Genomic DNA, 144,179 nt, shown 5'->3' with positions numbered 1-144,179 from the left:
TTCTTACGTAGTTTCCTTTAATTGAGCAAGGTATAGTGGGCACTCCGGGATCACCAAGTTTCTTAGGAGTTCCACCTTAGAAAGTGTAATTGGCAAGCATGGTGGAGATATCAAGATCTGGTATCTTCCGTTTATTAGTCACGATATCTTCAATATACTTGGCATACAGAGACATCTTGATCATATCAGTTAACCGCATCTGAAGAAATACGGGTCTTATCATCTCAACAAAGCGCTCAAAATCCTCATCATCCTTTTTCTTGGATGGCTTAGGAGGAAAGGGCATAGCTCTCTGAACCCATGACTCTCTTTCTTTACCATGCTTCCTAGCAGTGAAGTCATTCTTGTCGTATCTCTCAGGTTGTGGGTTATCAGGATTAACCGAAGGTTCAATCTCCACATCCTCATCATTGCTAGGTTGACCATTATTATGAACATCACTGTCCATATTGTCACCAGGTTCATGTTCATCACCTGATTGTGTTTCTGCATCAGACGCGGAAATATCATTAGGTTCTTCAGGGGTGACAGTATTTGGTGAACTGGCGTGTAGGCTTCAATCATCCTTCTTCTTCTCCTTAGGATGACTGGGTGTATCAGCATTGATTCCTTGAGAATCTTGATCAATTCTCTTAGGATGACCTTTAGGACACAAAGGTTCCTGAGTCATTTTGCCTCCTCTAGTAATGACTCTGACAGATTTTTCATTTAATTCATTGAGCAAGTCATTCTGAGTTGTAAGTACTTGTTCTACCTGAGTAGTAATCATAGAGGCATGTTTACTCAGAAGCTTGAGAGCATTGACATTTGTGTCTACACAAGCACTTAAATGGCTAAGCATACGAGCACTTTGTTCCAAATGTCTGCTAACATAATCATTGAAACTCTATTGTTTGGCAACAAAGTTGTCAAATTCATCAAAGCATAGGCTAGCAGGTTTATCAAAAGGAATATCACACTCATCAGACCTACGTCGAGACTTCACTTCTACTACCTGTATCGGGTTATCGAGACCATGGATCTCTTCGATAGGTGGTAGATTTTTGACATCTTCAGATCTAATGCCTTTCTCTTGCATAGATTTCTTGGCTTCTTACATATCTTCGGGACTGAGGAATCGAATACCTCTTTTCTTAGGAGTTGTCTTAGGAGGTGGTTCGGGAATAGTCCAAGCATCGTCGATCAAGAGGTTATTCAGTAGGGTCTGAACTTGTTCTACAGTTCGTTCCCTAAAAACACAACCGGCACAACTATCTAGGTGGTCTCTAGAGGCATCGGTAAGTCCGTTATAGAGGATATCAAGTATCTCGTTCTTCTTAAGAGGGTGATCAGGCAAAGCATTCTGTAGCTGGATGAGCCTCCCCCAAGCTTGTGGAAGACTCTCTTCTTGGGGTTGAGCAAAGTTGTATATTTCCTGCAAGGCAACTTGCTCTTATGGGCAGGGAAATATTTCTCACAGAAGTAATAGACCATCTCCTGGGGACTACGCACACAACTAGGAGCAAGAGAGGTGAACCAGACTTTAGCGTCATCCTTTAGAGAGAAAGGAAACAACTTAAGGATATAGTAGTGGCGGATCTGCTCCTCATTAGTGAAAAGGTTGGCTATTTCGGATAGTTTGGAAAGATGGGCTATGACCGTCTCAGACTCATGACCGTCAAAAGGATCAGATTCGACTAGAGAGATTATCTCAGGATCGACAGAGAATTCATAATCCTTATTGGTGACAAAGATAGGCGAAGTGGCAAACTTCGGGTCATTTTGCATCCTAGCTTCCCGAGATTTTTCCTTCGACTTGAGAAGTAATTTCTCAGCGTCATAGGCATCCTTACATGCAAGAAAATCCTCAGCTATCTCTCCCTCCATAATGTAACCCTCAAGTATATCAGGCAATTCATATCTAGGAGAGCTAGATCTAGCAGGAGCAAAAGTAGGTTCTATCTCAATAGTATCGGTAGTTTCAGAAGCATCACGAGCAGTGGCATAACTCTAGCAATATGACCATCAAGGAACACTCCTAGTGGAACATCAGGCAAAGGAGTATCTCTAGCAGTATCAAGCATAGCATCATCTGGCAAAATAGCATCTCTAGCATCATCAGGCAAAGCAGTATCAAGCATAGCATCTCTAGCAGTATCAAGCAGAGCATCTCTAGCAGTATCAAGCATAGCATCTCTAGCAGTATCAAGCATAGTATCATCAGTCATAGTATCAAGCATAGCAACTCTAGAAGTAGTATCACAAGCATCATCAAGCACAGGCGACAAATCAAGATTTCTAGCAGGAGGTGAAGTCGCAAACTTACTCATAATTGAAGGTGAATCAAGTGCAGAGCTAGATGGCAATTCCTTACCTCCCCTCGTAGTTGAGGGCAAGACTTTGGTCTTCGGATCCTTTAGATTCTTCATAGTGATCAGCAGATATAAATCCCAAGTGACTCAGAGAATATAGCAATACCTCCCCGGCAACGCGCGCCAGAAAAATGTTGATCTGCAATCTCTGGAGTTAGCTAGACGAATGCTTATGACAACAAACCTTCTCCTGCAACGGACCAGAAGAATGCTGATAGCACTCCCCAGTAATAGAACTAGAAGAATGTTGTTGACGGCCCACCAGCGCGTGGGTTCGCAGCAGTTTTCGAGGGTAGAGTATTCGACCCAAATTTGTTGATTCGCACGAAAGGAGGTGAGAGAATACTCTAAAGTATTAGCAGTTGAATTTGTCAGATTCAACCACACCTGAAAGATTAGTATCTGCAAACACAGTAGTAACAGCAAAGTAACGAGTAACGACAGTGTAACGAGCAATAGCAACGGCAAGGAACAACAGTAGTGACAGTAGTAGCAAGTAGCATAGTAGCAAGCGACAGTAATAGCAACAGTAGTAGCAGCAGCAGAGCAAGACAAGTAACAGCAGTAGCAACAGTAGTAGCAGCAGCAAAGCAAGACAAATAACAGTAGTAGGACAAACTCGTAGGCAATGGCTCGGTGATTTGTTTGGATGATATTCATCATGCAACAGCTATAACACGGAGAGATATGTGGCTAGCTCCCGTTCGTCAATGTGATGTATTCATGCATTCCGTGTGTCGTCATACATGCTTAGGGAAAAGAACTTGCATGACATCTATTGTCCATCCCTCCCGTGGCAGCAGGGTCCTAAAGGAAACTACGGGATATTAAGGTTCTCCTTTTAATAAAGAACCGGACCAACGCATTAGCACTTGGTGAACACATGAACTCCTCAAACTATGGTCATCACCGGGAGTGGTTCCGGTTATTGTCACTCCGGGGTTGCCGGATCATAACACATAGTAGGTAACTACAACTTGCAAGATCGGATCTAAAACACACATATATTGGTGAGAACATAATAATTTTAGATCTGAAATCATGGCACTCGGGCTCTAGTGACAAGCATTAAGCATGGAAAAGTAGTAGCAACATCAATCTCAGAACATAGTGGATACGAGGGATCAATCCCCATCAAAACTAACTTGATTAGATGATAGATCTTATCCTACTCATCACCGCCCAGCGAGCCTACGAATAGATTACTCACGAACGACGTAGAGCTTCATGGAATTGGAGAAGGAAGAAGGTTGATGATGACGATGGCAACGATTTCCCCTCTCCGGAGCCCAATACGGACTCCATATCTGCCTCCAGGTGAAGAACAGGAGGTGGCGGCGCCTCCGTATCGAAAACGCGATGAAAACTTCTCTTTTTATTTTATCTGGGACGAAAGGTAACTTATAGAGCTGGAGTTGGGGGCGGCAGGTGCCTGTGGGCCCCACAAGCCTGCCCACCGCCACCAGGGGGTGGTGGCGGAGCAGGGGCTTGTGGCCCACTGGCCCACCCCCCTGAGGTGGAACTTGACGCAGATGTTTTTGATATTTTCCAAAACTGCTCCCCGTAAATTTTCAGGACGTTTGGAGAACTTTGATTTCTGCAAAAAAATAAAACCAAGGCAATTCTGCTGAAAACAGCGTCAGTTCAAGGTAGTTCCATTCAAATCATGCAAATTAGATTCCAAAACAAGGGCAAAAGAATTTGGAAAAGTAAATACGATGGAGACGTATCAAACACCCGGAACCCATTCGTCACTTCCGATACACTACCGAAAATGCTCAAAACTTTCCGGTGACCAAGTGAAACCATCCTATATATCAATCTTTGTTTCCGGACCATTCCAGAAACCCTCGTGACGTCTGTGATCTCATCCGGGAGTCCGAACAACATTCGGTGACCACACATATAACTCAACTATACTAAAACATCAGCGAACCTGAAGTGTGCAGACCCTGCGGGTTAGAGAACTATGTAGACATGACCCGAGACACTCCTCGGTCAATATCCAATATTGGATCCTACATATTTTCCGAAGATCTTATTGATTGAACCTCAGTGCCAAGGATTCATATAATCCCGTATGTCATTCCTTTTGTCCTTCGGTATGTTACTTGCCCGAGATTCGATCGTCGGTATCCGCATACCTATTTCAATCTCGTTACTAGCAAGTCTCTTTACTCGTTCTACAATACAAGATCCCGTGACATACACTTAGTCACATTGCTTGCAAGGCTTGTTGGTTTTGTTGTATTACCGAGTGGGCCCCGAGATACCTCTCCATCACACGGAGTGACAAATCCCAGTCTTGATCCATACCAACTCAACGGACACCTTCGGAGATACCTGTAGAGCACCTTTATAGTCACCCAGTTACGTTGCGATGTTTGATACACACAAGGCATTCCTCCGGTGCCAGTGAGTTATATGATCTCATGGTCATAGGAATAAATACTTGACACGCAGAAAACAATAGCCACAAAATGACATGATCACATGCTACGTTCATAGTTTGGGTCTAGTCCATCACATGATTCTTCTAATGATGTGATCGAGTTATCAAGTGACAACACTTGCATATAGTCAGGAAACCTTGACTATCCTTGATCAACTGGCTAGCCAACTAGAGGCTTGCTAGGGACATTGTTTTGTCTATGTAACCACACATGTATATATGTTTTCATTCAATACAATTATAGCACGAATAATAAACGATTATCTTGAAACAGGAAATATAATAGTAACTATTTTGTCATTGCCTCTTGGGCATATTTCCAACACCATTTACCCCCAAGAAGTCTAAGATGCAGTCGGATGTTTTGACCAGCCGTGTGTATTTCACAAAAAAAAGATGAAGAGGGCAATCTGATATTGCCAAAGCATACCACTTGGCAGTGCCAACTCTTAATCCAAGAGTTCGAGGAAGGTCAGTCGAGTGGAAAAGACCCTGAAGAAGAGAATGACAAAGAGAACGATGACTTCCCTAAAGTCCAAGCAACTCTGATGATTTTTGCTGACGTAGAGAGCAAAAGTCGAATGAAAGTCAGCAATAGGGAAGTCAACATGGCAGTACCTTCCACCCCAACGTACCTGAAGTGGTCGAAGAGCCCCATCACGTTCGATCAGTCAGACCACCCAGTTGTTGTTCCGACCCAGTTGTCGGGGGTGTTTGGCTTCGTAAAGTCTTGATAGATGGCGGAAATGGACTGAATATCCTATATGCAAAAACTCTCAAGGGGGTGGTGTGGGGACCCCAACTTACGAGTCAAGATTGCCGAATGAACGTGCTCAGTGATCCCACAGATCAATGTTCACCGAACACACATATACTGAATATTGAGAGTCTTACATCCAAGAACCGAATTTATTACATCACATGACTGAATGGTCAAGTTCACAAGGTAGGGCCTAAGGCCAAGTCACACTGATACAACTAGCGGCGGAAATCATAGGGCTAAGCGGGTGCCCATGCCATCAGCCTACACCAACAGGCATTCCGACTTGGAAGTGTCCTAGTACGTAGGGCCGTCTCTGAAGACGTAGTCCTCTCCAAACTCCGGTCCTTCCATGTCTGGTTAATAATATAACCAGTGGCAAGCCAATGAGTACTTTGAATGTACTCGCAAACAGCCCATGATATGAACAACGCAATTGATAGGATAACAAGTAATACGCATCTTTGGTGGATAACATCTTGATTGTAAATAAACATGATCAAGGATGTGCTACATAAGCTAGATGTTGGTTAGAAGAATAGGTTACAGATATTAACATATCTGTCAAGGGCTAAACACATCGGGTTCACCCGATATGACAATTCACCAAACTTGGTCATATCAACTGTTTTATATTAAACCATTTACCACACACTCACACACACTTGGTTTATGCGGAAACGACTGGACGTAGTTTAAGCAGGATTACCCAACTGTCATTGTAGAGGTAGTACGCAGGACCCACAAGATCCGGGAAACATATGTGTCATCCATGACTCGCGGATATAATATCACTTCAGAGGTAGGATCATGCTCAAAACGCAAGTGCTCTGTTAAATACTACACATTTTTAGGAAAATTAACATGGAAGAATAATAAATTAATACTGGACAAATCTATTTATAAAAATCATTCAAAACCAAATTTGAAATAAAAATAAAAAGGGCAACAGCCCACTGGCCAGCCAACCAGTCTACCCAGGCGCGCTCGTAGTCAGATTGGAAACTGATGCGCGGTCCCCTATTGTAAGTGGCTGCAGGGAGCGAGGGAGAGAGAGATGTGCCACCGACAGGTGGGGCACACCGGTCGTGGTCGTCTTCTACCTCTGGACAGAGGAGGAGGAGCACGCCGGTGTGGCTACCGACCTCCTCAGGCCCTAACAACGGTAGGAATCGGTCTGGCTCGTCTTCGCCTACCTGCTGGTCGTCGAATCGACGACGACGGCGCTCTGGTTCACCGGCAACGAGGTGCCGCTGCGGAGAGGTTTCGAGTGACGATGGAGGTGGCACCTACGGGCACGGATTCGCTCAGGCAAGAGAGGGGAAAGCATCCTGGAGTCACGGGGAGTGCGTAGGTGGGCAGAGGGACGCGAGAACCGACGTGTAGCCGAAGATCGACCGGAGCTCTGACGCGGACCGGGGCTCTGTTGGCTCAATGGACTGGCTAGGGAGGTGATTGGGGTCTAGGTGGAGTGGAGCGAGGGTAGGGGCTATAAATAGGCCCGTGCTACGGCAACAAAAGTCCTTCCCCGGCAACGGCGCCAGAAATTCTTCTGCTACTTCCCAAACAACAGCGCCAGAAATTGACACGTTGACGGAGACTGGGCTTGCGTTGGTTTTTCCCTTCAAGAGGAAAGGGTGATGCAGCACAGGAGCAGTAAGTATTTTCCTCAGTTTGAGAACCAAGGTATCAATCCAGAAGGAGGGTCTCGTCAAGTCCAGTGTACCTGTGCAAACACAAACAAGCTTGCACCCAACGCTTCAAAGGGGTTGTCAATCCCTTCAAGATTGTTTGCAAAGTGAGATCTGAAGGCGGAGAGTGCAACGAAGTAAAAAGTGTAAGGCTGAAAATATGGTGTGGAGTAGACCCCGGGGGCCATAATGTTCACTAGAGGCTTCTCTCAAAATAGCAAATATCACGGTGGGTGAACAAATTACTGTCTAGCAATTGATAGAACCGCACAAAGTCATGACGATATCTAAGGCAATGATCATACATATAGGCATCACGTCCGAGACAAGTAGACCGATACATTCTGCATCTACGACTATTACTCCACACATCGACTGCTATCTAGCATGCATCTAGTGTATTGAGTTCATGAAGAACAGAGTAACGCCTTAAGAAAGATGATATGATGTAGAGGGATAATCTCAAACCAGTGAGGAAAACCCCATCTTTTTACCCTTGATGGCAACAACACGATGCGTGCCTCACTACCCCTTCTGTCACTGGGTGAGGTCACCGCATGGTATGAACCCAAAACCAAGCACTTCTCCCATTGCAAGAATCATAGATCTAGTTGGCCAGACAAAACCCACAACTCGAAGAGAATTACAAGGATCTAAAATCATGCATAAGAGAGATTAGAACAAACTCAAATAAGATTCATAGATAATCTGATCATAAATCCACAATTCATCGGATGTCGACAAACACACCGCAAAAGAAGATTACATCGGATAGATCTCCATGAAGATCATGGAGAACTTTGTATTGAAGATACAAGAGAGAGAAGAAGCCATCTAGATACTAACTATGGACACGTAGGTCTATGGTGAACTACTCACGCATCATCGGAGAGGTCATGGTGTTGATGAAGAAGCCCTCCATATCCGAATCGCCCCTCCGGCAGGGCACCAGAACATGCCCCAGATGGGATCTTGCGGAGACAGAAGCTTGCTGAAAGTACTTTCGATGATCTCCTAATTTTTTTGGGATTTTTAGGGAATACATAGGCGCAACCCCTAGGGTAGAGGACGTCCAGGGGGCCCATAAGCCTGTGGGCCGCGGCCTCCCCCCTGGCCGCGGGGTGAGGGCTTGTGGGGCCCCTGGGGCTCCCCTACCTTGGCTCTCAAGCTTCCCGATCTTCTTCCGTTACGAGAAAAATCTTTTTGGGGATTTTCTACCATCTGGACTCCGTTTCAAAATCTCCTCTGAAAGGGGTCAAAAACATGGAAAAAAACCAAAACTGGCACTTGGCACTGAGTTAATAAGTTACTCCCAAAAAATATATAAAAGGCATGCATAAAATCCAAAGTTTGATAAGATAATAGCATGAAACCATCAAAAATTATAGATACGTTGGAGACGTATCAAGCATCCCCAAGCTTAACTCCTGCTCGTCCTCGAGTAGGGAAGTGATAAAGAATGAGTTTTTGATGTGGAATGCTACCTAGCATAGTTGTCCTTTGCAACTTCTTTCACGTGACATGAATGTTCAGAACTGTAAGATTCGAAACAATAGTTTGCTATTGACATGAAAACAATAATACTTCAAGCAAACTAGGAAGGTAATCATGAACTTTCAAAATAACAAGGCCATGGAAAGTTATCCCTACAAAATCATATAGTCTGGCTATGCTCCATCATCCTCACACAACAAATGTAAATCATGCACAACCCCGGTATTTGCCAAGTAATTGTTTTCGCAATCTTACTTTCTCAAACTTTTTATAACTATCACGCAATACATGAGCGTGAGCCATGGATATAACACTATAAGTGGAATAGAGTGTGGTGGTGGTTGTGAGACAAAAAGGAGGAGATGGTCACATTGACTCGGCGTATCAAAAGGCTATGGAGATGCCCATTAATAGATACCAATGTGAATGAGTAGGGATTGCCATACAAGAGATGCACTAGAGCTATAAGTATGTGAAAGCTCAAAAGGAAAACTAGTGGGTGTGCATCCAACTTGCTTGCTCATGAAGACCTAGGGCAATTTTGAGGAAGCCCATCATTGGAATATACAAGCCAAGTTATATAATGAAGATTCCCACTAGCATATGGTAGTGACAAAGCAAGAAGCTCTCAGTCATGAAGAACATGGTGCTATTATGAAGCACAAGTGTGGAAAAAGATAGTAGCATTGTCCCTTCTCTCTTTTTCTCTCTTTTCTTTTTTTCATTTGGGCTCTTAGGCCTCTCTTTTTTATTTTCTCTTTTTTGTTTGTTTTTGGGCTCTTTGGCCTCTATTTTTTATTTATTTCCTCACATGGGACAATGCTCTAATAATGATGATCATCACACTTTTATCTACTCACAGCTCAAAAGTCACAATGATGACTCCATGGGAAATGCCTCCGGCAGTGTACCGGGATGTGCAACGATCTAGCATGGCGTATGATGTTGAAACATCTCGCTAGCTATCTTACGATCATGCAATGGCAATATGAGAGTGAAGACACAGGTCATGAGACGGAACGGTGGGGGTTGCATGGCAATATATCTCCGAATGGCTATGAAAATTCCATAGTAGGTAGGTATGGTGGCTGTTTTGAGGAAGGCGTATGCTGGGTTTGTGCACCGGCGAGAATTGCCCGGCACTAGAGAGGCTAGCAATGGTGGAAGGTGAAAGTGCATCTATACCATGGACTCACATTAGTCATGAAGAACTCACATACTTGTTGCGAAAGTTTTTATTAGTAATCGAAACAAAGTGCTAAACGCATACTCCGAGGGGAAGGGTTGGTAGGTGTTAACCATCGCGCGATCCCGACCTCAACACAAAGGATGACAATCAATAGATAAATTATGCTCCGACTTCCTAACATAGCGGTTCACCATAAGTGCATGCTACGGGAATCACTAACTTCAACACAAGTATTTCTAGATTCACAACACCCTACTAACATAGCTCTTAATATTACCAAATCCACGTCTCAAAACTAACTGAGAGGAATCAAAACTTCTCTTTCTATTCAATGCACATGAAGATGGAGGTTTTTGCATCCTCTATGGGTATCTATCACCTTTGGGACTACTTTCATAGCTTAAACCCACTACCAAGTCACGCACCGCCGTGCTCTAAAAGATATAAGTGAAGCACTAGAGCAAAAGTATCTAGCTCAAAAGATATAAGTGAAGCACTATGAGCATTCTAGCAAAATCACGATGAGTGCATGTCTCTCTATCTCAAAAAGGTGTGCAGCAAGTATGATTGTGACACAACAAAAAGAAAAGACTCCTAAGATACAAGACGCTCCAAGCAAAACACATATCATGTGGTGAATAAAAATATAGCTCCAAGTAATGTTACTGATGGATTGAAGACGAAAGAGGGGATGCCTTCCCGGGGCATCCCCAAGCTTAGGCTTTTTGGTGTCCTTGAATTTGGCTTGGGATGCCTTGGTCATCCCCAACCTTGAGCTCTTTCCACTCCTTATCTCTTTGTCCATGAGAACATCACCCAAAACTTGAAAACATCACAACACAAAACTTAAAGAGAAACTCGTGATAACATTAGCACAAGAAAACAAACTACCACTTCTTTTGTTACTGTAGCAAACTTTAATTCTATCTATATTGGTGTTGGGCTACTGTATTCTCACTTTTCCATGGCTAGTATCCCCCGATACTAACCATAGTTTCATCAAAACAAGCAACCAACTCAACAAAAACAGAATATGTCAAAAACAGACCAGTCTGTAGCAATATGTATACTTCGTATACTTTTGGTACCTCAAAAATCTGAAAAATTACGAAGGCCTGGGAAGAAAGCATATCAACCAGCAGCAAATAGAATAAACTCAAAAGCACTTTCCTAATAAAAATAAAAAATCATCTCGTGAGCAAAAAGTTTCTGTCTTTTTCCAGTAGGATCAAACAACCATTACCAAGACTTGTCATAAAGGTTTTGCTTGGCTCAAACACAAAAGGAAACACAAAAAACACAATCACAACAGAATTGTGATGGTGTGGACGCAACAAAACAGAAGGAAAAAATATAAATTCATTGGGTTGCCTCCCAACAAGCGCTATTGTTTAATGGCCTTAGCTAGGCATAAAAGCGATAAAATCACGTATCGTCGTCTTCGGTACTCAACCCATAAGTGGCCCTCATCATGGATTCATAAGGCAATCTTATTTTATTTCTAAGAAATTGTTCCATGCCCTTCCTTAAAGGAAATTGAAATCTAATATTCCCTTCCTTCATATCGATGATAGCACCGATAGTACTTAGGAAAGGTCTACCAAGAATAATAGGGCATGTAGGATTGCAATCAATGTCAAGCACAATGAAATCCACGGGTACATAGTTCCTATTTGCAATAATAAGAACACCATTGATCCTTCCCATGGGTTTCTTGTCAGTAGAATCAGCAAGATGCAAATTAAGAGAACACTCTTCAATCTCAATAAAACCCATAACATCACCTAAAGACTTTGGAATCGCAGAAACACTAGCACCCAAATCACACAAAGCATTGCATTCATAGTTTTTGATTTTGATTTTGATGGTAGGTTCCCACTCATCATGAATCTTTCTAGGGATAGAGACTTCCAATTCAAGTTTCTCTTCAAGAGATTTTACCATAGCTTCGACGATATGATCGGTAAAAGCCTTGTTTTGGCTATAAGCGTGTGGAGAGTTTAACATGAATTGCATCAAAGAAATGCATTCAATCAAGGAGCAACTATCATAATCTAATTCCTTGAAATCCATGGTAGTAATTTCATTACTACTCAAAGTTTTAACATCTCCTACTCCACTTTCAATGCTTTTAGCATCAAGATAGATGGACTCTGAATCATCGGGGCACTTTTCAACCAATGTGGATTCATATCCAACCCCATAATCATTAGGTTTGACACAAGAAAACAAAGATTCAATGGGAGTCACTCCAAGCACTTTAAGATCTTCGTGATTCTCATCACGAGAGTACGCCTTTTTAAGCCATTCATGTCTAGCACGAATTTGGGCAGTTCTTTCTTGGCTCTCAATCATGGAAACACGCATAGCTTTCAAAGTTTCATCCATGTTGATTTTGGGAGGAGCACATCTAACTTTCAAGGCATCAACATCACTAGACATTCTATCAACGCTCTGAGCCAAATCATCAATTTTGAGTAGCTTTTCCTCTATGGACGCATTGAAAATATATTGAGAGTTGATGAACTCTTTGATATTACTCTCTATATCAGAGGGTAATTTATTGTAATTCCCATGAGTAGTGTTTTAGGAGTTGCCAAAATTATTAGAGGAGTTACTAGGAAAAGGCCTAGGAACATAGTTTCCTCTAAAAGCATTGTTGTTGCCAAATTTATTCCTACCAACAAAATTAACGTCCAAGCTAGCGTTGCTACTCTCAATCAAAGAAGACAAGGGCATATCATTAAGATCCAAAGGAGCACTTCTACTAGCAACCAAATTCATTAACTCGTCCATCTTAGCACTCAACGAGTTAATTTCTTCTATAGCGTGTACCTTCTTACTAGTAGCTGACCTTTCAGTGTGCCACTGAGAGTAGTTCGTCATGATGTTGTCTAAGAGCTTTGTGGCTTCCCCTAACGTGATTTCCATGAACGTTCCACCTGAGGCAGAGTCCAAGATATTTCTAGAAGCGAAATTCAAGCCAGCGTAAAAGCTTTGAATAATCATCCAAAGACTCAAGCCATGAGCGGGACAATTTCTAATCATCAATTTCATTCTCTCCCAAGATTGTGCAACTTGTTCATGATCAAGTTGCTTGAAATTCATGATATCATTACAGAGAGATATGATCTTAGCCGGCGGAAAATACTTGGATATATAAGCATCTTTGCACTTATCCCAAGAACCGATACTATTTTTGGGCAAAGAAGAAAACCAAGTTTTTGCGCGATCTCGCAACGAGAAAGGAAAAAGCTTCAATTTAATCATGTCATTATCCACATCTTTTTTCTTTTGCATATCATAAAGCTCAATGAAGGTATTTAGATGGGATGTGGCATCTTCGCTAGGAAGGCCAGGGAATTGTTCTTTCATAACAAGATTCAGCAAAGCGGCATTGATTTCGTATGACTCCGCACTAGTGGCGGGAGCAATCAGAGTACTAATAAAATCATTATTATTAGTATTTGAGAAGTCACAAAGATTGGTGTTTTCATTCATGGTGACTTCAACAAGCAAGCAAGCACACAAGAAAACAAAGAGCAGGCGAGAAAAATGGCAAACGAAAAGGACGAATCAAAAAGGCAAACGAAAAAGGCAAATTGGTGAAGTGGGGGAAAGGAAACTAAGAGGCAACTGGCAAACAAAGTAAATGCAAGAGGTGAGTTTGCGGCACTTACTTGGATGAGTTCTTGACTTGATCTTCCTCCCCGGCAACGGCACTAGAAATTCTTCTGCTACTACAACAAAAGTCCTTCCCTGGCAACGGCACCAGAAATCTTTCTACTACTTCTCAAAGAACAGCGCTAGAAATTGACACGTTGACGGAGACTGGGCTTGCGTTGGTTTTCCCCTTGAAGAGGAATGGGTGATGAAGCACAGGAGCAGTAAGTATTTCCCTCAGTTTGAGAACCAAGGTATCAATCCAGAAGGAGGGTCTCGTCAAGTCCAGAGTACATGCGCAAACACAAACAAGCTTGCACCCAACGCTTCAAAGGGGTTGTCAATCCCTTCAAGATTGTTTGTAAAGTGAGATCTGAAGGCGGAAAGAGCAACGAATTAAAAAGTGTAAGGGTGAAAATATGGAGTGGAGTAGACCCGGGGGCCATAGTGTTCGCTAGAGGCTTCTCTCAAAATAGCAAATATCACGGTGGGTGAACAAATTACTGTCGAGCAATTGATAGAACCGCGCAAAGTTATGACGACATCTAAGGCAATGATCATACATATAGGCATCACGTCCGAGACAAGTGGACCGGTACTTACTACATCTACTACTATTAGTCCACACATCGACCGCTATCCAGCATGCATCTAGTGTATCAAGTTCATGACGAACAGAGTAACGCCTTAAGAAAGATGACATGATACATAGGGCTAATCTCAAACCAATGATGAAAACCCTATCTTTTTACCCTTGATGGCAACAACACGATGTGTGCCTCGCTACACCTTCTGTCACTGGGTGCGGTCACTGCACGGTATCAACCCAAAACCAAGCACTTCTCCCATTGCAAGAATCATAGATCTAGCTGGCCAGGCAAAACCCACAACTCGAAGAGAATTACAAGGATATGAAATCATGCATAAGAGAGATCAGAACAAAATCAAATAAGATTTATAGATAATCTGATCATAAATCCACAATTCATCGGATCTCGACAAACACACCGCAAAATAAGATTACATCGGATAGATGTCCATGAAGATCATGGAGAACTTTGTATTGAAGATCCAAGAGAGAGAAGAAGCCATCTAGATACTAACTATGGACCCGTAGGTCTATGGTGAACTACTCACGCATCATCGAAGAGGTCACGGTGTTGATGAAGAAGCCCTCCGTATCCAAATCCCCCTCCGGTAGGGCACCAGAACGTGCCCCAGATGGGATCTTGCGGAGACAGAAGCTTGCGGCGGCGGAAAAGTACTTTCGATGATCTCCTAATTGTTTTGGGATATTTAGGGAATATATAGGTGCAACCCCTAGGGCAGAGGACGTCTAGGGGGCCCACAAGCCTGTGGGCCGCGGTCTCCCCCTGGCCGTGGGGCGAGGGGTTGTGGGGCCCCCGGGGCTCCCCTGCCTTGGCTCTCAAGCTTCCCGATCTTCTTCCGTTACGGAAAAAATCTTTTCGGGGATTTTCTTCCATTTGGACTCCGTTTCAAAATCTTCTCCGAAAGGGGTCAAAAACATGGAAAAAAAAGGAACTCGCACTTGGCACTGAGTTAATAAGTTAGTCCCAAAAAATATATAAAAGGCATGCATAACATCCAAAGTTTGACAAGATAATAGCATGAAACCATCAAAAATTATAGATACGTTGGAGACGTATCAGCCCGCGATGGTAAGCCGACTTGGGTGCACCGCTGATCCACCATGGCACGCATGGGGGTGCAGAGAGAGGCTGGGGTCGAAACCAAGGTCTCAGGACGTGGTTTTGGACCTTTAGGACTCACTGCGAGAAAGGGGGAGAGGAGTGGCGCGCATTCATGGCCGCGCTCCTCTGGCGCTTCTGGTGCGAGCGGGCATGCGTCGCACCGGCTCTTAGTGCAAGAACGGAGGTGCCGTGGGGGCTTCCAGATGAAGAGGGGCTATCATAGGAGAGGAGAGACACCGTGGGGAGGCTGGAACTGGCCGAGGGAGTCGCCCCCACCTCGGTTTCTCTCTGAAGCGCGCCCAGAGCGCCGCTTTGGCATGCCACGACATGCTGGCGAGCTCTGGGGTGCATTGGATGTGTCTGGCGTGTCTTGGGGACTGGCTTGGAGATGCCTAGCCGTTGGAGTCCCGTGGGAGCATCGGCTGCTCAAAGGAGGGAAGGAAAACAGTTGCTGTCAGCCTTTGGCTGAGGCTCAAACTGGAGATTTTGGCTTTTCTACTTTGAACCAGAGAGGGGCCACTTGACTGGAGTTAGGCACTGATGCTAGCCACCTAATCTAGGAGTTTGAGAGAACAGGATTGGGTTTAGCTGGGGTTAGGAGGTGTTTTGACCAACTGTCAAAACGTGCTCGCCACTGGTTTGGGGTGGTTGCACCCCACCACTGGCTATGCAACTTAACAGGACTAGGTTTGGTGCAAAAACATGAGGCTACACCAATTTTCGGTTCCATTAGACAAGTTTAGCTTTGTAAACTTGAAACATCCCTAAATGACAAGATATGTTCCTTCCAAAGAGAGTGTGGGCAAATCAAGTTTCCCAAATACCATTTTTGGCATGGAGGACTCATTTGAGGTATTAGGCACTCCTGCAATGTTTCAGCTCTATTGGATAAACTTTGCTATGTAGAGTTGCTCTAACTTCATACTGGACAGAAGGGGTTTTGGAATTATTTGGTGACCTTAACCACCTTGGATCAAGGTGAAACTTTATGTGGGCACCAAATATGGCTTAGAGAGGTCGCCGGATATGGAGATGGGGACCGCCCGAGGTGGATCCAGCACTAGGAGCACAAGAGAAGGACGATGGCGCTGCTGGCTGATTTGGATGAGCCATGGCTGCCGCCTGACCTGCTCTCGAGTACCTCGATCTCTGGATTGGAACGGGGAGGGAGGGGAGGGCGGCTGGAGGATGCCGGGTGGGGTGCAACGCGGTGGTGGTGGTGTGGCGGCGCAGGGAGGAGAGGTAGAGAGGTGTGGATTGGTGAGAGAGAGATAGTGGGGATCGGGGGAGAAATCAGATGGGGGTGGGGAGATGGATGTCAGCCGTTAGTGGCTGTCCTCTTTGCCGTCCGCTTGGGAATAAAGTTGATGGCAAAGAGTTCGAGGCAGACGGCAAAGGGGGTTGTGTGCAGACGGCAAAGAGGCCTCTGATGGCAAAGGGGACGGCTCCACCTGCGGTTATCCTTTGCCATCTGCCTGGACCATCTTTGCCATCAGCCTATGCTTTGCCATCAGCCTGGTCCATCTTTACCGTCCGCCGGCCGACGGTAAAGAACACACTAATGGCAAAGAGTATCTTTGGCATCAGCCAGCTCTTTACCGTCTGTTTTTTGGCAGCTGACGGCAAAGAGCTTCTTTGCCATGTGCCAGGAGACGGCAAAGATCAGACATATGGCAAATTCTCTGATTCCTGTAGTGTTTTGCTAGCCTTCACTAGTACTAAGCGGGAATACTGCTTGTGCATCCACTTCCATAAACCCAAAAAAATTTCCTTGAGTGTCCACCATACCTACTTATTTCCGGTATCTACCTGCCGTTCCTAGTAAATTTGCATGTGCCATTCTCTAAACCTTCAAGAAATAATCTGTTTTGCATGCCCAAACCGCTAATGTGGTGACAGAGGGCTATTGGTATGTTCCATGCTAGGAGTGTTATCCTCGACATGTGTTTATTCACAATCATTCACGAGAAAGGGGCCAGTATTTGGGATGCCCAGTTCCACGCTTAAATCGAAAACATAATTGTAAAACAAGACTCCCCCCGGATTGATGTTAGTATGGACGGTACCCGAGGATTCAGCTAGCCGTGGAGTGTGATTGATTGTTGGTGGGGAAGTTAAAACTTTACTTTTCTGTTTGGGAACCGCCTATATCATGAGTAGCATGGAAGATATTGAGAAATCTTGGTCATTGCGTTGACAATGAAAGCATGCCACCCAAAATTATTATCTCTGTTTTCAAAGCTTGAGCTCTGGCACCTCTGCAAATCAATGCTTCCCTCTGCGAGTCATCCTCCTCTTATATAAGCACCAATTAGAGAGCACCAATTAGAGAGCACCTCTATCATTTTTATGCTTTGCTTTTGATTGATATTGAGTATGACTATGACTGGATCTTCGTTGCTATGAATTACAATGTTTAGTCAGCCTTGACCTTTGAAAGTGCTCTGCATTTATGTTTTGCGGTCTCAGAAAGAGCTAGCGAGATACCACCTCTTCATATTGCTTCATGCTTGTGTTGATTGAGGTGTTGGTATTTGAAAGTCATTATTATTTGCTCGTTAGTTGATTATGTGTCACACCCTGTTTTTCACCACAAGTATTTTAGGTTGCAAAAATCAGAGCTTGTTAAAACTTTTTCAAATAATGTTGTGAGTGCAATGTAAACCCTTGTATGAGTGAATGCTTGCTTGTTTGATGACTCAAACCCATGAAAAACTTATTATTTTGCTCTCTTCAAAAACCCTTTTTCCTTTATATCAAGATCACCTTCATCATGTTGGGATACACTACTAGCTCATGAAGCCAAGTGGCACTTCCAACCAAAGTTGGTGATCTGATCCACATATTATTTTCATTCATTAAAAACATTAATTGGTGATTTAAAATACTATTTTCCTATTTTATATTTATGTCTATTTCTAACGCCAGGAATGATATTCCCACAAGGAAAATTACTTTCCTACCTTAGAAAATTCTGAGTAAATTCATGGAAGCTCAGAAGGACATATATTTTCCATATATAAGATTTTCAACCTATTTTATATTAATATTATTTGAGTAAAACCCTGAAAACCATTTCTGTCTGTTTTAGCTTTTTGAGATGTTTCCAAAGGAAATGATCTCAATAAATTCCCATAAAATTATAGGAGCCCTCCCAAGCCATATTAGGTGCTCACCTAAAATCTCACCTTCATCCAAGGTGGGGAAGTGCACCTAATGAGCCCAAAACCCTCTCCGTCCAGAGAAGATTTGGAACAACTCTACATTGCAAAGTTCCTCCAATGGAGCTAAAACTTTGTAGAGGTGTTTGACACCCCAAATGAGGATTCCACACCAAAGATGGGATTTGTGAGACTCTGATTGGCCACACTTCCTTTGTAAAGGAGAGTACTGGTCATTTTGAGGCATTTTCAAGTTTACAAAGCCAAACTGGTTCAATGGAGCTCAAATTTGGTGAAACCCCATGTTTTTACCCCAAGACCAAACCTGTTAAGTTTCACTTCCAGTGGTGGAGTGGAAGCACCCCAAGTCACTGTCGAACACCTACTGACAGGAAGGTAAAAACCCTCCTAGCCACTGTTTTACCCAATGGCAAGACCCCAAACTTGGTGAGTTAGAGCCCCAGAATAGCCTGAGCACCCAGTCAACCAGCCCATCCCCAACTCCAAGCACTAGTGACAAGAACTCCAATTTGAGCTGCAGGCCAGTACTGGCAACACTAGTGTTCCTTGCCTCCCTTGACCAGCTCATGCACCCACTAACACACAACGGCTAGGCACACTCCCAGCAACACTCAGGACATGGAGGACACGTCCCAAGTGCCCCAAAGCACGCCAGCATGCCGTGGCATGCGAAAACTGCGCTCTGGTCGCGCTGCAGAGAGCCTCCAGCAAGAGGACGTCGCCGTGTCCAGTCCCAACCTCCCCAGTTATGTCCAAATGCTCCCCCGACAACCATTCAGTGCAAAGCTACCCCCAGGGACCCCCCTCCCCTCGCGCAAGAGCTCAGGCAACGCGTGCCCGTGCGCGCCCGACGCGGCCGGGCATGCACGGTCGCTGCGGCTCGACCCCACTCGCTTTCCCTCTGCGGCCGATGCACCAGGAGGTCCTAAACCACATCCCGAACCCGTGGTTTCGCGGCCAGCACCCCACTGTGCTCGCACGCGCGCCACGGTGAGTCACCGGCGCGCCCGAGTCGGTTCACCGTCGCTGGCCTATAAATAGCCCCCCCCGGCACCCCAGCACCCTCCAAGCAGCTTCAGCACAACTAGTAGGCACCCCCTAGCCACCCAATCGAGCTCGCAGAGCCCCGGTGCTCGAGATCGACCGAGGCCCCTCCGCCTCGGAGCTCCAATCGATCTCCGGCTACACGTCGGCTCCTGCGCTGCCCGACCTCCCATTACACTTCCCTTGACACCAAGACCATTTCCCCAACTTCCCCGAGCGAATCTGTGCCCCTAGCCACTAGTTCGACGCCAACCCAAAACCCTTCTGCCACGATCACCTCGTCGCTGGCGACCCAGACAACCTCCGGTGATGTCCCGACCACGAGCAGGTAGGCAGAGGAACGAGGGACCTATTCCCGCTCCTAGATTGGCGTGAGGACAACGCTAGCCTCGCCGGCGTCCGTCTCCACCTCTCTGGCTGGAGGTAGGAGAAGGACCCGACAGGTGGAGCCCACCTGTCGGTGTCCTCGGGCAGCCAGCGCGCGCAGCCGCTGACCCCAGGGGCCCGCAGGTCAGGTTTGAACCTGGCCCGCGCGCGCCTAGTGGCGAGGCCTGCTGGCTGGGCCGGCTGGATCTTCCCCCCTGGCCTTTTACTTTTTATTTTTAATCTGCAACTTAAATGATTTTTATAAAAATATTTAGCCAGTAGAAAAATATGATTCTTCCACCAATAATTTTCTAAAAATGTGTAGTAATTAATTCTGTAGAGTTTGACATTTCTCAAAAATAGAAACTGTTTTGGTATAATAAAATGATATTAAAAGCATTTGTTTGCTTTTAAATAAATATGCTTAGCTAATAAAACCATAGGAAACATTTACCAAAATAATAAACTGAATTTATTCAAACATTGCAACATTTTTAAAAGCACCTTGTGATATGTTTTGGTGTGAGCTATTACTTATTTATTCCTTTTTCGACAGTAGAGTTACCGAGTGACGGAGGATCCGAACTGGGAGATCTCGAAGACCTCAGATACCTAGCTGACCAAGGCAAGCAGCCCTTTGACCATGACTTAAGCATATGAAATGATGCATGCTAGAATAGCAAGTACTTTTCGTTGCATGAGATCACAGCGCCGGTTCATCATTGATGTGATGGTACCGAAGGCTTCATCGAAGCACTTGCATGATAGTGATGTTATTCATATGGCTCCTCGAAGCACAAGCATGACAAGCTTGACCATACCATCTATGAGGATCATGCTACTGTCATGTTGACTAGTAGAGTAAGAACACTGCATTGAGCTTGACCCTACCCTTGAGGGTCGTGTTAATACCATGTTGACAAGTAAAGATAGAAGCATATTATCATGAGCATGATGATGAGTTAAATAAAGAGTTTATGAAAAACCCATCGGGTGCCACTAATGCCCGAGGGTGATGATGAGTTGGTGATCACTTTTGGTGAAGTGATGCACCGGTGTTTTGTGTGAGTGGTTTCAAAAATGGGATTAGATTTATGATGTGTCGACCGTACCAACCTTACCAGTAAGACCACGATACCCCTTTATGGGACGGGGCTTTGTTGATTACTCTGGTCAGTACTAGCAAAGAGCCACATTACTAGTGGCGGGAGTGATCGGTGTCACTCTCGTGATGGGGTCGTGCCAGGTAGGACGACTATGCCATTATTATGAGTTCCAGGCACACCGTTGGTCCCTGCATGGTTGATACAGTCCAGAGTCGGTGCTCGTAAGACGTACAACATGTGGGTTGGGTACCAATCGAGTGGACCTCTTTGTCTAGTATCGTCAGGGGAAAGATGATGATCGGGTACTTACCTCGGGTATATGTGATATACCGCGAGTCGTGGATGACACGGAAGTTTACCGTTTCTTATGGGTCCAGCGTACTACCTCTGCAGAGTGTAAACTATTCGAATAGTCATGTCCACGGTCAAGGACAGTTGGGTGGTGCTGCTTAAACTACGTCCAGCATTTCCGCATAAACCAAAAGTGTGTGTGTGTGGTGTTAAAAAGGTGTTGTTATATTCATGATAATAATATGACCAAGTTCGGTGACTTGGCATATAGGGTAAACCCGGATGGTTTAGCCCTCATTAATACATTGAGGTTATGACAAGTCCGATGACTTGACATATAGGGTGAACCCGGTGTGTTCAACCCTTAGCAGATATGTTGATATCTGTAACCTGTTCTTAAAGAGTAATTCTTTAACTTGTTGCATATACCTGATCATTCCACCAAATTGCATTCCAGTAAAGATGCATGTTACTGTTATTCTTCACTATAAATGTTCATATCATGGGCTGTTTGCGAGTACATTCAAAGTACTCATTGGCTTGCCACTGGTTATATTATAGACCAGACATGGAAGGACCGGAGTTTGGCAACGAGTACGCCGTCAGAGACGAACCTGCGATCTAGGACACTTCCAAGTCACAATGCCTGTCGGTGTAGGCTTGATGGCATGGGCACCGCTTAGCCCTTACGAGTTTCCGCTACTCGATGTATCTGTTTAATTTGGCTTTAGGCCTCGCTCTTGAACCTGACCTTCTAGTCGTTTGATGTAATAATTTCGGTACTTGGATGTAAGACTCTCTTATTGAGTAACTTTGTTCGGTGAATATTGATCCTTGGGGTCACAGGCCACGGCAAACTCGACTTGCTAGTCGGGGCCCCCACATTATGCCTTTGATATTAGTTTACCGTGAGACCTTTGCGTCATTTGCTTATGTGGTTAACTTATGATCTTGCTGAAATTCTGGTTATGAGTTATACATAGTTGCAACAACAAGATCAAACATAGTTTGTCAAAGTTTTTCTTTCTCTCTCAGTTTGTCAACTGAGTTGCTTGAGGACAAGCAAGGTTTTAAGCTTGGGGGAGTTGATACGTCTCCAACGTATCTACTTTTCCAAACTCTTTTGCCCTTGTTTTGGACTCTAATTTGCATGATTTGAATGGAACTAACCTAGACTGATGCTGTTTTTAGCAGAATTGCCTTGGTGTTATTTTTGTGCAGAAATCAAAGTTCTCCAAACGTCCTGAACATGTATGGGGAGCAGTTTTGAAAATATCAAAAATATCTGCGCCAAGTTCCACCTCAAGGGGTGGGCCAGTGGGCAACAAGCCCCTGCTCCGCCACCAACCCCCTGGTGGCGGTGGGCAGGCTTGTGGGGCCCACACGCACCTGCCGCCCCCAACTCTAGCTCTATAAGTTGCCTTTCGTCCTAGAAAAAATAAAAAGAGAAGTTTTCGTCGTGTTTTTGATACGGAGGCGCCGCCACCACCTGTTCTTCATCTGGAGGGCAGATCTGGAGTCCGTCTTGGGCTCCGGAGAGGGGAAATGGTCGCCATTGTCATCATCAACCTTTTTCCCTCTCCAATTCCATGAAGCTCTTCGTTGTTCGTGAGTAATCTATTCGTAGGCTCGCTGGGCGGTGATGAGTAGGATGAGATCTATCATGTAATCGAGTTAGTTTTGATGGGGATTGATCCCTAGTATCCACAATGTTTTGAGATTGATGTTGCTACTACTTTGCCATGCTTAATGCTTGTCACTAGGGCTGGAGTGCCATGGTTTCAGATTTGAAATTATTATGTTGTCACCAATATATGTGTGTTTTAGATCCAATCATGCAAGTTGTAGTTACCTAATATGATTTATGATCCGGCAACCCCGGAGTGACAATAACCGGAACCACTCCCGGTGATGACCATTGTTTGAGGAGTTCATGTGTTCACCAAGTGCTAATGCATTGGTCCGGTTCTTTATTAAAAGGAGAACCTTAATATCCTGTAGTTTCCTTTTGGACCCCGCTTCCACGAGAGGGATGGACAATAGATGTCATGCAAGTTCTTTTCCCTAAGAATGTATGACGACACACGGAATGCATGCCTACATCACATTGACGAACGGGAGCTAGCCACATATCTCTCCGTGTTATAGCTGTTGCATGATGAATATCATCCAAACAAATCACCAACCCATTGCCTACGAGTTTGTCCTAATGCTGTTGTTACTTATCTTGCTCTGCTGCTGCTACTATTGTTCCTACTTCTATTACTTGTCTTGCTCTGCTGCTGCGGCTACTACTGTTGCTACTGCTGTTACTTGTTTTGCTCTGCTGCTACTGTTGCTACTACTGTCGCTGGCTACTGTTGCTACTTGCTGCAGCTGTCACGACTGTCGTTCCTTGCCACTGCTATTGCTCGTTACACTGCTGCTACCTGCTACTATACTTTTTCGCTGACCATTGACGGGAATTGACAACTTCCGTCAACGCGGCAACAGAGGCGCCATTGATACAATCATTAGGAATAGTGTGCCGTCAACAGATCGTTTCTGACACCGTTGTTATCATATTACTTTGTTGTTACTACTGTTCTTGCAGATACTAATCTTTCAGGTGTGGTTGAATCCGACAAATTCAGCTGCTAATACTCGAGAGTATTATCTCACCTCCTATAGGCGATCAACAAATTTGGGTCAAATACTCTACCCTCGAAAACTGCTGCGAACCCACGCACTGGTCGGCCATCAACAACATTCTTCTAGTTTCGTTGCCGGGGAGTGCTAGCAGCATTCTTCTGGTGCAGTTGCAAGGGAAGGATTGTTGTCATCAGCATTCGTCTACCTATCGCCATTGATTGCACGATCAGTCTATATGTCGAACTGGCCGGAATCATAAGGGATGATGCTCTATTAAGGGGGTTATGGTGTCGTGCTGGTGTGAGATTTTTAAACCAAAGATTTTTTTTTGGAAAAGCTAATGCATTAGATTTAAAACAAGTGATGTAGTCGCTTACAAGCAGCCTAAGGAAGAAATGCGGCTTGCATCATACATCCTCAGACAACCGTCATGGTTCACATGAACCGATACATGGACTCACTAAGCTTGGGGACACTCCTAATTGCCTAAGCCGTAATCCTAAGTGGCAGACTTCTCGGTCTCGTAGGCGGGTTCTGCAGGGTCTTTGTCTTTGTCATCAATGGTACGTTACTCCTTCAGAGGTGGGGAAGAAGGAAGTGGTCCGTCACAGCGTGTCTCTTAGTTGTCAAACTAGTGAGGAGCTCAGTGTACTCTTCCGCGGTCAGATGGCAACCCTGAATAGGAGTGGCCTGAAGCGGTGGTACTCCTTCTCGGAAGGCAATGGCTGATCGCCCTCTAGGTGCTCCTTCCTTCTTGACCTTGTGGGTCTTCATTTTTTCCAAGCGAAGTAGGTCCTTGACTTGGTGCAGTTCTTGGCGAATCTTCGTCGACTCCTTGATCAAAAGGTGATTCAAAGTGTCGCGGGAGAGGCTGAAATAGGTCTGAAATCTTAGTGGCATCCCGTCCCCTGAAGATGGGTTGAGTGTCCAACTCCCATCAATCCCGTCCTTAATAAAAGTTAGGTGACGAGTAGCTGGCTCATTAGCCATCTCGGGAAGGATGTCACGGAGACGCACTAGCGCCTCTCATGCGGTTGTCTCCACTACCAACATCAAATCCTCCATATGTGGTCCTTCAAAGAACTAACTAGTTGGGGAGTGATTATCCTTCTCTATCACGTCCACGTGATATTCCTTGGTGTCGACGTTGACCAAGTGCTCGTGGTAGAGGAAGATGGGTGTGCGGCGTACTTGACACTTCTCAAGGCTATCTCCCAAACGTAGGGGAATGCCCGTCTCTAGAAGCATGTCAGGTACGGTGGCCATCTACAAAGATGTAGGAGAGAGGGTTAGAAAGTTTTGGTGGGTGCACAAAATCTCAGGGGTAAAGGCTAGGTGCACTAATCGTCTCGGCTATCATCCAATCTACCTAAGGCTTCCTATAGTCAGGATGGATCTGATACCAGCTCTATGGGGACCCCGACTTACAAGTCAAGATCGCCGAATTAACGTGCTCAGTGATCCCAGAGATCAATGCTCACTAAACACACATATACTGAATATTGAGAGTCTTACATCCAAGTACCGAGTTTATTAGATCACATGACACAATGGTGAAGTTCACAAGGTAGGCCCTAAGGCCAAATCACACTGATACAACTAGCGGCGGAAATCTTAGGGCTAAGCGGGTGCCCATGCCATTAGCCTACATCAACAGGCATTCCGACCGGGAAGCGTCCTAGTTCGCAGGGCCGTCTCTGAAGACGTACTCCTCTGCAAACTCCTCTCCTTCCATGTCTGGTCAATAATATAACCGGTGGCAAGCCAATGAGTACTTTGAATGTACTCGCAAACAACCCATGATATGGACAATGCAATTGATAGGATAACAAGTAATATGCATCTTTGGTGGATAACATCTTGATTGTAAATAAACATGATCAAAGATGTGCTACATAAGCTACATATTGATTAGAAGAACATGTTAGAGGTATCAACATATCTATCAAGGGCTGAACACATTGGGTCCACCCGATATGACAAGTCACCAAAGTTGATCATATCAACTGTTTTATATTAACACCATTTACGAGACACTCACACACACTTGGTTTATACGGAAACGACTTGACGGAGTTTAAGAAGGATTACCCAACTGTCCTTGACCGTGGACACGGCTATTTGAATAGTTTTACACTCTGCAGAGGTAGTACGCTGGACCCTAGAGATCCGGGAAACTTCCGTGTCATCCATGACTCGCGGTATATAACATACCCGAGGTAAGTACCCGATCAATACCTTTCCCCTGACTATACTAGACAAAGAGGTCCAATCGATTGGTACCCAACCCTCATGATGTACGTCTTACGAGCCCAACTCCAGAAAGAATCATCCATGCCGGGACCAACGGTGTGCGTGGAACATGTTAAAAACGGCATAGTCACCCTACCTGGCACGACCCCACACGAGAGTGACAACACATCACTCCCGCCACTAGTGATATTGCTCTATGCAAGCATCGACCAGAGTAATCAACAAAGCCCCATCCCATAAAGGGGACACATCATAAATCTATTCCCATTTCCGAAACCACTCACTCTAAAATACCCGGTGTACCACTTCACCAAAAGTGGCCACCTATCTCATCATCACCCTCGGGCATTAGTGGCACCCGACGGGGTTTTCATAAATCTTTTCTAATAACCATCATCATGCTCATGCTTCTACTATCCTTAGCTCTACTTTTCAACATGATATTAGCGTGATCCTCATAGGTGGTAGGATCATGCTCAAAATGCAAGTGCTCCCGAGGAGCCATCGGTAACATCACTTCAATGATTTACGAATACTTATGATCACATGCAACAGAAATGTTTTGCTACACTAGCATGCAATATAACATATGCTCAGACATGGTCAAAGGGCTACTTGCCTTAGTCAGCTAAGTATCTGGGTCTTAGGGGTCTTCAAATCCAATTCCTTCGTCACTGGGTTTCTATCGTCATAATAAATAAAAAGCAATAAGTAGCTCACTCCAAAACAGATCACAAAGTCACTTTAAAAATGTTGTTTAATTCTCATAAATCCACATTGTTATTTTAAAAACAATTATCTCCGGTTTTAGTGAAAGAATATTTTCAAAATCAATTTAACAGAAGCAAAACTATTACAATTTAGTCTTTTTAAATATTATAAAACAGAGTAGTTGTTACGAAAATTCATCTAGGGTTTATGTTAAATACTACACATTTTTAGAAAAATTAAGGTGGAAGAATAATAAATTTATACTAGATAAATCTTTCTACAAAAATCATTCAAACCCAAATTTAAATAAAAAGAAAAAGGGCAACGGCCCTGGCCTGGATTGGCCTTGGACTGGGTCGGCCCAGTGGCCAGCCAACGAGCCTGCCTAGGCGCGCACCCCGTCAGGTTTGAACCTGACGCGCGGGCCCCTGGGGTCAGTGGCTTCAGGGAGCGAGGGAGATAGAGATTGGCCACCGACAAGTAGGGCACACTTATTAGGGTCGTCTCCTACCTCTGGGCAGAGAGGAGGATGAGAACGCCGAGGTGGCTTCCGACGTCCTCAAGCCCTAACAATGGCAGGAATGGGTCCGACTCGTCGTCGCCTACCTACTAGTGGTCGAGTAGACGATGGGGGGCCTCTGATTCACTTGCGACGAGGTGGCCGCGATGGAGAGGTTTCGGGTGACGTTGGAGGTGTTAGCTACAGGCACGGATTAGCTCGGTCGAGAGAGGGGAAATCTTTCTGGGGTCACGGGGAGTGCGTAGGTGGCAGAGGGACATGAGAATCGACGTGTAGCCGGAGATTCACCGGAGCTCCGAGGTGGAGGTACCTCGGTCGATCTCGAGCACCTGGGCTCTTCTTTCTCAATGGGGTGGCTAGGGAGGTGACTGGTATGTATGTGGAGTGGAGTGAGGGGTTCTGGAGCGAGGGGAGGGGCTATAAATATGCCCACGACGGTGAGCCGACTCGGGTGCGCCGGTGATCCACCGTGGCACACATGGGGGTGCAGAGAGAGGCTGGGGTCGAAATCACGATCTCAGGACGTGGTTTTGGACCTCTAGGACTCACAGCGAGAGAGGGGGAGACAGGAGTGGCGCGCATTCGTGGTCGTGCTCCTCTGACGCTTCTGGTGCGCGCGGGCACGCATCACACTACCTCTTAGCGTGGGAAAGCAGTGGCCTTGGGGATGTCTGATGCAGAGGGGTTGTCGGTGGACATGAGAGAAACGGCGGGGAGGCTGGAAATGGCCGAGTGAGTCGCCCCCACCTCAGTTGCTCTCTGTAGCGCGCCCAAGGCGCAGCTTTGGCATGCCACGGCATGCTGGCGCGCTCTAGGTGCCTTGGACGTGTCTGGCGTGTCCTGGGCACTAGCTTGGAGATTCCTAGCCGTTGGAGTCCCGTGGGAGCATCGGCTGGTCAAAGTAGGGAAGGAAAACAGATGTTGTCAGCCTTGGGCTGAAGCTCAAATTGGAGATTTTGGATTTTCTACTTTGAACCAAAGAGGGGACACTTGAGTCGAGTTAACCACTGATGCGAGACACCTAATCTACGAGTATGAGAGAAATGGATTGTGTTTAGCTGGGGATAGGAGGGGTTTTGCCCAACTGTCAGAAGGTGCTCGATAGTGCTTTTGAGTGGTAGCACCCCACCACTGGCTATGCAACTTAATAGGACTAGATTTGGTGCAAAAACATGAGGCTACACCAATTTTGGGCTCCATTGGACAAGTTTAGCTTTGTAAACTTGAAATCATCCCTAAATGACCAGATATGTTCCTTCCAAAGAGAGTGTGGTCAAATCAAGTCCCACAAATCCCATTTTTAGCATGGATGCCTCATTTGACGTATTAGGCACCCCTGCAAAGTTTTAGCTCCACTAGATAAACTTTACTATGTAGAGTTGCTCTAACTTCATACTGGACAAAAGGGTGTTTTGGAATTATTTGGTGACCTTAACCACCTTGTATCAAGGTGAAACTTTATGTGGACACCAAATATAGCTTAGGGTGGTCACTGGAATTTTCTAGGAATTTATGGAGAATATTTCCTTTGGAAATGTTTCAAAAGGTCAAAACAGACAGAATAAGATTTCAGGGTTTTTCTCAAATATTTATAATATAAATAGGGGTTGAAAATCTTATGTATGGAAAATATATGTCCTTTTGAGTATCTCCAAATTTTCTCAAACTTTTCTAAGGCAGAAAATTATTTTTCCATATAGGAATATCATTTTTGGCCTCAGAAATGGACATGCAAATAAAATAAGAAAATAATTATTTTATGGTTTTATTGAATAACAGTAGTTTTAGGACCAAATCACCAACTTTGTATAAGAGCACTTCTTGCCATCAAAGACTTGTAGTGCAACCCAAAGGAGGGTTTTGAATTAACCAGAAATAAGAAAAAAGGGTTTTGAAAATAATTAAGTTATGATAAATATGGTTTTTGATATCACACAATCAAGCATACAAGCATACAATGACAACCATGGCACTCGCATCATTGATTTTGGAAAAGTTTTAATATACTCAGATTTTTGAATTACACAAGAAGTGTAGTGAAAACAGGGTGTGACAGATGGGCATTCCGATGTCCGACTCAGCGAGATCACCATGTCTTTTCATGGAGTTATACCAGGGAAGAAGGCCAAGTCACTCCGCCAGATTGGGTTAGATGTTATTTTTGGCTCGGACGAGAATTTCCGCAAAGAGAAGCTGACGTTCCACGTGGTGGACTTCCACACTGTGTATCATGCTATTCTGGGTCGTCCTGCTTATGCACGTTTCATGGCCCGACCATATTACGTGTATGTGAAGATGAAGATGTGAGGGCCTAAAGGGGTCATTACTGTGTCAGGAAATCGGCATAGAGATGAAGAGTGTTTGCGACAAGGGTCAAAACTTGCACACCAACATATGGCTGTAGTAGAGTTGGAAGTATACCGGAAGACTGGCGACCCAGCCGACCTAATGTGTTCCAAGAAGCCTTCTTCTAAGTCCGCTTTTCAGTCAGTAGGTGAGTCCAAGCCGGTGCACATCCACCCGGCAGATCCCAATGTTGCTCCGACAAACATACCAACAACACTCTCCAGTTAATAGGAAGCCGAGCTCACCTAGTTCCTCCGTGAGAGCTGGGACATCTTTGCATGGAAGCATGCTGACATGCCAGGTGTACCCAGGGAGGTGGCTGAGCACCGCTTCCGAGTGGATCCGACGGCGAGGCCAGTCAAGAAACGCTTGAGACGGTCTGCAACAGAGAAGAGGAAAGCAATCGGCGAGGAGGTGGCGCGACTCATGGATGCCAAATTCATCAGTGAGGTTTACCAGACCGAGTGGCTCGCGAATGTCTTCATGGTCCCCAAGAAGGACAAATCCCTTCACATGTGTATCGACTTCAAGAACATTACTAAGGTCTGTCAGAAATACCACTTCCCGCTACCCCTCATTGATCAGATTGTCGATTCCACTACGGGATGCGAGCGTTTGTCTTTTTGGGATGCTTACTCTGGTTACCATGAGATCCATCTATTTAGTCCAGATGAAATAAAAACATGCTTCATCACCCCTTTTGGGCGTTTCTGTTATATCACCATGCCTTTCGGTCTTAAGAATGCCGGTGCAACCATCATGCGAATGACCCAGAAGTGTTTGCTCGACCTGATCAGTCCAAACCTTGAAGCGTACATGGATGATATTGTGTTCAAGTCACGCAAATTTTCCGACCTGCTCACTGGCCTAGGAGAGGCATTTGCTAATTTGAGGAAGTATGACATCAAGCTAAATCCAGCCAAGTGCACGTTTGGCGTTCCTGGCGGCAAGTTACTCGGTTACCTTATTTCCGAACTTGGGATCGAAGTTAACCCCGAGAAGATCGATGCCATAGTACAGATGTAGAGCCTTGTACGAGTGCATGACGTATAGAGACTCACAGGTTGTCTGGCAGCTTTGAGTCAGTTTATATCTCGTTTCGGTGAGAAGGCACTGCCTTTATACCGACCGATGAAGAAATCAGATGTGTTCGAGTCGAATGATGAAGCAGAAACGGCGTTTGTAGAGCTCAAAGCGCTACTTTCCACCCAGGCGCTGCTTGCTGCTCCGCACAGCAAAGAACCACTTCTCCTATACATCGCAGCCACCAATTAGGTCGTCAGCACAGTTCTAACTGTCGAGAAGGAAGAAGAAGGTAAAGCCTACAAGGTCCATCGCCCAGTCTATTATATTTCAGAAGTGTTGACTCCTTCGAAGCAAAGGTATCCCCATTACCAGAAGCTTCTTTATGGAATATACTTGTCAGCAAAGAAGGTGGTGCATTACTTTCAAGATCACTCCATATCAGTCGTCTGTGATGCCCCACTATTAGAGATCCTTCACAATCGAGATGCAATGGGTCGAGTGGCCAAATGGGCCGTGCAATTGCAACATTTGGACATAAAAGTTGAGGCAAAGAAAGCCATCAAGTCTCAGGCCCTTGCTGATTTTATGGCCGAGTGGGTGGAACAGCAACAGCCAACCCAGATTCACTCGCCACATTGGACTATGTTCTTTGATGGATCCAATATGTTAAATGGGTCTGGTGCTGGTGTGGTACTGGTATCTCCGAAAGGCGACAAGCGTAATTATGTCCTCCAGGTTCACTTTGATTCCTCCAACAATGAAGCTGAGTATGAAGCTCTCCTTTACGGGTTACGTATGGCCATTTCACTCAGCGTTCGACGCCTGATGGTCTACGGCGACTTAGATTTGCTGGTCAATCAGGTGATGAAGGAGTGGGATGTCAGGAACACCGCCATGACTGGATACTACAATGCAGTGAGGAAGCTGGAGAAGAAGTTTGAAGGCTTAGAAATTTATCATGTACCCCGACTGAAATATCAGGCAGCTGATGAATTGGCTAAGATCGGATCCACTCGGAGGCCTATACCCAGCAATGTGTGTTTGGAACACTTGCACAATCCGTCTGTGCAAGAAGACCCTTTCACTGAAGATCCCCCAAAACCAACGAGTGCTTCCAATTCGACTGAAGTCGATGTCCCAGCAGTCACTCGAAACGAAAAGGATGAATACTAACATTGAGGCAACCGGCACAATGATTCCCATTAGGGGCAAGGCCTTCCAAATCTTGGGCGTGTCAGGCTTTGGCTGCTTCGCAGCCTTCTTCGCGGAGTCAATTGCAGCGGCTCGGTCACGCTTCACATTCCTGTTGCTGGAGGCGACTGTTTTGCTTGGAGCAGGCTTACCCACATACTCACTCTCGGCACTGCCGCCTTCACTTACCACCCCGAGATCAAACTACTCCACGTTGGGTATAGGAGTGCAAGTTCGTCCACTCCTGCAAAGAACAAAGGCAACAGAGTCAGTCGGACAAGTATGCAGTCACTCGATGAAGACACGAACACAATCGGCAAAATATTACATACCACTTTCCGCGGCTTATTCTCGACAGAATAGGGCGCGACTAGTTTGTATCCCAAGGGATTATCGCAAGGCCCGGTGATGCTCTTGATCCACTGGCTTATAGTTTCTTCTGAAACTTCCTCAGGGTGCGACCGAGTGGAATCTTCAGGACCAGATTAATGCCACATGGCATGGTCCCTCGCTTGAAGGGGATGGATGGGCCGACTACGGAACGTCTCCAGCAGATCCATTCCAGTGAGTCCATTCCTGACCAAGTTGATCACCTCACCCACCAACATCTCCACCTCTGCCTTCTCATCCTCGAATACAGTCGGTATTCTCGGGGCACTCAAACAATCTAAGGTGAAAGGATGGAGGTGAGTCGACATGTTCGGGGATGCGATATCGTTGCAGTAGAACCATGTCGACTCGCAGTTCCGGACCAATTCAAGAAGGGTCATTTGGGGATAAGTTCATCTACCCCTTTTCTAGATCCCTAAACCGCCATGCAACTGAATGACATTAGTCCTAGTGTCCCCTGGATTTGCTTTTTTCACCGTCTGGGACCGTGCAGTGAATATGTGCTTAAACAACCCCCAAGTGAGGAGGGCAGCCCAGGAAACACTCGCACAAAGTGGTAAACACAGAAAGGTATGCGACAGTACTCGGTGGGAGGTGGTGAAGTTGTGCCCCGAAGTAAAAAGAGGACGCCCCAGATAAAAGGATGTGGAGGCAGAGAAAAACCTCGTTCGACATGTGTGAGAAGGAGCCGCTCCCCCTCGCGAGGCGCTTGCTCAAGCTCCCCCTCCGGCAATCTCCAAGATTTCTCGACCACCATCCCATGCTACACGAGATCCAGGACGTCCTCCTTCGTCACGGTAGACGGGAGAAAATGCCCCTGAATCCACCCCGTCGGCACTGCGGTCTGACCTGGCTTCCTGGCCTTGACGCCCTTCTTGGCAGGCTCGAGCTTGGAGGTCTTACTTTTTGGCATGGCCGCAGTGGTGGAGGAAATCCTGAGGAAACCTTGCGGGACGAAGGTGGAGGAGAAGCATGAAGAGATCAATAGTTCAAGGCGCAGTTGTAACACTAGCCCCAGTCGCATTTATATAGCCGACCGACTAAGTCACCGACTGGTGGGTCCCCCAGATCTCGGCTTATCCTGATATCAGAGGAGGCGTGATGCCTGGCGATGATGACGGTGCGATAATCAAGGCGTCATTGCTCCACTTGCCCTGATAGTTGCGTCATCCCCGCAAAGCGCGTGGAAACCAAAATTCCGATTACCCTGAAATCCGGGCCTACTGCAGTGATCCTTCATATCAAAAGATCCCGTCCGTCACTTGTAGTAACTTCAAACATCTAAAATTACTCGGACACACTTCGCAACGGAATCGATCAAGGCGAATGACGAAGATTTCAGTCGACCCAAAGTTTTATCAGTCCCAGGAAAATGATCGAGGTGAGTATGACTCGAGAAGAACTCACATCGAACCCTTCGTCACTCGAACCCCGATCCATTCGGGGGCAAATGATGGGGATATGTACCTAGGGTAGGGTCACAGGCCTGACCTGAATGTCCTACCCAAGGGTACCTCATTATTAGACCAAGAGTCACACAGAATATTCCGACTGGATGGATATGGCACTTAAAAAGTCACTCGGTACACAAACACTCTGACTACATTCCCATCCACTCGACGACCTGTATGCAGTTCGAATGGTTCTAGTCGACATCGAAGACTAGAAGTCACCCTCACGAAGGTCAACGTACATACATTCAACAAATGGTCTTTAGTAGCATTTATTACTTCCATACGTTATCACTAACGTATATCTTTAACTTATATTGATCGAGCCCTTAGATGTTGAGACCTTGATGAGGGGTAGTGCACTCTATATAAGAGACCCCTCCCCTCTGGCACAAGGCTTCGCACCCCCTGTTACACAATCCACACTGCAAGAGCTCCCGAGCACTGATACGTAGGGTTGTTACTTCCAAGAGAGGGGCCTAAACTCATACATCTTGTGTACAAGCTTGTCGTAGCTAGGATTATGCCCTCTCCATTCGTACCCTACACCTCTACTATCAGGTTCATTCCCACGACAATATCTTTGGTAGAAGGACCCTCGGCAGCTGCGCCACTGTGCTCCCCTGCAACCTCATCCTGCCCGGCAAGTGTTCCCTCCGACACCGTTTCCTCCTTCGCTGGATTCTCCTCCTAGAAGCCAACGCTGCCGGCCTCCACGGAAGGCTCTCCTCCTCGACCCTGCTGGCGATGTACGCCACTTCTTCGTGAGTGGTAGGGCGGATGAGGTTCGTTTTTTCCGGATGCATTTCTCAGACAAATTGTCAAAGACCACTTGTACCTGCTCTGTAGTAGGCTCATCCCAAGTGTCGTCAAGGCCATGGGCATTTCACTCCGGCATCATGGTGATGATGTAGGTCAAGGAAGAGTTTTTCACAGGGGAATTACGTATGCGAGGAGCTTGAATTTCCAATCAGTCTTGAACAATTTATGGCAGAGAGTTGTGTGTTGCAGGACCGTCAGGTTATTGTTCAGCCCATGAAGCAGCCTCATGATATCTATCGAATTCTTGAATTCCCGAGCTGGCCTCCCTTTGTTCTGCAGAGGGGCGATGCGCCGGCGAAGGAAATCAGCGCCAACCATCTCTATTGTGAGCCCGGCAGCCTTGAGACGCGAGATTCTGGTAATGTCGATTGTGAGCTTCTCATCTTGAGGATCGAAAGCACTACAATCACTGCCGTGCGCCATCTTGGTTTTTTGGGGCAAACAGAAAGGTTGGGGATCCTCCTCCCGAATCCAGCACAACTTTCCCCGCCACTCTTATCACTTCTCACAGATGACCCCTTCTGGGTACATATCCTTGTTCCATGCATCGGGATCAAGGTGATAGAACCAGAAAGGGTGTCTCCCTTTTGAACACGGGCAATGAAGTAATGGCGGAAGAGGGCTGTGTTGGGGGCTACTTCGGCAAAGTTCTCACAAAGGTGGGTGAAGACAAACATGCATGTTACCGCATTCGGTGTAAAATCCAAGAGTTGGAAATCATATGTGTACATGATGTTGACAAAGAAATCAGAGAAAGGGGGACAAAGACCGTAGTAAAAGTAGTCGGCAAAGAAAGAAAAATTGTCCGGGCAAACACGAGAAGATCTCTTAGAGCTATCGCATCAAGCCCTTGGGGAAGACAACAAGCTTCTTTCGCATCTTCGCCAGCTCATTCTCTGAGACGATGCATTTCCCCTCCTTGCCCTTCCTTGCCATCAGCGGCATGGCGACGATGGGAGCAAAGGCAGAAGGTGGTTGGGGCTTGGAAGCGGTGGATGGATGGGGTAGCTCTGTGTCGCGCTCAAGGAAGAAGACTATGGAAATTCCAAGATTGGAAAGGGCAAGAGGTAATAGGCCAGCGCCTCTATGGGACATGGGGCCGCCTCTTGGCTCGCTAGAAAACGCTTCTGCACGCACGGGGTCGTTTCGGCCGCTCCGCGCATGTCCCCGACGTCGCGCATTCAATGTGTGTCGTGGGGTGGAAGGGGTGCAGTAACAGATATTATTACAACCGCAGACTCCTACCATGCGTGACCGTGCACTGTTTGGTCCTAGCCCAACAATGCATCGCACCCGTGTATGGCCTAGGCCCGAGGGCTCCTATCGGTGTACTAAAGTTTGGGCCTTTAGTACCCCATACTTGTGGAGGGGTAGTTGTAGCAACGCTGGCGTCAAGGCCTACCAGAGGACTGCTGAAGGCAAATACTAAGATGTCAAGAATACATTCAAGTCAACGACTAGAAGACTGGAGACTGAAGGCTGAGACCCCAGCAAGATCGTTGTCGGCGTACCTAGCGGAGCCCCGGCAAGACGTGCACCCGACAAGATCCCACCAACCTGCCACTGCGCCAGCGCAGCGGCCAACCGTCGATCCTCCTGGATACGTGTCGAGCAGTGGTGGCGGTTGAGCAGTGCTAATGGCACGCGTCCATGTCCCTTGTCACAGATGGTCAAGGACGCCTGACAGAGTGTTTAATGCGTTTATCTTAAGACGTCAGTAAACACTGTAAACTGTGCACCCCGTGAGTACATTGTTCGCCACTATTGGTGACCCCTTTGACATATAAAAGGTGGCCCAAGACGTAACTAGAGGGGAGCAGATACTCTCGGAATCGATCCATGCGATCTCTAGGGTTTAATACTCTCTCTGTAACCGTTGTGTACCACATAGCGCTCGTGGAGCAAGGTCCCAAGAACAGACTTAATACACCTAAAGAAGGAGTAGGGTTTTACGCTTCTCAGCGGCCCAACATGGGTAAAATCCTCCCTCCGTTGATTGTTGGTTCTGCTCTTGGTGCTTCCCTCTCTCCCCATCGAACCATAAAGGGATCCACGCTGTCCCATAGGTGTCGTTTCCCCGACACACACATTAATCCAAGTACTTTTGTATACCTACACTTTATGCTTATCGGCGCTGACAGGTCAAAATCACTTTTTACACACTCTAAAGTGCTATCAATCATAGACCAGGGGCTTGGATGGTAATACCACCCCGATTAATACACTGTCACTGCTTCTTAAGTGTCCGGCCTCTCGGGTCTTGCGTTATATGCATCGGTTCCGAATTATGTCTTGGGACTGCAGTTGGGTTGCCCTGCTCCTATGCTTACCTCCTTACATTCCACTAATTTAGCTAAGGCGTAAAGGGAGAACCACTTTGATTGTATTACCAGCTAGTTTGGCTAAAAATACCTCAGTGGAGAAAGCCGTAAACTAACCGTCATAATAAGCAAGAACTGGTGTGCAACCCAAGAAAAATAAAAAAAAGTCGTTGGAGGCTATTCCGTCTTTCACGGAAGATTTACGCCTTTACGGAACCTATGGTAGCTATTTTGAAATTCGGCTTACCCGACTACTAACAAAAACTTGGGGGCTTCCGATCAAGCCCCCTAATTTTAACTCCTAAGGCTAGGTGAAAGCGATAAAACCGCATGTCTGATTGCCTCGTTTCCTCCGCACATTACCACCTTCGGGCACCGACTCATCGGCTAAGGGTAATAGTACGGACGATGAAACACCCCGAGTAGTATCTACCTGGGGGTTGAAGCTGATGATTCATAACTTTTGTATTAAACCGACCAACTGATAGGAGGCAAAAGAATACACAAAACTCAAACACTAAACATTATAAACATAAGTTGTTCTAAAGGCACATGACAATACAATTACTCAAAGATTACAGCTTTCGAGCACTGGGTCTCTCTAACCCAAGCACTCTCCATCACGGAGGTAAAATATAGGTCGGGGCATTTGTGCTCCTCCCCGGCGGGTGGAGGCGTGGTCGCCATCATCAGGGGCTTCATCCACGGATAGTGCACCAGGGTCCTAGCGAAGGCCATCCAAGCTCCTTCTATGCAGACGGAACGCTTCAGGACCTCAATCCAGGGCATGGCATCAACCAACTTCTCTACTAAGACGAAGTAACTGCTCGGCAAAGGCTCGGTAGGCCAAAGCTGGATACACAGATCCCTGATGGCCGGCTCCGCCATCCTATGCAGCTCCATGAGTTGTTTAATTTGATAACTCGGACTGGGGTTGAGCTCATGAGTCTGAAACAGAGTGCCGAAGAGCCTCTGCTCAAAATCCCCGTCATGAATCGAGTAGTGCTTGTTTGCTTCCGCAACACTCCTTGGGAGGTTTGTGAAGGAGCCTAAGGAACGCCATGTACGTGTAAGAAACACATACCAGTTTCCACCAAAGGCACATTGCAATAAGTATTGCTTACCAGTTGCCTTCTGCTTGGCCTGGCGCACTTCTTCTTCATAGAACCGCCATTCCACCTGATGTGATATAAGCTCGGCAGGCATCCTGGAGAGCTCGGTCACCTGCTCCCGAGATTTCTCCTACAAGGCTTCACATTTGGAGCTAGCTTCTTGCAGCTGTTGTTGAACATTGACCACCCTGGGCTCATGCTTCCTAGTTTCCACCTTAATGGAGCTCAACTCAGGAGCCGCTTGTTCAATCGTCGCCTTGTGAGAAGTGTCCTCCTTCTTGGCCTGCTCCAGTTCGGCCTTGAGTTTCTCAAACTCATCGTCCTGTGCTGCTGACCAAATCTGCATAACGAGGCGAGACATTAAAAATCAGGAGAAGCCTTATGTATTAAAAGGGAATCACACAGTTTACAGCATTCCTAATAACTTACCCTGCTTTTCATCAAAACAAACATTCACGCGGCTGAGCTCATCATCGAAAACCTTCAGTTTCCGGTTTAGCTCGGCTATATCCAGTGTGTCGGCATTCGCAATGGAGCATAAAGCTTGCTTGATAGAATTACGAATTTTGACGACTACGTGTTATTGGCATACAAAGCATTTGGCCTAAATTACTTCAGAACGGCATTATAATTAGAAAATATCGGGATTACTCTTCGTGCATAGGATATATTCTGCGCCACAGATAAGCTTGTCAAATTTAGCCCTGGCTTGGGTGCCATTATACCCATAAAGGCATATACAACTTTGCAAATAAAATCTAAAAGATTACACGACTTACCTAGAAACCCGTCAGCAAGCCGTTGAAGGCTTCATTCAGTCCACTGTTAATGGACTGAATACTTTTTAAGACCACATCCATAAGGGTATGATATTGTTCGGCTATAGAGGAGCCGGTCAAGGCACCCTCCATTATGGTCCGCCACCCAGCCACAACTTGTTCTGTCGTGGGAGGTGTTGGGGCCACACTGAATACACCGGAGCATGAGGTCCCTCGAAAGTTTTCTCCGAGCAATGCTCGGAAGGAATCTGGTTCTTTTCTCCACTTATGAAGAAGGAACCAGCCACCTAGGTCCCAATGACCGAGGTAGGGGCCTCGGCCAAAATAACCTGGTCTTCGGTGACGGGTGTATTAACACCAGGCGGAATCTCTCGGTCCTCGAAGTCTCGTGTATCGACTTCGGACAGGACCTCCCGATCCCTGGCATCCGATTTATTCGCCTCGACCATCACCACCTATGTAGTGGTCGGTGGGGCGTGATGGGACATCACCTCAGCTAGTCTGTCTGAGGACCGGGGAGGGTTATTGTGGGATGCATTCCCACTCTCTGCCAGCTCGACGTGCAGTAAACCCTCTTCTCACACCTGATTCACGGGAAGATCTCAGATCGGGTTGTGGTAGAAAACAGCTCGGTACTCATTATTGGTAAAAAAATTGGTATAGCCCTGTTAAATTCAGGAGTGGATTCCGTACCTTCGGGCCGAGGGCTTGACCCTAAGAGTTTGGCAAGGAATCGCCCCAAAGGCTCGGACCTCATCATCAGAATCCGGGTCAGCACCAAAGAGGGCAACCTTGCTCTTGCAAGGTTTCTTTGGAGCCCGGGGAGGTAGTCCCTCCTCGGCCACCTCCGGTGCCTCCCTCTTCCTCGCTTGAAGATAATCTTTCTCTTCCTCCTCGTTTTCCTCCTCCCCCTCATGGGTAGAGGAGGCATGAGTGTCCTTAGACTTTGTATCCTGGGGACCCCTCGAACGGAGACCCCCTGCATGTCTCCTTCTTCTTATTGTCTGGCACCACGTACGACGCCTCTACTAGCATCAGCTCCAGCAGAGGAGTCCGGGGTCCTTCAGGCAGGGGAGCTGGGACTTCTATGTTCTTGGCCCGTTCCATTAACTCCTACAAAGGAAAAAGGATAGTAAGACCTTCGGTAAAACAAACACTTCGAGTAGGTATAAAAGCTCGAACGTACCTCCAAGGGGAAGTATCGTCGTCCAACCCGCTGTCTTCATCCATGGCCGGCCACTCCTCCTATGATTTGAGCAGTATCTACCACAAGTCTTCATGAGTGGTGCGGTAGAACTCGAGCATCGTCCAGGGCTCGTCAGCCTTGTGAGACCACATCGAGTTGTCCCGGTACTGGCGGGGAAGGATGTGACGACGGAGCGTGACCTGGACTACGTCGGTCGGTTGGATGTTGGACGCCACCATTTGCTCGATGCGTTTTTGCAGCTGCTTCACATCTGAAGACGGGCCCTAGTCTAGACCTTTCCTGACCCATGAGGTCAGCCTCACCAGAAAACCAGACCTGAACTCGGTGGGCATCGCCCAATTGGCGACTCGGGGTTCTGTGATATAGAACCAATCCTTCTGCCAGTTCTTGATGGTATCGATTAGTGTGCCCTCCAGCCATGGCACACGGTAGATCTTGCTTATCGTGGCCCTGCCGCACTCGCCGTCCTGGGTATTGACTGACTTTGGCTTGACATTGAAGACTTTGAGCTAAAAACTGAAGTGCGGATGGACCCATAGGAAGGCCTCGCTGAGAGTGCTGAAGATGGAGATGTGCATATTGGAATTCGGGGGAAGTTCACGGAAATCTAACCCATAATAAAACCGGTGACGAAGGGGTCAAAAGGGAAGCCGAGGCACCGGAGGAAGTGGGGGAGGAACACCACCCGCTCCCGAGTCCTTAGTGTAGGTACTACCTGGCCCTTTTCCGGTGCTCGGTGGGCGATGCCAGCTGCGATATAGTCACAATGCTTCAACTCGTGGATGTCTCCTTCGGAGACACAAGAGATCTCCAATTTGCCCTGAGAGCCCGAGCCGGACATTACAGAGCTTGGAATGAAGGGCCCCTAGAAAGGGCGGGAGACGGAATGGATCTAGGCGCTCGAGATTGGAAAGAGAAGGAGCAAGTGTTTGGAATGCGTGTGGTGTGTTTTTGGATCTTTTCTCCTTTTAAGGGGAGGTTGCGATACAAAGGGTTACCTCTTACTGCGCCGCCGGCTCTGCTACTTTCCGAAATAACCGCACCGTTGGAATGTGTGTAGGTTTGCTTTGTCATTAAGTTGAATCTCTTTAAATGCGAGAGACGATCTTTTTTTGATAGAACGTGCCCGAGGGAAAGTGGCCTCGAGCTGCGATTCGAGTTTTTCTCATTATTCGTTATCATTACTTTTCATCAGAAAAATTGTCACATGGATGACAGTTCACCTTTTGACCTTTAAAATCCTTTAGATTTAATGGCGCTCGTTTTTGAGAATACGACGACATTGTGTTGACTAAATCGGTACCAGCCTAATATGGGAGGGCTCGCCATGCAAGCCGATTTGTCTACGTGTTCGGCTGCCGAAGACTATACACATCGGCGTTGAAGGCCGGTTCGGGGGCTACTGAGTGAGTTCCGGATAAACGGGTCCTTGGGCAGTCGTGTTGTCCCTTATGGGGCCGATCATATCGGCTGCAGCATTGAAGACCGGATTATCTGACAGCTGCATAATCAAGATGGAAATCTCCGAAGACTAGGCGTATAGTCCAAGGCAGGAGGACCAATTCGGCCCATCTATCCACGATCTAAGTCGGTAACATGTAACCCTAGGGGCCCTGATGTCTATATAAACTAGGGGCTCTTATGCGTAGAAGTTGATTATCTCATCTAGGGTTTAGGTCGTACGATCTCCAGGTAGATCAACTCTGTAGCCATTCTTCCTCATCAATATAGTCGAAGCAGGACATAGGGTTTTACCTGCTCAAGAGGGCCTGAACCTTGGTAAACATCGTCTCTCCGTCTTGCCTCCAATCCATCGATCTAAGCTCCATGTTCGGGACCCCGTACCCGAGATCTGCCGGTTTTCACGCCGACATCTACTCCTGCTGATCTCCAACTTGAGCAGACCCACCAGCCCCTAGTTGTTCGCTAGAGTTGCCGATGCTGGGGTAGCCAAGAGTGCTGGTGTGGGTTGCAGTCAGCATCGTGTCTCGAGCAGCCAACTCAAACAACTAGAATAGGTAATAGGTAAAATGACAAGAGGAAAATGCGCCTACGGGGGTTGTATGGTGCAACTGTGATAAAACAAAGGTTGAAACACAAACATATATCATTAATATAAGATAGGCGATGTAGTCGTTTACATGTTGCCTAAGGCAAAAGCGCGACTTGCATCAAAACACAAACAACAAAAACAAACAACAAGCATACATGGTTTCATATGAAACAGTACATAGACTCGACTTTGCATGAGGGATACATGACTTATCCTACCCTAGGGGGGTTCTCGATCTCAGGTGGTGTAGTGCTCGGTATCGCAATCATGCTCCCCTGGATCTTCCTCCTGGTCGTCATCCATACGGGCATCGTCTCTGGTCGAGGGGGTATAAGAATGAGGAGGTCCATCCCGATGATGCATTGCTGGTGGGTCAGCGAAGAGCGCATGATACTCCTTTGCACAAATCCGACGACGACGTGTGGGTGAATCTCTAGACGGGTGTACTCCTCACGTGTAAGAGATATCTTGTCATCCAGTGGGGCCTCCATCCTTCTTGATTCTCTATGGCTTCATCTTGGCTAGTTGAAGTAGCTCTCAGGTGTGGTAAAGTTCCTTGCAAAGCTTCAAGGACTACTTGATCACATTGTGAGCCACACTGTCGGCACAGAGGCTGAAGTAGGTGTTCCATCCTCCTTGTATGGTACCAACGTACTATTCTCATCAATGACATTCTTCCTAAACAGAAGATGGCGAGTAGTCGGCTCGTGAGCCATCTCCCGGATGATGTCTCGAAGGTGGGTGAGTACCTTCCGTCCAGCTGTCTCAAGTGCAATCAACAAGGTCTCCATCTACGGTCCTTCAAAGAACCAACTTGTCGGGGAGTCGTTCGCCTTCATGACCACATCGACGTGGTACTCCTTCGTGGTGGCATCGACCCAGTGCTCCTGGTAGAGGAAAATGGGTGGTTGGAGAAACTGCCATCTACAAGATTTAAGAGGAGGGTGCCAGCAATGTTTGAAATGACACTAGAAGAGATAAGAAATGTTGATACTCCTAGTATAGATGCTAGGTATAGTTTTTGAAAGGGATTTTGTCCTAACTAATGTCCATGCTAACTAAGGCTTCCTACAGTCAGGATTGCTGTGACAGCATCTCTATTGGGACCTTGAATCATAAGTCATGATCTCCGAATGCACGTGTACATTGATCCCAGAGATCAATGCACACTGAACACATAGAACCTAAATGACAAGAGTCTTACATCCATACATACTGTGTGGTACAAATAAAGGCCATTAACGTCGAGTTTTTCATAGATAGGGCCATGAAGGCCAAATACCAAACAAAAACTAGCAGCGGAAATATTGAACGAAAACGTCAACTCATGCCATCTACCTTAACCCTACAAGCATTATGACTCGGAAGCGTCCTAGTTCGCATGTTCGTCACCAATGAAGTCTTCGACATACTCCTATTCTTCCATTCCTAGGCAATTAAATAATAGTGATAAGGTAATGTGTACTTTGAATGTACTGACGAGAAACCCATGTTGTTGAACAAGACAAAAACAAAACAAGATATAACACTATGTAGGTAAGTTGTAGAAAGCTAATTTTCAATGCAATGACATGATCGATGTATCTTGTAAAAGCATGCATCATGACGTTGCAAATATCCATATGAACAAGTTACAGATATCAATGTAAGGAGGGGTTGGCCATCTCATGTTCAATCACCATGTTAAGTCATCTGACTTAGCTCAAGTATCACCCATTTTCCCATAACATGAACATACACTAGTTTGTAAACAATGGACATAGCCCAAGGGCGGTCATCCAACTGTCCTAGACTATGTACATAGCTATTCCAATAGTTTTACACTCTACCTAGGTTTGAACACTTTACCCACAAGACTCGGGGAACTTCCCTGTCAACCACGACTCGTGGTATATTACATACCAAGGTAAGCACCCGAACAATAAATTTCCCATGGCGAAACTAAACAAAGAGTCCACTCATTTTCCCATGTCATCATGACGTACATCTTACAAGACTTTCTCAAGATTGTACCATGCCCGAGCGGACACAATGGTGTGCCCGGTGTTTGTGAAAACAGCCCATGGTCGCCCTACCTAGCACGACCCCATATCGAGAGAGTGACTCGATTGTCGCTCCACTAGTAATGCAGGATCTCTGCTAGCATCAACCAAGGTAATCAACAAAGCCCCATCCCATAGAGGGGTATCGTAGTTGTACATGTAAAGTTGGAATAACAATCACAACTTAAACAAATCCATTTTCAAAAACAACACACTCACTTGCCTCGGTACACCACTTCTTCCTCAAGTGGTTACCTAACTCAACACCATCTCCCTCGGGCATTAGTGGCATCCGACGGGGTTTTTGTAAAGTCTTCGAAATCATTTCTTTTCCGACACCATGCATATTCCCATCCCATTGTCATGGAAAATATTTATCATCTAACTACTTCCCACCCGCAACAACCCTCATAGGAAGGTAGGGTCATGCTCAGTGCAAGTATCAATGAGGAGTTATTAGAGACAACCCGCCAAATGGTCACCGATTCAACATGATTCAAATGCAATCAAGTAAAGTGTCATATGACATGCATAAAAATGGTTTCAAGTCATGGTCAGGGGCTGCTTTCCAGGCTCAACAAAGTCTCCGGGGTCTTCAAAGTCTTCTGGTCCAACTCCTTCGTCAACCACACAGTTTATCATCACGATAATAATGGTTAAAAATAAGACCACGGCAAAACAGGTAAATTAGAACACCTAGAAAAATATCAAACCATTTTTGTAAAATACTAGGGTGAATAAAGGTTTTGTAAAAAATTATTAGGTTTTGGTTTGGCAGCACAAAAGGTGGTGAAAAGCAGTTTAACAAAGGATTAAAATACTTCAAATAAGGTTTTAAAATAAAATATTGTATAAAACCTTCTGCAAAAAATTGCACAAGTTTCCTCAAATAGCACGGAATATTACAGATTTTAGAAATTAAAATTATTAAATTTGTATTTATATTTTACCCAGGAAGAATTTTGTAAGAATACTAGAAAAAGAAAAATAGAAGGGACACTCTTTCCCTGGGCCTAATTAGCGAACCAAACCAGGCCCAGCCAGCTAAGCCAGCCTAGGTGAGCCAGCCAGTCGTGTGTCGTGAGGTTCAAACCCGACGTGTGGGGCCAAGTGGCCAGCAATAGAGGGAGAGGGGAGGACATATGAGAGGCTGATGACCGATCCCCACTTGGCAGGCCATCATCAACCTCGAGCCAGGCAGGTGGTGGCGCTCACTCGCGATGAAGGAGGGCACAACAAGGGCAACCAAGGGCGGAAATAGATTCACCGTGGGTTGGGACATAGCGGAGTTGGTCGGAGAGGGGATCTCGCTCGCCAACGATGAGGTTCCGCGGTGGAGGCACTTCGAGAGTTGAACGTTGGGACCGTTTGGAGCTAGAATACAAGCTAGGAGGAGGGGGAACCTCTTGTTTGGTGAACCACGGTCCTAGAGAGAGGAAAATCAAGGCTGGAGGGGGCCATACCCACAGATCAATGGCAGTCCCGACGCGTCGGCGCTCCTGTCGATCTTGATCCCGGGGCTTCGAGGGGGAGAAATAATGGTGTGGGGCTTGATTGGGAGGCAGAGAGGGCTAGAAAAGGGGAGAAAGGGCCTCGGGGTGGCATTAAATAGGGTGGCATCGGTGCATCGTGTACGTGGTCCATCGGAGTTTGCTGCAAGGGCACTAGAGGCCACATGAGGAGGCGGGTGCAGGTCATGGGTGCTTGTGCAAGTCATCCATGACGCGGGAAGCAAAGAGAGCAAGGCGCGGCTCGAGAGGTCCCCACACGCAACCAGGGATTCGCAGCCTCGAGCAGCATCTGTCGAGGGTCGAGGTTCGAGTTAGTTCGACGTGGCGAGGGTTGAGAGGTCAACCCTGTGGATCGTGACGGTGTCCTCCAGAGAGTAACTTTGCCAGGGCTTTTGATGCACTCTGGCTTGTCCCCTTGTGTCTACGAGGGGTAGAAGGAATAAAATAGGGGGCGGTGGTATTGGATGCTTTGGACGCTGGCCAGGAGAGAGGGGAAGCTGAGAGATAAAGGAATCCTTGATGTCCATGGCGTGCAAGTGGGGGTTCCACCCACTCAATCGTGGAGCTAGCCGTTGGGGTCGCTACTAGAATGCAGAAGAGGGAAGGTGGAGCTGTGGGCAAAATCGAGGGCCAAGGAAAACACTTCTAGCATCCAATCATTTTGCAAAAACTATGGGCAGAAGGTGTTTATGGATGTTTGGGCTATCTAAAGAATTTCCTTTCTATAAAACTTAACAAGAGTGAAACATATGTAGAAATGAGGTTGATCACCAACTTGGAGATTATTTTGTGAAAGATGCTAGTGTAAACTTGATAAAACCTATAAATCGATAGAATTAGATTTTTGTAGATCTAATCATGCAAAACTATCCCCCCTAATGCACCACTTGATGTAGCATCATTATTTGGGGACTGATCAGTACTGCAAAGTTTGAGAGCAATTGGAGAAACTTGACAATGTATACTTGCTCAAGTTTGGTTCTAGACAAAGAGGGTTTTGAAATATTTTGGTGAAACAAATCAATATGGATTGGGATGAAACTTGCCAAGATCATCACATATATCATGTGTGACTTGGTAGAGTTTTCCCGGAATTATTTGAGAATATTTTCTATGGACATATTTCGAAAGCTTGAAATAAGCAGCAAATGTTTTGAAGGGTTTTTTCTCATATTTTGAACATGAGCATGTGCTGAAACTCTTATATATTGATTAAATATGTCCAATGAGTTTCCCTAATTTTTGTTAAATATTTTGAAAGCATAAAAATAAGTTTTGCCTATAAAATATTATTTCTAGCCTCAAAAAAGGTATTTAAATAAAATAGGAAAAATAACTTTAAAAGTAATTAATTTGTGGTTTTCGGAAGTCTTTTTTGATAATAGGATCCAAATGAAATATTTGAGGAAAAACAATTTCCATAATTTGTGTACTTGTAGTACAAACCTCAATTCAGGGGTTTCTGAAAGCTTAAATTAAATGAATCCCTTTTGGTAAAAACAATATTTTATAAAAATAGTTTTAAGTCTTGTAGACATGGCATGATCATTGTGCAAAGGTTTTGGTCAAGGAGATAAGTTCTTGAGAGAAGGAAAAAAATTTGTGATTTAAAACACAATCAAGCAGTCAGGCAAATACCAACCAAGTCAAACATCACAAGCACACAAAAAGTTTTAATTGGTCCAAATTTTATTAACTCAAGTCATAGGAAGTGGTACAAATATAGGGTGTGATAGCGCCCCACCGGCGTTGTGTCTTGTAGTGGGATTTATTGGCGTCGCACGACGCACTCGCGAGGGCCTTGCATCCTTTTTATTGTTGCGGTTGGCAAAGATCAGTAGGCTCTCTATGGTGGCCCTCCAGTCCTCCATCTTCTCCGGCGCGGGTGGAAAGTTTAGCAGTAGCTGAGCTTGCACAGGTGCATACTCCATGGTTTTCGGCATGGTATGATGCGAGGTATGGGTGGCGCTCCTACTCCTGGTAGTGTTGGGAGGAGCACTGCCGCACCCTAATGTATGATGCATGTGTTCGCCAGGAGGATGACGATGCCGTTGGCCCTGTGCATCCTGGCAATGACGCACATGATTCTTGTCCGGAAGACACTCGGGCTTCTCATCGTTTCACGAGCGCGGGTCATGTTTTTCTTGTGAACGGCGCGATGGATGTTTTGTTGTCACCACTGTGTTCGCTGATGTTGTAGCTGCAACATTGTCCTCGGATGCCATGACAAGTTGGTCCGGGTCGCGACTCTTGGAGATCCATGCCGTGTTGTGGTTGCACTCACTAGTACGGTGAGTGTGGTGCTTGGCTCCGTCGGCATCGCCCGTGGCTGCCTGTGAGGGCAGCTTGGACGAAGAAGGGAAGGTCGGTGACGCGCCCTTGGCCTTCCTGGGTGCCATGGGCATCTGTGAAGAAGATGATGAAGACACACAAATACTGGTGAAGATTCACACACGGGAGCCCCTACCTGGCGCACCCAAGATGTCGACGTGCGACAATCTATGGGACCAATGAGGTCCCTTTGCGGTTCAACTGTGAGGATCTATGTGCGCAACGAGCAACACCACTCAGTAGACGACTAGGGTTTAGACAGGTCCGGGCCGCTCGGAGTCGTAAAACCATACTGTCGGTGCACTAAATACTGTGGTCCCTAGCGCCCGAGACTTGTGCACAGGCGCAAAGAGCCCCTGCCAACAAGGCATGGCAGGTCCCAGACAATATACAACCCCCAAGATCATCAAGACCTTGGCAAGCCTGCCTTGCCGGGAAGATGACCAAGGCCACGTCCATTTGGTGAGCGCGATGAACTCACCAAGTACAAGACCTCGGCAAGCCTCCCTTGCCGGGATGACAGCCGAAGCCCCCGGCAATCTCCCTTGCCGGGAGGAAGACCCAAGGCCCCGGCAAACTCCTTGCCGGGATGATGAGGATGGGCACTCGAGGGCAACTGCCCTTGCCACAGTGCCACCGCCCCCCAAGTTCCAGCGCATTCCGCATGCACCAGCGCATCATCCAAGTGTCGAAACAACTGGATACGTGTCTTCACCATCACATCGCTGACAAGGACAAGACCTGCATTAAATGCACCTGACAGCGCTAGATGGATAAGCACCGCCCTAGGTTCACTGTAACTTCTCGTGAACCTACCACTGAGCACTGTAGGCGACCCCTTTGCCTATAATAGGATGCCCTTAGCTCATTCACAAGGGGTTAGACCCTTTTGGACATTGACTCATAAGGCGATCATCAACAGTCACTATAACAATCAACAACAAAACGCATAATACAACCAGACAAGCAGGACGTAGAGTTTTACGCGTAAGCGGCCCGAACCAGGGTAAAAAGGCTTGTCGGGTGCTGATCGTTAGCTCTGCTCTTCACGTCACCTCTCCCCGCCCTATGATCACAAGGGTTTCACATTGATTCCCATAGGTGTCGACCCCGCACCACATTTGGCGCCAGGTAGGGGTTGTGGAGTTGTGCGTGAATCAAAGCAAACTCAGCACCAGATTTTTTGAAGATTGGGCGTTGTGCCGCGGTTCCCCCGGAAACGGGGTACCGCAGAGGACGCTCTATTCTTCTATGGCTTCCCAAGGCCTGCGCGAGCGTGTTGCTACGCGAGCATGGCGCAGGGAGGCGGAGGCTCCAAAGGCGGTGTCTTTAGGCCGATGCATCACTTGGGGCCAACGCGCAGCTGTCGAGGGCGTGGTTGGGCGCCTCATAGAGGCCTCGGCGCATAATCCGGCGGACGCACCTATGCGAAGTGATGCATAGTCTTTGAGGATGCGCCACACGGTCCAGAAGCCCGGGTGCGCACTCCAGCGTGAGTGTTGTGCCCCCGAGAGCGTCATTTCGTCACCAAGATGCGCTTGGGGGCTCCGCAAGCACAACCTAGCAAGAGAAAAGCAAAGGGGTTACACCCTGGCCAGCTTTTCCTCCAAACGACGGTCGCGGATTGTTGGCAAGGAGACTTTGCCGGAGGAAAAGGCCACCTGGAGCGATGATTCTTGCTTGCCGAGGGCTCCGACGCCCCGGTAAAAGATTTAAGCGCCCTGCAACCACGGCGTGAGCAGGGAAGTTTTAAGTTTAAGATTCAGACCTGAAGTAGATAGATTCTCTACTTTCCCTTTGAAAGTTTCCAATCTTTGTTTGTGGAGTTTGCCCATATTGGGACCTTTCCAAAGACCAGTGCACCTTGTCTTTATTTTGAACTCGGTCAAACGACCTGAACGGCCACAAATCGTCTTCAAACTGTTGCGAACCTGAGCAACAGAGCAAGTGGCTACGTAGCACCCGATTTCGTCTCAAGTTGTGCTTGGCGATTTCTAAGGGTGCACTCAGCGCGGCAAGGAGACTTGTCGGTAGTTGCCGGCAAGCTCCCAGATAATGCAAAGGTGAATCATACAAAGAATAGAATTGGAAAAAGGGAAAATAGTCCTTTCATTCATATGTTTGGGATACTCTCAAACATATTACATGGATGATATGCTCTACTTAGAACTACTGTCTTTGGCGATGAACTACGCTCGCCGGACTGGAGTTCAAGAAGAGATGGAGGAGCAGAAGCCCGAGCGATGATGGGAAGATGAGGCAGCTCTAGACGGTCCGACGCGGGAGGTAGCGAGGGACAAACTGACGACGATGGTACCACCGGCGGTTAGCCTGAGGACAGGCCCTCTTATGCAGACAATGTATGCAGGGGGGCTGACCCGCTTCCGCTGTCGTCACCATCTGTCTCTTCCTCGTCACTCACACGCGCGGAAGGGCTTTCAGTCCCGCTCGAGCTTTCTTCGCAGCAGTCGAGACGTGCACCTGAGCTCCCATATAGCTTCATGGAGAGCACGTTATCCGCCATCTTCTTGAAGCGGAGAACGTGCCTATCCCAGAGGATGTGGGCGCGGGCGAAACTTTTCCACCTGCGGCCGAGGAACAGGGTCCGAGGCCCAGTACGCTCCGCAACCACCGGCACGACACCATTGCCGCAGCCATGCATGTGAAGCCATAGGGTTGGGGACCCCTCTCCTTCCATTGCCTCGGCGAAGACACCAGGGAGTCGGATGCAGGACCGGATGGGCCCTCGTAACTGGACGAGGAACTCCATCGGGTTCCTTCCGATGTTGTCTGCCACAGGAGCAAGCGCCGGGGAAGGCGGAGGTGCTGGAGTAGCGCTCCCCCGACCTCGACCTCCACGACAACCGCGACCCCTCGCCCTTCCTGTGCCACGGGCGTTCGGGTCATCTTCCGCTGCGACACCCCAGAAGTTGTGGCATGATCCAAGCGGGATCCTCTCGCCGTCCTAGCGTCCGACCGTGGCCGACCCCGTCCACTAACCATGGTTAGGGGCGAGTGCCACCTGCAGACAGAAGAAGATCTTGAAAACCAAGGCCGAGGAGTTGGTGGATTCAGGAGTAGTTGGGCAAGCAAAACCCATCACAAACCCTACCAATTTATAGGACGGGCCAGGGGGCTAGCCTCCCGTGCTCTAGAAGCCACCACCCGTCTCGCCCAATCGCTCGAGCTCACGGGAGAACAGAGAACCGCCCTGCTGCACCAATGCATGCACGGGCAGGCCCAACCACTACTGCGCCTTTTCAGGCCACGTCTGCCACCTGTCCATCCATAACTACGCATGCCACGCGCGTGGCAGAGGCGTTTCAGAAGGTGGAAAGGCCACTCCGCGCACGACCCCCACTTCGCGCGTCCGATGCACGACGTGGGGAAAAGTAACCGCCAGTAGATCCAGCCATAAAAGCCCGTGCACCTCTTAGGGCCTGGGCCAACAACGCTTCGCATGCGTGTGTGGCCCAGGCCCGGGGGCTCCTATCGGTGCACTAAATACTGGGGTCCCTAGTGCCCCAGACTTTTGCACGGGCGCAAAGAGCCCCTGCCGGCAGGGCATGGCCGGACCGAGACAAGATACAACCCCCAAGATTATCAAGGCCTCGGCAAGCCTACCTTGTCGGGAAGATGACCAAGGCCACATCCATTTGGTGGGCATGATGAACTCACCAAGTACAAGACCTCGGCAAGCCTCCCTTGCCGGGATGACGACCGAAGCCCATGGCAAGCTCGCTGGTCGGGACGAAGACCCAAGGCCTCGGCAAGCTCCTTGCCAGGATGACAGGGCTAGGCACTCGAGGGCAACCGCCCTTGCCATAGTGCCACCACCCCCAAGTTCCAGCGCATTCCGCATGCGCCAGTGCAGCGTCCAGGTGTAGAAACACCTAGACACATGTATTCACCGGCACTTAGCTGACAAGGGCAAGACATGCATTTAATGCACGTGACAGCGGTAGATGGATAAGCACCGCTCTAGGTTCACTGTAACATCTCATGAACCTACCATCGAGCAATGTAGGTGACCCCTTTGCTTATAAATGGAGGCCTTTAGCTCATTCACAAGGGGTTAGACCCTTTGGATATTGGCCAAGAAGACAGTTATCATCACTGTGTCAAACAACAAAAGAACGCTTAGTACGATCAGACGAGTAGGACGGAGGGTTTTACGTGTAAGCGGCCCGAACTTGGGTAAAAAGGCTTGCCGGGTGCTGATCGTTAGCTCTGATCTTCATGTGACCTCTCCCTGCCCCACGATCACAAGGGTTTCACGTTGATTCCCATAGGTGCGGACCTCGCACCGTCGACACCTACGTCATGTGTAAACTATTTACATGCTACACTACCAGACAAGAGCCCACTGCCCGACAAGAAGCTCGAGAGTGCTACTACGCATGCAATTGAGCAGGGTTTTGACCCTAGGTAAGGTAGCCATGGACCTTCTTTTATAGGTGAAAGGGATTACCGCAGTGGCTAAAATGGTAAATATACAAGCAAGACTAGTGGGTGTAACATAGGGCAAACTATTTACATGCTACACTACAAGCTACCTTACCGTGACGGATTAGGACAGGCCCATTAAATGCGCCGTGAGCTGTCCTGCTGGTGGTGCTCTCCGGAAAGGATGGTCTCCTTTTGTGTCATTCGCCCAACTACCTCTTATTATTTCTCCACTCCATAAGGACAGGTGTCGTTAAAGCTGTTGTAACCCCCGAGCCGCCATGTGGCCCAACAAGTTCTACCTAACTGCTTGTCTGCTCGACACCTCATTGATGGCGATAATCATTCTCATGAGATGGAGTAGTGGAGAAGTAGTGGGATCCTTGCCGAGCATGGTGGATGTCGGGTCCTCGTCATTCGCAAGCTTGTCATTCGCCATTGTCTTGGTTGTAGACTCTTCCCACAAGGCTTGTTGAGACGAAGGCTGATGTCGTCTGTGCACAAGTCAGTGTACTGAAGGACCTGTTATTTAGTACATCAACACCACGTGTCAGTTACCCTTGACGGAATCACTTCTACGATGCACCATTTGTTCTTATGGAAGTGGACACCTCCATGATAATAATTTGAGTATTTCCATGGAACACTTCTACGACAACACATGTATACCTATCTTGATTTTGTCATAAAGTTGAAGCTATGTGTGACACAAAACATTACCTATACTAACAAACACGTACCTTCAGGCAGTTGTTTTTTGTAGTTCAAGAAACTACGCCGAGCAATGGCGGAAGAAGAGCACAAAGAAAAAAGGCAAAAGGGCCAAGTCTGCACTTTCCAAGATGGTGCGGACCTCCGACCAAATGACCCGGAGGCTGCTCAGATGACCCGGCTCATGTCTCGGATGATCCGGGTAACCACACTCAAAGGCAACCGTAGATTTCATGTGAAGTTGGATCATTTGGAATCACCCAGATCATTTAGACAAGCCCAAATCTCCAGACAAACTCCTGGACACCGACTCCAATGGCGCCCACGACGACCCAACTGAATCATCCGGATGTCCACCCACATCAACCGGATCCTCCTTGATCATCCAGCCTTACGTGCATGCAAAATGCCCAAGTGACCATGTGTGTGGGGACCTCGACTTACACGTCGAAATCGCCGAATGCACGTGTACTGTTATCCCAGAGATGAATGCTAACTGAACACACAGAAACTGAATAACAAGAGTCTTACATCCGAAATTAACATCACATACAATAAAGGACCATCACGGTCAAGTCGTACATAGATAGGGCCAAGAAGTCCAATCACACCAACACAACTACTAGCGGAATACTTGGTAGTAAAAGGGAACCCATGCCATCAGCCTTAACCGATAGGCATTCTGACTCGGACGCATCCTATTTCGCGTCTCCGTCTCCGACGAAGAATTCTTGTCCATACTCTGGTTCCTCCATGTCTGGTCAATAAAATAAAAAGTGGCAAGCCAATGAGTACATTGAATGTACTCGCAAACAGCCCATGATATGGATAATGCAGTTGGTACAATAATAAAGTAATATGCAGCCTTTGCGGAAAGCAAGTTTTGGTTGTAAATAAGCATGATCAATTGCTTGTATGGACATGTATCATAACTATATGGTATTCATAAGAACAGGTCACAGATATCAACATATCTGATGAGGGTTGAACACCACAGATTCAACCTATATACCGAGTCACCAGACTTTTCATATCATCTTACTCAGATAACAACTTTATACACACACACACATACAAGGTGTATGCGGAAACTACTTGACGTAGTTTAAGCAGGATTACGCAACTGTCCTTGACCGTGGACATGGCTATACGAATAGTTTTACACTCAGCAGAGGTTGTACGTTGTACCCACGAGATCTGGGAATCTTTCGTGTCATCCACGACACACGGTATATAACATACCCCAGGTCAGTACCCGATCATTGCCTTTCCCCTGACGACACTAGAAAAAGAGTCCACTCGATTGGTACCCAGCCCACATGATGTACGTCTTAAGAGCTCCAACTCTAGACCGTACAATCCATGCGGGGACCAACGGTGTGCCCGGAACACGTAAAAACGGCATAGTCGACCTATCTGGTACGACTCCGTCACGAGAGTGACCATATCACTCCCGCCACTAGTAATGCGGGCTCTTTGTTAGCACCGACCAAAGTAATCAACAAAGCCCCATCCCATAAAGGGCTACCATGGTCGCACATCTAAGGTTGGGACGGTCGACACATCATAAATCTAATCCATTTCCAAAACCACTCACACAAAACCTTTCTGGTACACCACTTCTTTCTCAAGTGGTCATCTAGCTCAACACCATCACCCTCGGGCATTAGTGGCAACCGACGGGGTTTTCGAAAAACCTTTGATATCACCTCAGTGCTACCATCACGATGCATATGCTCATCCTATGCGTAGCACTACTACTACTTCTCAACATTTTATCTTCGTGACCCTCATAGGTGGTGGGGTCATGCTCAAATGCAAGAGCTCCAGATGATCCATCGGGAACACCCAACCGAGGGGTTATCGACTATTTTATGATCATATGCAGCGGAATAAAGTATTCAACATGGCATGCATAAAAAATGTTTTCTCAAACATGGTCAAAGGGCTGCTTGCCCAGATCACCTAGTTATCCAGGGCCTTCGAGGTCTTCGGGTCAAAGTCCTTCATCAAACTTGTGATCTATCATCATAATAATAATAATAACAAGCACACTCAAAAACAGAGCACAAACTCATATCAAAAAATTTAACCTATTCTGAGAAATTCTATCTTTACTTTTAAAAATGTTTGTTTCTGTTTTTTAAGTAGAAAGGTATTTTTAAGTCTCCTTAAGAGGAGCTAAAAATACCCAAACTAGGTATTTAATTAATGTTGTGCATAAAAGTCTTTACAAAAATTTACACAACCACACTAATAAATTCTACATAGATACATTATGGTTGAATTTTTTTTGACATTAATTAAATATTTTATCCTGTAGAAATAATCTAAGACTCCATATTTATAAATAAAGAAAACGGGTTCACGCCCTGGCCCGGCTTGGCCAGCAGCTGGGCCAGCCCAACTAGCGAACAGACCAGCTAGCCAACCAGCCAGCCTAGGAGCGTGCCCCATCAGGTTAAAACCTGACACGCGGGACCGTGCGATCAGCGATGGAGAGGGGAAGTGGGGGAGAGACTGGCCACCGACAGGTGGGACCCTCGTGTCGGGGTCGTCTTCCACCTCTAGACAAAGACGAGGGGAGGAACGCCGGCGACGACTCCGACGTCCTCGTGGCCAAGTGAGCACAGAAATGGGCTTCTGGCTTCTCCGCCTACCTGGTAGGGGTCAAGGGACCGACGGGGAGGACATGTGTCACCACCAATGATGATAGCACGGCAGAGGAGTTTCGGGTTGCGGTGGAGAAGGTTGTTCTGAGCGGGGAGAAGCCCGAGGAGTGGTGGAGGAGGTTCTTGAGCTTGTTGTGGTCACCCGGGAAGTGAGACGAGGTCGAGAGCGAGCCTTTAGCCCGAGATCGACGGAGCTCCGACGCGGCGCTGCCTCGGTCGATCTCAAGCACCGGGGCTCTCCTTGCTCATGTGGGGGTGCTAGGGTCTTGATTAAAGCCTGGGAGGAGAGGAATGAGGTGCTAGGATGACGGGGGGAGCCTATTTATAGGCTAGCGACGGGGCACCGAGCAGGGGAGCATCGGTGGTTTCCGCCACGGCTGCAGGAGAGGGAGAGAATGCTCAGGGCCTAAACCATGGCTTGTGGACGTGGTTTAGGATTCTGCAGACGCAACTGGAGGAGCGGGGGCAGCTGTGCAGGCGTGCTGCAGGGCCGCGCCCTCTTGACCGAATCGGGCACGCGTTGCCTGAGCCAGTGGAGAGGGGAAGAAAGGGTCCCTAAAGCTGCCCTGAGTCTTGTCATTGTTGGGGGCGAGGTGAGAAATCGAGGGGAGGCGTGAACTGGCGGGGTCTGGCCTCCCTAGCCTCGGGTGTGACGTGTAGCGTGTCGAGAGTGCAGGTTTGGCATGCCACGGCATGCTGGCGTGCTCTGGCGCGCTTTGGCCTTGTCTGGTAGGTCTGTGGGGTGGGTTAGATGCCCCTTGGTTGCTTGGAGCCGAAAAGATCAATGTTGGTCAAAGGGAGATGCTTAAAGAGGCTCTGCCAGCATTGAACCAGGAGCTAAACTGGGGTTTTTGGTTTACTCACATTGAACCAAGGAGGGGCCACTCGTCTGTAGTTGAGGAGTGGTGCTGGCAGTCTGTGCGAGGAGTTTGCAGAGAAGGGACTGGGTGTAGAGAGTGCTAGATGTTGTTTGACCAATCTGGCTAAGGTGTTTGATCTATGTTTGGGGCAGCTAACCTTTAGCAATGAGGCTGAAAGTTAACAAGATTGAGTTTTAGGCAAGATTAGGATCCTCTACCACATTTGAGCTCCATTGGACAAGTTTGGCAATGCAAACTTGAAAACACACCCAAATGGACAGTTCCTCCTTATTAAGAGGAAATGTGGGCAAATTGATCCCCACAAATCCAATTCTTGGCAGGGTCTCCTCATTTCGGGTATTGAGCACTCCTGCAAAGTTTTAGGCTATTTGGACAAACTTTGTAATGTAGAGTTGCTTCAACTTAAATATGGACAAGAAGGGTTTTAGGATTATTTGGTGAACCAAACCACCTTGGAATGCGGTGAAACTTGGCATGATCACCAAATATAGCTTGGGGAACATGCTAGAATTTTCTCGGAATTTATTGACTATATTTTCTTTGGAAATATTTCAAAAGGTCAAAACAGACAGAATATGTTCTAAAAGGTTTGCTCAAATATTTCTAAAATAAATAGGGGTTTAAAATCTTATATATGGAAAATATATGTCCTCGGAGTATTTCCAAATTTTCTCAGTTTTTTCTAAGGTAGAAAAATAATATTCCACTCAGAAATATCAATTCTGGCTTCAAAAAGGACATGTAAATAAAATAGGAAAATATTTTATAAAATAATTATTTTATGATTTTGGAGAGTTATAAAATTTCTAGAATCAGAATACAATCTTTGGGTGAAGGCACCCCCTTGAAATGAGGGACTTGTAGTGCAAACCCCAAAGCAAGGTTTTGAATTAACAAAAATGAGAAAAAAGATTTTTTAAGGAAATATTATGTTACAAAAATTATTTTTAGATCCAGACACTCAAGCATACATACAATTAATTACAATCATGGCACTCACAGCATTTGCTTAAAAAAATTTAGTTAAATCCAAATTTGAAAAGACTACACTTGAGGCAAATTAAGTGAAAACGGGGTGTGACAATGTGTCCCCCCCACTTACCTCTTCATTGTGTCCTAGACTACAAATAGACGACCCCACCAATCTCTTAGGGTTTTTAATACATATGTTATGAACTAGAGATCTTTCTTGTCCACAACTCCTACCATGGAGATCAAGGCCTCCACATGAGAAGATCCCTAGATGATTCAAGGCCCCTCTAAGGCAAGATCCATCTTGGATACAAGGCCCCTATCTTCTGGAGATTGAGAAGAACTATCTATATGTTTTGTTTTCCCTATTGTTGGATTTGAATCTTGGTTCTCATATGTGTATGTGGATTTAATGGATGAGTGATTTGAACTTTTCATGAGTGTTTTCCCCTGTTGTTTGTGTTGATTTCTCTCCTCCCCAGTAATACGAGGCAAACCCGTGGGTGTCGATCTTTCATGAATTGGAGGGGGAACATCAAGAACATGAAGAACACGGGGGTGAACAGAGAGAAATCACAAGGGGAAACACTGATGAACAATTCCAATCACACATCCACTAGACTCACAACCCACCAGATCCACAAGGTTACATGAAAAACAACGGGAAAGTAAGATACATGGTAGAGTTCAGCCCAAATCCCATGGGGAGATGGGGCCTTGAATCCACTAGGGCATATTACCTTGTAAGGGCCTTGGTATCCACTACATGGTCTTCTCACATGGAGGCATCTCCATGGGAGGAGAAAGTAGATGGATCTATGCTCAAGAAAAGATATGCATAAGCATAGCTAACCCTAAAAAGGAGGAGGGGTGGAGTATATATAGTTCCAACCATGAAGGATTAAGTGAGAGGGAGATACAAGCCACCAGAGGCCACGCACTTAGGTAAGTCCGGGTGATTTGAGTCGGCACCCAGATGATCCGGATGGGGGTCTAGATGATCTGGCTTCGCCAAATACTTCTAGTATCCACTAGGCATTTATCCGAATGATCCAGATGGTGGTCCGGATGATCCGAGCATCATTCGGATCGTGCGGGAGAAGGTCTGGATGATCCGGCCAGGTGCAGACTTGCATGTCCTCGAGCTTCTGGCCTCCGTCTTCTTTCGTCTCCACTTCCAAGTTGTCCTCATGGATGGTGTAGTCGTACGGAGGTGTTCGCACTCCTCCTCGTCATCCGTGAAGCTCTGAGAAGACCTATGTATGCACACGGGAGGGGTGTCAAGTAGTATACCATTCGCGAGGAGCACAAGCTGACACGTGTAAAGGAGAAGATTCACCTTTGTATGTATGAAGTATATGTAGAACGTGTCACTTTCAAAAGGGACTCTTTCCATGGTGATGTCCGTGGGATGCTCTGTATCATCCCCTCCTCCTTGGGAAAGATTTGTCCTTGGATTGAAATCCAAATCACCATGGGAAGGAAATTGTGTCGTCGTGTAGTTGTGGATGATCACCAAGCACTCATCATCATAAATCTCTAAATGTAGACTCTCCAATGTCTCACCGTCTAGTAATTCCTACAAAAGTAGGAAATATGACAAACACTTGGAAAAATAAATGTGGTTAGCGTTAGCAAAAAACCAAACATTCAATTGGTGAATCACCGAACAAGTGTTGTCATCATGCAAATCATGTGCTATGACAAAGGATCATGGCATGTCATGTAAGCATATAAATTGAGCACACGCAATGTAATCATGGAAACAAGTATGCGAGGTTGAGGTCGGGATGGATATGTATGTCACAATATAACAAGCATCTACCTCAAGGTCATAGCAATCATGCACAAAGTGCTCAATGAATGGTATATGGTAGGCATAGGAATCACTCACAACACCAATTAAAATGAACCGTCTAAACACATTGTGCAATCCAAAGCGCAAGACAATCCAAGCATAATGTGCACTTGGTGTAGTGAAGATAGTGTAGAACTCAACACAAAAGAAAGAGCAATTTGTCAACATGTGTGGGCAATCAAGTCAAGCATGTAGTAGGAAATGTGGCATGGAAAATGTGAAGGATGGACTTTGTAGCAAGCAAGCATATGATAATAGCAACAAATCCATGAGTTGGATGCAACACACAAGACATATATGTGACGAGGCACGGCAATGTGGCAATCATGAAGAAAAGCAATATCACTAACATGTGTGCATGAAAGTGGTCCAAGATGACTAATAAATGTCATGGTACAATCAACACACGTAGGAGTAGCCACAATATCCATGCTCAATAAGGATGTCACCTTAAAAGCTTGACCTTGTGCATCCGTCACGATGCCAATGCACAAGCAGGTGCGGGGATGTAACACATCGATGTAGCATGGTTCGCTCTCAAGAGCTCGAATAGTCAACTCACGTGAAGTGGTCGTTGAAATGTAGTGGAAGCATCCTACACATACACACAACAAAGGAAACAATGTATGTGCATGGTAGACAAACACATCATCCATCATGATAGTTATCTTCTCTTACGGGTAACCGTTAGGAGCACAAGAACATGAATAATATGATGTAACAATGGCAATATTCATGGTACTAGGCATATGGTGCAAAGAAGAAAGGCAAGAGTGATTCACATGAAGGTGTCAAAAGCTCCAACAATATGAGAGAAAGCTATGGGGGCAATCTCATTAGCAAGATTAATAGCATTGTTGCACTCAATACATGGCAATAGCAATAAAGAGGCAACACAAGGAGACATATGACAATATGCAAAATCGTTCATGTGCGAAGCAATGCAATGGTTGTCATCAACCGCATGATAAGAGTGATTATGAATCATTGGTGATACAACATAGGCAAGTGTATCGATCATGTCATGCAAACTAGTTGTGCGAAGATGCAACATACTAGATCAAATCATGGCAATCATGTCATGTGAGCAAATAATGGATATAGACGATGCACATGACATGTCACAAGAATGGAAATGAAACATGATAAATATATCATCATAGGCATAAGGCACAAAGAAAACATGGAAAAAAGGTAATATCTCCACCAAGCTTGCAAATACACATACAAATACGAGAATCAAGTGTCATGTGAGATTCAAAGAATGGGTCACAAATGCATGGCAATGGCATAGAAATGAGCATATCATGCAAAGTGAACATGGAAATATAGTTATAAAATGTGTAATGGACAATAAGCCATAGCCACGTGAGATACATGCAGAAGAGATGCTCATAATCCTTGCACGAGGGGAATGGCTGGAGACACATTCTGGTAAATCCCAAACCGTCGTTTCTCCCAAGAGCTCTCTTCGTCAACTCATGGGATTGTGAGGTTGATGAGTGTTCATGAGTACCTACACACAACAAAGACAAAGGAAAAATTGTGTGTGCGTGGTATATGTACACATCATCCGTTAGGATGTGCATGTGGTTGTGTTCGTGAGCATAAAATAGCTAATGCTCAAATAAATGAGATGCATGATTTAGAAACATGGCATCCATCATGAAAGGTTTGTTGTTATATATAGCATAATGGAGACTAGAATTATGTAGTGCATCACATTAATAAGCATTGTTATACTTGATATGTGGATGGTGCACAGAACAATTGGTATCATTCACTGGATGGGATGGAACACAATATCCTACAATGTATGAGGAAACTATGGAGGGCTCCTCATGTGCGATAGGAGAAGCATAAAACAGATAATATGAAGAACATCCAAAACAATGCGTTTCCAAAGCATGGAGGTCCTCGCATGGCATATGTGAACAATTGCGCAAGTGATGCAAAGGGAGAATGGCAATATTATAACAATAAAAAAATGTCAATAACCATGGGCTTGTCATCAATGCCATATTCGAAAATTGGATTAATTTTTGTGGGATATGCATAGTTACTACGATGATATTGCAAAGATGCAATATGGGTGATCTCATGCATCATGAGTTCACATGAGAATCGTAAACATGATGTGACTTATAGAGTTCTCACAAGATAACCTATGCAACATGGCAGCACAACTAATATACTCCACATGAGAATCATCAAACTCGTCATAAATGGGTAATTCATCACATGTGAAAGTCGCATAATCATGAAGCATGGTAATAGGGGAATCATCATCATGCAAGCAATCAATGTCCACTAGTGGTAGCATAGACCAACTTGTGATCATATTCATCATGGTAGAACCATGTGGGGGGTGCATCATAGTCCACCATAGCCATCATCTTGTCCAAAGGGAGGATGAAGTCGTAGAGGATCGGCACATCATCGTATATGGGACCTACCACCAAAGGAGAAGACACAATAGAGGTAGAGGTTAAGTTGTTAGAAATCAAAATGGCCTCACATGCCGTATCAACTACCTCGCTCACTCTATGTGGTTGTGGCTCACTCACTCCCTCTAGGTAGTTACACTCATTCTCACATATAGTGTAGTCACTCATCTCACTCAAGTGATGGGGGTTGTGGCTCACCTCACATGGGAAATGTGGCAACACATCATATATGGGGCTAGTGGTTAAGTCACTCTCACTTTCAATATGGTGGCAAAAGTCTCTCAAGTCATCTCCAAACGCCGCCATGGTCGAAGAGAAAATACCATGGTCAACCTTGTCGTCACCATCGCAATGGATGAAGGTCGAAGATGGCACATCATCACTCTTGCCTCCAAAGATAGAAGCATCATATTTTCTTGCCACCTTGTCGATCGCCTCGAAAGCATGTTCCATGAGTGGCTCTGTAGTCGTGGTCGTCGTCGCGCCATCTTCAAAAAAATGTTGGGGAATGTTGCATGGGAAACAAAAAAATCCTACGCTCACCAAGATCAATCTATAGAGACTAACATCTATAAGAGGGGGGGTGCATCTACATACCCTTGTAGATGTCTAACCGGAAGCGTATATAACACGGTTGATGTAGTTGAAAGTCTTCACGATCCAAATCATAATCCGTCTCGCGATCCCATCACGATGTGTCTGGATCTAGTGCCGAACGGATGGCACTTCCGCGTTCAGCATAGGTACAACTTGATGACATCTCCTCCTCCTTGATCTAGCAAGCGATGGCGGAGTGGTAGATGAGTTCCCCGATTGCATGACGGCGTGACGGTGGTGGTGGTGTAGCTGTCCCGGTAGGGCTTTGCCAAGCGCTGCTTGAATATCTAGAGGAGCTGACAATCTAGAGGGAGTGGGATAGGCTGCACCATGCCTTGTATTTCCGCATCCCTCCCTCCCCTCACAAATATATAGTAGGAGATGAGGAGGGAGGCGCCCTAGGGTTTCCACCATGGGAGGGGCAGCAGCCAAGGGAGTGCCTTGGCCCCCAAAGCAAGTGGGGCACGTCCCCTCTTGGCCCAACCCCTGAACTAGCCGCATGAGCCTTAGGTGGGAGGAGCGGACAGCCTACGAGGAGCTGGTGCCCCCACCACTGTCGAGGGGATCCTCCGGGGCAGGTGGACCTCCACAACACTTCTGGACTCTCGTCACAAAACTGGTAAGTCCCGGAACATTTCCGGAACTCGAATACCAACTTCCCATATATCAATCTTTACCTTCGGACCATTCCGGAGCTCCTCATGTTGTCCGATATCTCATTTGGGAATCCGAACAAATTTTGGTTATCACCACACATAACTCATTAATACCCAATCATCACCAAACCTTATGTGTGCACACCCTGTGGGTTCGAGAACTATGCAGCCATGACCGAGACACTCTCTGATGAATAACCAATAGCAGGACATGTATGCCCATATTGGTTCCTACATATTCTATGAAGATCATTATCAGTCGAACGACAATGTTGAGGATTGAATCAATCCCATATATTGTTCCCTTTGTCCAGGGGTACGTTACATGCCCGAGATTCGATCGTCGGTATCTCTGTACCTAGTTCAATCTTGTTACTGACAAGTCTCTTTACTCATTATGTAATACAAGATCTCGTGGATAACAATTTAGTCACATTGCTTGGAAGCTTGTTGTGATGTTGTATTACCGAGTGGGCCGTGAGATACCTCTCCGTCACATGGAGTGACAAATCCCAATCTCGAGTCACGCCAACCCAACAGGCACTCTCGGAGATACATGTAGAGCACCTTCATAGTCACCCAATTACGGTGTGACGTTTGATACACACAAGGTATTCCTCCGGTGTCCGGGAGTTCCATGATCTCATTATCATAGGAACAGATAGTTGACATGCAGAAAACAGCAGCAATAAACAGACAAGATCATATGCCACGTTCAAAGTTTGGGTCTTGTCCATCACATCATTCTCCAAATGATGTGCTTCGGTTATCAAATGACAACTTATGTATATGGCCAGGAAACCTTGACCATCCTTTGATCAACGAGCTACTCCATTAGATGCTCACTAGGGCCATTGTGTTTGTCTATGTATCCACACATGTATCTATGTTTCCAATCAATATAATTATGGCATGGATAATGAACGATTATCATGAACATGGAAATATAATAATAACTAATTTATTATTGCCTCTAGGGCATATTTCCAATACTCTACCACTTGCACTACAGTCAATAATCTAGTTCACATGACCATGTTATTCACATTGTAATGAATCTAACACCCATACAGTTTTGGGGTTTGATCATGTGTGCTTCGGTTATCAAATGACAACTTATGTGAGAGAGGTTTTTAGTCAACGGGTCTGAAACATTCAGATTCGTGTGTACTTTGCAAATCTCTATGTCATACTGTAAATACTGCTACCACGCTTTACTTGGATCCACTTGAAATGACTTCTCCACTATACGAATCCGGTTTGCTACTTAAAGTCATCCGGATTAGTGTCAAATCTTGCATGGACATTACCCTTTACGACGAGCTCTTTTATCACCTCCATAATCGAGAAACATTACCTTAGTCCTCAAGTTAGTAAGGATTATTTTGACCATTGTCGAGTGATACAATCATGGATCTCTCTTGTACCCCTCGACACACTCATGGCAAGGCACACATCAGGTGCGGTACATAGCATGGCATAATATAGAGCCTACGACTAAGGAATAGGGTACGACCTTCTTCCTTTCTCTTTCTTCTGTCATGATCGGGCTTTGAGTCTTACTCAAATTCACACCTTACAATACAGGCAAGAACTCCTTCTTTGACTGATCCATATTGAACTCCTTCTTTGACTGATCCATTTTAAACTCCTTCAAAATCTTTTCAAGGTATGTATTCGTTAAAAGTTTTATCAAGTGTATTGATCTATTTCTATAGATCTTGATGCCCAATGTTCAAGTAGCTTAATCCAGGTTTTACTTCCAAAAACACCTTTCAAAAAACTCTATAAGCTTCCTGGAAATTCTACATCATTTCCGATCAACAATATGTCAACCACATATACTTATCAGAAATTCTATAGTTCTCCCACTCACTTTCTTGTAAATACAAGTTTGTTATAAACTTTGTACCCAAAATCTTTGATCTTCTCATCAAAGCGTATATTCCAACTCCTATATGTTTGCTCGAGTGCATAGAAGGATCGTTGGATCTTGCATATCTGTTAGCATCCTTAGGATCAACAAAAACTTCTAGTTGTATGACATACAACCTTTCCTCAAGGAAACCGTTAAGGGAACAATATTTTGACATCCATCTACAAAATTTCATAATTGAAAAATGCAACATCTGCTAACATAATTCCAACATACTTTAGCACCGCTATGGGTGACAAAGTATCGTCGTAGTCAACTCCTTGAACTTGTCGAAAACCTCTTTGCGACAAGTCAAGCTTTCTAAATGGTGAAATTTACCATGTTTGTATGTCTTCCTTTTAAAGATCCATTTGTACTTAATAGTCTTACGACCATCAATTAGTTCTTCCAAAGTCCAAGCTTTGGTTTCATACACGGTTCCTATCTTGGATTTCATGGCCTCTAGCCATTTGTCAGAATTCGGGCCCACTATCGTTTCTCCTTAGCTCGTAGGTTCATTATTGTCCAGCAACATGACCTCCAAGATAGGATCATCATACCACTCTGGAGCAGTACCTGTACTTGTCGACCTACGAGGTTTGGTAGTAACTTGATCCAAAGCTTCATGATCACCATCAACAACTTACACTTCAACTGGTGTAGGCGCCACAGGACAAACTTCCTACGCCCTTCCACTCTCTGATTGTAGTGACGGTTCAAGAAACCTCATCAAGTTCCACCATCTTCCCACTCCATTCTTTCGAGAGAAACTCTTATTCAAGAAATGTTCGGTTCTTTAGCGCAAAATACTTTGCCTTAGGATACGAGATAGAAGGTGTACGCAACTATCTCTTTTGGGTATCCTATGAATATGCATTTATCCGCTTTGGGTTCGAGCTTATCAGGACGAAGCCTTTTGACATAAACTTCATAGGCCCAAACTTTTAAGAAATGATAGCTTAGGTTTCTTGCCAAACGATAACTTATATAGTGTCATCTCAACAGAATTATATGGTGCCCTATTTAAAGTGCATGTGGCTGTCTCTAATGCATAACCCCACGATAGTGGCAAATCCATAAGAGACATCATAGTATGCACCATATCCAATAGGGTGCGGCTACGATGTTTGGACATACCACCCCACTATTGTGTTCCAAGTGGCATGAGTTGTGAAACAATTTCCACCTTGTCTTAAATGTATACCAAACTTGCAACTCAGATATTCACCTCTATGATCACATCATACACTTTCCATCCTCTTGTCACGACGATCTTCAACTTCACTCTAAAATTGTTTGAACTTTTCAATATTTCAGACTCATGATTCATCAAGTAAATACACTTGTATCTACTCAAATCATCTATGAAGAAAGAACATTATGATATCCATTGTGTCCATCAGCACTCATTGGACCGCATACATCAAGATGTATTATTTGCAATAAGTCACTTGCTCATCCCATCTCACTAGAAAACAAGACCTGCAGTCATCGTGCCCATGTGGCATGGTTTGTATGTATCAAGTGATTCAAAATCAAGTGAGTCCGGAAGACCCGTTAGCCTGGAGTTTCTTGATGCGTTTACACCTTGACACATGGTTTGCATGTCTCAAACGATTCAAAATCAAGTGAGTCCAAAGATCCATCATCTTGGAGTTTCTTCATGTGTTCTACTGATCTAATCACGTTCATACTCAACGCAAACACCAAATAACATTTATTTAGGTCCAACACTAATCCCAAAGGTAGAGGGACCGTGCAATGGTAATCACATCAACCTTGGAAATACTTCCAACACACATCGTCACCTCGCCTTTAGTTAGTCTTCATTTATTCCGTAGCTTTTATTTTGAGTTGCCAACATTTAGCAACTGAACCGGTATCTAATACCCAGGTGCTACTAGGAGTATTAGTAATGTACACATCAATAACACGTATATCTAATATAGTTCTACTGATGTTACCAGTCTTCTTATCTACCAAGTATCTAGGGTAGTCCCGCTTGAGTGACCATTCCCCTCATAATAGAATCACTTGGTCTTGGGTTTTGCTCCAACCTTGGGTTTCTTCATTGGAGCGACAACTGACTTGTCATTCTCGAAGTTTCCCTTCTTGCCCTTGCCCTTCTTCAAACTAGTGGTTTTACTAACCATTAAAACTTCATGTTCCTTCTCGATTTCTACCTTCGCGGTGTCAAACATCACGCACAGCTCAGGGGTCATCTTCTCCATCACCGGTATGCTATAGTTCATCATGAAGCCCGGTAGCTTGGTGAAAGTGACTTTGGAGAACTATGTCAATCACTATCTCATCTGTAACATCAACTCCCACTTGATTCAAGCGATTGTAGCACCTAGACAACGTGAGTACATGCTCACCGATTGAGCATTTCTCCTTCATTTTGCAGCCAAAGAATCTTGTCGGAGGTCTCATACCTCTCAACACAGGCACGAGCCTGAAATCCTAATTTTGGCTCTTGGAACATTTCATAAGTTTCGTGATGTTCAAAACGTTTTGGAGCCTCAATTATAAGCCGTAAAGCATGACACACTAAACTATCATGTAGTCATAAAAATGTGTTTGTCAGATGTTCGCAACATCCACAGCCGGCGCTTGGGGGTAGCACACCCAGTGGTGCATTAAGGACATAAGCCTTCTGTGCAGCAATGAGGACAATCCTCAGTTAACAGACCCAGTCCACATAATTGCTACTATCATCTTTCAACTTAGTTTTCTTTAGGAACGTATCAAAATGTGTTGGATCTAGAGATCAAGCTATTGATCTACAACATAATTTGCAAAGACATTTTGACTATGTTCATGATAATGAGTTCAATTAATCATATTACTTAAGAACTCCCACTAAACTCAACATCCCATAGGTTGTTCGAGTGTGACATGATCCAAATCCACCAACCCATGTATGATGATCACGTGAGATGAGGTGGTTTCAATGGTGACCATCTCTATTTTGATCATATCTACTATATGACTCATGTTCAATCTTTTGGTCTCCTATGTTCCGAGTCCATGTCTATACATGCTAGGCTCGTCAAGTTTAACCTGAGTGTTCCGAGTACATGTCTATACATGCAACCATTTTATGTGAAAGTAGTGTCTATAACACCCGAACATCACGTGGTGTGTCAAACAATGAACTTTTGCATTGGTTCCCTAGGGGGTTCCCCAAGGTGTGGGGCGATGGCCAAGGGCGTGCCTTGGCCCCCAAGGCAAGTGGGGCGCCTACCCTCTTGGTCTAACTCATGCCCTAGCCTCATGAGCCTTAGGCGGGAGGGGCGACCAGACCACCATGGCTGGTGCACCCACTCTCACAGCCCATGGGGCCCTCACCGGCAGGTGGCCCCTCCTGGTGGACCTCCGAAACACTTCCAACTCTCCCTCACAAAATCGGTAAGTCCCGGAACTTTTCCAACTTCCCATATGTCAATATTTACCTCCGGACCATTCCGGAACTCCTCGTGACCTAGTTCAATCTCGTTACTGACAAGCTTCTTTACTCATTATGTAATACAAGATATCATGGCTAACTCTTTAATGACATTGCTTGCGAGCTTGTTGTAATGTTCTGTTACTGAGTGGGCCCTGAGATACCTCGCCGTCACACGGAATGAGAAATCCCGGTCTCGATTCACGCCAACCCAACAAACACCCTCGAAGATTACCTGTAGAGCACCTTTATAGTCAGCCAGTTACATTGTGACGTTTATACACACAAGGTATTCCTACGGTGTCCGGGAGTTGCATGATCTCATGGTCATAGGAACACATACTTCACATGTAGAGAACAGTAGGAATAAACAGACACGATCATATGCGACATGCATAGTTTGGGTCTTGTCCATCACACCATTCTCCTAATGATGTGATCCTGTTATCAAATGACAACTCATGTCTATGGTCAGGAAACCTTGACCATGCTTATATCAACGAGCTTGTCCATTAGAGGCTCACTAGGGACATTGTGTTTGTCTACGTATCCACACATGTATATGAGTTTCCAATCAATACAATTGTAGCATGGATAATAAATGATTATCATGAACAATGAAACATAATAATAACTAATTTATTAGTGCCTCTAGGGCATATTTCCAACAAAAGAGTCATGGTAGACTCGGCATAGTCAATACCTCAAAGAGGGATGGCGGAGAGGTCGGATTTGGGAGCATCGTCTCGGAGCTCCTCGGGCTTGGACATCTTGGTGGTACTATCTTCGTGACTGAAGTCGTGGAGCTTTTTCATCACGAAGTGCGCTCGTGGTCGAGTAGCCTTGTCCTTGAGTTCTTTTTCTGCCTTGAGAGAACGAAAGTAGAGGTCATTGACATATTTGTAGGTGTTGGTGAAGATCGTCTTGGCGATGTCGTTGTTCAATCCCATCATGAAGTGGAACTTCATCGAAATGGGGTCGGCAACTCCTGGTCATCTCAAGGCTTTGTTCATCTCCATGAAGTACACACCGAGGGGATTTGATCCTTGTATGGTGTTCTCCAATTGGCGTTGAATATGTTCATCGTATGTAGAAGGCACAAACTCTTGCTGGATTGCTTTCTTCATCTTGGACCGACTCATCTCGAATCTCTTCGAAGGGGTGTGAAGCCACCATGTCGACCTGTAGTCATGGAAGTTTCTTGTGGCACGCTTCACTTGATCTTCGGAAGGGACTTGAACTATCTTGAGGTCGTTGTCTGATACGTCTCAAACGTGTCTATAATTTTTGATGGTTTCATGCTGTTATCTTGTCAACTTTGGATGTTTTATATACCTTTTATATCTTTTTTGGGACTAACTTAATAATTCAGTGCCAAGTGCCAGTTCCTGTTTTTCTGTGTTTTTGACTCTTTTCATATCTGATTTTGGAACGGAGTCCAAACGGAATAAAATCCCGGAAATAAATTTTTCCAGAACAGAAGAAGATCAGGGGACTTTAGGGCCAATGCAGGGGGCCCACAGGGAGCCCACAAGCCCTGACGCCGCGGCCAGGGGGGCCCGCGGCGACCAGGCTTGTGGCCTCCCTGGCGCTCCCCTTCCGTAGCTCTTTGGCCTATAAATTCCCTAAAATCCCACAAAAAAGAGGGCATCCATGAAACCACTTTTCCGCCGCCGCAAGCTTCCGTTTCCACGAGATCTGATCTGGAGACCCTTCCCGGTTCCTTGCCGGAGGGGGCTTTGGAGTTGGAGGGCTTCTACATCAACATCATCGCCTCTCCAATGACTCGTGAGTAGTCCACTTCAGACCTACGGGTCCGTAGTTAGTAGCTAGATGGCTTCTTCTCTCTCTTGGATCTTCAATACAAAGTTCTCCATGATCTTCATGGAAATCTATCTGATGTAATCCTCTTTGGCGGTGTGTTTGTCGAGATCCGATGAATGTGGATTTGTGATCAGATTATCTATGAATTATATTCGAGTCTTTGCTGATTTCTTATATGCATGATTTTATATCCTTGTAAGTCTCTCCGAGTCTTGGGTTTTTTTGGCCAACTAGATCTACGATTCTTGCAATGGGAGAAGTGCTTGGTTTTGGGTTCATACCGTGCGGTGACCTTTCCCAGTGACAGAAGGGACAACAAGGCATGCATCATGTTGTTGCCATCAAGGGTAACAAGATGGGTTTCATCATAGATTTGAGATTGTCCATCTACATCATGTCACCTTGTTTAAGGTGTTACTCTGTTCTTATGAACTTAATGCACTAGATGCATGCTGGATAGCGGTCGACATGTGGAGTAATAGTAGTAGATGCAGAAAGTATCGGTCTACTTGTTTTGGATGTGATGCCTATAGATATGATCGTCGCCATAGATAACGTCATGACTTTGCGCGGTTCTATCAATTGCTCGACAGTAATTCGTTCACCCGCCAGCTACTTGCTTTCATGAGAGAAGCCACTAGTGAACACTACGTCCCCCACGTCTATTCACAACTATCATCTCCACTTTTACTTTTACATTGCTTTGTTTACTTTTTGCTTTCAGTTCTCACTTTGCAAACAATCTATAAGGGATTGACAACCCCTTCATAGCGTTGGGTGCAAGCTCTTTGTGTTTGTGCAAGTACTTGTGACTTGACGCGATCCTCCTACTGGATCGATACCTTGGTTCTCAAACTGAGGGAAATACTTACTGCTTTTGTGCTGCATCACCCTTTCCTCTTCAAGGGAACACCAACGCAAGGCTCCAAGGCCGCGGGGGAATCCTTTGCATATTTGCCAAGGAAATCCCTATAGGCGTAGCCAGCAGCAGAAGGACCTCTAACTCCGTTGTCGGGGAAGGTCTTTTGTTGTCATAGCAGTGTCCATCTTGCGCTCCCACTTGAGGTACTCTTCGGGGTCATGAGTCCCATATAATGGAATCTCGAAATCAATGTCGAAGTCGTAGTAGCTCGCGGAAGTCGTATACTTGAGCTTGGGAAGCTTCTCTTTAGGTGCTTGTCGGCAAAGATGGTGCATATCCAAAGGTGAAGATGCCTTGAAGTCCCTTAGCGAAGATGCCAAGGTAGGTGGTGAAGTCATCGAGCGATGGTTGGTTTAGAGCTTGTGACCTTCAAGCTTGTTCATCCTTGGACGCCTTGATGTGGGAGTCGTTATTTCTTCGTGTTGGTGAAGGTGTCGATGCCGGTTTGATCTTGCTACAGATGGTAGCTCGGAATCATGTGCACTTGAGAGTCTTCTCGAAGATTATGAAGATCTCGTGTGGTTATTGATGATTTCTTTGAGGTCCTCCAAATGAGCATTCATCTTGGCATCGATGGTTTTCTTCATGGCATCAAACTCGTCGTTGTGGTTGTAGACCGAAGGAGACGTGCTTTGCCTCTCCATCACAAGACTCGAGCAAATATTAGTGGGAAGTGATATAAACAATACAAATACCGTTCCCCAAAGTTGAGGATGTATCCCTTTTCACTCAATGTGACATGAGAGAATAGTGGAATTGGTGCCGGACTTGCTCACTCACACCTACAAATAAAGCTTATCGAGCGGCTTAGTTAGGACAAGTGGTAAAAATTCATGAAAATTGAAGTCCAAGATATTGCAAATGTTAAAATAAATCCAATGGGCTCAAAATGCAAGGCAATTGATCACAAATATAGAGGAAGTAAATAAAGAAACCCACACGGTGGGATAATGAGGCGTGTGCAACTATTGGGATGAGCAAAGCTCACGTTGCACACAAGGAGAGATGCTAGCTTATTACACGTTTGGGTACGATTCACCACTTGTCACCAATCCTATTCATGCAAGCAAAATGTTTGCTATTCATGTATCCTCATGCACAAATATTTCTTGTCGTGCTCTACTCTTTGCTTATAAGCTTTTGATCTTTCTTTCTTGCTTAGAAGATTTTTTTATCTTTTTTTTCTTCTCTTCTCTTCCTTTCCACTATTGTTTTTGACCTCAACCAACTATACGAGATAAGTATCGCAAGATATGCAAGGGAGCAAGCAATAGCACAGTATGATATTTTCAATGATACAACAATATGATATCGTATCACTATGGTGCTCAAGTTATCACAAAGCCGGACAATACTCGGATAGCTAGTCTCAATTGGTATAATGGTAATCGCAAAGATGTTGGGACTATTAAGATTTAATGGAAAGGAAGAAAAAGTGTATGACAAAATGTATAATTTCGTCACATTTAACCTTTCACGAAGTCGAGGGTAACCGGCCTGGCTTCCGTTTGAAGATGGCCTCAAAGGATGGATGGTCATCTTCGATGCCGATCGTCGGTGGTAGATGAATATCATGGACCAATACAAGTTACGGGTCACTGATGAAGAATTAATCATTCCTAAGTAGCTGAAACTCCTTAGGAGACTCAAATCACAACTCAAGCAACCACAAATGCAATGGTAACCAAAATGGGTTAGGTTGCAGAAGTCTTTGGAGGAAATACGGATGATATGGTGGAGGGCCTCGGAAAACTTGCCAAATTTAGAAAATATTATTATGTTAAATGGTGGTGGAAATAATTTTGTGGGATGCAGGATGTCAATATATTCAAAGCAAGCTAAAGAACATCGAAATCGGAGTTCTCATGAATTAGTTATGGCCAAAACAAGAAATCACTTCTCGGGGTTGCCTAGGCATCCGGGAGGAGGTCCGGAGGATCCGGGTTTGCGGAGTACCCAGAGTTCCAGGAGAGTGTCCATCTGATGTAGGAGATGCCCTGATGATCCGTGTCGGGGTCCGGATGATTCACGCAGGTCAAATTGCTCGGGATTCGGGCAGGTCAAATTGCTCGGGATTTCCTCTCAAATTGCTCGAGGGGTCAAAATTAATGGACAAAAGAAACATTAGGGTGGATTAGGTGGTTGGAAAGCTAGATCCAGTTGCCAAGCACGAAATCCACGGATCAAAATCAACAAAAACTCACAAGAACATCAAATCACAACAAAATGGTATGTCTCTTTTTGTGGGGATTTTCAAATTGGGACAAAAACACACAAAATTGAGGCTAGGAAACAAAGGAGAGGACTCCAAATTCGTGAGAAACATGGCTCTTGATATAAATAGGATACGGGACAAACACGTGGGTGTCGATCTATCACAAATTGGAGGGGGAAACCTGAAGACTACAAAGAACAGAGGGATTAACGGGGAGAAATCACAAGGGGAAACACTCAAGAACAAGTCCAATCACAAATCCACTAGACTCACCACACACAATATCCACAAGGGTACATGAACAACAACGAGAAACTAAGATACAAGGTAGAGTTCATTCCAAATCCCATGGGGATATGGGGCCTTGAATCTACTAGCGGATCTTGCCTCTTAAGGGGCCTTGGCATCCTCTATGTGGTCTTCTGACATGGAGGCATCTCCATGGGAGGAGGTAGTACATGGAGCTATGCTCAACAAAATATATGCACAAGCTTAGCCAACCAAAGGAAGGAGGAGGGATGGAGTATATATAGTGCCAACCATGAAGGGGTAAGTGAGAGTAGATACAATCCACTCAAGGCCACACACTCACGTAAGGCCGGATGATTCGGGCATCGTCCGGATGATTTGGATGGGGGTCCTAATGATCCGTCTTCACTGAATACTTCTGATATCCACTGGGCATTTATACAAATGATCCGGATGGGGGTCCCGATGATCTGGGCGTCGTCCGGATCGTCCTGGAGGAGGTCCGGATGATCCGGCCAGGTGCAGACCTGCACTTCCTTCAGCTTCTGGACTACGTCTTCTTCTGTCTCCGCTTCCAAAATGTCCTCGCGGATGGTGTAGTCGTACGTAGGTGCTCGCACTCGTCCTCTATGAAGCTCCGACATTACCTATGTATGCACACGGGAGGGGTGTCAAGTAGTATACTATTCTCGAGGGGCACAAGATGACACGTGTAAAGGAGAAGATTCACCATTGTACATATGAAGTAGATGTAGCACGTGTCACTTGGCAAAGGGACTCTTGCCATGGTGATGTTTGTAGGATGCTCCGTATCACCCACGCTCAGTGTCAGAACATACAGATCTCGGGTATGGCGGCAAGGTTGAGATCGGATCGAGGGTCATAGAAGACAAGGAACACAAGGCTATTACCCAGGTTTGGGCCCTCTCAACGGGGTAAAACCCTACGTCCTGCTCTTATTGTATTGATGTTGTAGAAATTATAGAGTTGATCTACCTTGAGGTCATGAGTTTGTTGGCTAAACCTAAGGGTTATGACATTGCCTATATCTATCCCTTCGATAGGCTAAACCCCACGGTTTATTTAGGCACTTGGGTTATCTAGGGTTACAAGAATGATAGTTACTATCTATGGATTACATGTCGAACAAATCATACTTTCTATGGAGTGCATGCCAAGTCTTTGGCAGAATCCAGAGTGTTCACTCTTCATCACAAGGCCTCTAAAGTCCTTCTCCTTGATGGTCCCCCAATCCGGCCAATTGAGTAAAACACATCGAATGAGGCTAGGACTTCCTTCGTAGCCCCGGAACTACTCTTCGATGCCAAGCAAAGGGAACTTCATCAGACAATCTTGTTTGGACTTCGACTCGACAAACAACTTCAATAGCTCTCCAGTGATCTGTGCGGCACCTTCTTTCATTCGAAGTGTTTACGTAAGTCTCGGAGACCAAAGCATTGACCAATATTGAAACAAGGTACTAACAACTTGTTTTGAATCGTCATATTAATGAAATCATGCCTATCGGTTATAACTTACACGAAACATGGTTCGAGGTAACTCTTTGCAGGTTGTATGAAAACAGAGATTGTTCCCCGCATTCGGCGGATATCATCAATCAAGTATCACGCCTCATGCGTGTACAATGGCTTCATCTAATCTGATAGAGGCGAAGTTGTCCCTGTCTTTCAATGAGACCGTGGGTATCGTTTTGGTGGAGTAGACTTTGACGATCCGACTACGAACGTGTGAGGACGTCGCGCCTTAGCCATCGCTAAACCAACTCCGAGAGGTTATTGATCACACTGGAGCACGATCAACCTGACCACGAAGGTCTGTTTCCTGCACGCAAACGAAGAACAAGCAAGAAACCAAGATTGCAATCAAGATACTGCGAATATAAGAGGAAAGCTTTATTGATGAAGGTGGGGTTCTATGACGCCTTTGTGTGGTCGTAGAACAAAAACGAAGAACAAGAAGTTACAGCTATGGCGAACTTGTAATCTGAACAAAACACAAGTCTAAACGGTACCCTAAGGGTTGTATATATGAGGGAATAGAGAGACAATTTCGTGACCCTTTGAGGAGGCGCCCAAAAACAGCCCTAAACCTGGTTTCCCCACACATACGGACTCTAAAAATATCCTATATTATGGTATTTCGAAATTACATGGTCCTGGCCCAAAAATAATGTGGTGCAACACCTATAATAGCCTATGGACGAAATTTATAAAGTGGCGTCTTGAATATTGATACGTCTCCAACATATCTATATTTTTTTATGGCTCCATGCTATTATACTATCAACTTGGGATGTCTTATATGCATTTATATGCCATTTTATATCAATTTTGGGACTAACCAATTAACTCAGTGCCTAGTGCCAGTTTCTATTTTTTTCCATGTTTTTGACCTTTTTCAAAGAAGAATATTAAACGGATTCCAAACGGAATAAAACCTGCAGGATGATTTTTTTTCCATAACAGAAGATACGCAGAGGACTTGAGAACCAAGGCAGGAGGTCTCGGGGGAGGTCACGAGCCCCCTAGGCGCACCCTGGGGGGGTTGCGCCTAGCAGGATCGTGGGCCCCCCCGTGGCTCCTCTGCTCTACCTCTTTCGCCTATAAATTCCCAAAAATTCCGAAACCTCCAAAGAGAGCCACGAAAATACTTTTCCGCCGCCGCAAGCTTCTGTCTCCGCAAGATCCCATCTGGGGACCATTCTGGTGCCCTGCCGGATGGGGATTCGGACACGAAGGGCTTCTTCATCAACACCATTGCCTCTCCAATGATGCGTGAGTAGTTCACCACAGACCTTCGGGTCCATAGCTAGTAGCTAGATGGCTTCTTCTCTGTCTTGGATCTTCAATACAAAGTTCTCCATGATCTTCATGGAGATGTAGTAGATGTAACTTTCTTTTGCGGTGTGTTTGTCGAGATCCAATGAATTGTGGATTTATGATTAGATTATCTTTGAATATTATTTGAGTCTCCTCTGATTTCTTATATGCATGATTTCGTATCCTTGTAATTCTCTTCGAGTTATGGGTTTTGTTTGGCCAATATGATCTATAATTCTTGCAATGGGAGAAGTGCTTGGTTTTGGGTTCATACCGTGCAGTGCCCTCACCGAGTGACAGAAAGGGTAGCGAGGCACGCATCGTGTTGCTGCCATCAAGGGTAAAAACATGGGGTTTATATCATATTGCATGAATTTATCCCTGTACATCTTGTCTTCTTGCTTAAGGCGTTACTCCATTTGTTATGAACTTAATACACTAGATGCATGCTGGATAGCGGCCGATGTGTGGAGTAATAGTAGTAGATGCAGACAGTATCGGTCTACTTGTCTCGGACGTGATGCCTATATGTATGATCATTGCCTTAGATATCATCATGACTTTGCGCGATTCTGTCAATTTCTTGACAGTAATTCGTTCACCCACCGTTAAACTTGCTATCATGAGGGAAGCCTCTAGTGAACACTATGGCCCCCGAGTCTATTTTACACATCATATATTTAGATCTACCAAAAATACTTTGCTCCACTTTTATTTCTATTTACCTTTCATCTCTATCAGATCTCACCTTGCAAGTAATCGTGAAGGGATTGACAACCCCTTCATCGCGTTGGGTGCAAGTTTGTTTGTTTTTGCGCAGGTGCATTGGTGCCTCATCTTGATACTCCTACTGGATTGATACCTTGGTTCTCAAATTGAGTGAAATACTTATCGCTAGTTTGCTGCATCACCCTTTCCTCTTCAAGGGAAATACCAACGCAAGCTCGAGAAGTAGCAAGAAGAATTTCTGCCGTCGTTGCCGGGGAGTATTCAAGTGAAGTATATCTACCAAGTACCTATCGCAAACTCATCTCTTGCATTTACATTCTTTGCCTTTTGCCTCTCGTTTTCCTCTCCCCCACTTTTAAAACAAAATTTACAAAAATATTTGCCTTTTTCGTTCACCCTTCTATTTGCTTGCATCTTCACTTGCTAAAAATCTATTGAAATGGGTCCTCATCCACTTGCTAATCTTTTCAAAATACCAAATTATGATGAACAATTTTCTAGTGAGTTGAGTGCACTTGACTATCTCTATGGAGTTTTGTTCGAAAATCATGAATCTGAAAATTTTGATGAAGTGTTGAAAGAAGAAAATTATAAAGTGGTTCATGATATTTGCTTGAATGAAAAACATGATTGCCATGTTGTTAGTATGGATTATCTAAATATCTTTGATGCTAATGATACACAAAACCACAAGCTTGGGGATACTATGCCTCATGAAGATGATATTTTTTGTTTCCCAAGTTTTGGTGATGACCCATATGCTATAATTGCTCATGAAAAGAATGCTTTCTGCGATAGTTATATTGTAAGATTCCTTCATGATGTTACTGAAAATTACTATGAGAGAGGAACATATGCTTTTACATATTGCAATAATAGCAAGCTTCCTCTCTATGTGTTCAACATTTTGAAGTTATGCTTGTTTTGCCTTCCTATGCTAGTTAATTCTTGTTCCCATAAATTGTTCGCTCATAAAATTCCTATGCATAGGAAGTATGTTAGACTTAGATGTGATTTTCACATGCTTTATGATGCTCTCGTTGTGCTTAAATTCTTGTCTTTTTTGTGAGCATCATTGAATTATCAATGCCCAACTAAAAGGGCGTTAAACGATAGCGCTTGTTGGGAGGCAACGCAATGAATAAATTTATTTTTGCTTTTCACTTTCTGTTTTGTTGAGTGCACACCATCATGATTGTGTGTATTATGTTTTAATTAGTGTTTGTTCCAAGTAGAACCTTTATGATTAGTTTTGGTGATAGTTGTTTAATCATGCTGGAAAAAGACAGAAACTTTGTGCTCACGAAATTATTTTTAATTCCTATCCAGAAAGACCTTTTCAGTTGATTCTTTTTGCTGCTGATTGATATGCAAATTGCCCTGTTTTCATAAGTTTTAAGAATTTTTGGGATAGCAGAGGTATACGAAATATACAGATTACTACAGACTGTTCTGTTTTTGACAGATTCTGTTTTTGTTGTGTTGATTGCTTATTTTGATGAAACTATGGTTAGTATCGGGGGGGGGGGGGGGGGGGGGTACAAGCCATGGAAAAGTGAGAATACAGTAATATAATATCAATCTAAATGGAAATAAAGTTTACTACAGTACCTAAAAAGTTTGTAGTTTGTTTTCTTATGCTAATGATATCACGAGTTTCTGTTTAAGTTTTGTGTTGTGAAGTTTTCAGGTTTTGGGTGATGATCTTATGGACAATGGAACAAAGAGTGGAAAGAGCTTAAGCTTGGGGATGCCCAAGAGATCCCAAGCCAAATTCATGGACAACAAAAAGCCTAAGCTTGGGGATGCCCCGGGAAGGCATCCCCTCTTTCGTCTTCAATCCATCGGTAACGTTACTTGGATCTATATTTTTATTCACCACATCATATGTGTTTTGCTTGGAGCGTCGTGTATTATAGGAGTCTTTACTTTTTTATCACAATCATCCATGCTGCACACCTTTTTGAGAGGGACATGCACTCATCATGAATTTGTTAGAATACTCACTGAGCTTCACTTATATCTTTTGAGCTAGGCAATTTAGCTCCCATAAGCTTCACCTATATCTTTTGAGCTAGATAATGTTGCTCCCATGAGCTTCACTTTTATCTTTTTAGCTAGATAATTTTTCTCTAGTGCTTCACTTAATCTTTTTAGAGCACGACAGTGTCATATTTTGTAGAAATAAAAACTCTCGATCTTCACTTATATCCTTTTGAGAGCGCTCTCTCTAAGTAACTTGGTAATTGGCGTGTGCTATGAAATTAGTCCTAAATATGATAGGCATCCAAAGAGGATATCATAAAAACTTTCATATTCGAGTGCAATGATTAGTAAGAGACGTTTGATTCCTCAAAATTAGTTTTGAGATATGGATATGGTAATATTAGAGTCGTGTTAGTAGGGTGTTGTGAATCTAGAAATACTTGTGTTGAGGTTAGTGATTCCCGTAGCATGCACTTATGGTGAACCGCTATGTTAGGAAGTCGGAGCATAATTGATTTATTGATTGTCATCCTTTGTGTGGCGGTCGGGATCGCACGATGGTTAACACCTACAAACCCTTCCCCTATGAGTATGTGTTTAGCTCTTTGTTTTGATTACTAAAAAAACTTTCGCAATAAGTATATGAGTTCTTCATGACTAATGTGAGTCCATGGTATAGATGCACTATCACCTTCCACCATTGCTAGCCTCTCTAGTGCCGCGCAACTTTCGCCGGTGCACAAACCCACCATATACCTTCCTCGAAACTGCCACCATACCTACCTGTTATGGCATTTTCATAGCCATTCCGAGATATATTACCATGCAACTTCCACCGTTCCGTCTCATGACATGTGCCATCACTTTCATATTGCCACTGCATGACCGTAAGACAGCTAGCGAGATGTTTCAACATCACACGCTAAGCTAGACCGTTGCACATCCCGGTACACTGCCGAAGGCATTTCATATAGAGTCATTATTGTTCTAAGTATTGAGTTGTAATTCAATAAAAGTGTGATGATCATAATTATTAGAGCATTGTCCCATGTGAGAAAATAAATAAAAAAGAGGCCAAAGATGCCCACCAAAAAAAGAGTCCAAAGATCCCAAACAAAAAAAATGATGAGAGAAAAAGAGAGAAGGGACAATGCTACTATCTTTTTCCACACTTGTGCTTCAAAGTAGCACCGTGTTCTTCATGATAGAGTGTCTCTTGTTTTGTCACTTTCATATACTAGTGGGAATTTTCATTATATAACTTGGCTTGGATATTCCAATGATGGGCTTCCTCAAAATTGCCCCGGGTCTTCGTGAGCAAGCAAGTTGGGTGCACACCCACTAGTTTTTCTTTTTCAGCTTTCATACACTTATAGCTCTAGTGCATCTGTTGCATGGAAATCCCTACTCATTCACATTGATATCTATTGATGGGCATCTTCATAGCCCATTGATACGCCCAGTCGATGTGACCATCTCCTCCTTTTTGCCTCACCTATAGTGCTATATTCCATGGCTGACGCTCATGTATTGCGTCAGAGTTGAAAAGGTTTGAGAAAGTAAGAGTGTGAAAACAATTACTTGGCCAATATCGGGGTTTTTCATGATTTAAATTCGTTGTGTGGGGATGATGGAGCATAGCCAGACTATTTCATTTTGTAGGGATAACTTTCTTTGGCCTTGTTATTTCAAAAGTACATGATTACTTTGCTAGTATGCTTGAAGTATTATTGTTTTCATGTCAATATTAAACTATTGTTTTGAATCTTATGGATCTGAACATTCATGCCACAATAAAGAAGTTACGAAGAACAAATATGTTAGGTAGCATTCCACATCAAAAATTCGGTCTTTATCACTTCCCTACTCGAGGACGAGCAGGAGTTAAGCTTGGGGATGCTTGATACGTCTCCAACGTATCTATAATTTTTGATGGTTCCATGCTATTATATTATCAACTTGGCATGTCTTATATGCATTTATATGCCATTCTATAACATTTTCGGGACTAACCTATTAACTCAGTGCCTAGTGCCAGTTTCTGTTTTTTCCGTGTTTTTGACCTTTTTCAGAAAAGAATATTAAACGGAGTCCAAATGGAATAAAACCTGCGGGATGATTTTTTCCATAACAGAAGACATGCAGAGGACTTGAGAACCAAGGCACGAGGTCTTGGGAGAGGTCACGAGCCCCTAGGCGCGCCCTAGGGGGGCGCGCCTCGCAGGCTCGTGGGCCCCCCGTGGCTCATCTGCCCTACCTCTTTCGCCTATAAATTCCCAAAAAATTTGAAACCTCCAAAGAGAGCCACGAAAATACTTTTCCGCCGCCGCAAGCTTCTCTCTCCGCAAGATCCCATCTGGGGACCGTTCTGGTACCCTGTCGGAGGGGGATTCGGACACGGAGGGCTTCTTCATCAACACTATTGCCTCTCCGATGATGCGTGAGTAGTTCACCACAGACCTTTGGGTCCATAGCTAGTATCTAGATGGCTTCTTCTCTCTCTTCGATCTTCAATACAAAGTTCTCCATCATCTTCATGGAGATCTATCAGATGTAACTTTCTTTTGCGGTGTGTTTGTCGAGATCTGAGGAATTGTGTATTTATGATCACATTATCTATGAATATTATATGAGTCTCCTATGATTTCTTATATGCATGATTTTGTATCCTTGTAATTCTCTTTGAGTTATGGGTTTCGTTTGGCCAACTTGATCTATAATTCCTGCAATGAGAGAAGTGCTTGGTTTTGGGTTCATACCGTGCGGTGTACTCACCCAGTGACAGAAAGGGTAGCGAGGCACACATCATGTTGTTGCCATCAAGGGTAAAAAGATGGGGTTTATATCATATTGCATGAATTTATCCCTCTACATCATGTCATCTTGCTCAAGGCGTTACTCCGTTTGTTATGAACTTGATACACTAGATGCATGCTGGATAGCGGTCGATGTGTGGAGTAATAGTAGTAGATGCAGACAATATCGGTCTACTTGTCTCGGACATGATGCCTATATGTATGATCATTCCCTTAGATATCATCATGACTTTGCGCGATTCTATCAATTTCTCGACAATAATTCGGTCACCCACCGTAATACTTGCTATCATGAGAGAAGCCTCTAGTGAACACTATGGCCCCCGGGTCTATTTTACACATCATATATTCACATCTACCAAAAATACTTTTCTGCACTTTTATTTCTATTTACCTTTCATCTCTATCAGATCTCACCTTGCAAGTAATCGTGAAGGGATTGACAACCCCTTCATCGCGTTGGGTGCAAGTTTGTTTGTTTTTGCGCAGGTGCATTGGTGCCTCATCTTGATACTCCTACTGGATTGATACCTTGGTTCTCAAATTGAGGGAAATACTTATCGCTACTTTGCTGCATCACCCTTTCCTCTTAAAGGGAAAAACCAACGCAAGCTCAAGAAGTAGCAAATATTTCGTCCAAAGCCTTCATGCTACATTTTTCTCTCCCGCGCGTGCACCTTCTTCTCCATGCTTGATCCCGCTCCAACGGATATCCTTCCTGTCCATGCTAGGTCCTTCATTCATGAGCACAACAAAAGTATCTAACTTAGGCAACATCATATGTTCATGAACATTAGAAGTATTCCCAAGAAACAAAAGTACCTGGTAATTCAATTGGCGTGCACGAGCTCTAGTAACTGGTCGAGTATGTATAGCAGCTGGGGTTGTGGGTGTAACAATGGTGTTGATGTCCTCATCATCCTCCCCTTCTTGAACTGAAGTCGTCCTCGACGGAAGCTCATCTTCCTCACCCAAATATGGCTTCAAATCTGCAATGTTAAAAGTGGGACTAACCCCAAAATCTACAGGTAGCTCAAGTCTATATGCATTATAATTTATTTTCTCTAACACTTTGAAAGGACCATCAACATGCGGCATTAATTTTGACTTGCGCAAATCAGGAAACCTATCCTTCCGCAAATGCAACCAAACAAGATCTCCAGGTGCAAATACAACATGTTTTCTACCCTTATCTCCAGCAAGTTTATATTTAGCATTCATGCGCTCAATGTTTTCCTTAGTTAACTCATGCATCTTTAATATCAAATCAGCATGTTCTTTAGCATCAAAACTAACCTTCTACGAAGATGGAAAAGGTAACAAATCAATAGGTGCACGAGGTAGGAAACCATACACAACTTGAAAAGGACACATCGTTGTAGTAGAATGCGGCGAACGATGATAAGCAAATTCAATATGAGGCAATCATTCTTCCCATAGTTTTAGATTGTTCTTCAAAACAGCCCTAAGCATAGTAGACAAAGATCTATTGACTACTTCAGTTTGTCCATCAGTTTCGGGGTGACATGTAATACTAAATAGTAATTTTTTCCCCAACTTAGCCCATAAACATCGCCAAAAGTGGCTAAGAAATTTAGCATCATGATCTGAAACAATCGTATTTGGCACACCATGCAAGCGAAAAATTTCACGATAGAACAAATCAGCCACATTAGAGGCATCATCACTTTTATGACATGGTATAAAGTGTGCCATTTTAGAAAATCTTTCCACGACAACAAATATGATATCCCTCCCCTTCTTTGTTCGAGGTAAACCTAAAACAAAGTCCATAGATATATCCTCCTAAGGAACACTAGGTACAGGCAAAGGCATATATAAACCATGAGGGTTGAGTCGTGACTTTGCTTTTTGACATGTCGTGCAACGAGCAACAAAACGCTCAACATCCCGTCGCATCCTTGGCTAAAAGAAATGTGTAGCAAGTACGTCCTCCGTCTTCTTTACACCAAAGTATCCCGTCAATCCTCCTCCATGCGCCTCCTCTAACAACAAAAGATGAACGGAGCTAGCTGGAATGCATAGCTTGTTAGCACGAAACACAAATCCATTCTTAATTATGAACTTATTCCATGTTCTCCCTTCTTTACAATTTTCCAACACATCTTTGAAATCAGGATCATGCACATATTGATCTTTGATGGTCTCCAAACCAAATACTTTAAAGTCAAGTTGTGCAAGCATAGTATAATGACGAGACAAAGCATCAGCAATAACATTTTCTTTACCCTTCTTGTGTTTAATGACGTACGGGAAAGTGTCAATGAATTCAACCCATTTAGCATGTCTATGATTCAGTTTTGCATGACAATATGTTTCAAACATTCATGATCAAAATGTATGACAAATTCTTTGGGCCATATGTTTCCAAAGTCCGAACAAGAGCATATAATTCCTTATCATAAGTAGAATAATTCAGACTAGGCCCACTTAATTTTTCAGGAAAGTATGCAAGAGGTTTACCACCTTGTAATAACAGACCTCCTAATCCAATTCCACTAGCATCACATTCAACCTCAAAAGTCTTATGAAAATCAGGTAGTTGGAGTGAAGGAGCATGTGTTAACTTATCTTTCAAAACCGTGAAGGCTTCTTTCTGTGCAGTACCCCATGAATAAGGCACATCCTTCTTTGTAAGCTCATTGAGAGGTGCAGCAATGGTGCTAAAATCTGTCACAAAACGCCTATAGAACCCGGCGAGTCCAAGGAAACTCCTCACTTGTGTGATCGTTCTGGGCTGCGGCCAACTCCCAATAGCTTCAATCTTGGCTTTATCAACTTCAATTCCCTGTGGAGTAACAACATAGCCAAGAAAAGATACTCAGTCTGTGCAAAAGGTGCACTTCCCAAGGTTACCAAATAGACGTGCATCACGTAGAGCAGTAAAAACAGCACGGAAATGATCCAAGTGTTCCTCCAAAGATCTACTATAAATCAGTATATCATCAAAGTATACTACCACAAATAGTCCAATGAAAGCACGTAAAACCTCATTCATTAATCTCATGAAGGTGCTAGGTGCATTAGTCAATCCAAAAGGCATAACTAACCACTCATATAAGCCAAACTTAGTTTTAAATGTCGTTTTCCATTCATCTCCCAATTTCATGTGAATTTGATGGTATACAATACGCAAGTAAACTTTGGAGAAAATTGTATAGCCACTTAATTCATCAAGCATATCATCTAGCCTAGGAATAGGATGACGATAACGAATAGTAATATTAATAGTGCCTCTACAATCAACACACATACGCGATGTACCATCCTTTTTTGCACTAGATTAATAGGAACAACACAAGGACTAAGAGATTCACGTATATAACCTTTGTCGCATAATCTATTTCATCTCCTCTAGATGATTTAGTAGTCTTATTGTGTTGCTCAAACCAACTTCGAGAGGTTATTGATCACACCGGAGCATGATCAACCTGACCACGAAGGTTTGTTTCCTGCACGCAGACGAAGAACAAGCAAGAAACCCAGATTGCAATCAAGATATTGCGAATATAATAGGAAAGCTTTATTGATGAAGGTGGGGTTCTATGACACCTTTGTCTGGTCATAGAACACAAACGGAGAACGCGAAGTTGCAGCTATGGAGAACTTGTAATCTAAACAAAAACCAAGTCTAAACGGTGCCCTAAGGGCTATATATATGAGGGAATAGAGAGGCAATTTCGTGACCCTTGGAGGAGGGGTCTGAAAACAGCCCTAAACTCGGTTTCCCCACACATACGGACTCTAAAAATAGCCTATATTATGGTATTTCGAAATTACATGGGACTGGCCCAAAAATAAGGTAGCGCAACACCTATAATAGCCTATGGACGAAATTTAGAAAGTGACGTCTTGAATATTTCCTCCAAATCCCTCATGCTCTCCTTATGGTGGCTTTAGAGTGCAAAAATCACTAGTGGAAAATCCATTGTTCTCTCCCGCGTGTGCACCTTCTTCTCCATGCTTGATCCCACTCCAACGGATATCCTTCTTGTCCATGCTAGGTCATTCATTCATGAGCACAAAAAAATATCTAACTTAGGCAGCATCATATGTTCATGAACATTAGAAGTATTCCCAAGAAACGAAAGTACCTCGTAATTCAATTAGCGTGCACGAGCTCTAGTAAATGGTCCAGTATGTATAGCAGCTGGGGTTGTGTGTGTAACAATGGTGTTGATGTCCTTATCATAATCGAAACATGGAGATTTCACTAGTGTGGTTAAGGGGACCGTTCATATTTCCACTGGCCTGTAAAGGCCCAGGGTGGTTAATCCCTTCTCCCTGTGCTTCCTTATTGCTCCTGCATCGAGACATCCTCCACTTCCAGTGAACACCGACACTCCCTATTTAAGCTTTTCCACTTAAATGGTAGACGTGGATTCAAAGGGGTAGTGGGCCCATTCGAAGGTGGATCTCGCCACCATCGACGTGATATGGGAAGCGGCTATATTCTCGCATGTGTCGCCTTTAGGGTGCCCAAGCCCAACAAGTGCATCCCCACTCATCAAGCTGGGGTGCGGGTCATCTTCATTTCCCACCTTGTTAGACGTATAGGCTCCCCCTACATCAATTCGTTCGGGTTTCTTTTCTTCTACGGGATCGATTTCTACAACCTCGCCTCCAATTCCATCCTCCACCTTGCTGGCTTCACCATAGTATGTGAGGCCTTCTTAAGGATCCCATGACACTTTGGCTTGCAGTTAAATACCTTCTATTGCATGTCAAAGAGCGGTGACGATCGACGTGGAGGCGGTGACCTCGCCGAATGCAGCAGGGAGATCATCAACTAACACTAGAAGGTGGTATGGTTGAAGGGAACTTATGTGGAGATGGTAAAGATGTGGTAGAAGGAGTGGGTTTATATCACTAAGCCCCACGCCGAGAACCTAGATGCGTCCCCACCCTTCACAGGGCTGCCTTCGAGGAAGCTGAACTCCTGGCAGCCGAAAGGGGTGGACTGGGGCAACCCTGAGGAGATCTCCATCCTCGAGTCAAAGATCCAAAAGCTCGGGAGACTCGGTAACTTGATGGGCTTCATCGACGTCATGCTGCACCACGAAATCCTAAAAATCCATCTGCGGGCCAACCCGATGTGGGTCTTCAATCCCGAGGACCCACAAACAATCCACTACTTTTTTGTGCTAACATGGACAGTATATGGACGTCCCTCTTCAAGCCAAAGTTGACCAAGTACCCCACGGACGGGACCAAGTGTGGCTACTCAATGACGCACGACCTGAATCAGGTAAGCTTTCCTTCCATTAAACCTCTACATCCAAAGTCGATTCTTAAAAATGTGATATTTATTTCCATATGCAGAAGTAGCTCAATCATGCACCAAGCATAAATTGCCCCGCCCCTCGGTCCAAAGATGTCATCTTTCCTTATCTCCATACGCTTCTAACCGAGGCACCTCCAAAGCCCTTGGCCAATCCTCGAAGGGATCTAGGGAGGAAAAGGAAGAAGTTTCGAGGTCTTAAAATCGAGGAACCCTTGGATTACAAGCCCGGGGATTTCAACTCCGGCTCCTCGGATGAAGGATCCAAATAGGAGGAGGAGAGTGTGAACGACTCCCCTCCGAGGAAAAGTGTGACATCCAAGGACACTGCTGGGGTGGAGACCCCCCGAGGTCGGAGACACCTTGCGAAGGTCTCCGACATCCTGTCCAGCAAGGCCAAGGCCAAGATTATTCTTACCTCCTGAGAGAGGGAGGAGTCAGGGGCCAAAAAGCAAAGGCCGCCACCTAAGAGGTACCCCCTTTAATTCTTATCGTGTGCTTCATCTAGATTCTATATGTTTTGTTTGGTCTTCTCTACACCCCTTCTTTCTTACCTTGGACCTAGTTAGGAGTCCCAACCAATGGGTGATCAAACGGGCTTCCTCCAGGCAGCTCATCTGATGGGCATCGTCCTTCCCCAACTACACACGAATTGTCGGGGGAGGCGACCTCGCCGACTGCACTCCTACATACTATGGGAGGTAGTTCCAGCCCGCCCATGATCGTAGTCGAGTATTCGGACGTTAGGGACCCGCTGACAAACCTTCCTTCTTCGATAGAAGGAACAACACTAGGAGAACCAGCGTCCTTGGTTCTCGAAGCCGCCGAGACGACTCGGCCATCCACCTAAGTTGCCCCATCACCGCTACGGAAAGAGCCGAGGTGGTCTGCTCACCTCTGCCTGCCAGAGGGCAGGTGCTCCAGGGGGCGAGGAGGTGGAAGCAGTCGTGGGGGAGCTTCCCTCCATGTCGAGCACCGCCCAATGAAGGGCGCGATGCTGCAAAGCTACCAGACTGCGGATGCCGGCATGCAGGGGGCCTTCAGAGGCCTCTTGCAAGGCTTTGAGGTAATAAATGCCTATGTTTATTTTTGACAATACAACCAAGCTATATAAATACTAGTAGCTAAGGTATGATAAATGATTTTTAGAAAAAATGTGCTTGGTCCGAGGACAGTAGTTGTCTAACAACAATAGCCCCCAAGCCCTTAGTGAGATCAGAGGATCTTGGTTAGGGGGTCTTAATAGGGAAAGAGAGAATAGCAGTAACCTCTGATCCGATTAGAGATCGATGTGTGTAAGTGAAGCTAGTGCCCCTTAGTTATTTTGGTGTACTGAAGACATATAAATTAAGAGACTAATGTGTCTATGACTGTGCATAGTCTCTATAAGTCACTGAAGAGTTTGAGTTGTTCGAAGAATATCAACCACTAAAAATGAATGTCTTCAGCTGAAGACTTTTATAATTCCTCGAAGACTTTGAAACCAAGGAAATTGGTGTGTCCTTGAAGATATTGATATGAGGACTTTGAGGCGTGAAGATTTTTTCTCGTTGTTTCATTTTATTTCTTTTGAGTCATAGAACCACCGTACTATTAAAGGGGGTCGAGGTAAAACTAAGGAAAATTTTCCAAGTGATGCTCATCTCAAAGCCCACACATACCCAATCCTTCGAGTGAAGCCTTTGGAAATCTTGTAAAGTTTAGTCAATTTCTTCAATGATAGAGACGAAGATATTCTGGTCTCCAAGGAAATTTCTCTAACCGAGGAGTTAGGATTTCACCAGTCCGAATTACCTACAATTGAGTAATATGAGAGACATGAGGACTTTCACCACTTGAAAGTTTCGACCGTTGTTGCGCCACTCGCGAGTTGTCCCCAAACCTTATCCACACAACGGTCATATAATTGGGGCATTTATATCAAATCATGTTGGGATTTCTCCGAGGCTATAAATAGCCACCACCCATAACCACTAGGTGGTTGGCTGCTCCACGAGAGAAACTGACACATGTCATTTGAGAGAAACCCATTCCTCGAAGACATCTGAGAGAAAATCATCAGTGAGGAAAAACCCCAAGCACCCAAACCAAAACCTAAAAAACCCAAAGTGATTGAGGATCACTGAAGATATTGTTCCTGTGTATAACCAATGATTGTTACCTTTGAAGAATGTGCATCTTCCAGACGGTTAGGCTTCACTGGTCTAGAGCATCTAGCAGTAAATTCTGGATTGTCGGGTGGTCGAGTTTGTGAGGGTTTGGAAGTATGCCCTAAAGACTTACCATGAGTGTTGGGCGAGGATTGTGTGTCCTTAGCTCAAGGAGAATATAGTATTGACTTAATGTCTTAGGACTGTGTGTCCTCTGGTTTAAAAACCAAGCCACTCCAAACCAAACATACGAATATCACAATAGTTGAAACTGGGTCATCAAACCACTGTCTTCACGGAGTACCTGGTTTTATTTCCTAAACCCTTCTATTTCTTCATTTATGTGTTTATGAAATTGATCGTTACTATATGAAGAACTTTACTTGAGGACTTCCGCAATTTCCTCATCTCAAATTCTTCAAATCACTTGTTCTTCACCTACTTATCCTGATCACACTACTCGCGTTAATTGTCTGTATCATTTCACCATAAAGACTATGCTTTTGTTGTGTTGCTCTTACTCCTGAGTACTTATTCCATTGCAAGCTATTCGTGACTTAGCAATTTCTCCAAAGGGAAATTCCTCAGTGACGAATTTATAAAAATTGCCTATTCACCCCCCCCCTTCTAGTCGATATAACGCACTTTCAATTGGTATCGGAGCAAGGTACTCCCTTGTTCTATGTGATATTGGTTTAACCACCTCGAGTTTTAGTTATATCGACCGCATGTATGATGAAGGTCACTTCAGGATGCCCTACATTTGAAGGGACGGACAACCCCTATTGGAAGAACACGATGTGCATGCATCTTGAAGCAATTGACAACAATCTCTGGTTTGTTGTGGCAAGGGGTGTTCCCAGTGTGTCTGAAACTATGAACGCTGCTGATGTGAAGATATTCAAGCAACTCCACTCTCAAGCAAAGAATATCATCTATGGCCATCTGAGCAAACCCCAGTATGGCAGAGTGAGTGCTTTGGGAACTGGAAAGCTCATCTAGGACAGGTTGTCTAAGGTCAACGAAGGAGTATCTACTCAACATGACTCTCGGATTGATATTCTTCGCAATCTCTTCAACCGCTTCAAAAGATTCGATAATGAAAATTGTCACCAAACCTTCGATCACCTCAGTGATATCTCCAACGAGCCACAGGATCTTGGGTCCAATGACATCACCGACCATGAGGTTGTTAAGAAACTACTGAAATCTCTTGATTATTCATTTGATACACTAGTTCTAATTATTCAAGAGCGTACAAACTACAATTTACTAGATCCTGCTGATATTCTTGCGAGACACAATACTCATGAATACCAACAAGCTGAGAAGAGAGATCTCTATGTACCAAGCTACGGAAGATCTCGTGTGCTGAAGGGAAATGCTATTTCCTCATCTGAAGAAGAATCTAATTGCAGTCTTGGTGGTCCTGCAGAATTTGGTCAGGAACTTGCTACGCTTGTGAGGACATTCGAGAAGTTCTCCACACGAGGTCAGTTTGGAAAATCTTCAAGAACAGATCTGAGGAAATCAAAATCTTCATCTGAGGACTACAATATAAGAACTTTCCATAAATGTAAGAAGTCTGGTCACTACATTGCTGATTGTCCTCGCTGGGTAAAGGAATCAAAAAAGAAGAAGAAGTACAAGAATGACAGTTGTGATGACTCAAAGAAAAATAAGAAATCTTCAAAATCCTCATCATCAAATTCCTCATCACACAAGAAGAACAGTTACGGGAAGGCTCAGCCTCTCATTGGCAAGGAATGGATTCTCAGGAAGAATTTGAGGAATGTGACGAAGAGAAAGGATATGAGGAGGAGTCAGAGTCATTTGTGGCATGCCTAGCACTGGCAACCACATTTGTCAGCAAGTCCATCTTGGACCTCGAAGAAAATGATAACGTCAACAACACTAATGATTGCGACGACGACTTTGCTCCCACCTATTGCTTCGTGGCAAAAGGTGCCAAGGTACCCAAACACATGTCCTCTTGTGGCTCAAGTGAGTCTGAACCTGATGATTATTAGAAACACATCTACTACAAGTTTGCTAATATTGGCACTAAGCAACAAAATGCCCTTAAAAAGCTTTAGAAAGTGCTAGACAAAAGTGATGACATGTTGAACGAGGAAATGGATCAGACTCAAATGCTGACTACTGTTGTTCAAAGGCTTCAGTATAAGTTTGACAATCTTCAAGAATGTCATGACACTCTCTTGGCTGATCATCAGAAGATTTCTTATGATTTCTTCCAAGAAAGCAAGATCTTGAGAAACTAAGAGCATCTCATGATCATCTTAGAAGTGAAAATGATTCTTTGCTCTCTCCACAGATTAGTTCCGCTCAGGAAGAATTCATTCCACCATGCATGAAATGCATCAAATGTGAATCTACTAATTCTTCACCTGAAAGTTCAAATGCTTCTATTGCTACAAATTCTTCAACTGCATAAAGTTCAAATGGTCACAAATTCCTCACTTGAGTAACACACAAATGTCACTGACATAAATGCACGGTTGAAGGAATTATATGTGACAGGGATATAAAAAATCCTCAAAGGGCAGCAAACCCTTTGCGGTGTGATCAAAAAGAAGATCCGAACACAAACCCTAGGAAAGAGGGTATTGCATTCGAGAGGAAATCGAATGCTGATGGATCATACTAGGAACCTGAGTAGTATCCCAAAACCTCATGGGTTGCTGCAAAAGGAACTCCCGTAGATCCATCTACATTATCAGGCTTTGCATGTGAAACTTTATATTCCTTTGATGAGTCATTTGACTCCAACTATAAACTGTTCAAACATCATAATGGTGAAGTATTTGCTAGATATTTTGGAATTAACTAAATGAATAGACCACTCTTGTGGAAAATCTGGATTACTAAAGGAAACTTGGAAAATCTTCACGGGAATCTCCTCGTGACACCACCCGTGAAGAACAGGAACCCGACATCAAATTCCTCAAGTGGACCACAATCTTCACAAGGATCAAATTCCTTATATAATAAAAATTTTGCTCATACTTGTGCTAATGCTTATGATATGCAGGGAAACTACAAGGGTCATGAATATGTGCATTATTCCTCAAGTCATTATGTTCGTAAATCCTCGAAGAATATATCTGCATATGGATTTGAGTGAATTTCTCTGCATATGGATTCGAGTCACTAACCCCCCTCCTATGAAACGAAGTGCAATAGCTTCAATACCAAAATTCTCATATGGTTTTCGTAGGATGATGAACTCTTTGTCGCCCCTTCACTTGTGGTCGGTGAAGAAACTAAACTAACCACTAATGCAGGTCACGTCTCCATATGAACATGACCATGTGATGAATTTGCTGGAGACCTGAGGACATGCTTGAAAGGACACAAGCTAGTTATGATGAAATGGTTATCATTTCACACGTCCTCGTATTATCTTAACTCTAGTGTAAGTGATGAAATTCAAGTCTGATGAATTTGATATCATACTCGTCACTCTAAAGCATATGAGATGGTAAGTAGTACTAATTCATCTACACGATGACAAACCCAAAACCATTGAGTGGGTTCTTGATAGTAGGTGTACAAATCACATGACTGGTGACAAGACTCTGTTGATGAACATTCCACTAACTCCATCGCCACTGAAGCATATCACCTACGCAGGCAAAGGAAAAAATCTAGGTATTGGATCTTGGTAAGGTGGTTATATCCAAGGACAAAAACATGGACAAAGTCATGATTGGCGAATTCCTTGGGTTTAAACTCATGTCTATCTCAATGCTTTGTGATCTTTATATGATTGTCATCTTTGTCAAATATCATTGCGCAGTCATCATGGAATCTAACAAATCCAAAGTCTTCAAAGGCTTTAGGAGAGGAGACTTGTACATTGTTGATTTCTCTACACGTCCATAGCTAGCCAAGTGTCTACTTGCAAAAGCCTTAGAGGGATAGCTCTGGCATCAACGACCTGGTCATACAGGCATGCGGAATGTACACACTCTTTTGAAGAAGAAGCATGTCATTGGCATCGAGGGTGTCAAATTCCTCAAGGATCATCTTTGTGGGGCTTCTGAGTGTGGAAAGATGACCAGATGCAAGCACCCCTCGAAGTCTATCATGACCACCACTCATCCTTTTGAATTGCGTCACATGGACCTCTTTGGACCTACTCATTATGCCACACTAACCAATGTAGCATCTCTATATGGCTTTGTATTTGTTGATTATTATTCAAGTTACACTTGGGTGCATATTATGTGTTACAAAACAGAAGTGCAAGAAGTCTTCAAACGAATTTCCTCAAGGGCCTCGACGAACTTCGGTGTCAAGATCAAGCAAATCAGGAGTGACAATTGCACAGAGTTAAAAAACACTAATCTTGATGACTATCTTGATGAACTTGGTATTATTCATGAGTTTTCTGCCCCATATACTCCTCAACAAAATGGCGTCATGGAGCGCAAGAACAAGACTCTGTTGAGATGGCCTGCACTATGCTTGAAGAATATCAGACTCCTCGTTGCTTTTGGCCAGAGGCAGTCAAAATTGCCTTCCACATCATCAATATGGTATATCTTCTCAAATTCCTCAAGAAGACTTCATATGAAGTACTCATTAACAGGAAACCCAATGTAAGTTATTTCAAAGTCTTCGATGCAGGATGCTGGATTAGATATCCTCACCACAGTTCTAAATTTGCACCGAAAGCACATGAGGGTTTTATGTTTGGTTACAGAAAGGGCTCGCATACCTATGGAGTCTTCAATAACTATCACAACAAAGTTGTTGAAACTTTAGATGTGCGTTTTGATGAAACTAACGACTCGGAAAGAGAGCACATGCCTCCTATGCTAGATGAAATGCCTCCTGAGGAATCCATTAGGTTCAAGGCTACTACAGATATCATCCCCACTGAGTAACATCTATCTGTTGAAGAAGTCATCCCAAACAACGAAGAAATTCATGCGAGTGCACCTCAGGAAATTGTTGTTGATCAAATTCCTCAACCCAAACAAAGTCATCAACCTGCGCATCCAAGGGTTGCAAATGAAGTGCAAATTGACAAAATCCTCGATGACATCAATGCATCAGGTCCTCCCACTCGCTGAAAATCTTCACAGTTAGTTAAATTTTGTGGGCACTCTTCCTTTTTGTCTATCACAGAATGCTCCAAACTTGATTAAGCTTTCATGGAGCCTGAGTGGATTCAAGCAATACAAGAAGATGTTCATCAATTCAAGCTTAACAACGTGAGGGAACTTGTCAAGCGGCCTGATCCTCGCAAGCACAACATCATCGGAACCAAGTGGATCTACCAAAACAAGCAAGACAAAGATGGTCACGTACTGATGAATAAGGATCTTCGTTAACACAAGGTTACACACAGGTTCAAGGAATTGACTTTAATGAAACTTTTGCACCTATTGCTAGACTTGAAGCTACTCATATATTGCTTGCTTTTTCTAACCATCACAATATATCAAATGGATGTGAAAAATCCATTCCTCAACGGTAAGCTTGAGGAAGAAGTATATGTTGCTCAACCCCCAGGTTTTGAAGACCCAAAGTATCCTGACAAAGTCTTCAGTCTCAACAAGGCTCTCTATGGCCTCAAGCAGGCCCCTCGGGCGTGGTATGACACGCTGAAGGAATTCCTCATGAACTAAGATTTCAAACCGGGTTCACTTGCTCCAACTCTTTTCACAAAATCCTATGACAATGAACTATTCGTGTGCCAAATATATGTCGACGATATTATCCTTAGTTCTACTCACAAATGCTATAATGATCAATTTTCCTACATGATGGGTGAAGAATATCAAAAGTCCATGCGGGGGGAGTTGAAATTCTTCCTAGGTCTTCAAATTTGTCAACAATGCAATGGCATCTTCATCTCTCAAGATAAATACCTCAAGGATCTCTTGAAGAAATAAGGCATGTAAGATTGCAAAGGCATCAAAATTCCAATGCTGACCAACGACCTCCTCTGCACTGATGAAAATGGTAAAGATTCCGATAAGAAGGTATATAGCTCTATAATTGGCTCCTTATTGTACTTATGTGCATCGAGGCCATATATTATGCTTAGGGTTGGCATGTGTGACCGTTTCCAAGAACACCGAAGGAATCACACCATAAGGTTGTGAAGCATATTCTTCGATATATAGCTCACAGACCAATGCTTGGATTATGGTACCCCAAGAGCTCAAATGTTCATCTGATTGGATATTCTGACTCTGACTATGTTGGTGACTGTGTGGGGCGCAAGTCAACATAAGACCCGTGCCATTTCCTCGGACGATCCTTAGTCTATTGGTCCTCGAAGAAATAGAATTGCTTGTCACTTTCCACTGCTTAAGTTGAGTATGTTGTTGCTGGTTCATGCTATGCTCAACTACTATAGATGAAGCAAACCCTCAGGAACTATGGCACTAATGTAAAGAATGTTCCACTCTACTACGACAATGACAATGCCATCAAGATTGCCAACAATCGAGTACAACACTCGAAGACCAAGAACATCCAGATTTGTCATCATTTTCTTCGTGATCATGTACTCAAGGGCAACATCTTCCTCGACCACACAAAGACTGAAGAACAACTGGCAGATATCTTCACTAAGCCCTTGGATGAAAAGAGTTTTTGCAAGTTATGGTGTAAGCTAAATATCATAGAATCTTCGAATGTTCTATGAAAGGACACACATCCTAACACTTATGCAAAATTGATGAATTAGATATACAACACAAGAAATAAAAAAAATTCTTCAATCAATGAAGACTAACACACTAATTGTGAAGAAATTAATGAAAAAATGATTCTCAGGACCTACCACAATTGTACGCGTTGTCTGAAATCATCATTCTTATATGGTGTGTTACGCCACCAACCCAAGTTGAAATTCTTCAAATTTGACATTTTTTGCAAATTCTTTATATCTTCAAATTTTCAAATTCCTCAAGTTTGCAAATTACTAAAAAAGTTCAAATTCTTAAAACTTTTCAACACGTGCTATTCATTGACTATATACTTATTTTTGAGCTTTCAAATTCTGCAACAACATTCACTTATTGCTAAGTCTTCAAGTTGGTTTTCTTCTAAGTGAGTGTGATCGGACCCATTCCCCATGTATGCTAAGCTCAACCAAGTATGTTCTCAAATTCTTCATATGCATTCTATGTGGAACTCGTTCAAAGTTGTCAGTGCGTCCTTGTCAGCTAAAGAATTTGCGAACAACATCTTCAAAAATATCTTATCAAACAATTTGGACATTGCCGCTCAGAGCGCTCTCACTACCCATGTCTCGATAACCATGATCTCTCACTAACTACACATCTTAATATATGGGTGACACTTGTCGTGTGGAGAGGAAGAGCCAAGGGCAGGTTGGTCCGTTTTCACCTAGGCTATAAATACCCCTTCACTCCCCTCAATTACTCTCTTCCTCTCAGTCTCATTTCTTACCCCTTGAAGTCCAGGCCCAGCGCCGCCGTTGGAAATCATCATCGTCAGAGAGGAAGACCTTCACTATCTGGACTTCCTGGTCTCCATACTCGTGACGGCCGCGGACATCCTCAATCCGTAGCTGCCGTAGATGTCTTCTGACGCCGAGTTAAGGCGCTGAAGATCAAACCCAACGAAGTTATCCGCCACTTCTTCGTGTTCGTTGTATTCTTGAGGAAGGGTAATAAAAATCTAATTTTACTGCCCTTGTAGACCTTTTTGCTTTTATACAATCTTCAAAAAAGTGTTTATTCCTCAACAAATTCATCATATGTACACTTCCTACGCTTAGATCACTTATCAGTTTCACCAGGTTCTATTATTCTTCAAACGATTCATCAATTGTGTGAATTTTTGGATCTGCACAACTCTGGAACCTAAGTCAAGAATACTTAGCAAAATTCTTCAATGCATATTTGGTCAAATTCCTCAACTTGATTTACTTTTGAAAATATTCTGAGAACGCATATGACCTCTTCAAATTCTTCGCACCTATACTTTGTTCACAGGTAAAAAATGTCTGCTGATGAATCTCTAGGTTCTCATCAACTTAACTCATTTGCAGCATTTCTTGACGAAAATTTGCACACATCCTGAGAATCCTCAAAAGTTCAAATTCTTCAAGTGAAGAAAATGTCTGAAGGGAAGAGACAACAGAAGGGTGGAAAGAAGCCAAAGACCAACACCACTTTTTAAATCCCTAAATAAATATATGATGAATATTGCACTCCACATGAAAAAATATATAGGAAGGAAACCAAGGAGAAGCGCAAGACGCGCATACAAAAAATTGAAAGCAGATTGGCCAGAGAATGGAAGGAGTACAAATATGTGACTCCCAAGTACATGAAGAAATTCACACTAAAACCTCCAGGCCCAAGACCTCCTTGTGCTAAAGGCCAAGTCGCTCATCCCACTAGCCTTGTCACTGGTGAGGAATTTCATGCCGAATGAGCTAAACATCAGGAAAAACTGCAAAAGAATGCAAAAGATGTCTTGAGGAGATTCAACTTGGATACTGCTGCTACTGCTGCAGCTGCCACCTCCTTTGTTGCTGAAGCTTCTAGCACAGTAACAGCTCCGAAGCGAGCTTTGGCGAAGAAATTGGCTATGAAGAGAAATCTTCAACTTCACATTCCTCACAACAAATTCCTCAACAACCCCCAACTGTGGCTGCTACTTCCTCAACAACTGCCACAAAGTCTTCAACTTCAGTGAATCTCGAAACTACTCAGCGAACTATGGGAACTGCAATTCCCTCAGGACTCTCTACTTCTGGCTCTGCACACACTTCTTCAAGTGCAACAATGAAGAAAAAGATGACCACTCGGCATGGAAAAAGACCAAGTCCTAACAAGGTGGTCTGCAATATTTCCTCTGGATCTGAGGAGGAAGAGGCTGATGATGAAGAATTTGCCCAAATCATCAGAAATAAACAAGAGATGGTTGCTTAGGCCAAAGGCACAAATATTCCTCCCATGCTGGATCCCAGGGTGGTGGTGTACTTCATCGACCTATGGTATCAAAGTTCTCCAACTCCGATTGACGATTTGCAGCTTCCACCTCGGCCAAGCCATGTGTTAGTTGCATTCATTGCTCAAGAGAAATGGAAAGTTAAGAAGGAAAAAGGGACAGAAAGGAGCAAACTTAGAAGGAGAGGGTTTTGAAGAGCAACATCCTCTCTTTGACCCTTTAACAGCTTGTTTCAACACAGACTTAGATCAAAAACCTTAGTGAAGAATACAATCACTATCATGCCGACCGGAAACGAGCAAAGGTCAGATTCATCTACGTGGAGACCAAAGCCATCATGTATCACAACAGCACGGTTGCAGCTCCAACGCAACCACAAATTCCTCAAGCGAGCTCCTCCGCACAGCCACATCAAGAAACTGTCATGGCTGAAGAAATTCAAATGCCTTAAGAATTTGCACATGAAGAACTTCCCAAGCGAGTTGAAGAAACTGATGTGCTTGAAGAAAATCTTCCCTCCTGTACGATTGCATCAGGTGTGCCTGAAGAATCTGCTCGTACAACAAAATCTTCAAAAGTGAAGAATCTGTCACTTCATTTTTGCATCAAAAGCGAAGAAAACAAAGGCTGTTGAAAAGAAGCCGCTAAGAAGCATAAGGCTTCAACAAGCGCAGATTCCTTAGAAGCCAAACGCTTGAGGACTTTGTCAATTTCCTCAAGTGCACCAATTGATGCCACTCCAATCAACACGGTACCCTCTGACTCGATGGTGCCATTTGGCAAAGAACATGTCATCCCAAAAGGAAATGAAGACATTGAAGATAATCGATTTGCTGCTTCGTACTACAATCAACACGGTACCCTCTGACGAGAAGGAGGATTTTTTGATGAACATAATTTCTTCATCGGTGCAAATTCGTATGACTCTACGAGGATAAGGCACAAGAGATTTTGGACTGCTACTCAAACGAACTTCTATGGTGATCTGCGCTTTGGGAAGAACAATATTTTTTGGCACCAACAAACTCCTCATGCATACACGGAATTCATTCCTTGCTTCACACTAGTCATCAATGTTCTTCATGATGCTAGCCTACTGTCATTCTGCATGGATATATGAGGTTGGAATGGAGAGCTAATTCTTCATTTCTATGCCACTTTGCATCTTTCTGGTGAATCGCAAGATGTAAACACTTGGGTTCCTCACTGGATGACAGAAGCACACACACTACAGTGCTCGAGGTATGCAATTGCTTCGTGTGGCCCAGTTAGAATCCCTGAGAAGGAGACATGCATATCCATGATGGTTACCCAATCACCTGATGCAAGTGCTGATGAAGCCTTTGGTCCTGGCAAGCCAGGAAGGACCAAATTCCTCGTGAAGGATTTGTTGTATGTGCCAAGGACTATGTACTGCCTCTTGGCCAAAACCCCCAGCACCATCAAGGGTCACAACTCTGAAGAAGAAGATGTTGTGCGAATCATCAAGAATTTGCTATCTGACATCATTCACGGGGTTCCCATAAATCTTCACGATTTCTTCATGAGGACTTTGGACAATCTTTCTATGTCACCTTTTGAAATGAAGCCCTATGAGCCGTGGATTATGAAATTTATTAGGGCCAGATCCTCAATTCCCTACAAAGCAGATTTTCAGAATCTCTTCAGCTATCTGCCCCCACTTGAAGTCATCAAGAAATCCTATGTGTCGATTGAAGGCAAGGGAAAAATTGTTATTAATGAAGGATCTCTTCCCCTTGATGGACAATTTTGCAAAGCAGCATCCTACTCAACCATTGATGACACTGCATCACAAGACTCTGCTGCATAAGCCTCAGCTAAAATTCCTCGTGAGTTTTCCCCACGTGTGATGACTGGCCGTGAACTTCTGTTAAGTCTTCATCAAAAGGTTGATCGCAATCACAAGTGGGTAAACCGTCAATTGGTGCCATTGTCCATTATATGACTATGAGGCATAATGCCATGAGGAAGAATCACTATTATCTTCATGAAATCTTCGACCGCGCATGGGCCATTCTGTCTCCTCTCAAGACTCCTGAAGAACTCAAGGAGATAAAATTTCAGCAACACTTTAATTGGTCATGGCTACCCAAGAAGAAATTCAAGAAGGTTCAAGTTCCCTGTTAGTGACTAGTTCGTTTCCTTCATGGTGTTCAAGGGATGAAGGTGAGGATCTTGACGACTCTGATGTCGACCCTTCAACAACAAACGATCCCGACAATGGTGGTGCTCCTCCTCCACCAACAAGTTGAAATTCTTCACGGGCCTTTGTCCTGAGTTCCGTCCCTTTTCATCACTTGATGACGAAGGGGGAGAAATCCGAGTTAGTCTTCAAGCGGGTCTACCTTATGGGCTATACTTTTGTTAAGTTGCAACTCCTGTTCTTCTGAAGTGTTTGGTTGTATAAGTTGTAAACTTAAGTCCGGTGATTGTCTTACACTTTTGAACCATTTTCTTTCATGATTATTCCTCACGATCAGTAATGCACGCATGCTGAAATTCATAACACACCACTCTCCATCTTGCATTTCGATTTCCTCAAGATATACATTAAATGCTTGCATGGATTATAAGATATTGGGGGAGATCTTCATGGTAGAAACCAATAATCTAGATTTGCAGTCCAAAGCAAATTCCTCAAATATGTACATCTTCAATGGTAGTTTCTCTATATCTTGCAATCAAATTCCTCAAACTTTGTACTTACACTTCAGATATTTATCCTCGCTGAAAACTTAACCTATTTGTCATCAATCACCAAAAAGGGGGATATTGTAAGTGCTAATTGTGCCCCTTAGTGATTTTGGTGCATTGAAGACTTATAGGTTAAGAGACTAATGTATTTGTGAGTGTACATAGGCTTTATAAGTTGCTGAGGTGTTTCAGTTATTCGAAGAATATCGACCCCTAAAAATGAATGTATTCTACTGAAGACTTTGATAATGCCTCGAATATTTTGAAAGCGAGGAAATTGGTGTACCCTTGAAGATATTGATGTGAGGACTTTGAGGTGTGAAGATTTTTGTTTTCGTTGTTTCATTTACTTCCTTTTGACAGGACAACCATACTGTTAAAGGGGGTCGAGGTAAAACTAAGGAAAAACTTTCCATGTGATGCTCATCTAAAAGCCTACACATACACAATCCTTTGAGTGAAGCCTTTGGAAATCTTTTAAAGTTTAGTCAATTTCTTCAGTGACAGAGACAGAGATCTTCTGGTCTCTGAGGAAATTTCTCTAACCGAGGAGTTAGGTTTTCGCAAGTCCGACTTACCTACAAGTGAGGAATATGAGAGACATGAGGACTTTCACAGCTTGAAAGTTCCAACCGTTGCCGCACCGCACGGCGGCTGTCCCTAGACATTATCCATATAACAGTCATATCCTTCATGCATTTAGGTCAAATCATGTCTGGATTGCTCCCAGGGTATAAATACCCGCCACAATAACCACTAGGTGGTTGGCTGCTCCGCGAGAGAAACTCACGCTTGTCAGCAACCCATTCCTCAAAGACTTTAAGAGAGAATCATTAGTGAGGAAAAACCCCAAACACCCAAACCAAAACCCAAAAACCCAAAGTGATTGAGCATCATTGAATAGATTGTTCCTGTGTGCAACCGATGCTTGTTACCTTTGAAGACTATGCATCTTCCACACGGTTAGGCGTCACTGGTCTAGAGCACCCATCAGTAAATTTTGGATTGTCGGGTGACCGAGTTTGTGAAGGTTTGGAAGTCTTCCCTAAAGAAATAGCACGAATGTTGGGCGAGGACTGTTTGTCCTTAGTTCAGAGAGAACACAGTAAGCACATAGTGTCCTAGGACTGTGTTCCTTTTCGTTTAAATACGAACCGCTCCAAACTAGACGGACGACTATCACAACAATTGGAACTAGGTCACCAAATCACTTTCTTCACCGAGTACCTCGTTCTATTTCCTCAACCATTTTATTTCCTCATATATGTGTCAACGAAATTGATATTTACTGTTTGAAGAATTTGAACTAAAGACTTCCGCAATTTCTTCACATCACTTGTTCATCACCTCCTTATCCTAATCATGCTATTCACGCTAAGTGTCTTTTCATTTGGTCATGAAGACTATGCTTTTGTTTTGTTGTGCTTACACCTGAGTATCTATTCTATTACAGGTTGTTCGTGACTTAGCAATTTCCTCAAAGGGAAATTCATGAGTGATAAATTTATAAAAATCGCCTATTCACGCCACTCTAGTCAATATAACACACTTTCAATGTCATCTGAGGAGTAATAACAACTTCTTGTTTACTATGTATTTAGGTTGACCCTTTCACCTCCCAGGAATTGGATGTGAACAACCATAAGCTCAAGATGTCCGAGAAAGACGTGGAGATTATGAAAAAGCGATTGGAGGAAGCTGCATGTAAAATCAACAATCTAATTGGTCATTGATACTTCTGCATCTGATCTATTTTTGTAGTAGTAAGCTCTAAAGCGCTTGTGCATTGATCTTGCAGCTTCCTCCATAGCACTGGAAAAACTCCAGGCTGAGCTAGAAAATCTTGACTGGAGGCCGAACAACATAGGGCTGCAGCACGGTGATATGCCGCCAACGTATCTCTAATTTTTTTATTGTTCCATGCTATTATATTATCAATCTTGGATGATTTATATGCATTTATGTGTTGTTTTATGTCATTTTTGGTAATTAACTGCTACTTGTAAATTGCATTGGAATTTACCCAAAGAGGAGGGGAGATGCATAATAGAAGAGATAATTATTTCCCTCAATGAGAACAAAGGTTATCAAACCAATAGGACAACCACGCAAGTTCATGTCTTCAGCTCCTATACACAAAAGAGCACACACTTGCATCCAACATGGGAAAGAGTGTTGTCAATCCCCTTGAACTCGTTACTTTCAAGCAATAAGTAGTGATAGATAGATAAATAATATAAATATAAAATAGAACATCAGTAAAAAAGGCAGAAATATTTTTAGGGTTTTAGTAATATTTGTGATGACCCGGAGGGCATAGTTTTTGCTAGAGGCTTCACTCTCGAAGAAAGCATATGGTGGGTAAACAAAATATTGTTGGGAAATTGATAGAAAAGTGCATAGTTATGTAATATTTATTTATAGTAATGATCATGTATATATAGGCATCACATCTATAGGCAAGTAGACGGATTCATGCCTGCATCTACTACTATTACTCCACCCATCGACCGTTATCCAACATCCATTTAGAGTATTAAGTAAAAATGGAGTAATGCTTGAAGCAAGATGAAATGATGTAGACAAAGTAAACTCAACTAATGTGAATAAACCCCATCTTTCTATCCTTAATGGCAGAAATACAAATACATGTTATGTCTCCTTCTATCACTCGGATTGAGCACCGCAAGATTGAACCCATTACAACGCACCACTTTCGCTGAAGATAAATCAATCTAGTTGGCCAAACTAAACTGATAGATCAAAGAGAAATATGAATCTACCATAATCATGCATATATATAACTAGAAAAAATTAAAATATAATTTCTTGAACAATCAGAACATAAATCCACAATTCATTGGATCTCAACAAACACACCACAAAGATGATTGCATAGGGTAGATCACTGCAGGAATCGCTGTGATTTTTCAATTGAAGAGCATACAGACAGAAGTAGCCATATAGATACTTACTACGGACCCATAGGTGTGTGGTAAACTACTTAAAAATCACCATGGGAGCAGAAAGGTTGATGTAGACGCCCTCTGTGATTGACAACCCCTGACAGGGCACCGAAACAAGGCTCTAGATGGGATCACGACAGAACAGAGACTTGCAGTGGCGGAAAAAGTATTCTGGGTGGCTCTTTCGTGTTTTCCCAACATATTAGGATTTATATGAGTGGATATCGGGCAACAAACATCGGGAGGTTGCCCCAATCCATCAAGGCATGGCCACCCTCTAGGCGCACCCTGTTGGCTTGGCGCAACCCCATGTGGCCTCCGATCTTCCTTCGGAGCTTCCAGGTCTTACCTTTTTCAGGAAAAATTAGCAAAAAGTTTTGTTGCATTTCGACTTCATTTTGTACTTATTTCCTCAAAGGCCAAAAATACGTAGAGAACAACAATTGGCACTAGGCAGTGGGTTAATAGGTTTGTTTCCAAAAATGATGTAAAACAACATATAAATGCATAGGAAGTACCCAAGATTGTTAATATAATAGCATGGAATAATAAAAATTTATAGATACGTTGGAGACATATTAGCACTCCCAAGCTTAATTCCTGCTCATCCTCGAGTAGGTAAATGATAAAAACAGAATCTTTGATGTGACATGCTACCTAACATGTAATATTATTCAGGTATGATCATTGAGAAACGATGAACTAATAAACATTAACATAGTAATATACATAAACATAAGTAACACAATCATCAACTTTCAAAATATGTGATCCCTTACTCCCCATTCATTTTATCATATTAACATGGCATGGTTTTGTCTTCCCAATATAAATACAAATGTTGAGTACCACGTTGTGAAGTCTAGCAATTGGATCATCCTTCTTAACACGCTTTAGCATTTTCAACCTCACTCAAGACATGAACGTGAACCATGGACATAGCATATAGGTGGAATAGAATATGGTGGTAGGTATCAAAGGAACAAAAGTGGACAGGAAAGTATCACATCCACTAGGTGGATGAACGGTATATGGAGATGCCCATCAATTCATATCAATGTGAGGAGTAAGGATTGCCATGCAACGGATGAACTAGAGCTATAAGTGTATGAAAGCTCAACGGAAGCTAAGTGGGTGTGCATCCAACTTGCTTGCTCATGAAGACCTCAGGCATTTGAGGAAGCCCATCATCGGAATATGCACCAAGTTCCATAATTAAAAAAATCGCACTAGCATATCAATATGACAAATGATTAGACTCTCTATAAGAAAAACATGGTGCTTTCTCTAACCACACATGTGGAAAAAGAGGTAGTAGCAGTGTCCCTTCTCTCTTGTCTCTATTTTTTTCTTTTGTTTTATTTTTTATTTATCTTTTTCTTTCCCGTATTTTTCTTTCTTTATATTTTTTCTTCTGTTTTTTCCTTTTTATTTTCTTTCTCCTATTTTTTCTTTTTCACTTTTTTCTTAATTTTTCGTTTGGAGTCTCATCCGACTAATGGGGGAATCATATTCTCCATCATCCTTTCCTCACTAAGGCAATGCTCTAACAATTATGAATATCACACTTCAATAAGTCTCCAACGTATCTACTTTTACAAATACTTTTGCTCTCATTTTGACCTCTAATTTGCATGACTTGAATGAAACTAATCCGGACTAGCGTTTTTTCAGCAGAATTACCTTGGTGTCATTTTGGTGCAGAAATAAATGTGCTCGAAATTGGATGAATCTTTTTGTGTTTGTGATATTTATAATGAATTTTGGAGCAAAGACCTACCGGAGGAAGGTTTCGAGGGGGCCACAAGCCAACAGGGCGCCCCCCAGGGTGCGCCCTGATGGCTTGGGGGGCACGTAGCTCCGCCGACCCTAATTCCAGTCCTATAAAATCACATCTTCGGAGAAAAAACTAAGAGAGAAGTTTCATTTGCATTTTATTAGAAAGAGCCATGGCCACCTCTTGTTCTTCCTCCGGAGGGCTAATCTATAGTTGGTTTGGGCTCACGAAGAGGGTGATTTGTCATCACCGTCATCTCCAACCCTTCTCCATCAACACCATCATGATGCTCACCACCAGCACAGAGTAATTCCTTTGTAGGCCTACTAGACAGTGGTGGCATTGGACGATATTGACCATGTAATCGAGTTAAGTTTGATAGGGCTTGATCCATAGTACCCACTATGTTTTGAGAATGATGTAGTTATAACTTTTCTATGTTTAATACTTTCCACTAGTGCCCGAGTGCCATGATTTCAGATCTGAACCTATTAGTTTTCATGAATATAAGAGTGATTTGGATCCCGTATTGCAAGTTGTAGTCACCTATTATGTGTCTTGATCGGCATACCCCAAGGTGACAATAATTGGGATTATTTCTGGTGATTGTCGTAGTTTGAGGAGTTCATGTATTCACCATGTGCTAATGATTTGTTCCGATTCTCTATTAAAAGGAGGCCTTAATGTCCCTTAGTTTCCAGTAGGACCCTGCTGCCACGTATTCACCATGTGCTAATGATTTGTTCCGGTTCTCTATTAAAAGGAGGCCTTAATGTCCCTTAGTTTCCAGTAGGGGGGGGGGGTAGGACAAAAGATGTCATGCATGTTCTTATCACAAGCACGTATGACCATATACGGAATACATGTCTACATTATATAGAGAAATTGGAGCTAGTTCCGGGTGACCCTCGTGTGTAACTGTTACATGATCAATGTCATCTAAATCATTATCCATCACTGATCCACATGTCTATGTTTTACATACACTGAATCTTGCGAAGTTACTATGTTGCTGTTGTTGTCACACCTGCTACTCAACTATTAAGGTTACTATTGTTACCGAATTGTTGCTGTCATTGTTACTGTTACTACTATCATTTGATGTGCTACTAAAACCTTATTGCGAAGAGATATCCCATGTGCGGTTGAACTGACAACTCAACAGTCAAGGCCAATAAATATTCTTAGGCTCCCCTTGTATTGAATCAATAAATTCGGGACAAATACTACTCGTGAAGACTGTCGCGATCCCCTATACGTGTGGGTTACAAAGACTTTTTTCTCGCACCATTGCCGGGAGCATACTTTATTTATTGTCTTGACTAGAGGATATCTAATTGCCACTATAAGGAATTTGAAAGATAGTTGAACTAAGATCATCCCATGTCGCACGAGGAGGTAAGGAACTGACATCTAGCTGTGCTTTTGATTCGCCTACTGTTTGGAATCAGCTTGTTACACCACCACTTGTTGATCGTCCTAACATGTCACATGAACCTGATGATGGTACTTCCAAAATTAATCATCATACTATTACTACACATGTTGAAACTGAAATTGTGCCACTGAGTGAATTACTTGATGCTCATATTGCTAGAGCTAGCGAACTTGAAAAGGATGAAACTGGTGAAGACTTCGAATCACGTGTTACACCTTGCCCTTCTAATAGATATGAATTTCCTTATGTACCTGAAGATTACGGTGAGGTAGCTAGGGATTTTCTTGCTTGTGAAAATAGAGAAGATGTGAAGAGATTACTATGCAAACTAAAATAAAAATCTATGATGGAGAAAATTGAACAAGATCCTAAATTGTATACTTCTCCTATATTTGTCAATGATAAGGACTATGAATTTGCTATAGACCCTCAACTAATTCCTATAGTAGAGTCTGATCCTTTCCATGATTATGAAAATGAAATGGTGGTCGAACACCTTATGGAACTATATGATATTGTTGCCTTGTTTACCAATGATGAAAATATATGCTACTATTATATCCTTAAGCTTTTTTCCTTTCTTGCTGAAAGGTGAGGCCAAGGAATGTTTCATTTCTCTCTCTCCTGGTTGTATGAGTAGCCCTAGGATATTCTTTATTGCTTTTTTGAAAAATATTTGTCTGCTCATAAGAAATAAGCTACTTTACAGGAAATATTTAACTTTGTGCAAATTAAAGAAGAGAATCTTCCTCAAGCTTGGGGGATGCTTCTCCTGTTACTAAGAGCTTTGCCTGATTGCCCTATTGAGAAGAATGAAATTCTTGATATCTTTTATAATGGACTAACAGATGCTTCTTGGGATTTCGTAGATAGTTGTGCTGGTTGTGGTTTTTCGGAAAGAGCCATTGTACAAGCAAAAGAGTTATTAAATAATATATTGCAAAATGCCGATGATTGGACACTCCTTGAACCACCAATGGAACCTATTCGAAATAAGAGATGTGTTATATTCCTCAACCCTGGAAATATGCAAGAAGAAAAAAGATCTATGAAAGATAAAGGTATTAAAATTGATGTTGTCAAGAAATTACCACTGGTTGAAGCAATACATGGACTTGGTATGCCGACATAGGTAGTAGAGGTAAACTCCCTCCATTACTTTACTGAAAATGATATACCTTATGCTAAGACTCATGATCAATACATGGAAGAATTTGATAGTTACATTGTTAAGCAAGAGCACTTCAATAACTATGTTAAGGATCAACTGAAAAATAATGACATAATGATAGACCACTTAAGTGACTTGATGTTTATAATTGCTAATGATGTGAAAGGTCTAGGTGTACATGCCTAAATGGTTCACATTCAACTAGATCAAGTAGCTATCTCACAAAATGATTTGCTTGCTGAAATGAATAATAACAATATGAATGATCATGCTGTTAGAGTAATGACTAAAGGAGGTAAACTGACTCAGGAGCTTCTTTACCCTGAAGATCACCCTAAAAGTATAGAACAAGATTTTTGGATAATTAATTACGATATGCCTAGTCCCACTAAGAAGAAAAAGAAAAAGAAAAAGAAAAATGATAGGACTTTGCATGCCCCTAGTGAACGTGATATTGAGAAACCTGATATGAATCATAATGACGTTTCTATTTGTCATGCTGAAAAACAATCTAGTAGTGAACATGAACTTAATGACAATGATAATGATAATAATGATGTTCATGTAGAAGATCCACTAGGTAGCAATAAGGAATTTAATAATTATGTGGACATAGAACCTGCTGAGGGCCTTGATAACCCACCTCCTAAAAATTGTTATGATAAGAGAGACTTTGTTGCTTGAAAACATGGGAGGGAAAGAGAATTGTGGGTTCAAAAACCCATGACATTCCGTTAAAAGCCTTCCAAAAGTAGGGACGATGAAGATTTTGAACACTTTGCTGAAATGATTAGACCTATGTTTTTGCGCACTCACTTGAGTGATATATTAAATATGCATGTGTATGCTAAGCATGTGAAGGATATTATCATCAACAAAAGAAAGATAACCGAAACTGAAATTGCTACCATGCTTGATAATTATTCTTTTAATGGTGGAATTCCTAAGAAGTTAGGAGATCTGGGTATACCCACAATACCTTGCTCAATTAAAAGTAATTATGTTAAAACTGCTTTATGTGATTTAGGAGACGATGTTAGTGTTATGCCTTTCTCACTTTACAAAAGACGTGAATTGAATAAGCTTACACCCCCTGAGATATCTTTGCAAATGGCTAATAAATCCACTTCATTACCTATTAGAATTTGTGAGGATGTTCCCATTGTGGTTACAAATGTTGCTATCTTAACACACTTTGTTATTTTTGATATGCCTGACGATGACAATATGTTGATCATCCTTGGTAGACCCTTTCTAAACAATGCAGGGGATTTTATTGATTGCAAAAAAATCAAGGTCACTTTTCATATTAATGGCAAGCAACATATTGTGCATTTTCTAAAGAAGCAAACTTTGGTTAACAATATTGATGTCATTGAGCCTATTCCCACAGTCATCATTGGAGATTTTTACAATCCCTCTACCTACTGCCAAGAAAAAGAAATACTATAATATTATTGTTGGGGATATGCAAATCACCATTGAGGTAACCTAGTGATATACAAAAATTCTTCGGTTTCATGTTAATGGAAAACGATTATTAACAAGACTTGATAAACCTTATTAATGGGCCCTTTTCGAAAGAAATGTGATTGATGAATTGTGTATTCATAACTCTCTATATCACAAGTTATTTCTCTATTATTATAGTTAAGAAAGAGAAATTATTTTGATTTTTCCTCTTTTCTGATTTTTCTCGTGCAATAAAAATTGACCTAAAAATAAAAAGTCTTGTATTGCTACCAAATTTTAGCATGATGTTTTGTCGAAGAAATTAGATTTTTTGTCATAAAAATAATAGCAAGTAGATGCACCTGTGGGCCACAAGACATCATGCCCCCTTGCCTTGTCCATGCAGCTTACATCATCCTCTACCTCTAGAAAAAATTCCTTAGATCTCTTTGTGTCCCGTGTTCTTCCTTTAGAAATTCAAATATTTGATCCATTTGCTCGGAACTACATTTCTGAAGAAATTTTGAGGAAATTGTTCCTTGAAATTTGTGCTTAGGAGAATGAATTTCTTAAGGAAAGGTTTTTCTCGCCTTAGCCCCAAGGGAGCCGCAGGGAGGACTCAAGATCGGGATATCAACATTTTTTGCAACACGGAGGTTTGGCCTTATGAATGGCCACATACGTCGTTCATGAGTGAAGCCAGTTTTTATGAAGAATTCACGCAATTCGTTGCAAATGTCGGGCTAACAAACTTCCTCACATATGTGTGTGAGAAATACAATGTCCTTACTAATTCCTTCATGCAAAACTTTTGCTTCTTAACTACGACTGGTGCCCCCACAGTATGATTTGCATTTATGCGACAAACTTTGAATTATCATTAGATGAATTTTGTGAGATTTACTTCCTCCCCTCTGACGAGGGGATACATGAGCTTAAGTCTAAGGAATTTGAGGCTTTCGTGCTCACCTTAACTGTGGGGGAAACTAGGGGCATGTCAAACGCCAGGGCCACTAGTTTTGATTTTCCTTTTGTGCACTATTTCTCTCTGTTTATAGGAAAATGCATAATTGATAAGGAGGAGGGTGGTGGTCTGAGTGCCCCAACACTGGCTCTTTTGTGTCGTGCACTTTATGGTGATAATACTTACCACCTAGGAGCTATTGTCGCGCTCCACTTACCTTCTAACCGAACCAAAGGCAAGATTCATGGTGGTATTTATGCCACACGCTAGGCAAAGTATCTTAATGTTGCCGTATGACCTACTAATTATTTGTTGTCTCGGGTTTATCTCGACCACCAATCTATGTCAAACCATCAATTCAATACAGAAACTAAGCTATCGTAGTGCTTCCACTATAACTTAGTACATAGTAAGAACACTCGCGATATTATTGTGTTGCATGCACCGTCTTTTTTTGACTTTCATGCCTAGAATGAATACAACATCATGCCGGAAGAAATAATTGCACACCATGACATGTTAGTGGCTGCAGAGGTCGAGGCCCAGGACTGGGATGCTCATGTGCCACAGCAGGTGTCCGTGCACTAGCAATGGGGTACCTAGTGCCCCTCACATTTGCACGGGCGTTAAGAGCATAACCCCTCAAGGGAAACCACCAACAAAAGCATATAGCCTGGTTAAGACGCCGGCAAGACCTACACAAGCAGCCCAAGACATGCCAAGAACCCCTGGCACCTGCCAGGGGCCAAGGCACAAGCACCCTCGACAAGACCCCGCAAGATGCATCCCTCGCAAGCGTGGGCCAATCTGCCACCACTCCACCTCATCGCTACATGAGTCACTTATCGATGAGGTGTCGAGGTCCCGAGATGGCTAGGTGCCTCTCGCTTGATATGTGGCGATGGGTCAGAAGACAGATTACAACCAGTTGACACCCATCCAGAGGTGTGTCAAGAAACCAAGCCACGGCCAGCTAATAGGTGGCAGGAGCTTGAAAGGTACGCAACCCTGCTCATCACCTAAGGCCACATTTATGGAGCTTTGTCTTAAATGCCAGAGTTAGGGACGATAGCACTGTTAGCTATCTAATCATGACGGTTTTCCATGGTGGACGCCCCTTGAACTATAAAAGGAGATCTAAGGCAACCTAGCAAAGGATTCGGACACTGGGAGATTCGACGCTTGGTAGATTCGGACACCCAAGGGATTAGAACCAAGTGTATTTGTACGTACGTGATAGCTCTCCGCGGAAACCCTTGCCGGGGAAGAACTCCATGCGAACTTCATCTTCCTCAATCAATCCACCAGCACCGAGGAGGATAGGCAATGGGTTGTGCAAATTCTGCAATGTGAGTTGGGAAGTTTCCCCTGCCGATATCTTGTGATTCAGCTAGCCATCAAGGCCTTGACTAGAGCGGATTTGCAACCCCTCTTGGATCAAGTGAGGAAGTTCATTCCGGCATGGCAGCGCAGCCTCATCCAACGTCCAGGGCACCTAATCTTGGTGAAATCAGTGATCGCGACTAGGCCCTTACATCACCTTATGGTACTTAATGCCCCCGAGTGGTTCTTCGAAGACATTGAGAAGTCGATGTGTTCATTCTTCTGGGTCTGGAAAGAAAAAGTCAATGAAGGGCAGTGCTTAGTGGCTTGGGATCAGGTGTGTCAGGCCATGCGTTTTCGTGGCCTATGGATCAAGGACTTGCTCCTTCAAGCGATTGCGTTGAGTGCGATGGGACTGGCTTCAACGTGCTGATCACAACTGCCCCTCGCATGGCATGAAAATGATGGAAGATAGCGATGCTAGTCTGGTGTTCAACAGCTTGGTGAAGATCACCGTTGGCAATGGACCAAGGTCTCGTTCTGTACAGATCGGTGGATTCATGGGTTCACAATCGGTGAAATCGTGCCTCTCATCTTACTGCGCGTCCCGGCTAGGGCAAGGAATAGTAGAACGGTCCAACAAGCACTAACTGACAACAGACGGACCCAGGACGTACATGGTGACCTCTCCTTCATGGCTGACATGCAAGTTGCGCATATTTGCCAAGCCATGGTATCCGTGCCTGAGAATAAAGCTGACCCGGATCAGTTCGTATGGCCTGCGGACCAGTCGGGCCAGTACACTGCCACATCGGTGTACAAGTGTCTTTGCTCGGGGCTGATTGATTCCCCGTTTGCCTCTGGCATCTGGAGGAGTTGGGCTCCGCTACGTTGCAAGATCTTCGCATTGCTTATGGTCCAGTATCGCCTATGGACTAGTGACCGGAGGGCCACACATGGCTTATAGGAGGAGCCTGCCCCCTGCTTCTCATGTTTACAAGAGGAGGATAATGTGGATCACATCCTTGCATATTGTGTGTACGCAAGGGAGGTGTGGCACAGGTGCTTTGAGACCTTCCAGCTCAACATTGACATTCCAACGACTAGCGGCAGATTCAAAGACTGGTGGCTCTCATGTAGGGAGAGATTCTCGGGCAGAATCAGGAGGGGTTTTGACTCCTTCGTCTTGGGAGCAGCTTGGGCCATTTGGAAGCAGCAGAACGCCCGAGTCTTCAACAACACATCCCATCAAATGTCACCGGAGCAAATCATTACTCAGGTTCTGCAAGACATTAGAGACTGGAAGCCAGCTGGATGGGGAGCTGGAGGTTTATATCCTTTTGTGAGAGAGTGACCTTTCTTTTCTGTTTTGGTGTCGTGGCTTCATCTCAGATGTTTGCACCTGATGATGTTCTCTTGTACATATTAACCCTCTGCCTTCTATAAAAATATGGTACACCATTGGCGTACTCTCTAAAAAAATGAATCCACCAAAGCAGGAGTAGGGTTTTACACTTCACAGCGGCCCGAACCTAGGTAAAACTCTCTGAGTCTCACCATCGTGCTGCCTCATAGTTTCGGCTCTTTGTGCCACATGACCTCCCCACCAAACCACGAAGGGGCCAAAGGTCCCTTTGGTGATCGAGTGCACAACTACACCAACATATTTGGTGCGCTTGAAGAAAGGCAAGGCCCGATGATGTTGACCTCGTAAGCAGACGCAGCGCTGCAGAATTTGAAGACATATCTTTCTTCTGCTCCCACCTTGGTCGCTCCCAAGTTGGAAGAGTCGTTGCTGCTATACCTGGCGGCAATGAATCAGGTGGTTAGCGCGGCCCTATTGGCACAGCGGGAAGTAGATGAAGATGCAGCCACCATGACAGATGTTGTCGGGGAAGAAGCCAAGTCCTTTGTGGCAACGCCCAACACAGACTCAGCAGAACACCAGCACACTGGCACAGAGATCACCAAAGAGATGGCAAAGAAGAAGGTGTTACAGCGGCTGGTGTACTTTGTCAGCTCCCTGTTATGGGGGGCTAGGCCAAGGTACTCCGGAGTACAAAAGTTGATCTTCGGCCTCATCATGGCCTCGAGGAAGGTGCACCACAACTTCCAAGCCCATGAGATCACGGTTGTCACCCGTTTTCCATTACAACGCATCCTGAGGAACCCCAAAGCCACTAGAAGAATAGTCGAGTGGGCGCTAGAGCTATCAAGTTTTGGGTTGAAGTACGAAAGCACTTCCAGCATTCAGAGCAGATCACTGGCCGAGTTCATAGCAAAATGGACGCCCACACCAGACGAAGAGGTCTAAGAAACCGTTCTCCCCCGTAGGGAAGCACCTAAGGAATGGGTTATGTACTTTGACAGTGCCTTCTCACTCCAGGGTGTCGAGGCAGGTGTGCTCCTCATCGCCCCCACCGGAGGGCACCTTAAATACATGGTCCAAATGCATTTATCCAGGAGGAAGCTACCAACAACAACGCTGAATATGAAGGACTCCTTGCAGGACTCAAAATCGTGGTGGAGTTGGGAATCTGGAAGATGGTCATCAAAGGAGACACTTAGCTCATCATGAAGCAGGAAAATAAAGATTATCACGGTCTGTTGATAGAGGCTTACATAGAGAAAGTGAGGAAGTTGGAAGAACACTTTGACGGGCTACAGGCAGAACATGTGCCACGTGCAAAAAACAGCATTGCCGGTCACCTGTCAAAATGTGTCGCGCAGAAACTTCCCGTGGAACCAGGAGTTTTTGTCGTTCACCTCACTCAACCATCCATATCCCCTTCAACGATGACCAGAAAAAGAAGAAAACTGAACTCCTGCAAACATCTCCCGGTTGAGCTTTTTGAAGCCTCGGAAGAGAAGTTGCTGGAGGCGGTTCCGTTTCGCCTGATGAGCCGCTCCCTCCCGCAGAACCCCCGGTTCTCGCGGTAGAGGTAAGCGCTCCCATGAATGAGGAGATGCCTTTAGTCCTAGTTGTTAAGACATAGGCTCCGGCTTGGGCGGAGCATATTATCCAATTCCTTCAAACGGGAGAACTTCCCGAAGAACCAGAAGATGCCAAAAAAGTAGCCCGTCGGTCTAGTATGTACCAGTTTGTCGATGACACTCTGTACAGAAGGAGACCCAGTGGTGTGAAATTAAGGTGCATCTGCCGGGAAGTAGGACTAAAGCTGTTGGCAGGGATTCACGGAGGCATATGTGGGTCGCATATAGGATCAAGGGCCCTTGTCTGAAAAGATTTCTGGCAGGGTTTCTATTGGCCCATAGCCCGCTAACATGAAACTGAGCTAGTCACGTAATGTGAAGCCTGCCAGTTCCATTCCAAGAACATTCATCAGTCAATGCAAGCCCTCTAGACGCTCCCTTTATCCTGGCCATTCTCGGTGTGGGGGCTCGATATCTTGGGCTCCTTCCCCCTCGCTGCTGGTGGTTTCAAGTTCTTGTACGTAGCAATAGACAAGTTCATGAAATGGCCTGAGGTTGAGCCAGTGAGAAAGGTGACCAAGCAGTCAGCTATAAGTTAATGAAAGGACTGGTGCGCCCCTTTGGAGAACCGAGCAGAGTAATCACTGACAACGGCACCTAGTTCACAAGCCGCATATTCATGTAGTACATTCAAAGCCTTGGAAGCAAGGTTTCATTCACCTCTGTTGCACATCCAAGGAGCAACAGGAAAGCCGAGAGGATGAATGTTGAATTATGTTGGGACACGGGACAAGAACTTCCGATAGACTGCGAATATGCAGCAAGCGCTGGATTCATGAGTTGTTGGTGATTCTTTGGTCCCCCAAAACGACACTGAATCGAGCTATCGTCCATACACCTTTCCCCCTAGTATACGGGACAGAAGTAGTTATCCCCATGGAACTCATATACGAGTCACCTCGAGTGCTTGCCTATGACGAAGTGGAGCAACAGCAGCTGTGGCAGGACGATGCCACGATCCTCGAGGAAGATTGTCCCTGGGCTGCTATGCATGTTGCATGCTACTAGCAGGCCCTACGTCACTACCATAGTCGTAGGGTCCACGCCCGGAGCATTGAGGAATGCGACCTTGTCCTTAGGCGCGTTCAATCCGCTAAGGGTTCCAACAAGTTGACGGTGAAGTGGGCGGGCCCTTACCGGGTAGTACAAGTCAGCGGACCTGGTACAGTCCGTCTGGAGACCAAACATGGCATCAAGGTGCTTAACTCATAAGGAGCATCATCTTTGTAAGTTCTACCCACAAGGCACGGTTACCGGGCCCAGTCCCCGGCATCCACCTTTTGTACAAGCTTTGGCAAAGTTGCATGTAACCCTTTGTACAAAGCCAAGCGCAGACCATGCGCATAAATAAAGATAGGCATTGCATCATATCATCTTTTGCATGTGCATTACACATTACACATTACTTGTGTTATGATGTCACTACTGCCCTAGTTTACCAGTTATTAAGAGTGCTTGATGGACTTTTGATCATTGTTATCGCGTCTCCCCTCTCTTCAAGAGGACGAAGCCTCTATTTTTCCATGTATATTTGACCTCTAGGTTAACAGGAGATAGCGGAAGGGCAAGGTCGGAAAACCATCCCACCTTCAAGGGGCCCTCCCCCAAAGAGATAAGTTTAAACTACCTTGTCTTAAGCTAGATTCCGTTCTTTTCCTTGAGGAAACCCTTGCCAGTCCTTTTTGATTCTGTACAATGGAACTCTCTGCACGACGGGAACCCTTGTCGGGATGATTCGTCCTTCATCCCTTGTCGCTTATTAGCCTTGAGAAGGACCGCGCTGATACCGGCAACGGGGTTTGCCGGGGAACGACGCCCATCCGTTGTCAGGGGGCTTTCTGCCCCTTCGACACGTACGTCTTGCGCCAACCCAGCAAGAAATCTTGCGTGGCACGTGCATACAACACAATACAAATAGAAGGGCAGAGGGACAGTACTCGAGAGAGATGAACGGAACCCATCTTATTCATTCTTCGGTACAAAATGGATAAAACAAATTATATTTCGACTAGTAAAAGTTTAGCGAAGGGCTACAACCTTTTGCTTTATAAAAAGATGAGTGCCGTGTAACGCCTTCCTTGTCCTTCTATCTTTAGAGATTGGATCATGAAGAGAAGGCGGGCAAAAGGAGTGTTCGGCTGGGATTCGGCGCCTCCCCGCGAGGACCGGAAGGACACCTCCCCGCCAGGACGAGAAGACCCCTACAATCGGGAAGGCGGGCGAAGCTGGTAGGGAAGAAGTGGGCAGGTGCAGATGATGGCGCTACCGAGGCCAACTGTTGATGATGGTGCGGTCGGCGATCATGACGAGTCGGAGTCACCTCCCCCATCCCCGAAGCACCAAATGTCGCCGCCATCACAGCCTCCATCATCTCCATCACCCGCCCGGACGCCTCCGCAACTGTTGGATCCCTTGCCACAGCCAAAGGAGATGCCATGCTCTCCGGGATCCTTCACAAAGAGCATGGTCGTCCCTAGTGGCCAAAGGCAGGGAATCCTCCCTATCTTCGAGAAGGACACACATGAGAAAATCTCCCACCCATGCACGCCCAACAGGGTGCCACGGGCGGGGGCCCCAGCCGTGATAGCTAGAGAGCCGCCGCTACATCCAACGGTAGGCAACCTTGCGTGCGGAGCCACACTCCCTGCGGTTTGTCGGCCTCCATCGCCCTAGCATGCGTCACTGGAGGAGGGTCGGACGTAACACCCCATCCCCTTCGACCACGGGATCTTCGGTGGCCATGGGCCCTACCAGTGCTCGCGCCAGCACTGAAGCGTCTGCATGATCCAAAAGGTAGGCTCTTGCTGCCCCACAGAAGATGGGGGACGCCCGCGCCTCCCTGCCATAGCCAATAACCAAAGCAAGCTCAAAGGGAAAGAAGAGACGAGCAAGCCGGGCAACCCTAGGTTGGAGGAGAGGAGAAGTATGGATGAGCATCATATATCGCTCCCCTCCCGCTTTTATAGGGAGGTTGTGCGGGGCTGGCTCTCCGACACTCCAAGGGTCACTACCCATCTCCGCCTACGATGATGCCCACCATCAATGGCGAACAGGTAACCGCCCCATCATATCATTACACGATGTTGCGGCTTCTGATACAACCCAGCCTTAAAGCAATGTGCAACCCTTGCGAGATTCGCGCAATGCATGCAGCACACATGGAGGAAACGGCTTGAAGTGGTGGGACAGTGTAGAACAGTGGGTTGGCGGTTACCCCTTTGTAATTTCACACCGTGCACGAACTTTGTGCGTGACGCAACAGTGTTGGGTGAGCATGTATGGGCCAGGACTAGGAGTTCCTGTCGGTGCAATAGTAATGGGGTACCTAGTGCTCATGACTCTCGCACGAGCGTTAAGAGCATAACCCCTCAAGGGAAACCAGCAACCCAACCAAATAGCTGGGACCAGATACCGGTAAGACCTACACAAGCAGCCCAAGACATGCCAAGAACCCCTGGCACGTGCCAGGGGCAAAGGCACACGCATCCTTGACAAGACCCGACAAGACGGCTCTTCAGCAAGCGTGGGCCAATCTGCCACCGCTCTACCTCATTGCTACACTAGTCACTTCCCGATGAGGTGTCGAGCTCCCAGATGGCTAGGTGGCTCCCACTAGATACTTGGCGGCGCGCCGAAAGATAGATTATGACCAGTTGACACACGTCCGGAGCCATGTCAAGTCACCAAGCCACGACCAGCTAATAGGTGGCACGAGCTTGCCAGGAACACACCCCGCTCGCCACCTCAGGCCATATTTCTGGTGCTTTGTCTTAAGTTCCAGAGTTAGGTATGATAGCACTGTTAGCTATATGATCATGACTGTTTTCCACTGTGTATGTCCCTTGAGCTATAAAAGGAGGCCCAAGGAACCTAGCAAAGGATTTGGACACTAGGAGATTCGACACTTGGTAGATTTGGAACCCTAGGGGATTAGAACCAAGTGTATTTATATGTACGTGATAGCTCTCCACGGCAGCCCTTGTCGGGGTAGAACTCCGTGCGAACTTCATCTTCCTCAATCAATGCACCAAAGCAGAAGTAGGGTTTTATGCTTCACAATGGCCCAAACCTGGGTAAAATGCCCCGAGTCTCATCATCGTACTTCCTTGCTCTTTGTGCCACACAACCTCCTTGTCGAACCACAAAGGGGCCAAAGGTCCCGTAGGTGATCGAGTAAACACCTGCACCGACAGCAGGAACACTTTCCTGGACCTGATGGTTGTTACAAGTGGTGATTACCAAGCTAGGAAAAAGCTTAAGCTTGGGGGAGTATGTATTTCTGATCGACATTTCATTCATGTTCACACGTTCCATACAAATTGTCGATGTTCATCCTCTTTCATTACATATTCATGTTGGCTTTATTTTTCTGCATTCCTCTAGTGTGTTTGAAAGACTTTAAAAATCCAACAATATTTCACGTGTCTTTTCGGTTCTCTTTTTCCGTTCAATTAGCTATAGTATTAAAAAAGAAAACCCAAAAATATTTCCTCTTGCATGTTGGGAGTTTTCCCGTGTAAATAGTTTTTCTCGTTCATGTTTTCCCTTACTTTATTTTGCTTGCTTAATAAAAACAAAAACTCCAAAAATATTACTGTGTGTTTCTCTGAATTTATTTTTGTTTTTATTGAGTTATGAAAGGAGAAGACCACAATGAAAATGTTGAGTGGCTCCTCTATGCATTATCGTCAATATAAGAATGAGGCAATATTACCATGTCTTCTCCTTTTTTCAAAACCGTCGTGCAGATTCCAGCTTAGTCCACGGCACCCTTCCACTTTTAATATTATTCCATCATTCGGTGGTGCAAGTGAAAAGCAATAATGACAATATTTGATGAAGTGGTCGTGGCAAAGGAAACACGTATGAACTCTTCTTGTTTTTTTATTTTGTAAATATGTTGGCTCGTTCGATCTTGATTCACTATATCATGAGTGAACATTTTTATGATGACAATGAGAGATCGTAGTTTTTCATGCCATGCTTAAATAGCTAGGAGTTGATAATAACTTGCCTTGTGTGTCAACATGCACTAAAATGGTTATGATGTGATATGGTAGTATGGTACTTCCCTTTAAGTAATTCGAGTAGTTTGACTTGGCCCATGTGCAAACATGTAGTTGATTCAAAACCAATGCAGCCTTCATGATATTTAAATTCAGAGTGTTTACATCCTACTCATGCTTTTTCCGAAGTTGATTATTTTCAATTGATTCTCATGACCAATTTCGCTCTCTAGCTGGTTGCTTCTAAATTTTTTGCTAACCTTCAACTATACTAATAGGGAATGTTGCTTGTGCATCCAATATCCTTAAAACTAAGTTATTCCACATGAGTCCACCATGCCCACCTATATGTGGTATTACCCTGCCATTCCAAGTAAATTTGCATGTCCCACCTCTAAATATTCAAACAAACATTTATTCTGTGCACTTGTACCACTCATGGAGTGACGAGGCAATCGGTATCTTCCATGCTACGAAAGTTATTCTTGGGACAACCGTTTATTCACCGTCATTACACGAGATAGGTTGGTAAAACGGATGCCCAGTCATGCATAATCAAAATTAAATTAAAACAAAACTCCTTGGGAAAGTTGATATGTTGGAGGGCACCTGTGAGTTTGGCTAGCCATGGTTGTGTATGAATGGTGGATAGGAGTAAAACTCTACAATTCTATTTGGGAACCACTAATAATGAGTTTAGCATGGAAGATAATGAAAATCTTTGTTGTAACGTTGAAAAGAAGAGAGAACCTCCCAAAACTTTACGTTCACTCTTGTTTTAAACTTTGAGCTCTAGCACCTCTGCAAATCAATGCTTCCCTCTGTGAAGGGTCTATATGTTTATTTTCATGCTGAGCCATCACCCTCTTACCTACATCACTAGACTCGAGAGCATTAGTGTCATTTTTATGCATTGAGTTTAGTCAGTGTTGGATATGAGCATGACTAGGATCTTGTCTATTCTTAATTATAATGTTTAGTTACATCTTGAATCACAAAAGTTCTCTGCATTTATGTTTTATGGTCTCGGAATGGGCTAGCGAGATACCATGTCACCATATCATATCATGATTGCCTTGACAAATTGTCTTGACAAATTGTTGGCTTGTGAGACATCTTATTATTGCATGATAGTTGGTTATGTCTTGCCATGATAGCTGGTTATGTATCTCTTACCTATAGCGGAGGATATGAAGAAGAGGAAGGATGCCGGATTGAGCAAGTGGAGAGCTATATACCCATATGCTGTCAGAAGAAGAACTGTGGTTGATCTAAGGTTTCACACCAAGGAACAACAAGATTTTTATGAGACTATCTTGTTTGACAAGATTCCAACTGTTACTAATATGAGGTATGTTCACTGGGAATATATCAAGGAGAATGAAGACTTATTTCCACATATCCGTGAAAATTTCAGGTTAGTGGACATTGAAGATTTTGTTGGAAAGGAGATGACCCCATGGAATGATGAGTTGATCATGCAATTTTACGCAACTGTTCATTTCTATGGAGATGGTTCTTTTGTCTGGATGACTGATCGTGACAAGTACAATTCTACGATTGATGAGTGGGCCACTATCATTGGTGCCCCAAAGCAGGAAGATTGAGATGTTGATGTGTATTTTGAAGCAAAGAAGAGCCACAACTCTATGGCCAATCTGTACAAGACAATTCATCACAAGTATTTCGCTAGTCACAAGATGGTCTCACTGTACTTTTTGCAAGCAGGAATACCCACTACTAACTATATTCTGAGACACACCTTGATGCCTAAATAAGGTGATCATAAGATGATCAGAGGACACTCCATCAACCTGCTGCACCTTTTGGACACCCACACCAGATTCAGAGTGATGGACTTGATAGTAGAGACTATCCGGAGAACCGTTGCTGATCAAAAGAGATCATGTGGATATGCCCCTTATCAATGCCAAGCTAGACAAGCTTGTATGTTGATACGTCTCCAACGTATCTACTTTTCCAAACTCTTTTGCCCTTGTTTTGGACTGTAATTTGCATGATTTGAATGGAACTAACCTGGACTGATGCTGTTTTCAACAGAATTGCCTTGGTGTTATTTTTGTGCAGAAATCAAAGTTCTCCAAATGTCCCCAAATTACGGGGAGCTGTTTTGGAAAATATCGAAAATACCTACACCAAGTTCCACCTCAGGGGGTGGGCCAGTGGGCCACAAGCCCCTGCTCCGCCACCACCCCCCTAGTGGCGGTGGGCAGGCTCGTGGGGTGCACAGACACCTGCCGCCCCCCACTCCAGCTCTATAAGTTATCTTTCGTCCCAGAAAAAATAAAAAGAGAAGTTTTCATCGCGTTTTCGATACGGAGGCACCGCCACCACCTGTTCTTCATCTGGAGGGCAGATCTGGAGTCCGTCTTGTGCTCCGGAGAGGGGAAATCGTCGCCACCGTCATCATCAACCTTCTTCCCTCTCCAATTCCATGAAGCTCTTCATCGTTCGTGAGTAATCTATTCGTAGGCTCGCTGGGCGGTGATGAGTAGGATGAGATCTATCATGTAATCGAGTTAGTTTTGATGGGGATTGATCCCTAGTATCCACTATGTTCTGAGATTTGATGTTGCTACTACTTTGCCATGCTTAATGCTTGTCACTAGGGCCCGAGTGCCATGATTTCAGATATGAAATTATTATGTTGTCACCAATATATGTGTGTTTTAGATCCGATCTTGCAAGTTGTAGTTACCTACTATGTGTTATGATCAGGCAACCCCGGAGTGACAATAATCGGAACCACTCCCGGTGATGATTACAGTTTGAGGAGTTCATGTGTTCACCAAGTGCTAATGCGTTGGTCCGGTTCTTTATTAAAAGGAGAACCTTAATATCCCGTAGTTTCCTTCTGGACCCCGCTGCCACGGGAGGGATGGACAATAGATGTCATACAAGTTCTTTTCCCTAAGAACGTATGACGACACACAGAATGCATGCCTACATCACATTGATGAACGGGAGCTAGCCACATATCTCTCCATGGTATAGCTGTTGCATGATGAATATCATCCAAACAAATCACCGACCCATTGCCTACGAGTTTGTCCTACTACTGCTGTTACTTGTCTTGCTCTGCTGCTACTACTGTTGCTACTGTTGTTACTTGTCTTGCTCTGCTGCTGCTACTACTGTTGCTACTACTGTTACTTGTTTTGCTCTGCTGCTGCTGCTACTACTGTTGCTACTACTGTCGCTTGCTACTGTTGCTACTTTCTGCTGCTGTCACTACTGCTGTTCCTTGCCACTGCTATTGCTCGTTACACTGCTACTACCTGTTACACTGTTGTTTTGCCTGACCGTTGACGGGAATTGACAACTTCCGTCAACGCGGCAATAGAAGCGCCATTGATACAATCGTTAGGAATAGTCTGTTGTCAACAGATCGTTTCTGACACCGTTGTTATCATACTACTTTGTTGTTACTACTGTGCCTGGAGATACTAATCTTTCAGGTGTGGTTGACTCCGACAAATTCAGCTGCTAGTACTCGAGAGTATTCTCTCACCTCCTTTCGCCGATCTACAAATTGGGTCGAATACTCTACACTCGAAAACTGCTGCGAACCCACGCGCTGGTGGGCCATCAACAACATTCTTCCAGTTTCATTGTCGGGGAGTGCTATCAACATTCTTCTGGTGTCGTTGCAGGAGAAGGTTAGTTGTTATAAGCATTCGTCTAGCTAACACTAGAGATTGCAGGATCAGCACTTTTTTGGAGCCATTGCCAGGGAAGCACCGCTGACGTCATATATCTACTTGATCGTCTCCATCTACCTCTTCAGCCAGAGTTAGAAGACAATGAAGTGATAATGGATGACAATGATCCCAGCTCGGCTGCATCAAGAATGGCAGCAGAAGCTGAGGCTGCTAGAAATAGGCCACCACTAGTTCCATAGCTCATAACTCAAGCTGAGGAAATGGCATTTCTAGTTATATATGTCCAAGGCATGGAGAAGAACATCCAGGAGATACTGCAAAGTGAGAAAATACATGAGAGAGTCATGGAAACAAAGTTTCATGACATGTATGGGAAGGTTCCTGAGTTGACCACTAAAGTCAAACAGCTTCAACATGAAGTTGACTCAGTGGAGATCCTGCGCTCAGGTGATAAAGATGATCATGAAGAAGAGTCTTCTCCTCCCACTACCACACGGTTCAGCACTAAGCCTAGATCAACTATTGTTCTTTCTTAGGAGACAAGATATACATCTTCAGCTCAAGCATCAGCACCTTCAGCACCAGCTCCAGCTCAAGCACCTCTCGTATCAACTCCTCCAGCTCTAGGACACTCAGTCGATGCCTTCATGGACTCTCTTATTTTGACTCCGTCATCAGCTACCCAGAGAGACGAGTAGTTTTGTACTTTTTGAAATTTTTGGTAACTTGTTGCCAAAGGAGGAGAAATGTATAGATCATAGACTTCGAGAAAGAGATTTTAATTTTATTTGCTCCCATTTGGTTTCAAAAACTTTGGTATTTTGGATGACTTTATCCAGTTCATGTGTTTGATCATACGCTTTGCTTGGTTGATGCTACACTATCATCTTTTTAGCTATCTATGTGATGATCATCCACTTATCTTGTTGATGTCACGTGCATTGCTATTCATTCTTATCTTGTATGTGCACCACCAAGATGTATGTGACATCAAAGAGTGACCCATGATCCTAATCAATTGTGTATTTGCATTCGAATGCAAATTTTAAATAATGCACAAATTTAGGGGGGGCTCTTGCTTTTCACATACTTCTCAAAGCGTTGATGCTAATCATTGATTATATCTTTTCTCAAAGCTTTGATCTATATCTTGTCCTCAGTTACCAAAAAGGGGGAGATTGAAAGCACAATTTCTCCCTAGGGTGGTTTTGATAATTGATCACAACATATGCATCATTGGACTAATACGTTTTCCAAGTATATTTCAGAAAAGTTCAAAAGATGCTATGGCTAAAGGCTTATGTAGATATGCCCCTTGATGCAAGAAAGGAATAATATTGGCTAAAGATTCAAGCTAGAAGACTCTTCATTTTATATTTGTGATAAATCACTTTTGAGTCCATAGGAAAGTCAATACTATTAAAAGGGGGTGAGCTAGTAAAATGAACTGATTACTCAAAATGCTCAAAGTTTGCCACCAAAATACTTAGTCATTTTTCCCACATATCCACTCTCTCAAATTCCATATACACAAATTCGGTGTCACCAACTTTCACATTTCGGACCCACCGAGTTTGACCTCAGACAGAAACCCTAGCCATTCCCACCAAATCGGTGCAACCGAATCCATATCGTTCCTACCGAGTTTGGGTGACCAACTTTCGGGTGCCTCGGTACACAAAATAAGAATTTCCGAGTTTGAGTATCAGTGCCACCGAGTTTAGCCATATTACTGTTAGCCACCTTTTCAGAGCCACCGGGTTTCATATATCAGTCTCACCGAGATTCAATAGTTGCTACCTTTGTGCTAATCGGTACCACCGAGTTCTTAACTTCGGTGTGACCGAGTTTGCCACTTTGTGTGTAACGGTTGGATTTTGTGTGCTACCTATATATACCCCTTCACCCTCCTCTCATTCGTGGGAGAAGCACTCAGAACACACACTTCATTGCCAGATCTATTTTCTGAGAGAGAACCATCTACTGATGTGTTGAGACAAAGTATTCCAATCCAATCATTTGAAACTTGATCTCTAGCCTCCCCAAACAACTTTCCACCAAAACAACATCTCCTACCCATGCGTACTTTGTGAGAGAATGATTTTGTGTTGAGGAGACTATCTTTAGAAGCAAAAGAGCAAGGAGTTCATTGATCTACCACATGTATTACCTTTTGGAGGATGGTGCCTCCTAGATTGGTTAGGTGTCGCTACGGAGCCTCCTACTTCCTCTTGTGGAGTTAAACCAAGATGTTTCTAAGGGCAAGGAGATCGCCTACTTCATGAAGATCTATCGTGAGTAAGGCTAGTCCTTCGTGGACGGAAGGCGTGGTGGAACAGACAAAGGCACTTCTTTGTGGACCCTCCCTGGGTAGAGCCCTCCGTGGACTCTCGCAGCCGTTACCCCTTCGTGTGTTGAAGTCTCCACTAACATGGACGTACGATAGCGCCACTTATCGGAACCTGCACCAGAGATGGTGGAGGAGTGGTGGGCAACCATACAAAGCTTGACAAGCTTTGCCAACAATGACAAGCCAAATGCGGCAGGTTCCTCGCCTGCATGGCACGCGGCTACCATAGGTCCCACCATCGGGCGCGACGCTGGCGGAACGCACATGATGCAGTTGCCTCCACAATAGCAGCAAACTTCGCGCCGGATTGACATATAAGACGAGGTATCTGTTGGGGATCGTGGTAATTTAACAAAAATTCCTAAGCCATGGAAGGATCTATCTACGGAGAAACCAGCAACGAGAGAGGTTGTAGAGCATCTTCATACCTTTGAAGATCGCTAAGCAGAAGCGTTACTAGAACGCGGTTGATGGAATCATACTCGCAGCGATTCAGACCGCGGTGGATTCCGATCTATGCCTGAATGTCGGCACCTCCACGTTCAACACACGTCCAACCCGGTGATGTCTCCAACACCTTGATCCAGCAAGGATGGAGGAGAGGTTGAGGGAGAGCTCCGACAGCATGACAGCGTGGTGACGGTGGAGCTACGTGGTACTCCGACACAGCTTCGCTAAGCACTAGGAGGACGAGGAGGAGGAGTGTGGCTGCAACGTGGAGAGATCAATTGTGTGTTTCAAAAGGGCCAAAACCTCAAGTATATATAGGATGAGGGAGAGGGAGGTCTGCCTTGTCCCCTCCTCCAAGGAGGAGAGGTTCGGCCGAGCTAGGGAGGAGTCCACATCCCACAAGGGAGGTGGATCCCTTTCTTTTAAATCATCTTTGCCTTATCCCTTTATCCCTAGCCGCATGGGCCTTTAGGGAAGGCCTTGTCTAGCCCAATAAGGGATGGTTCACTTACTCTAACATCCCATGAAGTCCTTTGGTCGTCACACCCCTCCAAGGTGTCCTCCGGCACCCTCCTGGCACTCCCGGTACACTACCGATGAGCCCGAAACTTTTCCGGTAAGCAAAACAGGACTTCCTACATATCAATCTTTACCTCTGGACCATTCCAGAGCTCCTAGTGACGTCTTGTATCTCATCCAGGACTCTGACCAACCTTCGGTAACCACATACTATTCCCTTTACAACTATAGCATTATCGAACCTTAAGTGTGTAGACCCTACGGGTTCGGGAACCATGCAGACATGACCGAGACATCTCTCCGGTCAATAGCCAACAACGGGGTTTGGATATCCATTTTGGTTTCCACACGTTCCATGATGATCTCATCGGATGAACCACGATGTCAAGGATTTAATCAGGCCCGTATGCAATTCCCTTTTTCTACCGGTATGATACTTGCCCGAGGTTCGATCGTCGATATCCCCTACCTTGTTCAATCTTGTTACTGGCAAGTCTCTTTACTCATTCCGTAACACATCATCCCGTGGCTAACACCTTAGTCACACTTAGCTCAATATGATGATGAATTACCGAGTGGGCCCAGAGATACCTCTCCGACACACGGAGTGACAAATCCGAGTCTCGATTCATACAATCCAATAGACACTTTCGGACAGTTACATTGTGACATCTGATACACCCAAATCATTCCTACGGTATCCAGGAGTTGCACAATCTCATGGTCTAAGGAAATAATACTTGACATTAGAAAAGCTTTAGCAGACGAACAACGCGATCTAGTGCTATGCTTAGGGTTGGGTCTTGTCCATCACATCATTCCCCAATGATGGAGATACCTCTCCGTCACACGGAGTGACAAATCCCAGTCTCGATTCATACAACCCAACAGACACTTTCAGACAGTTACGTTGTGACATTTGATACACCCAAATCATTCCTACGGTATCCAGGAGTTGCACAATCTCATGGTCTAAGGAAATAATACTTGACATTAGAAAATCTTTAGCAGATGAACAACGCGATCTAGTGCTATGCTTAGAGTTGGGTCTTGTCCATCACATGATTCCCCAATGATGTGATCCCGTTATCAATGACATACAATGTCCCTGATCAGGAAACCATGATCATCTATAGATCAACGAGCTAGCCAACTAGAGTCTCACTAGGGACATATTGTGATCTATATATTCACACATGTATTCTGGTTTCCGGTTAATACAATTATAGCATGAATAATAGACAATTATGATGAACTGGAAATATAACAATAACCAATTTATTATTGCCTCTAGGGCATATTTCCAACAGTCTCCCACTTGCACTAGAGTCAATAATCTAGTTCACATCACTATGTGATTGCAATGAATCTAACACTTATACAGTTCTGAGGTTCGATCATGTCTTTCTTGTGAGAGAGGTTTATAGTAAACGGGACTGAACCTTTCAGATCCGTGTGTGCTTTACAAATCTCTACGTCATCCTATAGATGCTACTACTACGCACCATTGGGAAGCATTCCGAATGACTAGTCCACTATATGAATCCAATTTACTACTTAGATTCATCCGGATTAATGACAAAGCTTGCATCGACGTAACCCTTTACAACGAACTCTTTAATCACCTCCATAATCGACAAAAATTCCTTAGCCCACTAGTTACTAAGGATAACCTCGACCGTTGTCCAGTGATCCATTCCTGGATCACTGTTGTACCCCTTGATTGATTCATGGTAATGCACACTTCAGGTGCGGTACACAGCATAGCATCCTTATAGAGCCTACGGCTGATGCATAGGGGACAACCTTCGTCCTTTCTCTTTCTTCTGCCGTGGTCGGGCTTTTGAGTCTTACTCAAATTCACACCTTACAATACATCCAAGAACTCCTTCTTTGCCAATCTATTTTGAATTCCTTCAAAACTTTTCAAGGCATGCATGTCGTTGAAAGTTCTATTAAGCACTTTGATCTATCACCATAGATCTTGATGCTCAACGTTCAAGTAGCTTAATCCAGGTTTTCATTTGAAAAACTCCTTTCAAACAACCCCTTATGCTTTCCAGAAATCCTACATTCTTTCCAATCAACAATATGTCAACCACATATATTCATCAGAAATTCTATAGTGGTCCCAGTCACTTCTTTGGAAATACAAGTTTCTCATAAACGTTGTATAAATCCAAAAACTTTGATCATATCATCAAAGCATATATTCCAACTCTGAGATACTTGCTCTAGCCCTTACAAGGATCGGTGGACCTTTGCATACTTGTTAGCATCCTTTAGGATCGACAAAATCTTCTGATTGTATCACATACAACCTTTCCTCAATGAAGCCATGGAGGAAACAATGTTTGACATCCTATCTCCAAGATTTCATAAATGATGGAATAACTACTAACATAATTCCAACAGACCTTCAGCATCGCTATGAATGAGAAAGTCTCATCGTAGTCAACTCTTTGAACTTTGTCGGAAACATCTTTGCGACAAATCGAGCTTTCTTAATGGTGACTTTTCACCATCATCGTCTATCTTCATTTTAAAGATCCATTTGTAGTTAACAGTCTGACGACCGTCAAGTAGTTCTTCCAAACTCTATACTTTGTTTTCATACATGGATCCTCTCTCGGATTTCATGGCCTCCAACCATTTGCCAAAATTCGGGCCCACCATCGCTTCTCCATAGCTCGTAGGTTCATTGTTGTATAGCAACATGATCTCCAAGACAGGATTACCATACCACTCTGGAGTAGTACACGTCCTTGTCGACCTACGAGGCTTGGTAGTGATTTGATTCGAAGCTTCATGATCACTATCATCAGCTTCCACTTCAATTGGTGTAGGCGCCACAGGAACAACTTCATGTGCCCTTCTACACACACTGGTTGAAGTGATGGTTCAATAACCTCATCAAGTTTCCACCATACTCCCACTCAATTCTTTCGAGAGAAACTTTTCCTCGAGAAAGGACTCGTTTCTAGAAACAAACACTTTTGCTTCCGGATCAGAGATAGGAGGTCTACCCAACTATTTTGGGTGTCCTATGAAGATGCATTTATCCGCTTTGGGTTCGAGCTTATCAGCCTAAAACTAAGCATCGCAGCCCCAAACTTTTAAGAAATGACAACTTAGGTTTCTCCAAACCATAGTTCATACGGTGTCATCTCAATGGAATTACGTTGGTGCCTTATCTAAAGTGAATGCGGTTGTCTCTAATGCCTAACCCATAAACGATAGTGGTAATTTGATAAGGGACATCATAGTATGCACCATATCTAATAGCGCACTACTATGACAAATGGACACACCATGAAACTATGGTGTTCCAGGTGGCATGAGTTATGAATCAATTTTCACGTGAAGCAATTTTTCAGATTGTCATTAATGTTTACCAAACTCGTAACACAGATATATATGTTGACCTCCACGATCACATCGTAGACATATTATCCTCGTGTCACGATGATCTTCAACTCCACTCTTAAATTACTTGAACCTTTTAATAATTCAAACTTGTGTTCATCAAGTAAATACACTAGTATCTACTCAAATCATCTGTGAAGTAAGAATATAATGACATCCACTTCGTGCCTCAGCACTCAGTGGACTGCACACATCAAAATGTATTACTTCCAACAAGTTACTTTCTTGTTCCATCTCACTGGAAAATGAGGTCTTCGGTCATCATGCCCGTGTGTTATGATTTGCATGTCTCAAGTGATTCAAAAATCAAGTGAGCCTTCATGCGTTTATACCAACAAGCATGGTTTGCATGTTTGAAATGTTTCAAAAATGAGTGAGTACAAAGACTCGTCAGCATGGAGCTTCTTCATGCATTTTATACCAATATGACTCAAGCAGCAGTGCCACAAGTAAGTGGTACTATCATTACTACTTTGTATCTTTTGGCAATAATATTATGAACATATCTATCACTATGATCGAGATTCAATAAACCGTTCATTTTAGGTGCAAGACCATTGAAGGTATTATTCAAGTAAACAGAATAACCATTATTCTTTTAAATGAATAACCATATTGCAATAAACATAAGCCAATCATGTCTATGCTCAACGCAAACACCAAATAACAATTATTCAGGTTTAACACTAATCTCGATGGTAGAGGGAGTGTGCGATGTTTTATCACATCAACCTTGCAAACACTTGCAACACACATCGTCACCTCGCTTTTAGCTAGTCTCCGTTTATTCCGTAACTTTTATTTCGAGTTACTAACACTTAGCAACAGAACTGGTATCCAATACCCTGATGCTACTAGGAGTACTACTAAAGTACACATCAATATCATGTATATCCAATATACTTTTGTCGACTTTGCCAGCCTTCTTATCTACCAAGTATCTAGGGTAGTTCCTCTTCAATGGCTGTTGCCCTAATTACAGAAGCACTTAGTCTCGGGTTTGGATTCAACCTTGGGTCTCTTCACTAGAGCAACAACTAGTTTGTCGTTTCATGAAGTATCCCTTCTTGCCCTTACCCTTCTTGAAACTAGTGGTTTTACTAACCATCAATAATTGATGCTCCTTTTTGATTTCCACTTTCACGGTGTCAAACATTGTGAATAGCTCAAGGATCATCATATCCATCCCTAATATGTTATAGTTCATCATGAAGCTCTAGTAGCTTGGTGGCAGTGACTTTGGAGAACGATCACTATCTTATCTCGAAGACTATCTCCCACTTGATTCAAGTGACTATAGTACTCAGACAATCTCACCACATGCTCAACGATTGAGCTTTTCTCCCTTACTTTGTAGACAAAGAATCTTGTCGGAGGTCTCATACCCCTCAACAATCGTATGAGCCTGAAATCCCAATTTCATCTCTTGGAACATCTGGTATGTCCCGCGACGTTCAAAATATCTTTAGCGCCTCAATTCTAAGATGTTTAAGCATTATGCACTGAACTATCATGTAGTTATCAAACACGTGTATGTCAGACGTTCGCAACATCCACGGACAACGCTTGGGGTTCAGCACACCGAGCGGTGCATTAAGGACATAAGCCTGGTGTGCAGTAATGAGGACAATCCTCAGTTTAATGGACCCAGTCCGCATAATTGCTACTATCATCTTTCAACTAAGTTTTCTCTAGGAACATATCACAAACCGTAGAGCTATTAGCACAAGCTACAACATAATTTGCAAAGACCTTTTTGACTATGTTCATGATAATTGAGTTAATTTAATCAACTTATTTAATGAACTCCCACTTAGATCGACATCCCTCTAGTCATCCAAGTGACACATGATCCACGTCGACTAGCCCGTGTCCAATCATCAAGTGGGACGGACTAGTCATCAATGGTGAGCATCTCTATGCTGATCGTATCAACCATACGACTCATGTTTGACCTTTCGGTCTCCCGTATTCAAGGCCATGTTTGTACATGCTAGGCTCATCGAGTCAACCTAAGTGTTATGCGTGTGTAAACTGGCTTACAACCGTTGTATGCGAACGTTAGAATCTATCACACTCAATCAACATGTGGTGCTTCGAAACAACGAACCTTTGCAACGGTGCACACTTAGGGGAATACATATCTCGAAATTTAACGAGGGATCGTCTTATCTTTTCTACCGTCGTTCTAAGCAATAAGATGTAAAACATGATAAACATCAGATGCAATCATATAGTAACATGATATGGCCAATATCATCTTGCTCCTTTGATCACCATCTTCGGGGCACCATGATCATCATCATCATCGGCCTGACACCATGATCTCCATCATCATGATCTCCATCATTGTCTCTCCATGGAGTTGTCACGCCAACTATTACTTCCACTACTATAGCTAACCGTTAGCGATAAAGTAAGGTAATCAACATGGTGTTGCATCTCATACAATAAAATAAAACAACTCCTATGGCTCCTGCCGGTTGTCATACTCATCGACATGCAAGTCGTGAATCCGATTACAAGAACATGATCAATCTCATACATCACATACGTAACATCACATCCTTTTGGCCATATCACATCACATAGCATACACTGCAAAAACAAGTTAGACGTCCTCTAATTGTTGTTGCAAGTTTTACGTGGCTGGTTAGGGTTTCTAGAAATAGCATTTCTCACCTACGTGACAACCACAACATTGACATGACAATGATATTTACCCTTCATAAGGACCCTCTTCATCGAATCCGATCCGACTAAAGTTTGAGAGACAGACACCCGCTAGACACCTTATGCAACTACTGTATGTCGGTCGATAGAACCAGTCTCACATAAGAGTACGTGTAAAGTCGGTCCGGGCCGCTTCATCCCACGACGCCGCCGAATCAAGATAAGACTAGTAAAGGCAAGCAATTGACAAAATCAGCGCCCAGAACTTTGGTGTTCTACTCGTGCATAGAACCTTGGCTCGGATGCCACTGTTGGGGATCATAGTAATTTCAGAAAATTCCTATGCTATGAAAGGATCTATAAATGGAGAAACCAGCAACGAGAGTGGTTGTAGAGCATCTTCATACCTTTGAAGATCGCTAAGCGGAACCGTTACTAGAACGCAGTTGATGGAGTCGTACTCGCAGCGATTCAGATCTATGCGTCGAACATCGGCGCCTCCATGTTCAACACAAGTGCAGCCTGGTGACGTCTCCAACACCTTGATCCAGCAAGGATGGAGGAGAGGTTGAGGGAGAGCTTCGGCAGCACGACGTCGTGGTGACATTGGAGCTACGTGGTACTCCAGAAGAGCTTCGCTAAGCACTACGGAGGAGGAGGAGGACGAGGAGGAGGAGGAGTATGGCTGCCGCATGGAGAGATCAATTGTGTGTCTCAAAAGGGCAAAAACCTCAAGTATATATAGGAGGAGGGAGAGGGAGGGCTTCCTTGGCCCCTCCTCCAAGGAGGAGAGGTTCGGCCGAGCTAGGGAGGAGTCACCTCCCACAAGGGAGGTGGATCCCTTCATTTTAAATCCTCTTTCCGTTATCCCTTTATTCCTAGCCGCATGGGCCTTTAGGGAAGGCTTTTGCCAGCCCAATAAGGGCTAGTCCACCTCGTCCAACATCCCATGAAGTCCTTTGGTCGTCACACCCCTCTCGGGGGTACTCCGGCACCCTCCCGACACTCCTGGTACACTACCGATGAACCCGAAACTTTTCCGGTGACCAAAACAGGACTTCCTATATATAAATCTTTACCTCTGGACAATCCCGGAGCTCCTCGTGACGTCCGGGATCTCATCCGGGACTCCAAAAAACCTTCGGTAACCACATACTATTCCCTTTACCACTCTAGCGTCATTGAACCTTCAGTGTGTAGAACCTACGGGTTCGGGATCCATGCAGACATGACCAAGACACCTCTCGGGCCAATAACCAACAGCGGGGTCCGGATATCCATGTTGCTTCCCACATGTTCCATGATGATCTCATCGGACGAACCACGGTGTCGAGGATTCAGTCAATCCCGTATGCAATTCCCTTTGTCTACCGGTATGATACTTGCCCGAGATTTGATCATCGGTATCCCCATACCATGTTCAATCTCGTTACCGGCAAGTCTATTTACTTATTCCGTAACACATCATCCCATGGCTACCTCCTTAGTCACACTGAGCTCAATATGATGATGAATTACCGAGTGGGCCCAGAGATACCGCTCCGTCACTCGGAGTGACAAATCCCAATCTCAATTCGTACAACCCAACAGACACTTTCAGAGATACCCGTAGTGCACCTTTATAATCACCCAATTACGTTGTGATGTTTGATACACCCAAAGCATTCCTACAGTATCCAGGAGTTGCACAATCTCATGGTCTAAGGAAATGATACTTGACATTAGAAAAGCTTTAGCAGACGAACAACACGATCTAGTGCTTTGCTTAGGATTGGGTCTTGTCCATCACATCATTCCCCAATGATGTGATCCCGTTATCAATGACATCCAATGTCCATGATCAGGAAACAATGATCATCTACCGATCAACGAGCTATCCAACTAGAGGCTCACTAGGGACAGATTGTGATCTATATATTCACACATGTACTATGGTTTCCGGTTAATACAATTATAGCATGAATAATAGACAATTATCATGAACTGGAAATATAATAATAACCAATTTATTATTGCCTCTAGGGCATATTTCCAACAGTATCTCAAACCTCGACAAAACCGCGGCTGAAGCGACACCAGCGCAAAGTCTTAAAGGAAAGACTCAAGGAGGATGCAACACCACAATCCAGAGGCAACAGAAAACACGTCGCCAATCTGATGGTCACGTAGATCCAGCCATCGACGAGCCCGCGCCCGGGGCACTCGGTAGCCTACCTTATAAGGTGGGATTCCCCAAGTTCACCCGTGAGTTGTGGCAAGTCCACTAGCCCTCCAGTAGGGCCTTCAAGCCGGAGTTGTCGGACAACTACGACGGCAATATTAGTCCATCGGAGTTCCTGGGGATCTACACCTTTGTGGTGCACGCTGCAGGGGGAGAGAGAGAAGGTGATCGCCAACTACTTCGCCTTTGCACTCAAGTCCAACGTGAGGAGTTGGCTAATGAACTTGGTGCCGGAAATATGCCCTAGAGGAAATAATAAATTGGTTATTATCACATTTCCTTGTTCATGATAATCTTTTATTAGCCATGCTCTAATTATATTGATTGGAAACTCAAATACATGTAAGGATACATAAATAACACATAGTCCTTAGTAAGCCTCTACTAGACTAGCTCATTGATCAAAGATGGTAAGGTTTCCTAACCATAGACATGAGTTGTCATTTGATAATGGGGTCACATAATTAGGAGAATGATGTGATGGAAAAGACCCAACCATAGGCATAGCATGTGAACGAATCATTAAGTTAATTGCTATTGCTTTCTCCATGTCAATGTATTTGTTACTATGACCATGACATCATGCAACTCCCTAACACCGTAGGAATGCCTTGTATGTATCAAACATCATGGTGTAACTAGATGATCTAGGGGTATCTACGAGGATGCATATTGGTTTGGAATGGATCGAGACCGGGATTTGTCACTCCGTATGACGGAGAGGTATCTCCGGGCCCACTCGATAATACACCATCACAACAAGCCCGCAAGCAATGTGACAAAGGAGCTATCCGTGGGATCATGTATTAAGGAACGTGTAAAGAGGCTTGCCGGTAACAAGATTGAACTAGGTATGGAGATATCGATGATCGAATCTCACGCAAATAACATACTGATGAACAAAGGGAAGTACATATGGGATTGATTGAAAACTTGACATCATGGTTCGACCGATAATGATTTTCTGGAACGTGTGGGAACCAATATGGGCATCCAGGTCCTGCTAATGGTTATTGATAGGAGAGGTGTCTCGGTCATGTCCACATGATTCTCGAACCTATAGGGTCCGCATGCTTAACGCTTGATTGACGCTAGAGTAGTATTGGGATATGTACATTGGTGACCGAATATTGTTTAGAGTCCTGTATGAGATCCCAAATGTCATGACGAGTTCCGGAATGGTCTGGAGGTAAATATTTATATATGGGAGTCCTATTTTGCCTACCGGAAAAGTTTCGGGCATTATCGGTAGTATACCGGGGTGCCAAAAGAGTTCTCGGGGTCCACCGGGGGTCCACCTTCCCCGTGGGATCACATGGGCTTTAGGGGTAGCGCCCTAGCGACTCTAGGACAGGGGAACCAGCCCCTAGAAGTGAATTGGGCTTGGGGGCAAGAGTCCCAAAGGGACAAGGCACCCCGGAGGTGCCTTGGAGGAGGGCTCCTCCCTTCATTCTGGAGGGAGGACTCCACCATAGGCTAGGCCCTCCTTGGAAAAGGGGCCAAGGACTGCGACCTTACCCTTCCCCTTGCCTCCTATATACAGTAGAGGAGAGGGGGAGGTCTGGACACAAGAATCCCACACCCCAAAGGCAGCCCTCTCCGTCCCGTTACCCCGTTCCTCTGCGGATCTGTTTTTTAGTAGTGCTTGGTGAAGCCCTGCTAGAATCCGCGCCACCACCATCACCACCACGTTGACGTGCTGGTCATGATAACATATAATTCTCCTTCTTTTTTTGCTGGATCAAGAAGGAGGAAACATCATCGATCCACACGTATGTTGAACGCGGAGGTGTCGTCCGTTCGGTGCTAGATCGGTTTGGATTCCGATTGGATCATGAAGAGTACGACACATCATCCGTGTTATATACGCTTCCGCTTAGCATTCTACAAGGGTATGTAGATACACTCCCCATCTCGTAGTTGTTGATCTACATAGATTGATCTTGGGTGTTCGTAGAAAAATAATTATTTCCCATGCAACGTTCCCCTACAGTGGCCTCATGAGCTAGGCCTATGCATGGATAACATGCACGAGTAGAACAGAAAGTGTTTGTGGGAGTTGATGTTCAGATTGCTTACTTCCTTAGTCTTATTATGATTTGTTGGTATTGTGGAATGACGTGGCCCGGACCAACCTTACTCCTCCACGTACAAGAGACCGGTTCCATCGACTAACATGCAACTTATTGCATAAAGATGGCTGGCGGGTGTATGTCTCTCGCACTTCAGTTGAATCGGATTCGATAGAGGTGGTCCTTTTAGAAGATTAAATAGCAACTTGAATATCACTACTGTGCATTTGCATAGGTAAGAATGGTTTTTGCTAGTTGCCCATAGCAGCCATGTAGAAATTGCAACAACAAAGTAGAGGACGTCAAACTTGTTTTTGCAGGGCATGTTGTGATGTGATATGGACAAAGACATGATGTGATATATGTGATGTATGAGATGATCATGTTGTGTATAGAATTATGACGACTTGCATGTCTATGAGTACGGCAACCGGTAGGAGCCATAGGTCTGTCATTAATTTATTTGTGCCTTTTTCTTTACTTTATCGATATGAATTAGCAATAATTGTAAAAGCATAGTTGGCGCGACAACCCCAATGACGACACAATGATGGAGATCATGGTGTCATGCCGGTGACGATGGAGATCATGTTGGTGCTTTGGAGATGGAGAACAAAAGCACAAGATGATGATGGCCATATCTTGTCACTTGTATGATTTGCATGTGACGTTAATCGTTTTATGCATCTTATTTTTCTTAGGATAACGGTAGCATTATAAGATGACCCTCACTAATATTTCAAGATCCAATTGTGTTCTCCCCAAGTGTGCACCGTTGTGAGGGTTCATTACTTTGAAGCACCACATGATGATGAGGTGTGATAGACTCTAGGTTCGCATACAGCAGGTGTAAACCAGTTTTGCACATGCGGAACACTTGGGTTAAGCTTGACGAGCCTAGCATGTACATACATGGCCTCGGAACACAAGAGACCGAAAGGTCAAACATGAGTCATATAGTCGATTTGAGTGGGACTTCTTAAGATTTTCACCATTGAAACCACTCATCTCATGTGATGATCAGACTTGGGTTGGTGGATTTGGATCATGTTACACTTGAACAACCTGACGGAGGTTGATTTGAGTGGGACTTCTTAAGTAATATGATTACTTGAAGTCATTATCATGAACATAGTCTAAGTTATCTTTGCAAAGCATGTTTTAGAACAATAGCTTGCGTTGTCGCTCCTCTATATTTTTGATACGTTCCTAGAGAAACTAAGTTGAAAGATGGTAGTAGAAATTATGCGGATTGGTTCCATAAACTGAGGATTGTCCTCATTGATGCATAGAAGGCTTATGTCCTTGATGCACCACTCGGTGTGCCACCCCTCAAGCGTCGTATGTGGATGTTGTGAACATCTGACAGACACACTTTTGATGACTACTTGATAGTTCAGTGCGTCATGCTTTACGAATTTGAATTGAGGCTCCAAACACGTTTTGAATGTCATGGAGCATATGAGATGTTCCAAGAGTTGAAATTGGTATTTGAGGCTTGTGTCCGTGTTTAGAGGTATGATACCTCCGAGAAGATTCTTTTCTTGAAAGATGAAGGATGATAGCTCAATCAATGATCATGTGCTCAGCTTGTGTGGGTGCTACAATTGCTTGAATCAAGTGGGAGTTGATCTTCCAGATAAGATAGTGATTGACATAGTTCTCCAAGTCAGTGCCATGAAGCTACTGGAGCTTCATGATGAAATATAACATTCTAGGGATGGAGATGATGATCCGTGAGCTATTTGCGATGTTTTACACTGCGAGGTAGAAATAAAGAAGGAGCATCAAGTGTTGATGGTTAGTAAAACCACAAGTTCCAAGAAGGGCAAGGACAATAAGGGAAACTTCAAAAATGGCAAGCCAATTGTCATTCCAATGAAGAAACCCAAGGTTGAACCCAAACCCGGGACTAAGTACTTGTGTTGTGAGGGAATGTTCACTAAAAGCGGAACTGTCTGAGATACTTAGCAGATAAGAAGGTTGGCAATATCAATAGAAGTATATTTGATAAACATGTTATTGATTTGTGCCTTACTAGTGCTCATTTTAGCCCCTGGGTATTTGATACCGGTTCAGTTGCTAATATTGGTAACTCGAAACAAGAGTTGCATAATAAATAGAGACTAGCCAAGGGCGAGGTATCGATGTGTGCCGGAAGTGTTTCCAAGGTTGATGTCATCACCATCGCACGCTCCATCTACCTTCGGGGTTTGTGTAAACCTAAATAAATGTTATTTGGTGTCTGTGTTTGGCATCAACATTATATTGATTTTATTTATTGCGACACAACTATTTATGTAAGTTAGAGAATAATAGGTTATTCTCTTTACATGAATAATATCTTATATGATCATGCACCCAAGATGAATGGTTTATTGAATCTCGATAGTAGTGATACACATGGTCATTGTATTGATGCCAAAAGATGTAAAGTTAGTAATGATAGTACCACTTGCTTGTGGTACTACCGCTTAGGTCATATTGGTGTAAATGCATGAAGAAACTCCATGTTGATGGATCTTTGGACTCACTCGATTCTCTATTGCATAAGACATGCGTACCATGCCTATTTGCGTAAAACGCATGAAGAACCTCCATGCTAATGGATCTTTGGGCTCACTTGATTTTGAATCGCTTGAGACATGTGAACCATGCCTCATGGGCAAGATGACTAAGACCCCATGTTCCGGTAATATGGAGCGGGCAAGTGACTTATGGGAAATAATAGATTTTGATGTATGCAGTCCAATGTGTTCTGAAGCAGGAAGTAGATATCATTATTTTCTGCCTTCACAAATGATTTTTGTAGATACAAGCATATTTACTTGATGAATCACACGTATGAAATGTTGAAGAGCTCAAAACAATTTCAAAGTGAAGTTGAAGATCATCGTGACAAGAAGATAAAATGTCTATGATATGATCATAGAGGTGAAAATCTAAAGTACGAGTTTGATATACATTTAAGACAACGTGGAAATTATTTCACAACTCATGCCACCTAGAAACACCATAGTGTGATGGTGTGTCTGTACATCATAGCCGTGCTCTATTGCATATGGTGCATACTATGATGTCTCTTACCAATTTTCCACTATCATTTTGGGGTTATGCATCAGAGACAACCACATTCAATTTAATTAAGGCACCATCTAAATCCATTGAAATGACACTATATGAACTCTGGTTTGGCAAGAAACCTAAGTTGTCGTTTCTTATAGTTTGGGGTTGTGATGCTTATGTCAAAAGGCTTCAGCCTGATAAGCTCGAACCCAAAGCGTATAAATGCTTCTTCATAGGATACCCAAAGGAATCAGTTGGGTATACCTTCTATCTGAAACCCGAGGGAAAAGTGTTTGTTTCTAAGAATGGGTCATTTCTCGAGAAAGAGTTTATCTCGAAAGAACTGGGTGGGAGGATGGTGGAACTCGATGAGGTTACTGAACCGTCACTTCAACCAGAGAGTAGCAGGACGCGGGAAGATGTTCATGTGGCGCCTACACCAGTTGAAGAGGAAGCTCATGATGGTGATCATGAAGGTTTAGATCAAGTTACTACCAAATCTCGTAGGTGTACAAGGACACATACTACTCCTGAACGGTACGGTAATCATGTCTTAGAGGTCATGTTGTTGGACAGCAATGAACCTACAAGCTATGGAGAAGAGATGGTGGGACCGGATTCCAAGAAATGGCTAGAAGCCATAAAATCCAAGATATGATCGAGGTATGAAAACAAAGTGTGGACTTTGGAAGAATTACGTGATGATCATAAGGCTGTTAAGTACAAATGGATCTTTAAGAGGAAGACAGACGATGATAGAAAATGTCACCATTTATAAAGCTGGACTTGTTGCAAAGAGGTTTCTAACAAGTCCAAGGAGTTCACTACGATGAGACTATCTGCCCATAGCGATGCTAAAGTCTGTTGGAATTATGTTAGCAGTTGCTGCATTTTTCAATTATTAAATCTGCCAGATGGATGTCAAAACATCGTTTCCTTAAAGGTTTACTTGAGAAAAGGTTGTATGTGAGACAACTAGAAGCTTTTGTTGACCCTAAGGATGCTAAAAAGCATACGAGCTCTAGCGATCCATTTATGGCCTAGTGCAAGCATCTCGGAGTTGGAATAAGAGCTTTGATGAGGTGATCAAAGCTTTTGGATTTATACAGAGTTTATGAAGAAACTTGTATTCACAAGAAAGTGAGTGGGAGCACTATAGAATTTCAGATAAGTATATGTGGTTGACATATTGTTGATAGGAAATGGTGTAAATTTCTGGAAAGCATAAAGGGTTGTTTGAAAGGAGTTTTACAAAGGAAAACCCGGATAAAGCAACTTAAACATTGGGCATCAAGATCTATAAAGATAGATCAAGACGCTTGATAAAACTTTCTGGAAAGTATAAAGGCTTGTTGTAAAGGAGTTTTAGACAGGAAAACATGGATAAAGCTACTTAAACATTGGGCATCAAGATCTATAGAGATAGATCAATACGCTTGACAAAACTTTCAATGAATACATACCTTGACAAAATTTTGAAGGACTTCAAAATGGATCAATCAAAGAAGGAGTTCTTAGATGTATTGTAAGGTGTGAATTTGAGTAAGACTCAAAGCTCGACCATGGCAGAAGAAAGAGAAATGACGAAGTTCGTCCCCTATGGCTGAGCCATAGGCTTTCAAGTATGCCATGTTGTGTAATGCACATGTAGTGTGCCTTGCCAAGAGTGATCCAGGAGTGGATCACTGGACAGTAGTCAAAGTTATCCTTAGTAACAAGAGGACTAAGGAAATGTTTCTCGATTATGGAGGTGAAAAAGAGTTCGTCATAAAGGGTTACGTTGATGCAAGCTTTAACACCAACCCAGATGACTGTGAGTGGAAAACCTGATTCGTATAGTGGAGTAGTCACTTGGAATATCTCCAAGTGGAGCATGGTGGCACCATCTACGTTATGACATAGAGATTTGCAAAGTACACATGAATATGAATGTTGCAGATTCGTTGACTAAAAGCTCTCTCACAAGCAAAACATCATCAAACCGAGAACTCATTGGGTGTTACTCACATGGTGATGTGAACTAGATTATTTACTCTAGTGCAAGTGGGAGAATATTGAAAATATGCCCTAGAGGCAATAATGAATTGGTTAGTATCACATTTTCCTCTTCACGGTAATCTTTTATTGTCCATGGTATAATTGTATTGATTGGAAACTAAAATATATGTGTGGATACAAAGACAACACAAAGTCCCTAGTAAGCCATTACTAGACTAGCTCGTCGATCAAAGATGGTTAAGGTTTCCTAACCATAGACACGAGTTGTCATTTGATAATGGGGTCACATCATTAGGAGAATGATCTGATGGACAAGACCGAACAATAAGCATAGCATGTGATCGTATCATTAAGTTTATTGCTCTTGCTTTCCGCATGTCAAGGTATATATTCCTATGACCATGAGATCAGGCAACTCCCTCACACCGGAGGAATGCCTTGTGTGTATCAAATGTCGCAATGTAACTGGGTGATTATAAAGATGCTCTACAGGTATCTCCGAGGATGTCTGTTGGGTTGGCATGGATCGAGACTGTGATTTGTCACTCTGTATGATAGAGAGGTATCTCTGGGCCCACTCAGTAATACAAAATCAAAACAAGCTTGCAACCAATGTGACTAAGGATTTATTCACATGATCTTGTATGACGGAACGAGTAAAGAAACTAGCTGATAATGATATTGAACTAGGTATATGAAAGTGCATTATATCGACTAGAGGGGGTGAATAGGCGATTTTTACAATTTCATCACTGAGGAAAATCCTAGTGAGGAAAATCCACAGTCATGAACTGAGTGCAGCGGAAATAGTACTAAGTCAAAAGTGCAAAAACGTCTACATCAAAGTACTCCGCAAAAACGTCTACAGCAAAGTACTCAGCGTGAATTAAGAGAACCGGTTTACACGGGTCAAGAGTACCGGATAATCAGGTGAAGAGTAACTCAGGTGAAGAATTTGAGGTGAGGAATTCAGAGAAATTCTTCAGTCAAATTCTTCATTAAGTGCAGATGAAAGTCTTCAACATGCAATTCAGGAAACGAAGGGAGTTGAGGAAATAGAACTAGTAGCTCGATGAAGACAGTTGTTGATAACCCAGTTCCAACTGTTGTGACAGTTGTACGTCTAGTTTGGAGCGGCTTGGTATTGGAATCAAAGGACACATAGTCCCGGGACACGTAGTCTCGGGACACACAGTGTTGGGGAACGTTGCATGGGAAACAAAATTTTCCTACGCACACGAAGACCTATCATGGTGATGTCCATCTACGAGAGGAGATTAGATCTACGTACCCTTGTAGATAGCTAAGCGG

Source organism: Hordeum vulgare, chromosome 5H (genome assembly GCF_904849725.1).
Source record: "Hordeum vulgare subsp. vulgare chromosome 5H, MorexV3_pseudomolecules_assembly, whole genome shotgun sequence".
In the NCBI taxonomy this organism is placed as follows: Eukaryota; Viridiplantae; Streptophyta; class Magnoliopsida; order Poales; family Poaceae; genus Hordeum; species Hordeum vulgare.
This window is presented reverse-complemented; position numbering follows the sequence as displayed.